Source organism: Mus musculus, chromosome 7, assembly GCF_000001635.26.
Source record: "Mus musculus strain C57BL/6J chromosome 7, GRCm38.p6 C57BL/6J".
Taxonomy (NCBI): Eukaryota; Metazoa; Chordata; class Mammalia; order Rodentia; family Muridae; genus Mus; species Mus musculus.
This window is the reverse complement of record NC_000073.6, coordinates 79366870-79482531: the sequence shown is the minus strand read 5'-3', so window position 1 is coordinate 79482531 and position 115662 is coordinate 79366870. Positions and strand designations below refer to the sequence as shown.

At 46.7% G+C, this 115662-nt stretch overlaps 3 protein-coding genes, 1 long non-coding RNA gene, 1 other non-coding gene and 1 pseudogene across 26 annotated transcripts; 4 read left to right on the top strand and 2 right to left on the bottom strand.

Annotated features, from left to right (window-relative positions):
* The first annotated feature begins 14620 nt into the window (after positions 1-14620).
* Positions 14621-36301, top strand: Polg (polymerase (DNA directed), gamma). Of its 10 annotated transcripts, none has more exons than XR_003946418.1 (23): positions 16219-16462; positions 17161-17928; positions 20639-20834; positions 21852-22016; positions 22123-22269; positions 22395-22474; positions 22661-22843; positions 22947-23095; positions 23232-23358; positions 24122-24358; positions 25704-25824; positions 26020-26097; positions 26344-26491; positions 26937-27097; positions 27668-27721; positions 27821-27938; positions 28358-28493; positions 28581-28827; positions 30303-30425; positions 30504-30672; positions 30782-30990; positions 31887-32047; positions 32495-32969. XR_003946418.1 is itself a non-coding variant. In NM_001360095.1 (23 exons), the coding sequence occupies exons 10-23, from the start codon at positions 24195-24197 to the stop codon at positions 32569-32571; spliced, it is 1926 nt and encodes a 641-aa protein (NP_001347024.1). In that variant the 5' UTR covers positions 16259-16462; positions 17161-17928; positions 20639-20834; positions 21852-22016; positions 22123-22269; positions 22395-22474; positions 22661-22843; positions 22947-23019; positions 23232-23358; positions 24122-24194; the 3' UTR covers positions 32572-36301. The 10 variants fall into 10 exon arrangements, 6 of the variants coding, with proteins under 6 accessions (XP_006540771.1, XP_030098081.1, XP_006540774.1 ...); NM_001360095.1 differs by having other exon boundaries at positions 16259-16462; positions 22947-23019; positions 26384-26491; positions 32495-36301; NM_017462.3 differs by having other exon boundaries at positions 16259-16462; positions 26384-26491; positions 32495-36301.
* On the bottom strand, positions 16041-16113 carry n-TRtcg5. Its single transcript has one exon. It is a non-coding gene; the product is annotated as a tRNA-Arg (tRNA).
* Positions 32266-90220, bottom strand: Fanci (Fanconi anemia, complementation group I). Of its 4 annotated transcripts, none has more exons than XM_006540738.3 (38): positions 90141-90220; positions 86537-86639; positions 83324-83396; positions 80577-80707; positions 80107-80263; positions 79964-80021; positions 77348-77389; positions 76242-76365; positions 75123-75208; positions 73266-73392; positions 71279-71371; positions 69777-69913; positions 64516-64696; positions 62182-62269; positions 58199-58326; positions 57568-57638; positions 56311-56425; positions 55283-55405; positions 52034-52102; positions 50317-50418; positions 49173-49349; positions 48978-49099; positions 48232-48396; positions 47156-47335; positions 44132-44298; positions 42838-42914; positions 41785-41901; positions 38740-38791; positions 38457-38584; positions 38306-38374; positions 38023-38131; positions 37670-37854; positions 36942-36995; positions 36803-36862; positions 34220-34282; positions 33617-33712; positions 33352-33459; positions 32266-32892 (listed from the first exon to the last, which is right to left on the bottom strand). In XM_006540738.3, the coding sequence occupies exons 2-38, from the start codon at positions 86618-86620 to the stop codon at positions 32821-32823; spliced, it is 3990 nt and encodes a 1329-aa protein (XP_006540801.1). In that variant the 5' UTR covers positions 86621-86639; positions 90141-90220; the 3' UTR covers positions 32266-32820. The 4 variants fall into 4 exon arrangements, with proteins under 4 accessions (XP_006540801.1, XP_017177571.1, NP_666058.2 ...); NM_145946.2 differs by having other exon boundaries at positions 32268-32892; positions 37670-37857; positions 90141-90194; XM_017322082.2 differs by lacking the exons at positions 83324-83396; positions 90141-90220 and having other exon boundaries at positions 37670-37857; positions 86537-86599.
* Positions 69939-70222, top strand: Gm16017 (annotated as a pseudogene).
* On the top strand, positions 83920-86036 carry Gm31653. Of its 3 annotated transcripts, XR_003946650.1 has the most exons (4): positions 83920-84387; positions 84810-84896; positions 85019-85102; positions 85788-86036. It is a non-coding gene; the product is annotated as a predicted gene, 31653 (long non-coding RNA). The 3 variants fall into 3 exon arrangements; XR_391640.4 differs by lacking the exon at positions 85019-85102; XR_882247.2 differs by lacking the exon at positions 85019-85102 and having other exon boundaries at positions 84780-84896.
* A 61-nt stretch (positions 90221-90281) lies between the features above and the next one.
* Rlbp1 (retinaldehyde binding protein 1) lies at positions 90282-107667 on the top strand. 8 transcript variants are annotated; one of them, XM_030242245.1, is made up of 10 exons: positions 90282-90385; positions 94736-95843; positions 97753-97873; positions 98488-98598; positions 98792-98920; positions 100695-100899; positions 102395-102573; positions 105147-105305; positions 106525-106635; positions 106814-107667. In XM_030242245.1, exons 4-10 carry the CDS (start codon positions 98587-98589, stop codon positions 106970-106972), a joined length of 954 nt encoding a protein of 317 aa, XP_030098105.1. In that variant the 5' UTR covers positions 90282-90385; positions 94736-95843; positions 97753-97873; positions 98488-98586; the 3' UTR covers positions 106973-107667. The 8 variants fall into 8 exon arrangements, with proteins under 8 accessions (XP_030098105.1, XP_030098104.1, XP_011249129.1 ...); XM_030242244.1 differs by having other exon boundaries at positions 90291-90385; positions 98570-98598; XM_011250827.1 differs by lacking the exon at positions 90282-90385 and having other exon boundaries at positions 95489-95843; positions 98570-98598; positions 106570-106635.
* Positions 107668-115662: the final 7995 nt, after the last annotated feature.

Genomic DNA, 115662 nt, shown 5'->3' with positions numbered 1-115662 from the left:
ACTACACTTTCTACCTCCCCTCCAGGGGCCTGCTTGGCCTTAAGTCTGGTTGCAGGTCTAGAGGCAACTCTTGGTGGGCCCTGAGGAACATCAGTATTGTCTTGTCTGGCATCTCCTTCAGGGAATGTCGCAGCTGGTTTAGCAGACAATGAGAATTGATTTCCTCAGGCAAAGGTGGAAAAGACTATATTTCAGTGCTTTGGGTGGCAGTAAATCTTCTACAGGGTGGAAAGACTATTCCCCCAGGTGAAATCCTTGAGGATCTGAGGGTTCAAAGTTCTCAGTCCCAATAGCCTACAATCTAATTAATGCCTTTTTACACTGTGGGAGACCGGGACTTAAATTTTCTCTGTAATTCAGCCAACTTGTTTTTTCTTTTTTTTTTAAGGTTTATTTATTTTATAAATATATCAATACACTGTAGTGATTCAGACACACCAGAAAAGGGCATCGGGTCCCCATTACAGATGGTTGTGAGCCACCATGTGGTTGCTGGGATTTGAACTCATGACCTCTGGAAGAGCAGTCAGTCAGTGCTCTTAACCACTGAGCCATCTCTCCAGCCCTTGTTTTGTTTTTCAAGACAAGGTTTCTCTGTGACGCCCTGGCTGTCCTGAAACTTACTCTGTAGACCAGGCTGGCCTTGAATTCAGTGGTCTCCCTGCCTCTGTCTTCCAAGTACTGAGATTAATGGTATTTGCCACCATGCCCAGCTAGCTAATCTTACAGCGAGGGCTTCCATTTGATTTTCCACCACTTGAGCTCTGTGGCTGCTGGAGAGAAGGTTTTCTTTCATGGCACATTTAGAACCCTGTAGACACAGATGTGTTTATGCACATCTGGAGCTGGTAGATTTTATCTCTGAGTTCACTGTTGTCCACTGTGTTCTGAGATGCTAGAGGTTGGTTAGCTTTATCCCAGAGCCCATTGTTTCCCTTTGTTGATTTATTCAGGGATGCTAGGAGCAATCAAACAACAGCAGCATCTTCCTCATGTCTCCAAAAAATGTCAAAATTTTTATATAGGGAGAGTTGCTAAGTCTGTGGCCTCTCATAGTTGGCTAATCAAGATAATCAAAGGCGCTTGCCTCATTTGTTTGTAAAATAGTTCACAGCATGGGTTTATTTTAGGACTTCCCCAGCTCCTGGAGGGTTTCAGTAACTGGAGGCCTCCAGTAATTGCAGGTCTTGGCTACATGGAAAGCCTATTCCAGAGACTTAAAAAGTTAATCCTTGTAGCAGTGAGTTTGTGCTACACTTCTTTGGCTCTCAGGGGATGGCACACTCGCACCCACCCAGGAGCTATCTTTGGATCCTCAATTCAATCTCTCTCTCTCTCTCTCTCTCTCTCTCTCTCTCTCTGGATCCTCAATTCAATCTCTCTCTCTCTCTCTCTCTCTCTCTCTCTCTCACACACACACACTCATTAGATTTTATTTTAAGATTTATTTGTTTGTTTGTTTTATATGCATACATGCTCACTTTATTCAAACACCTGAGAAGAGGGCATCAGAGCCCATTACAGATGGTTGTGAGCCACCATGTGGTTGCTGGGAATTTTCAGGACCTCTGGAAGAGCAGTCAGTGCTCTTAGCCACTGAGCCATCTCCAGCCCACATTAGCTTATTTTAAAAATGCTTTTGCTACCTCAAAGGTCGGTCACTCTTGAGCCTTCCCTCGCTACCCAAGGCCCAATCAGGGAAGTGGGAAGTGACCACCCACCTGAATTCTCATATGCATCATTGGCTTGCTCTCTTCAGCTCTCCTCTCCCGTATCCCACCGCATCCTGACATTCCTCTGTCTCCTTCCCCCTGTGTCCTACCCACACAGCTCTAAGGGTCCCTCCCTGCCTCAGCCATTGGCCATTGGCATCTTTATTGATTGATCAAAAACCAATTGGGGACAAGCGTTTGGACATGCAGATTCCCAATTGAATCAAAGCATTAGAGCCAATCTCCAACATATCCATATTCGTCTGTGGCTCTAGAACCACTTCTGGTACCAAAATCTGTGTTGGTCGGGGTTCTCTAGAGGAACTGTACTGATAGACTGGATCTACATGGCTTACAGACTGTGTGGTCCAACCAGTCCAATCACGTCTAACTCCAGACAGGAAGTCCAAGAGTCCAGCAGTTATTCAGTTCATGAGACTGGATGTCTCAGAAAGGAAGGCTCAAAAACCAATGAAGGAATGGACTTACCAGTGAGAGCAAGACCCAAAGCCCCCCTTTTCCATGTCCTCTATACTGGCTACCAGACTAAAGGTGAATTTTTCCTTCCTCAAAAAAAAAAAAAAAATCCAGATTAGGAGCTGGAAAGATGGCTCAGTGGTTAAGAGCACTGATTGCTCTTCCAGAGGTCCTGAGTTCAATTCTTAGCACTTACACGGTGGCTCACAACCATCTATAATAATGGCATCTGATGCCCTCTTCTGGTGTGTCTGAAGAGAGTGACAGTGTAGTCATATATGTAAAATAAATAAATCTTTAAAAAAAATTCAGTTACCAAACCCAGACACTATTGCAGATGCCAAGAAATACATGCTGACAGGAGCCCGATATAGCTGTCTCCTGAGAGGCCCTACCAGAGCCTTATAAATACAGAGGCAGATGCTTGCAGCCAACCATTGGACTGAGTGTGGGGTCCCCAATTGTACTGGCTAGTTTTGTGTCAACTTGACACAGCTGGGGTTATCACAGAGAAAGGAGCTTCAGTTGAGGAAATGCCTCCATGAGATCCAACTCTAAGGCATTTTCTCAATTAGTGATCAAGGGGGAAGGGCCCCTTGTGGGTGGGACCATCCCTGGGCTGGTAGTCTTGGGTTCTATAAGAGAGCAGGCTGAGCAAGCCAGGTGAGGCAAGCCAGTAAAGAACATCCCTCCATGGCCTCTGCATCGGCTCCTGCTTTCTGACCTGCTTGAGTTCCAGTCCTGACTTCCTTGGTGATGAACAGCAGTATGGAAGTGTAAGCCAAATAAACCCTTTCCTCCTCAACTTGCTTCTTGGTCATGATGTTTGTGCAGGAATAGAAACCCTGACTAAGACAAATTGGTACCAGCAGAGTGGGGTATTCCTGTGACAACCTGACCATGTTTTGGGGAGAACTGTGGAAGGACTTTGGAACTTTGGGCTTGAAGATCCACTCGTTGTTAAGAGCTCTGTCAGATGTTTTGTAGGAGCTTGGAAGATAATGTTGAGAACAGAGCAGAAGATGGAGGCCTGGCTTGTGAAATTTCAGAGGGAAAATTAAAGACTCTTTTCAGGGCCATTGCTGTTTTGATTGTGAAGATTCTGTAGTTCTGGTTAGCTGGGGCTGAAGAATCAGCTGTGATTAACAAGATACCAGAATTACTAAAGCAAAAACTTTGCATTACTGGGACTATTGATGCTGGTTAGCTGGAGCTAAGAAATTAGCGGTGATTAAGAAGAGACCAGCATCATTGAGGTGACATCTTCTGGGAAGTGTTTTCTGAGAGCACAGTGGCTGTGTTCCAGATATAGCCAAAGTTGTACCTTGTGCTGTGGCTGGACTTGGTAATGTGTAAGGGTCACCCAGATGGTACTGGTTTTGAAGGCATGAAGGAGTTGAGCAGAGCAGCTGAGGCTTGGCACTGTGAGAGGCCATGGAAGGCCATTGGTGAAAGTCCAGCCTCATTTGCAATTGATGGCCCAGGACTGAAGGGGTCATGCAGTGTTTTGGAGATGCCAGTACCATGAGATGACCACCAAGAGCAGCAGCAGCAGTGGAGTACAGGCATCTGGAGCCTAGAGGATGACGCGTGTGCTACAAAGGGCATGGCTGGAGAAGTGACCCAAGCCCTTGGAGGAGCCCAGAAGATCGTAAGTTGGATCCCAGACATTGGACGGTTGGAGATTGACTTTTGCTTTTGATTGTGGCTGTGCCCTGATATTTTCCCTCTTGAAGGAAGAAACTGTTTTAGTGGAGCCCACAGTTAAGAGACTTTTAATTGTAAAAAGACTTTGGATTTTAAAAGAGATGGATATTTTAAAGAGATTGAAATTTTAAGAATATGTAAAGACTGTGGGACTTTCAAAGTTATTTAGATCTTGGGGATGAATAAGAATGTAAGGGTTGAGGCTTACTAGTGATGTGTTTGTGTGTCAAGTTGACAAGGGGTCAATTGTACTGGCTAGTTTTGTGTCAACTTGACACAGCTGGGGTTATCACAGAGAAAGGAGCTTCAGTTGAGGAAATGCCTCCATGAGATCCAACTCTAAGGCATTTTCTCAATTAGTGATCAAGGGGGAAGGGCCCCTTGTGGGTGGGACCATCCCTGGGCTGGTAGTCTTGGGTTCTATAAGAGAGCAGGCTGAGCAAGCCAGGTGAGGCAAGCCAGTAAAGAACATCCCTCCATGGCCTCTGCATCGGCTCCTGCTTTCTGACCTGCTTGAGTTCCAGTCCTGACTTCCTTGGTGATGAACAGCAGTATGGAAGTGTAAGCCAAATAAACCCTTTCCTCCTCAACTTGCTTCTTGGTCATGATGTTTGTGCAGGAATAGAAACCCTGACTAAGACACCAATAGAGGAGTTAGAGAAAGGACTGAAGGAGCTGAAGGGGTTTGCAATCCCATAGGAAGAACAACAATATCAACCAACCAGACCCCCCCCCCTCCCAGAGCTCCCAGGGACTAAGCCATCCACCAAGGAGTACACATGGCTCCAGCTGCATATGTAGCAGAGGATGGCCTTGCTAGTTATCAATGGGAGGAAAGGTCCTTGGTCCTATGAAGGCTTGATAGATGCCCCATTGTAGGGGAATCGAGGGTGGGTGGGTGGAGGAACACCCTCATAGAAGCAGGGGGAGGGGGGATGGAATAGGAGGTTTCTGGGAGGGGGGAGACTGGGAAAGGGGATAACATTTGAAATGTAAATAAAGAAAATATCCGATAAAAAAAATTTCAGATTAAAAGTGTGGTTGTTCCCACTTCAAATGATTTAATTCAGAAAAAAAAAATTCCTCACAGGTGTGCCCAGCCACTGGGTTTTAGTTAATTCCAGATGTAGTCAAGTTGACAACTAAGAACAACCATCTCAGCCACCATGCCTGACCATACAGAAGGGGCTTCCCCAACTGTGCTCCTCCCTTCAGAAGGCAGCATTGTTGTGGGATTCTGGCGTCCTACGGACACCACTCAGTTTCAGAGCAAGGCCATGGAGCTGGCCCGCATGTGCTGCTCTGATCTAGTCCTGGGGATGCCAGCTTCCTGGGGACCTCCATGTCACTTATCAAGGGGCTGGAAATGTGGCCATGATTTTCTCAATGCTGTACTGGCTTTGGCCTTACCTGCTGAAGCTCAGGCTCACACACGTTCAGCCTGGCCGTGGTCTCCCTCATCTTCGGAACTGTAAGTATCTCACTGGACTCAGCCTGGCTTCAGATGGCTCTTGGCTGGGTGTGGACCGCTGGCCACTTAGAAGGCCCTGAATGAGGATGAAGGGGAGCAGCCGGTCTCTATCCACTTACTGGCTGAGAGCTGGGGGGGGGGGGGCATGCTGAGGGTCAGAGCAGCTTCATTGCTATTTGACCTTCCCAGTGTGGGCACAGGTGACCGTATCCCCAGGTCCCAGCCTCTCAGCTACTGGCTTTTGCTAATGTTAGAGAGACATTGAGTTATCAGTGATCCCTACCTTCTCTACCCCAATCCATCAACATATCTTTTGTCTGGAGCCTCTAGGCTTGGTTGGTATCAGTGGGTCTCAATGTATGTCTACCTACCTGGTTCAGACTCTGCTGGAAGCCAGGCCTTTTGTCTTTGGACTAGACATAGTTCAAGTCCTCACTCTCTTAGCCTTGCCCCACCACCACCTCGATGGCCACTGAACTCCTGGGAATAGGGTTAGGGTTGTGGCATGGGTAGCCAGGCAGTGACTCTCTGGATCCCTGACTCTGGGGATCCACAGAAATCATGAACCCTTGGCCAGATAAATCACTGGGCATCTGGTCCCTGATGGACACCATGTTGGCATAGTGAGAGTCCACAGTGAAGAAGGAAGGGTTCTTGCCTTCTATGCTGAAAGCCAGCACACATGCGCTCACGTCCTGGGCCAGGAAGATGCTGCATATCATAGAAATGCAATTGTACAGCTGTGTCTGCTACATATTCTCTACTGGTACTGGCCCCTGCTTCCACCCTCCTGTTTGGAATTACAGGTAAGTAGCATTACTCTACTCCCCCCTGGAACTACAGAGGATAGAAGGCATGAAACACCATGACCAAAGCAACTTGCGGAGGAAAGCGTTTATTTGGTTTTATCTTTTCACATCGCTGAAGGAAGTCAGCACAGGAACTCAAACAAGGTGGGAGGCTGGAGGTAGGAGATGATGCAGAGGGCATGGAAGGGTACTGCTTACTGACTTGCTCAGTGTGCTTTCTTATAGAACCCAGGACCACCAGCCCAGGGGTGGCCCCACTCATAGTAGGCTGAACCCTCGCCCATCAATCATAGAAAAAGAAATTTCTCCTCAGACTTGCCTACAGCCTTTTTTTTTTTAATTGGATATTTTATTTACTTACATTTCAAATGTTATCGCCTCTCCCGGTTTCCCCTCTGGAAAACCCTTATCCCATCCTCTCCCCACTACTCTGCTTCTATGAGGGTGCTCCCTCACCCACCCACCCACCCACTCCTGCCTCCTCACCCTGGCATTCCCCTACACTGGGGCATCGAACCTTCACAGGACCAAGGGCCTCTCCTCCCACTGATGACCTACCTACAAGGCCATTCTCTGCTACATATGTGGCAGGAGCCATGGGTCCCTCCATGTGTACTCTTTGGTTGGTGTTTTAGTCCCTGGGAGTTCTGGGGGTATGGGTTAGTTCATACTGTTGTTCTTCTGGTCAGAGACATGTGCTTCCTATGCACACGAGAAGCTGACCTTGCACCCTGGTGCTCACAGAAAGGCTGGGTGTGGGGGACATCAGCCTTTAACCCTAGCACTGGCTATTTGGATGGATTCCTGGAATTTGTGATCCAAACAACAGTCTAACCAAAGCAGCTAGTTTCAGGTTTTGTGAGAGACCCTGTCTCAGAAAACAAGGTAGCATAACTAAGAATGAGCTAATATTGACCTCTGGAACTCCAGCGTGATCTCTCTCTCTCTCTCTCTCTCTCTCTCTCTCTCTCTCTCTGTGTGTGTGTGTGTGTGTGTGTGTTTAATGCAGGGAGAACATTTTAGATGTTTGCAAACCATTGAAAGGATTGGATGGTGAAAAGTTGGGAAACTCTCAGGAATTTTCTAAAATGTTTTCAGAATGCCCCCAAACCAGCTCTTAAGCTAAGAAGGGCTCTCAAAGCCTTCCTGGAATTTCCAACTTGACATCTCCCAAGTCACCATGGGAGAACTGACTGAGCTCCCCAGACAGGTGTCGCCTCCAGCCTTCTCCCCACACAAGAGTGCAACAGCCTGGTGGCCCCAAGAACGACCTTTCAGAAGACAACGGCCGTGGTCCTTTCTCACACTTCCTGAAAGAAAGAGGAACCTGTAAAGAAGAAAGATCCGTGGTATGCTTTGCCACTGTTTAGGGCTTCTGTTGCTGTAATGGGAAGTCAGGCAGAAACTCAAGGCAGCAACCTGGAGGCAGGAGCTGATACAGAGGCCATGGAGGAGTGCTGCTTACTGGCTTGCTCTCCAAGGCTTGCTCAGTTTTCCTAGATCATCTGAGACTACCTGCCCAGGGGTGGTACCACTCACAGTGGGCTAGCCTTCCTACATCAATCACTTATTAAGACTTGCCTATAGGCCAGTCTTATGGAATCATTTTCACAATTGAGAGTCCCTCCCCACCACCCCACCCCCACCCCCAATGACTTTAGCTTGTGTCAAGTTGACAAAAACCCAGACCAAACCAAAACACAGTCACCACCCAGTTTACTGGCCGAGCTACTCTTCATTGGCTGAAGTTAGTATCTTTCACATGGCCAGGGAAGTCCAGACATTTCCTTGGGAGTCAGGCCCACCAGAGTGGCTGTCAGTCAGTAAAGTGCTGGAGGTGCAAGCATGACACACCAAGTTGAGCTGCAGCCTTGCTTTGGTAAGCAGTCCATCTGTGGTCACAGCTAACTGAAGCCTGCAACTCTTCCATAAAGAGGTGGGGATGACAGGGACACCAGAAATCCCAAGATAATGACACTTCCAGAGGACCACAGTGGTCTATGTAGATCCTGAAGGACTAGACACCAAATCTCCTTTATAAATTCTGACAATTCCATGCAAGAGTGGCAAGATCAGGCTGGAGAGATGGCTCAGCGGGTAAGAGCACTGACTGCTCTTTCAAAGGTCCTGAGTTCAAATCCCAGCAACCACATGGTGGCTCACAACCATCCGTAATGAGATCCGATGCCCTCTTCTGGAGTGTCTGAAGACAGCTACGGTGTACTTATGTATAATAAATAAATAAATAAATCTTAAAAAAAAAAAAGAGTGGCAAGGTCATTTGCTTCTAGACACAGAATGTAAGGCATGTTCTCTGGTGTTAAACACCCGTCCCCTCCCCCGGCTCGCTCTCATTTTTTGTCTCTGCTGAAGGCGTGAATGTCTTAGGCATTCCTGTTCCTAAGATGGAGTGAGGGTGGGGCTGCTTCCTTCTAACAGAAGAGCAAGAACATTCCAGAAATATTCCTGACTCTGAAAGTTTAGCCCTAGTTACTCCTCAAAGCCATGTCTCTGCAAGAGAAACATATTTCTCTTTATGGTGTTTACACTTGGCCCAGCTGATGGCTCGATCAGAAAAATCTGTGGCATATAAATGGCAAGAAACTTATTTACTGCCTCAGGCTGATAGAACAAGTACTCTGGGATCCAGGTAGCCACTGGAGGTCACAGCTGGAGGTCACAACTTCCTCACTGTCTGTCTGGGTCTAGGTTTATCTACATAGGGCACTGCTCACTGGGCTAGCTCCTGCAGAAGGAGCACTTTATTGACTGGAGGGTTGCTCAGTGTAGTGGTGATCCCAGCACTTGGAAGGCAGAGGCAGGTGGATATCTGTGAGTTCAAAGCCAGGCTGGTCTACGTAATAAAACCTTGTCTCAAAAAAATGAACACAACCAAAACAAACCAACCAACCAACCAACCTCCACCAGGCTATAGGGCCCTGGCCACGGCTCTGAGCCCGAGGATACACACATCCTTCAGCAGCCTAGAGCTCTTTCCTGCTGACTTGTCTTCCAGGATGGGTCTTTGTTTTTCACGGCCCATCTTCGTGGGGGATCTTTTCTCAGGAATGGATGAAAATGACACTTTTAAAAGTCAGTATTTGCTGAGTATAGCCAGTTTCTGTAAGTATACAAAATTATATGAGAGACAGCAGTTTGGTGGTCTTTTTCTTTAAAAGAAAGATTTGTTTTTATTTTATGTGTATTTTTTTTGTTTGGTTTGGTTTGGTTTTTTGAGACAGGGTTTTTCTGTATAGCCCTGGCTGTCCTGGAACTCATTATGTGTATGTTTTTGCCTGAATGTATATGTGCTCCTTATGCATGCAGTACCCACAAAGGCCCAGCAGAGGGCGGTTGTGGAATGTCACCTGGGTGCTATACCCCAAACCTCTGCAGGAATAGCCAGTGCTCTTAACTGCTGAGCCAGCTCTACAGGCCCCTTTCAGTTTCAGACATGTATATAATACCCTCTCCTCTCGGTGCCTTCTCACCCTCCTACTCCCCCACTCCCCTGTCCCCCCACTTCCCCTCCTCCTGTACCCTGACTCCTCACCCTGACTCCCCAGGACTGTTCATACTGTCTTTTCTCTTTGTTTTTTGTTTTCAGGCGCACTAAGTTTGATTAGGCCCTTTGTATGGATTGATATTTTTTTAACATGTTAAAAGTTACATATTTTTAAAAAGAGCTATATATTTAATTAGAAAATTACTTATTCTGTGCATGAATGCCTTGCCTGTATCTATCTATGTGTGTATCACATGCCCACCTGGTTCCCGAGGAGGCCAGAGGGGGCAGTTGGTCCTTTGGGACTGGAGTTCCAGCAGCAGCAGCAGTGTAGATGTACTAACAGCAAGAAATGAAGGCAGACAGGCTAAAAGCAATACTGCTTCCCCATAGGATCTCCTATTCACTGAGCTTCAGCTGGAAGGTGATTCCCACTTTTGGGAGGGTCTTCCCTCATGTAATCCCTCCAGGAAGTAACCTCACAGACATCCTAGAAACACATTTCTTTTTTTTTTTTAAGATTTATTTGTTTGTTATATATAAGTACACTGTAGCTGTCTTCAGACACTTCAGATCTGAGGGTGTCAGATCTCATTACAGATGGTTGTGAGCCACCGTGTGGTTGCTGGGATTTGAACTCATGACCTCTGGAAGAGCAGTCAGTGCTCTTAACCATTGAGCCATCTCTCCAGCCCGAGACACATTTCTTAGCTGCTCATAGACCCAATCAAACTGACAAGACCACCTAGCACAGCCAAATGCCAACTTCCACATACATGTATGTATAGCCACATACATATATGCCCCACCCCACCCCCTTATGCCCCCAGTACAGCCAGTACTGGACTTAGACCCAAGTACTAACTGATCCCTAACAAAGGCATTTCTGCAAGTCCCCCAGGCAGAGAGGAAGTTTGGAAGTATAAAGCTGACCTGGTCATTATTTGGCCACTGTCCCACACAGGGACAGTCTGCCAAAGGCTCCAGGAGCCCTCACCTACCCCGGGTCCCAGAAGGTAAGGTGGAAACTTACATTTGCATATTTAATCTTCCTCTTTTGTGGAAGAAGATGCCCACAGCCATACATACTATGTGACATAGGGACATTTCTTCCTTTCTTTTTTAAAAGAATTTTAAAAATTTATTTTAGGTATTATGAATGCTCGCTCTATCTGCATGTACGCCTGCATGCCAGAAGAGGGCATCAAATCCCAGGATAGATGGTTGTGAGCTACCATGTGGTTGCTGAGAGTTGAACTCAGACAGTGCTCATAACTGGGTCATCTCTCCAGCCCGAGAGACCGATTTCCAAAATTGACTTTCTATTACATACGGGTAATTGGTTACATCACACCTGTGCAGGTAAGGGCAGGTAAAAAGCCATCGATGGACGTGTATGTCACTGTTGGAGACAAGGAAGCTTCCTGCGGAGAAAAGACTGCTCTACGACCATTTGTGTGTTTCCTCACAAGGCACTGGTATACAGAGGTGGCGTTTATTGTTCTTATCATCACCTATTGTCTCTTCCTGGTTTTTGGTCATGACTCAGGGGTTGACTCAGTCCTCAGGATTGGGGACAGAGCTCGTGAACTAAACTGAGCTGGTCAGGGCATCCACGGGAACAGTTTTCCTTCCATCATCAGTGTGGCTGGTTGCCATGGAAACTAAAAGGCAAAGTATCAGCTCAGGACCCCCAAGACTAACTTCTCAGATCAGTGCTCAGCACCAAGGAGAACTGTTTGCCCCAGAGGGGCAAAGGGCAGAGAATAAGAGATAAAGACAGTGATAGAGGATGAGGGAGAGGGGAAGGGAACAGGGAGAGGAGGGGTGTTTGTCCCAGAGGACACGGGTCTGCCCCTTAGGCAAATGGTGGTTTATAAAGGTGAAAGGGGAAGCCCCAAGTAAGGATGAGGCGTTAATTTAAATTGGACATGTTTGTTAGGTGAGCCAAAGGAGACTTTTTTTTTTTTTTAAATCCCTTCCCCCAAAGGTGACTTTTGATGGCTGGGTTTCAATACTTTGGTAGCTGGATCTTGGTCATCAGCCTCAGGAGAAAGAAGTGTCCAAATAAGGAAATAGACCTTGGGGGCTAGCTTTAGGGATATAATCTAAGGTTTTAGCGTGGCAGAGGGAATGGGGGAAAAGGGTAAGGCCTTCCAGAACTGCTCTCAAACTGGCCAGAGTCCTTTCAAAAAAATCCCCCTGCATGCCAGAAGATAAAAGCTGGTGTCTCCTCCTCTTCCTCCCCTTCCTCTTCCCTCTTCCTCCCCCCCTTCCTCTTCCCTCTTCCTCCCCCCCCCTTCCTCTTCCCTCTTCCTCCTCCCCTTACTCTTCTCTCTTTCCTTTTTTTTGAGACAAGGCCTAATTATGTAGGCCTGGCTGGCCTAGAACTCACAGAAATTCTTTCGCCTCTGACTCTCAAGGGCTGAGATTAGAAGGCCACGTGCTGCCACTCCCAGCTGTGTATTCTCTCTCCACCTGTGTCCACATGTGAGCCACACACCGTGAATGTCAGAGGGGGACATCCAAGAGGGGGCTCTTGCTCTCCACCGCAAGAGTCCTGGGGATCAAACTCAGATTTTCAGGGTTGGCAATGAGCACCTTTATCTGTTGAGCTGTATTGCTGGCCCCCGGGTTTATTTTATTTTAATTTATTTATTTTTTGCTTTTTTTTTGCGTGGGGGGGGGTCTGGGAGGGAGGAGGGGTTTCTGTTCTTTGTTGTTTGTTTTTTTTTGTTGTTGTTGTTGTTTTTGTTATTGTTGTTTCGAGACAGGGTTTCACTGTGTAGCTCTGGCTGTCCTGGAAGTCACTCTGTAGAGCAGGGTTGAGACTGAAGGCATGCATCACCATACCCAGCCGAGGAGTGGATTTGAGACAGGGTGTTTTGCAACCCTGGTTGAGCTAGGCTTTCTGTTACTGGTGATAGAAAACTCCCTCACTTCCTTTTACTTTACTGTTCTTTTTTTTGTTATCAGTTAAATGTCACTGAGGTACTCTGAGCTTAGAAGAGATGGGGCTGGGCATAGGTCGCCACAGTTGCAGAGTGGGCTCCCCGAGTCATTTATCTTGGCCCTCTGATAATCGGGGATGCTGGAGGTGTCTATGATACGAACATTTTTCTCTTTTAAAAATTAATGCATTGAATTATATAAAACAATGGTATTGATACATGCATACAATGTACTTTGACCAGTATTTTGAAAAAGAACTTGATAAGTATCTCATATATAAAAAAATTCCTTTTTACTTATCAGGCGTACCCTTTTCTTTTCTTTTCCTTTCTTTTCTTTTTTCTTTTCTCTTGAGGCAGGGCCAGGTTGGCTTTGAATCCATTACATAGTCACAGATGAGTTTGAATTTCTAATCTCCCTGCTTCTTCCTCTCCAGTGCTGGGAGTAGATTCTTGCTCTCTCTGGTTTGAGGCATCTGAGGAATTCTCCTTCCTGCCCCCTTGTGCTGTTGCATCCTCTCATGGACTGAACTCAGGCCTCATACTGAGCTCCATCCCAGGGCTTGGCCTTCACTTAGTGGTGGTGATCAGTGCTGACCACCGGCTTGCTGGCGCCTGTTCTAAGGCTATTGTCTGTCCCCTGTTATCTCTCCGTGCCTGCTGAAGCGACAACGGAACTGTTATCCTCTTTCATTAATGGGGAGATAAGAGTGATAGGGAGGTAGGGCTGCTTGCCCTAGAGCGGACAGCTGGAAGACACAGCAGTCACATAGCACACCAGGCATTGGGGTTGCTCGTTGTCCATCTGAACTCGGGATATTGGCCAGCCAGCCTAACTGATTGGCACACTCTTCAGTGAGAGAACCTATCTGATACTTGAACCCAGAGAAAAGGGTACCTCACTGCTTCACTGTGCAGTGCTTAGTGGCGAACCCCGAAATCATCAGCTCTGCTCCCCAGTACAATCTAGTACTGGGTAGGTCACCAGGCAGGCTTTGGGTGACTCCACTGGCCAAGGAGACCAAATGTCTCCGTCTGCTCTTCCTGCATCCCTCACATTTGCTAACTTCCTGGTGGCCATAGTGGCTCCTGTGGTTTCCTGAGCCATTTAAGTAACTCTGCTGGCCTCTCCAATTAGTCCGTAGGGCTGTGGGATGTGGCTCTGTTGGTAGAGTGTTGGCCTAGCACACAGCAAGCTCTGGGTTTCATCTTCATAAAGCAGGTGTAGAGTGGTGCAGCCTGTGATCTGAGCACTCTGGAGGTAGAGGCAGGAGGATCGGAAATTCAAAGTTGAGAGAGAACTAGTTGGTGGACTCACTAACTTCCAAAGGAACGAGGCTGAACACACACCTACAACACTATACCATGTAACCATGTCATCTTTAATAACTCCAGGAGTTTGGCCCTGTTATGGGTTTTACAGAGGCTCAAAGATCCTAGCAGGAAGATTTCTCTGTGTGAGAGTGGACCTGGTCTACATAATGAGCTCCAGGCCAGCCAGGGCTGCATAGTGAGACCTGGCCTCAAAAATAAACAAATATAAAACTCCTCAGGCAACCCCCACCCCCAAAACAGACACACTCAGCAGGAGCCAGAGACAGGAGACAGAGATTATTTGAGGCATGCTGGAGGTGGGGTGGGGGAAGATCAGTTAATAGGGTATTTGTTTCTTTGTGGGTCAGATGTCAATTTAACACAGGCATGTGTATGTGGAGACCAGAGGTCAGCCTTGGATGTTTGTTTCTCAGGACTTGTTTATCTTGCCTTCTGAAACCAGGCCTCTCATGGGGACCCAGATTTTGCTGATTAGATCGGGTGATCTGTGAGTCTCTGGGTGTGGCAGCCCCCCCCCCCCCCGCGTACCCCCCCCCTCACGTATTCCCTCCCTTCACGGCTTCAGGTAGGTGCTCGCTCTTGCAAGCCATGCTCTTCCCCCCACTGAGCTATTCCCACAGCCCAGGGGAGGGCTCCAACACAGCGTTCTGGGGTTGAAGATGTGCATCACTGCTTCCTGATGATGCGGGGTTTGTTAGTCCATTAAATCGCAGTTTCTAGGCTCTTCCTCGCAGCTACCGCTCTTTGAAACTCCAATGGCTGCAATCAAAGTTTTGAAAAATTTACAGCGAGTATAACACCGTTGAGAACAAGGCACGGGTATGGCTAGCGCCACGTGGCAGCTTGCCTAGGCTCACAGATGAAGAGAACACTGAATTTCAGTAGGAGACTATGAAATAAAAATGAAATTGTTTTTCCTGCTCGGAGGCTTCCTGAGTTAAGAGCCTCTCCTTTTTCACCTTATAGCAAAATAAACTGAGCAAAGTTATGTAAAAGCAAGAAGAATCACAAAATAAGGAATCTCTTATCTAGTTGACTCTGGTTTGTGTGTGTATATATATAAAACTGATAACCAACCAATCAAACAAACAAAAATCACTTTATGTCTATTAAGTACATCTAGAAAAATGTATAAGAATGTCTCAGCTGGAGAGCTAGATTGTGGATATTTGTAGTTCAAGCACTGAGGCGGGAGGGCAGCCAGGGCTACCGCGTAAGTTCTAAGTTACAATGTGAGACCTCATCGTTAAAAACAAACAAACAAGCAAACAGGCCGACAGACAGACAGACAAAAGAGGGGGAAGAAACTAAGAAAAGGAGAAAGGAGAAGGGTTCTGTATGAGTCCCTGCCGCTGCTAGTGACAGGAAAAGCGGATAGAGGAGCGACTCCTGAAAAAAGTCAAAGACCCTCTCTCCTGTACACAGTTCTCAGCGTCCGGGTGGTCTCGCTGGTTGGAAGTGGGGGCTGCCGTTCAGCGCGGTCCGAATTTTTTCCCTAATCAGCTGCTTGTGCCCCCTAGTCTGCCTGAAGCAATCCTGATCTTTTCTTTCCTCGTACGGGACTCTCGACTTGAATCCCTGGGTCCCAGTTATTCACCCAGGCCATATTCGCCTGACCCTTTGCAGCTGACCCTCTACGGAGAGCTGGGAGCAGAAACAACCGGAGCAACGGGAGGTGGACCCAGAGATTGACAGATCTCTGAAGCGGGACGTGCTTCAGCTGTGCCCGGTGGGCGCGACCAATCGGACTCAACAGCATCAACCCCCAGCATCATTGTCCGGGATAGGAGGGAGGAGACTCCATCGAGGCTTAGCCTTTGCGGTCCATAGGTGACAAATCTAGACTTCGGACGGCACGTGCTCCGTTTGCTCCACTCTCCATCCGGGACAAGGCTCTCGACCGCTGTCACCGTTTAAGCAATGTGTCACCCTGACAGTTGTTTGCTCAGATCCTTGAGTTCCAAGAATTAAGTTTAGACTAGAAGTTGGTCATAACCACTACGGTCAATTTCGCTTTATTTCCAAAGGGAATCTTGGGATTAACAAACTGACAGATAAAAACAACATACAAGTCGACCGCGGCAGGACTCGAACCTGCAATCTTCTGATCCGAAGTCAGACGCCTTATCCATTAGGCCACGCGGCCGCCAGCGAGAAGGTGCCTTTACTTAGCTTAAAGCGTGTAGCCGCCTTCAGGCTCGCGTCAGACTGGTCTATCTTTTCCGTGGGGAGGGAAGTAGCGGAGGACCTCACCCGGAAGTCCCTCTGCACCCCCGCGGGCGGGCGGCTCCATTGGCGGCGCTCTTATTGGACGCTCGGGGGAGTCTCCCGCCTGCCTCTGGGTAGCCGCGGGACCCAGTTCGCGCAGACGGGAAGTTGCGGCTGCTCCCGAGACCGCACGCCACCCTGAGGCTGCGTGGGCCGCGCGCCGCGGACGCCGCGTCGTCGCCGGGGCTGTGGGCTGCCGCAGAACGGGAAGCGCGAAGCGGACCGAGGTTTCCGGCGGGCTCGGCAGGGGGAGGGCCGGGCGCGGCTGCTCCCTCTCCACTCGGGAAGCCGGGCCGGGAGCAGGGCGGCGGCTGCGGCGGGGACCCTGTGTCCCGGCGTGCGGGGGTGGCCGCCGACGCCCCGACCAGGGCGCCCTAGGCCCGCCCGGGTGTGGGTGCGGACCCCGAGGCTGTGGCTCGTTCGGCGGGTTTCGAAGTTGGGGCGCTAGGCCCTCGGGCCGCCGGCGGGGTGGGACTGGCAACTGCTGTCTGCCGAGCGCCTACTGGGGTTAGGGCCACTCGACGAGCGCGCCCTCTGCCACTCTTACAGCAGTGGCCCGTGGCTCTAGAGTTCTTAACCCCATTTTACAGAGGAGGAGGTCGGGGCCTAAGGAGCTGGGCCAAGGTCACGCAGTTGGAGAGCCAGAACCCTGGTCTGTCTGCGTCTCCCCATTTCAGCATCTCCAGCGGCTTCTCCCAAGTTAACTGCCGAGCCGGTGTGGCCCTGTCCTCGGGAGGGGGCAGTGCCATTTCTTAAGGTTGTTGGAGGCGTAACAGAAAAATGTCCCTACTCCGCTCTGGCCTTTTGGCTAAGATCAAGTGGAGAAAATGCTTGTTTGGCACGCAGCAGATGTTTGTTGCGGGATAAGCGGTTTGTTCAAGTCCGTGACACTTGTAATAACACTTTTATCGTCTGTCTCCTTTAGGACTTGTGTGAGGAAGGCAGGCATGGTGAGACCTATTTCACTGACAGGAGCACAGAGAGGGGACGCGTCTCTCTCTGAGTCTTTCGGCCACTAAAAGCAGTCAAGCTGGAGCCCAAAGCCCGGTGCCCCGACTCACAGCGGGGGGCTCCCTGCACCAACCATGAGCCGCCTGCTCTGGAAGAAGGTGGCTGGCGCCAAGGTCGCCTCAGGGCCAGTACCAGCAACCGCGCGCTGGGTCTCCAGCTCCGTCCTCGACCCCGTCCCCAGCGACGGGCGGCCGCCGTCGCAAATGCCCTCCTCCGAGAATGGGCAGCTGCGGCTCAACCCTCTGCTCATCCAGATGTTGTCGAGAGGCCTGCACGAGCAGATCTTCGGGTGCGGCGGGGAAATGCCCGACGAGGCCGCGGTGCAGCGCAGCGTAGAGCACCTGCAGAAGCACGGGCTCTGGGGGCAGCCGGCCACGCCCTTGCCAGACGTGGAGCTGCGCCTGCCCCGGCTCTTCGGGGGCAACCTGGACCAGCACTTCCGCCTCCTGGCCCAGAAGCAGAGCCTGCCTTACTTGGAGGCGGCCGCCTCGTTATTGGAGGCCCAATTGCCCCCCGAGCCCAAGAGCTGGGCCTGGGCGGAGGGCTGGACCCGGTACGGCCCCGAGGGGGAGGCCGAACCCGTGGCCATCCCCGAGGAGCGGGCCCTGGTGTTCGACGTGGAGGTCTGCTTGGCAGAGGGAACCTGCCCCACTTTGGCGGTGGCCATATCCCCCTCGGCCTGGTAAGTCGGGGGTTAGCAACAGGGGACTACCGTTTGTAGGGGGCCCAGCTTAATGGTTTGGTTCGGAGAACATTTTCTGAGTTCCCTCTGTGTGCAGGTTACTCAACCTGCTTAATCCTGCTTCTGTGAGGCTCGCTATGGTGGGAAGGTGCATAGGCTCCAGGCAACACCCAAGCGCATATCAGGGCCCATTCGGAGGATACCGTGTTGTGTTTGAGACAGACTGAGAGACCATTTAAGATGACCACGAGTTTGTGCCTCAATCCTGACCCCCAAGAAGCTTCCGTGAGAAGTTAGTCTGAAAAGCCATTTGTCCCGTGTTTGGTTTTGGGAGTGCCGACGGTTAGTTTGCACAGGAAGGTGTTCCTGAGGTGGGATTGCTCTAGGCGGTTTACAGTGCTCACATCCCCAGTGTCTTCCGTAAATGCCAGATCTTTCCGAATGCCCGTGAAGGTAGCCTAGTCTTGCCCACCCCCCAGCCAAGAATTAGTACTTCCTCCTAAGTAGAGATTTTGGTCTCAAAGAAGTATATCCAGTCTCTTCCTTTTCTTTTTAAATAACTTTCTAAGTGCTACCCAGGTTTCTTTTTCAAGCAATGATGGCAGTACTGTTTCTCCCCCTTTTTATTCTTCTTCGTTCCAGGATTAAAATACTATTTACAGCCTTAATGCTTTCAGGCATGGCCAGCAAAAAAAAAAAAAAAAAAAAAAAAAAAAGTTGGCAGTTTCTTTATTCCTATTGGAAGCTCCATCTTTGTAAAGAAAGCTGCGAAATGTTATATATGCAGTTGAAAATGGTGAAAGCATGGCTAAATAGCTAAGGTAGGCACTCCTGGCTGGAACGAGCGCATCTAGATGGTTTCGTCCTCGGTGACTTAGTTGAAGCTGAGATAAGAAGCACAGGGCTCATGTGACGTGGTGGCCAGAGTCCAGGGGAACAGCAAGCCATCGTCTGAAAAGATAGAGCAGGTTTGGGTGGCTGGACGGAAGCAGTGCCCATGAGGTTTTTGGTCAGTTGGGCATTTTTGGACAGGTCAAGTCCCTGTTCTTCCTTTCCACCTTTCCATCTTCCTCACTTCTCTCTCCTTCCCATTCTGCCTCCATTCTCATTCCATTCTGTCAGTGGGCCTGGGGGCACCACAGAGTCTGCCTGACTGCAGAAGCCAGTGCTGAGGTCTGGGCTTGCGCGAAGACCTTTCTCCTTGTCATGTGACTGTTATAGCTGTGGACAGCATGTCCACGTTACCTGCCACCCGGGTGTATAACCTGACCAGCACACAGCCTGTAGGAGTGGGGCAGACAGCTGGGCCTCCCAGAAGGTAGCTTCCAGAAGGCTTGTGGTAAGGGCTTTAATCAGTCACTTGCCTGAAGGGAGATCACCCAGGCCCTTGGCGTTTGGGAGTCTAAGGAGAACTTCATTCAGCATTGATAACATGGATTCCAGCTGATCTGAAGTTTGGCTCTCCTTTTTTTTTTTTTTTTTTAATCATACCTAAGTTTATATTAAGATGGCTTCATACACAGCTGCAGGCTTGTGTCTAGACACCAGTTTGACTTCTGTTAACTGAAGTTCTTGTCATTGTCATAGCTTCAAGTATGTAGCATTCTTTTTTTTTTTTTTTTTTTTTTTTTTTTTTAAAGATTTATTTATTTATTATATGTAAGTACACTGTAGCTGTCTTCAGACACTCCAGAAGAAGGAGTCAGATCTTGTTACGGATGGTTGTGAGCCACCATGTGGTTGCTGGGATTTGAACTCTGGACCTTCGGAAGAGCAGTCGGGTGCTCTAACCCACTGAGCCATCTCACCAGCCCGTATGTAGCATTCTTGAGCCCTTGCTTCTGTTGTTACAAAGGACTTTGACAGGCTGGGGTCAGAGGAAGGCTCCAGCGTGGGTGCTTTATGTAGTCCCACCATGGAGTACGCACTAGAGTTTGCCAGATTTAAAGCAGCGAGTTTTTCAGTTGGAAACTTGAGGCAGATCACTCCTGTGTTCCTTAAAGGTTGGAGGGAGCTCTGTCAGAGCTGTACTGTCCACTGTGTGGCCTCAGGCCTTTGGAAGTGTGCGTGGCTTGGGGCAGGTCTCCGTTAGCGGCCACTCTCCTCACTTTGGGGTCTTGAGCAGACTAGCCTTCTCCTGAGTCAGTCAGGCCTTGCAAACAGCACTCATCTGTCTCTTCCACACCCACTGTGGCACGTGTGCATACATTCTCATCTTGGCGCTCGCTCTCACTGAGGTGGTTGCTCCTGTGCATGATTTATTTGTCCTTCGGAGTCTTTGCAGCCCTCAGCCAATTCACACTCTGTGTATGCAGCATTTGTCTTTCTAAAAAAATTTTTTTTTCCACTTTAAATTCTCCACTTTGGGTTGTATCACCAGCCATCTCCTTAATTAGCACTTGGCATACTAGCTGTTTTGTGCTTAAAGACACAAGGGGTTGGTCCTATTCGTAAAGGTCTCAGAGCTTGCTGCATACCCAGTGGGCCCACACACCTTCCTGCCCATGGCACCCAGTCATAGCCGTTAGCTCTGTTAATCTGTGGGAGGCGAATAGTAAAGGGGCTGTGTCATTTCTCTCCTCAATGATACCCTGACTTCTGTGACAGTGAGTGGCGTGAGGAGCAGCCCTTGGGGACCTGGCATGTGTGGGTGGTGTGGAATAGAAGTCTAGTCCTTCGTGGTAACCCTGTCCACTCTTGCCTCTTTCAGGTATTCCTGGTGCAGCCGGCGGCTGGTGGAAGAGCGTTACTCTTGGACCAGCCAGCTATCGCCGGCTGACCTAATCCCTTTGGGGGGCTCCACTAGTGCCAGCAGCTCCACCAAGCAGGATGGGCAGGAACAGTTAGTGGTGGGGCACAATGTTTCCTTTGACCGAGCCCATATCAGGGAACAGTATCTGATTCAGGTAAGGTTTGTGGGAATGGAGTGCTGTAACATAAGGTGGGCCAAAAGCCCTGTCACCTTTGCTAGGAAAAGCCTCGCTTTCTCCGTGACTGTTTCCACCCCCTTTCCAGCATTGCTGGGACGTCTGTTGACCAGCTTTGCTTGATCTCTGCTCAGCTGCTGATCTCCAGAACAGACTTACAACACACTAGCATGGTGTTTGAAACTGTTGTGGCAGATGACTCCTGTCTTCCCTAAAGACCGCAGGGAGCTCCATCCCTGCTGTGTTGGCGCAGGACTGGGAGTTAGTCCAGGATAAAATGGCTCTTATCTTAGAATGGCATTTTAGAGTTTTTGAGGGCTCTGAGTTACAGCCTGGGCCACATCCTGCCTCAGCTGTTGATGGGCAGTATTTTTTCCTTAACATCTCTAAGCCCCAGTCTCTATAAAGAGAGATAACAGAAGCTCCCTCAGTGGACTTTGAGCAGAGTTTGAATAGCACACATGTCAGACAACCAGAGCTGTCTGATGTGTGGTAGTGACAGTTCTTAGATTATAAAAAACCCTTTTTCTTTGACTCTTCACAGCAGGGTAAGGTGAATGGCAGGGCAAGGGAGTAGGCCTAGTAACACCCTTAGCCTGGCATTTAAGGTGCTAAGGCCTTGCTGACTTGCCAGGGACCACAGCTTGGGAAGGCCAGGACCAGAGCTGGGGGTCTGGCCCATAGCTCTGAAGGCCTTGTTTAGTCAGTCTACCTGGAGTTACCGGGCTGTTGCTGGAAGCCTGGAAGTACTTGTGCACTGGAAGTACTTGTGCACTGGAAGTACTTGTGCACTGGAAGTACTTGTGCACTGGGACTGAGCCACTTCTGCACGTTCGGGAATTGGGCAGGTCCCTTATAGGCGATAGGTCAAGCATGAGACTTCTGTGTTTTATGTTGGAGGCTGTGTGCTGGGGGCAAAGGCTGTGTGAGGAGCTAAGGAGGGGCTGGCCAGCTGGCCCCTGTGTTGCAGCCTTCCCTCCCCTGCCCTTCCTTCAGGACTCCCGGATGCGTTTTCTCGATACTATGAGCATGCACATGGCCATCTCGGGGCTGAGCAGCTTCCAGCGCAGCCTGTGGATGGGAGCCAAGCAGGGAAAGCACAAGACCCAGCAGTCCACAAAGCGAGGGCAGAAGTCCCCGAGGAAAGCCAATGGTCCAGCGGTGAGTGTGCATTTGGGTCTGTCTAGAGAGGGGTGCTTAAGATCCATCCCGTCAGTGGTCTACTTGTTGCACTTGAGACCAAGCTGACTTCCCTTTGGTTTCTCAGATCTCATCTTGGGACTGGATGGATATCAGCAGTGCCAATAATCTTGCAGATGTGCACAACCTTTATGTGGGGGGACCTCCCTTAGAGAAGGAGCCTCGGGAGCTGTTCGTCAAAGGCAGCATGAGGGATATCCGAGAGAACTTCCAGGTATGGTGCTGGCACAGCCAATACACAGGCTGTGAGTAACTGCAACTGAACTTGGGGAGGTAGCTGGGGTTGTCCCTGTCTTCCTCCATTGTCCCCGCAACAAGTTCCTTGTTACCTTGTGCTAGGATCTGATGCAGTACTGCGCCCGTGATGTGTGGGCCACCTTTGAGGTTTTCCAGCAGCAGCTGCCACTCTTCTTGGAGAGGTGAGGGGGAGCCAGGGGAATCCCTGGGGTGGGTGGGCTCTGGTACTCGGTCCCATTGTAATCAGGTAGGGCTGATTCTTCCTTAGGCTGGCCACTTAGCTTTTGTAGGCTGAGAGAATGGAGCCCCTATATTCAATGATTGTCTCCTGTGGTCATTTATGGCAGCCCTTGGTGTTTGTCCCTTAGGTGTCCCCACCCAGTGACTCTGGCTGGCATGCTGGAGATGGGTGTGTCCTACCTGCCTGTCAACCAGAACTGGGAGCGTTACCTGACAGAGGCACAGAACACATATGAGGAGCTCCAGCGGGAGATGAAGAAGTCGCTGATGGATCTGGCTAATGATGCCTGTCAGTTGCTCTCAGGAGAGAGGTAGTCAGGTTCTGGGCAGGCTGGGTCAATGCAGGGTACAGGCAGGTAGGAGGCCTGAATTTTAGCTCAGCCTTAACCCTAGCCTGGTGGACTGGCTCTGCAGGTACAAAGAAGACCCTTGGCTCTGGGACCTAGAATGGGATTTGCAGGAGTTTAAGCAGAAAAAGGCAAAGAAGGTGAAGAAGCCAGCCTCAGCCAGCAAGTTGCCCATCGAGGGAGCTGGGCCCTTTGGGGATCCCATGGATCAGGAAGGTGGGAAGCTTAGATGGGAATGGGACAGGGTGATCTCTGGGACAGACCTAGAACCCAGGGGACCCTTGGAAAGGGTTGCTGTAGTCTTTCAGACCTGTGAGTCCCTTCTGGTTCTAAGCTCCCGAATTGTGCACAGATCCTGGCCCGCCCAGCGAGGAGGAGGAGCTTCAGCGAAGTGTAACAGCCCACAACCGGTTACAGCAGCTGAGGAGCACCACGGACCTCCTGCCTAAGCGACCCCAGCACCTTCCAGGACACCCTGGGTAAGACTGGCTCTCCATAGCACACAGAGGCTGTCTTGTAGGATCCTCGGGCCCTCCTTGTTTGGGCCTCAGCAAGGTCTGGGACCTGGGATGTCTTGACGTGTGTTCATCCTTCCGTTTCTGCTCACTTGTGTTGACTCTGACCCTGATGGCACAGTGCGTTGCGGTCAGGCATGCCGCCTGTGACAGCAGCAAGGACACAAATGGAAGGAACTCATCTCTCTTCCAGGAGCAGTGGTGTGCAGACCAGCCGGGGAAGCTGACCTGTAATAAGACTGTATAGTCTGAGGCAGTTCAGTCCTGCCTCTGGCAATAAGGGGCACTTTCTTTGAGGAGGTGCTGCTCATTGGTGTCTTAGAGACAGATGAGGAAAAGGGCAGCCATAGTGACCAGTGAGATAGCTCACTGCACTCTTGTGAGCCTGGATGCAAATACCTTCATGGTGTCAGCTCTGGTGATCAGCCTGTGAGAGACAGCTGTGTGTCTGCAGCAGTGGGAGTTGTGATGGGTAGGAAGGAAGCTCTGCTGCTGCTGAGAGGCTACAGTGAGGCTTGGAAAGGGCCTTTGACTGGAGGATGCCAGTGAGACACACAGATCAGTAATGCTAGGAGATGCCACATAGGTTCGAAGCCCCCCACAAGAGGCACCAGAACGCTTGGAGGCCTGGAGGTGGGCTGAGGTATGTCGTGGAAGAGAGACCCTTCCTACTCCCTTCTCCCTAATGGAACACTTTTTTTTTTTAAACCCCTGTTGTGGGGAATAGGTGGTACCGGAAGCTCTGCCCTCGACTAGATGACCCTGCCTGGGCTCCCGGCCCCAGCCTCCTCAGCCTGCAAATGCGGGTCACTCCTAAGCTCATGGCACTGACCTGGGATGGTTTTCCTCTACACTACTCAGACTCTCATGGTTGGGGCTACCTAGTGCCTGGGCGTCGGGATAATCTGACCGAGCCGCCAGTGAGCCCCACTGTAGAATCCGCTGCAGTAACCTGCCCCTACAGGTAAGACTCAGGTTCCAGCTCCACGGAGGAAGGGGCTGCGTCCCTTCCTTTCCGAGGTCAGGTCTGGCTGATGGGAAGGGGTCTAGTTCTTTGTCCCAGCAGCACGGCTGCCTTTGCACGAGTACAGAGGGAAGGTGGGCCAGCCTGCAGCTTTTCTTGAGTGGAATGTGAGTGCTCACTACAAGCCAGCCACCATGCTGCTGAGCGTTGTGCAGTGAAAACCTCACTTAGTATCTAAGCAGCTCAATGAGAAAAGAGTTTTACTTTTATTTATTTATCTTTTATTTTATTTGATTTTCGGCTTTGAGTTGGGCTCATTCCAAAGCCTAGGCTAGCCTAGGATTCACTATGTTGCCTAGGCTGCTCTCAACCTCAAGGCCATCTTACTGCCTCAGCTTTTCTTTCTTTTTTATTTTTCCCCATCATCATCATCATCATCATCACTTTTCTACTTTATGACTCTCCGTATGTGTACCACTTATATGCCTGGTATATGGTGGAGATTAGAAGAGGGTGTAACTTTGGAACTGGAGTTATAGATGGTTGTGAACCAACTTGTAGGTGCTGGGAACCGAACCTGTGTCCTCTGGAAGGGCAGCGGGGCTCTTAACCACTGAGCCAGCCCTCTATCTAGCCCATTGCCTCAGCTTTTCAACTACTGAGATGATAGGTGTGTGAGGAGTTTTTACATGTGGCTGGCTTTCTCTCTCTCTCTCTCTCTCTTCTCTCTCTCTCTCTCTCTTCTCTCTCTCTTCTCTCTTCTCTCTCCTCTCTCTCTCTCTCTCTTCTTTTGAATTTTCAAACTTTATGGTGCTAGAGATTGAACTCTGTCCTCATACACAGGAGGTCCAGGCCTGGCAAACACATTTATAACTGACAGCCAAGACAAGCTGACGTGTTTGATGGATAGACAGGTGTTATGCCGAGGTCAAGGTAGTGAAGGTGGCCCAGGGTCCTGGTTCCACAGGGTGTCAGGAATCACAGGGCGTCAGATTTTCAGAGGAAGGACTGACACGGCCTTGCTCCACTGAGCCCACACCTGGGTGTGGACAGGAGCTAGCTCTGCAGGTAGCCTTCTGTGCTCATGTCCCCTGCTGTGCTTCCAGAGCCCTCAAGCATAGAGGAACTTGAATTTGAGTCAGACCAGTTATTGAAACCCAGCCTGTCACCAGTGTGCTGAAGTCAGTTGGGTTGTTCCCCCCAATTCAGAGAAATTAAAAGCCATAGAAATCGTTGTCTCCTTCCTCAGCTGATGTGAGATCTAACCAAGGACCAGAAGAAAACCCCAGCGAGCTGCCTGGCCTGAGCAAGCTCCTGGTAATCAGCAGTTATTTTCTCTGCACAGAGCCATCGAGTCCTTATACAGGAAGCACTGCCTTGAACAGGGGAAGCAGCAATTGGAGCCCCAGGAGGTAGACCTGGCTGAGGAGTTCTTACTCACTGACAGTAGTGCCATGTGGCAAACGGTGAGGATGCACTCTGACTGTGAGCCTGCTACGTGAGGGTCTGTCTCTCTAGCAAAATGGAACACCTTTTGTATGAGAGCTGCCACTGGTTGCTCACCCTAGATTGGTCTAGTCTGAGTTCTTTGGAGGGAAAGGCTGGTGAATTCAGGCCTACAGCTGCCTACCTCTCACACCCCGATTCCTGGGCCCATCTAGGTAGAAGAACTGGGCTGCTTAGACGTAGAGGCTGAGGCCAAGATGGAGAATTCAGGGCTGAGCCAACCTCTAGTTCTGGTGAGCAAGACACCTACCTGCTTGGGCTCTCTGGGTGGGTAGTGGACAGTTGGGACTTCCCACCAGAGTTCACTAGGTTTTGGGAGACTTGGAGATGCTGCCCTATTCCCCTGTGGTTCTTAACTGTAGGGGACCAAGGAGGGAACCTGTGACCATGCTCTCCTGTCACTTTGCAATTTGCCTGCTCAGTTTCAGGCCCTTTCCCCACCCCCACCTCCCCTACCCGCTGGCCCTTGCTGAATGCAGGTGCTGGAGCAGGGCCTGATCTGGGTGTGTGGCCCCACAGCCTGCTGCTTGTGCCCCCAAATCCAGCCAGCCCACGTATCACCATGGCAACGGACCTTATAATGATGTGAATATCCCTGGTTGCTGGTTTTTCAAGCTGCCTCACAAGGTATGGTTTGTGGCTGCCTCATGTTCTCACTGTGATTCTGACCCACAGTAGGACTTCATGCTTACTCAGACCAGGAAACTGCTTTTTGTGGGATTGACAGTCATAGAGGCTCCTAAATCATATGATTTAGGGCAATTTTCATGTCTTATTGCTTTTGATTTTCTATTGAAAATTGAGTGGTGAGAGGCATCCTGGTGGGGTTACCTGACATATATCAAGTGTGTAACATTGTATCTGTCATCTGGTAGCTTCCGTGGGCTGTTGTTACTAGCTTTGTCTGATCATAGCATTCTTGTATGTGCACTTAAAGATATGCAGGATACCTGGTGGGAACTGCCCCAGCTGCTGGAGGTTTTAGGTTCTGTTGGGAGAAGGCCCAGTGTCCGTGTCCGTTTCCTACCTGGTGCTGTGCTACCTGTCCCAACCCTTTCTTTGTCCTCCACAGGACGGTAACAACTACAATGTGGGCAGTCCCTTTGCCAAAGATTTCCTGCCCAAGATGGAGGATGGCACCCTGCAGGCTGGCCCAGGAGGTGCCAGTGGGCCTCGTGCCCTGGAAATAAATAAAATGATTTCTTTTTGGAGGAATGCTCATAAACGTATCAGGTAGGCCAAAGTGGGGTTACAGGAGGCCTGTCTGTATGTCTGTCAGGCATCTGTGGGCCCGAGCTTCCTTTCCTCCAGTTCTGCTCTGGCATTGGTGACTTGCCTGCACTACTCCAGAGGGCAGCCTAGATGGAGAGCTTAGTGTTGGTCCTGGTGACATGGGTCTTGGGCTTGATTTCTCTGTTTATGTAAGGAGGACTTTGTGTTTACATGGAAGGATTTTGGCTGTCCCCAACTCCATGGTTTGTGGATAAAGACCTTGGAGGGCTGGTTATCTGAAACCTATATTAGGCATTGAGAGCTGAAACTGTCTGTCGTGGCAAATGGATTTATCTCAAAGGTCATTTCCAAGATGGTTATGATCACAAGGCCTCTGTGAGGGGATTGGTACATTCTACCCTGATTCTTCTGTTGGGATCCAGAGCCCACCCTGAGTAAGGTTAGTAAGAAGTGTTGATGCCAGGCTTCAAGGGCCACATAGCATCCCTGAAACTGATGGGGCTGCAAAATGCTGGTGACAGTGCATTGGCGTACATTATGCCGTGCTGAGCTAGCCTTCTTGTCCTACAGTTCCCAGATGGTGGTATGGCTCCCCAGGTCAGCTCTGCCCCGGGTTGTGACCAGGTATGGTATACTGGGTGCTTGTGAGATAGAGAGCTGAGTGGTGTGGGTCTTAGGGCTAGAACAAGCCTGCTGACACTTCTTTGCTTCTCCCTATTCCAGGCACCCCAGCTTCGATGAGGAAGGCCACTATGGGGCCATCCTACCCCAGGTGGTGACTGCTGGCACCATCACCCGTCGAGCTGTGGAGCCCACGTGGCTCACTGCCAGTAATGCTCGGGTATATGTCCTCTCTGTTCCTGGATTCTCTTCTTCCTCTTTCAGGTCTTTGGAAACGATCTCAGAGCCTTTGGAGTTTTAGTCAGGGGTATGAGAAAGAAAGTTCTCTGGGCTACAGAGGGCTCAAATCTGGCTTCACGTCATCCATTCCTTTAGCAAATGTGTTTTAGGTACCTGCTGCTGACTAGACAATTCTAGGCATAGTGGCCACAGCTGTCATAGTTTAGATGATCCAGGTCAGTGGGGTCTGGTGTACAGTTTCATAGGATTCTTCATCTTCTAGCTGGATCGGGGCTGTGTGGCATTCTCCAAAGTCTTTCCTCAGGAGAAATACCAGCACTTAGTCAGCACTGGGCCTAGAAATCCAGGGTAGCAGATGCCTTGGGCTTCTAGGTGGTCCTGATCCCACTCTTCCTGCAGCCTGACCGGGTAGGCAGTGAGTTGAAAGCCATGGTGCAGGCTCCACCTGGCTATGTCCTTGTGGGTGCTGATGTGGACTCACAGGAACTGTGGATCGCAGCTGTACTTGGAGATGCTCACTTTGCTGGGATGCATGGTAAGCAGGGGTGAGGCGACAGGACCCTTGCTTGGCCAAGGAGGATGGGCCAAGTGTCTGAGCTTCTCGCTGATGTCTGTTCTCCAGGCTGCACGGCCTTTGGCTGGATGACTCTGCAGGGCAGGAAGAGCAGAGGCACTGATCTGCACAGCAAGACAGCTGCCACTGTGGGCATCAGCCGAGAGCATGCCAAAATCTTCAACTATGGCCGCATCTATGGGGCTGGGCAGTCCTTTGCTGAGCGCCTACTGATGCAGTTCAACCACAGGCTCACAAGGCAGGAGGCAGCTGAGAAGGCCCAGCAGATGTATGCAGTCACAAAAGGCCTGCGCCGGTGAGGGTCCCTTTTCCGCCCACATTAGCATCCCAGGACCACAGGCCTGCTTTACAGCTCTCTTCCATCTCTGGGCTGTCACTTGAGTGCTGTCCCTCTAAACCTAGCTGCGGGATGGTTTATCTTTTATCTTTAGAGTTGTAACATTGTCTTTATAGTGTTAGTTTTTCCTTCACAGGGTAAAACTGTACTTAGGGTATGTTGTCATCAGTGGTTATTTATAACACAGGCCCAACCTCCTTCCTTATGTAACACCCGCAGGAGGTTAGGGGTCCTGTGCTCATTGCTGTAGGAACAAAAGTAAGCAGATAGACAGGCGCTGAAGGAGCAGAAATATGCAAAGCCTGAGTGCAGGCCCTCCTTCAGCAGTGCTCCACGAGGTGTGCTCAAGGCCAAGTGCAAGGGAGGAGAGGTGGCACTACATTGGCAGCCTTTTTTTTTTTTTTTAAAGATTTATTTCATGTATGTTATTCACTGTTATTGTCTTCAGACACACCAGAAGAGGGCATCAGATCCCATTACAGATGCTTGTGAGCTACCATGTGGTTCCTGGGAATTGAACTCAGGACCTCTGGTAGAGCAGTCAGTGTTCTTAACTGCTGAACCATCTCTCCAGCCCTTTTTTTGGTTTGTTAAAAATTAGGTATACTGTGAAGTGTCTTTGTTTTGTTTTGTTTTAAATTAGGTATACCGTGAAGTGTCCCCATTTGGGTAGCTGATTGACTGTGGAAACCTTAGTTAGGTTTCTATTTCTGAGGGTAACACCACGACCAAAAGCAATTTTGGGAGGAAAGTTTATTTAATCCTAACAACCCTTAGGTTTCGTATCACTGAGAGAAACTCAAGTGTAGAGACCATGGAGGAATAATATATACTGGCTTGCTAAGCCTGCTTTCTGGCATACTCTGGGATTACCTGCCTGGAGTCTCCCACAGTAGGCTGCGCCCTCCCTCATCACTCTCTAATCCCACACACACAGCCCTACAGATCTGCCTGTAGGTGAGTGCAATGAGGCATTCTCTCAGTTGGCCCTGGGTTTTTGTCAGCTTGATAGAAACCACTCAGCATATTCACTTTTGACAGAGAACAAAAACATCACAAGAATTTGAATTGAAGGCCTAAATTGTGGGGATGTCCTGATGTCCCTTGCAATAGGTGACATGGTCTGGAGCCCCGAGGAATGCTGAGAGTCTGGAACAGTAGGAGTTAAGAAGTTGGGCTTGGCTGACATGTTTTTGGTTCCTCCAGGCCCCTTCTCCCCTTCAGGGGTCCCTTGAACTAATAAAAGGCTGTTGTTGGTCATTGGGCACTGGGACTGTCTGCCCATCACTGAGTTAACATGATACAGCCTAGGTCTTTGGGGACACAAAAGCCTGTGTTTCTGTGTTGGCGTCTTCCTAGTTGCCATCCCCAGTGAGTCTGTGCCACAGAGGAGGTCATATAATGGGATGACATGGTGCTGCTACTACCCCCAGGTATCGGCTGTCTGCGGATGGTGAGTGGCTGGTGAAACAGTTGAATCTTCCTGTGGACAGGACAGAGGACGGCTGGGTCTCCCTACAAGATCTTCGAATGATCCGAAGAGAAGCTTCAAGGAAGTGAGAGCCTTGTGTGGTGAAGATGCGGGGACTTGTGGGGTCCCAAAGGGCTGACCAAGGGGGTCTTTGTTCCCCCAGGTCACGATGGAAGAAGTGGGAGGTAGCCTCTGAACGAGCATGGACAGGGGGCACAGAGTCAGAAATGTTTAATAAGCTGGAGAGTATTGCCATGTCTGATACACCACGTACCCCAGTACTGGGCTGCTGCATCAGCAGAGCCTTGGAGCCCTCAGTTGTCCAGGGAGAGGTGAGGTGTCTTGCCGCCATAGAGTGTGGTGAGAAGGTGGGGCTGGGAGGCAGGGTTCCTGGCCGAGAGGTAGATGGTGAGTGGCTCACTGATGTCCCTGTATCTCTAGTTTATAACCAGTCGTGTGAACTGGGTGGTACAGAGCTCTGCTGTAGACTACTTACATCTCATGCTTGTGGCCATGAAGTGGCTGTTTGAGGAATTTGCCATTGATGGGCGCTTCTGCATCAGCATCCACGACGAGGTTCGCTACCTGGTGCGTGAGGAGGACCGCTACCGTGCCGCCCTGGCACTGCAGATCACCAATCTCCTGACCAGGTATGTTGGGTCTTAGGGCTCACTGAGCTCACTGAGAACTGACTGGTTCAGCCTTTTTATTTTTAAAGTTGATAGAAGTCCTAAAAAGGACCTTAACGTTAGTCTGAAAGTGGCATGTTGCGATACTGAATCATCCTCGTGGCCAGGTCACGGGCTCTGGCGTGTTATTGCTCCCCTGGATTAGTATTGTATGCCTGGAGTCAGTGTGGAGACATTCAAGAGGAAATACAAATGCAACTTAGAAAACATGTAGTGTCTTTGTTTCGGGTGTTCTGGGTTTTTGTTTTTTCTTTTGAAACAGGGTCTTTCTATGTAGTCCTCGATGTCCTAGAACACTATATAGACCAGGCTGGCCTTGAACTTGGAGATCCACCTGAATTCACTCAGGTTCACCACTCTGCCTCCCCAAGTGGTGGGACTAAATAAAGGTGTGTGCCACCACACCTGTTGAATTGTATTTATTTATACTAAAAACCTAGCTCATGTAAGTTATTGTTACTATTCCCTGTTGATCTGCCAGTCAGAACCTATTTGAGTACCATGAGCTAGCCTGATAATGGATGGATAACAAGCTTAAAGTGCAACATCATTACCCGTGCTCTCCTATCTCCTGGACTTGGGGATGGTTGTGTTTAAAAGTACATATTTATTTCTCATATTTGGGTTCAATTTCTTTTTTTATTTTTATTTTTTAAGTATCAATAAGAAAAGTGTGTTGAGTCCCTAATTGTATCTCAGTATCTCAGAGGTATTAGGCGGTATAGCCTCCAGTCTCATGGTTTTGCTAAGAGCAAGTGATTGAAATAGGAGAAACGCTGCTCTGTCATTCCTCATGGAGTGAGGAGCCTATCTTCACAGCAGGGCATGGCGGTGAGGGAAGACTTGGTTTCTTTCAGGTGCATGTTTGCCTATAAGCTGGGTCTGAATGATCTGCCCCAGTCAGTCGCCTTTTTCAGTGCAGTAGACATTGACCAGTGCCTCAGGAAGGAAGTGACCATGGACTGTAAAACTCCTTCTAACCCAACTGGGATGGAAAGGAGATATGGGATCCCCCAGGGTGAGTGCACTCTTTGTTCCCTCTACATGTAGAATGGGAAGTAGCTTAGAACCTCGGGGCTCTCGGCAAGAAACATGCATTTAACTTATGCAGTATTCTAAAATGAATATGATATTCAAATCACAAAGGGAACTGTTGCAGAGGGTGGCTCATAGTAAATGAAGATGTTAGAATTTCAAATGTTCCATGTACGCTGACCCATTTTCAAAACTACACCAGAAATGTTTAAAGTTTTATTGTATAAGCCAAAGTGCATTCTTATGTGGAAAAAATGTATCTGTGCTGAAAATGCCAGAGTTGGTTAGAAAGCTTGTGTTATAATAAGACAAGCTGCCACTCTCAAAGACTCCCTCACACCCACTGTCTTTGACCCCAACATTCAGATTCTCATTTCTGAGTTCAGTCACAATTCTGGAGGCATCCTAACCAATTTCCACCGTCTTACAGGTGAAGCACTGGATATTTACCAGATAATTGAACTCACCAAAGGCTCCTTGGAAAAACGAAGCCAGCCTGGACCCTAGCTCTGTCTGGAGGTTCTGTATTTGCTCCTGTGGAGCTTTATTGGAGCGGTGCAGGTTCCTAAACTCAGGCTTTCAGATGTGCTTTTTTGCAAAAGGCAGCCATTTTTCTGTAGCAGGACCTGCCCAGGAAAGTCCTCCTAACGGAAGGCACAATTCAGTGCGTTCAGAACCAGGACACCAACATCAGTGCAGGCTGTGTGACAAGGGGTACTGTTGGGCACAAATGAAGCAGATGCCCCAAAGGTCACATTAACTCAGGCATTTCTTCCTCCTCTTCTTGGCTGGTTCTCTGTCCTGCTGTGTATGTGCTGATGCAGTGCCCTAGAAGGGGAGAGTAGAAATTTTGACAACCTTGTTCTAAGGTGATGGGAATAAAAACAAACACCAAACTCCTGGAACAGTTGTGCTTTCCCGTCTGCTGCCCAGGTTGTGACTTAGAACTCCGTCCTGAGTAGATGGACGAGATGCTGGGAGCCCGGAGCATCACAGCTACAGACGGCCTGGGGCACAGTGATGTACGGAACTCCGCATCAGCCGGCTAGCCAGATTATTTTATATAAATGTCTAATTTTGACTGGGTCTTGTCTACTGATATTATTTCTAGCTTTTACAAACTTAAAATGGAACCCACATTGGGCTCAGGTGATGAATGGGCCTACCTTGAGGGAGGGTGTAAAAGCCAGCCAGAATGCTGTAGAAACAGGACCCCAGGACAGGGGAGTTTGTCTGCTACTTTTCATAGAAATATATACCAAAAGCATAGCAGAAGTAGGCACCAACCTCTTCGTTTTCGTCTTCCTCATCCTCTCGAAGAACCATGTCGAGGACACTGCCTTTGATCTTGAAGTCCCGAGAAGTACTCAGCTTCATGTGCTGCATCAGGTTTACCTGGGACAGCAGAAGGTCCTTTCAGTGTGTACTTGGAGGACCCTTTGCTTTTACCAGATGACATTCACCTTGACCACCTCTAGCTGTGCTGCCTGCCACAGAGCTTGCTAGACTCCTTCCAGCAGTAAATGAGAGTGGAAATAAAGAACATTTTTACCTTGGACTTTTTAGACAGTTGGATAAGAAATTTTTCATACTGTTCAATGGCAAAGACAAGGTTAGGGATTGGCTTGGTTTCACGAAGAACTTTGGCCTAAGAGTAAAAAGATATAAGACATTTCAGGTTCAGTGGCTTTTGAGGTTTTTATGTAGCATCTCTCAAGAAGGAACCCACTTTGGCACATGCTGTATTTCTTTTTTCTGATAGTCAAATGAATTTACATTGCTAAGATTAGTCCCTAAAATGAGTATACTGTGTAGTTTCCCGAGTCACTTAGACTGACCTCCCACTCTTCATGCCTGGACTTCAGATAAGTGCCACCACCCCCACTTTTAACAATGACATACACTGTTAACTTATTTGGCTGGTCTTCTGGACATTAGCTTTATTTCCTTTAAGAAACCACGTGGTGAGGACCATCCTGTGCCTAGGCCTTTGTATATCCTAAAAGGAATTGTTACAGCCCCATTTCCTAAATATAGTAACTTTACCCCCTTCCTGCACTCGCCAATTCTTAGACCCTTATGGAGCGCCATTTCCACTCTTGCTTTTTTAATGTCCAACAAGACCCGTGGGTCTGAGTGGCCAGGGGGAGCTTACCATGGTTGTGCTCACTGCAGCCTTCTCCTTTTCTGAGCACTTTGGGGCGTCACTGCTCTTATTCTAAAGAAACAGAAACATTGTCTTATTCTTCAAGATGCTATATCTGGGAAGCACAAAAGTTGTGAGATATATATCTCCATCCCTTGAATGTCTGCCTCCTTGGGTATGTATATTCTTGGAAGTACCATATCAGTGTAGCCACTAAGCTACTATACAGATAGGATTAAGGTAGCAGGAACAGCTGACTAGGGCTATGCAGAGGTCTGCAGCCAGTCTTAGAGGTAATCTTATACACAATATAGTCACTACACTTCGGAAGTTATAAAGGGTCACAGAGACACTTCCTTGAGTTGTAACTAGTATGAATCTCTTAGACAGGAAGAACTGGTATTGGTGTACACCTTTAGTCCCACAGAAGAGGTAGAGGCAGGTGGGTCTCCTTGAGTTCTAGGCCAGTCATGCTACAGGACCATGACCCAGGACAGGCAGAAAGCTACACTGTAAAAACCCTGTCTGAAATAATAGCAACAAAATACTAACAGGGCAAAAGAAAGCCAAGATCTAAGAAGAGATGGGAGAAACCACCCAGTTTGAGTGAAACAGGAAACCTTCATCTTAAAAGGCTTCCGTTTTAACTTTCCAGCAGCGGAGTAGGGGCAAGGAAGCTTCTGAAAGCAGAGAGACTGTACTGGTGAAGCTACACAGAAGGTACACAGGTTGATTCTTGTGTTATGCTCGAAAAGGTTTTGGAGGTGCTGGTAGAAAAAGTCCTAGGAAGCAGGGGTAAAGAGTAAGGTCCTGTATTAAGAAGGGACTTCACCTGAACACATGGGATGGGACCCATCTCCGGTTTGTGGCTGAGGTGGCACCCTGTTGAGTCTCCAAGTAAACCTGTGCACTGCCAATAACTGCTGACTAAAACAGGACCAAGACTCACAGCTGTCTTGAGTCTCTACAGGATGCTTTATGAAGTCAGTGTGACCATAAACTCATACAAAAATGATAAGCTGAGCGTGGTGACACATGCCCTTTGTACAGAGAGCCTCAAGTACATAGTTCTAGGCTAGCCAGAGCAACAAAGTGGGCCCTCTCAAAGGGTGTGTGCATTGAGTATGACAGCATGCTTATAGTTCCAGAACTTGACCTGAGGCAGGTGGATCTCAAGTTCAAGACTAGCCTGCACTACACAGAAACTGAAAAGATTCGAGGGACCCAGACCTCAGGAGTGGAGGGTATCTATCCTACAGAAACAACAGATTGAAAGAATGGAGTCCACATGGGAATGTACGAAGTTTGAAGTGTGAGAGGACATGTCTGCAAGCGTTTAAGAGAGAAAAGGACCAGGGGTAATTAGCTTGTCCAGAATATCCAGCTGGGTGTGGCAGTATACTTCCTTAATCCCCAGGCAGATAGAAGCCAATGTCAAGTTAGCCTGGGCCACACCATGCATGCAGGCAAACAGTCTCTGAGGATCTATACATGACATCATTTCTAACAAACCCCTGCCCTCCACCCCTGAAGTGCTGCTGCACTCACACCTCCGGCACCTGACCCTGCCTCCTCCCATGTGTCAGATGCTGTTACACTAAAAAGAGGCCCAATGCATGGACTTGCAGGCACCCGGAAATGAGCCAAGGCTGCCTTGTTCCTTCTGTACTCCAAATAGAAGTATACCAAATGCCTCCTATCTCTAGAATAGAGATAGGTTTCACTGTTCTGCTGGCTAGTCTTACAGCAACTTGACACACAAGCCAGAGTTATCTGAAAGGAGTGAACCTCGGTTGAGAAAATGTCTCCATAAGACCCAGCTGTAGGGCATTTTCTTAGTTACTGGTATAGTTACTGGTGAAGGGCCCTGTCTACTGTGGGGGTGCTACACCTACACTGGTAGTTTTGGGTCCTATAAGAAAGTAGGCTGAGTAAGCCACAGGAAGAAAGCCAGCAGATCACCTCACCTCCAGAGCCTCTGCATCAGCTTCTGCCTCCAGGTTCCTGCCCTGTTTGAGTTCCTGTCCTAACTTCCTCCAATGAAGGACTATGATCTGGGAGTGTAAGCCAAATAAACCCTTTTCTCTTCAACTTGCTTTTTGATCATGGTGTTTTGTTGCAGCGATAGAAACCCTAAAACACTAGGTATCTCTGGCTTATGACATGTAGACTTTATATACACCAGGTGCCCAAGCAGCTCCTGGGACATGCAACATAGTCCCTTTTCTTATTACTGGTTTTGTGCACTGTGTAGCCCTGGCTGTCCTAGGACTTACTCTGTAGACCAGGCTGGCCTTGAACTCACAGATTCACTTGCCTCAGCCTCCTCAGTGCTGAGATTAAAGGCCTGTACCACCACTTCCCAGCCTTTTTCTTCTTTAGAGATTGATTTTTATTATTTTTAAATATTCTCGTATTTTTCTCCCAAAGAAGTCAGAATCAGAAGAGTTACATCTCTCGGAGCTGGAGTTACAAGCAGTTCTAAGCCACCTGATATGGTGCTGGAAACCTAACTTGGGTCCCACTAACTCATCTCTCCACCCCTCCATTAATCTCTTCAGGATTATTTGGTACGGTCTCCAAATCACTTACTTGTACATAAGAAATGAAAGAGTAACATACGGGGGTCAGATGAGAGCCCGACAGCTTCACCTGTAGCAAAGGAGAAAGAAATGAGTGTAACCGTAGCAATAAACATCCCCCATCCTTAGGGAAGCCGATCTCAACTTACCAGTTTTTCCACAGTGTTTGGAATTCCTCTGGAGCTCTGACATACCTGGAGATACTAACAAAAAAATCCCTAGATTTATCCATCAGCCATGGAGTCTGTCTTGGTGCTTTTACTATAGAGGAACATTCATAGCAAAGCCAAGACACAAAGCTTCCCTGTCCCTCTTGGAGCACACTAGTTTCCTAGACAAGAGGCAACAGCAGGTTTGCATCTGACCTGACCAGCTCACTGCTTTAAGGCTCCTTCAGACAGAATCCTTGTATCTAGGAGATACATCTATCCTCGAGTGCCATTTATCCTTTTAAGATGCCAGCAAAGAGGACAGGCTCCCCATGTCTCCACCACAGTAGCTTAGCAGCCATAGCCGGCAACTGGAGATGCACAGTCCAGAGATGACCACACTGCCTGTGTTGCCTAAGAACTTAGTCTAGACTGCTCACATGTTCATGTGCGTACAATACCCAGTTCCTGTCCGCTTCTGAATTCACTGAGGACCTGAAATGTGTATGTGCAACCAGTGCTCCATTCTCCGTCAGAGCCAAGCAAAGAGCACTTAGATAATGCCAACAACTATTTCCCCCCGCCTGTGGAAAACACTGCAAAGTACCAATCAAATGAAAACGACACTGCTGATGATGTCGGGGCAAGAGCTTCGTCCAGAGGCACTGTGAATCTGGCCTGTGGGAACAGAAGGTGGGTGGGACCTGATTATCTCCCAAGAAACTCACATATTTGACGAATGCTGTTAGGGTGCTGTAGATCTTGGACAGGCCCTTCAGTAGAGTGTCTACACAGCTGCCTGATGGCAGGGCTGTCTGCACGAGCTCATGGAAGAACGTTACCAGAGTTCCCAGTTGCATGACGATAGCTTTCTCAATGAGAAGAGTTGGTGGAACGGCTTGAGAAGAGGCATCTTCTGAAGGGAAATGAGATTGATGCCCTTCAGTCTTACTTTGTCGTTAACGATGAGAGAATGAAAGCAAACCACCCAGGAAAACTGGTTCAAGGTTCAAGGTTCATTGCCTTTCTGCAATGGTTCGCACTGACATTTTGGTGGCCTTGTTGGCCTTACAATCCCCACCTGGAGTCACTTTATCTGATAGCGTTTCTTGGTTTGCTGAGCCCTTGATCTTGGCGATTAACCAGTCCACTTCTTCTAGGACTTTCTCAGCCTGACTCAGAACAAGTAACTGTGAAAAGAGAAGAAGGTATGGAATGGCCCACATTGCTGGGGCAGTACCGAGCATTGCTTCCACAGGGACCTTCCAGGCCCGTGGACGGAAGCCACTATCACGGGCTTCTCAGATGGAACTGGATGGAAGGTAGGGCAAGGGCTATTTCCCATGGACTACATCAAAACTTACACAGACAGTGGGGGCAGCCGTTCTCAAATTCACCACAGCAAAGTGGTCTGTCTTCTCAATCTCTACATCCTGGGAAGGAAAGAGAGGTAAGACCCAAGACTGGTAGGCCATTCCCTTGAGCCCACTCCTCACATGGGATGCCACACTATACTTGATCTATGTCTCCCAGCTGCCCATGGATATCCTGGGACAAGTCACGAAGCAGGGTGACAGGACTCTTATATAAGACATGCAGGCTGAAGAACAGGTTCATCAAACTCTTGCAAAATGAGGCATCCTCTAGGAGTGGGAAGGAAAGAAAGTTTGATACACTTAATGTTAGTGGCTTTTGCAGATTGGCCATGCTAGTGACAGTATAGAGGGAATCCCTGCTAAGAGATTGGTGATGGTGATTCTGAATATGAAGCCTTCAGGAAGAGAGGCAGGAAACTCACCCTGGCTGTATTCCTTGCAAATCTTAGATGTCCAGGATAACATCTGCACAAACTAAACAAAAGATTTTCAGTCGTTAGAGAAAAAGGTACTAGGTACAGTGGCACATGGGAGGCAGAAACAGGCAGATCTCTGTGAGTAGGAGGCTAGCCTCATCTGCAGAGTGGGTTCTAAGCCAGTCAGGGCCACAAAGTCAGACTCTGTCTTTCAAAAAAAGAAAAATGTTTTGTCAAAACAGATCCTTAGACCTTTCTAGGCCTAAGCAAACCACCTTCCAGAAATCTGTGCCTGGACTTAACTAGTTCTATAAGAGTAGCATAAAAACAAGTCCAAACGATGAGCAACCTTGGCACTTCTCACAGCAGATGACTGAATACCCAATCTAAGTTCTCATCTCTGAGCTTCTTCTGCTGCCACCATGGCGGTCTGGAGCTACATATCCTATGTCTTGATAGTTCAGCTATTTTAAAGGCCATTGGTTAACAAAGAGGAATGGAAAAAAAGATCCTGACCATAAGGACATAGCAGAGAATACCCACATCACACACCCACACTGAGAGAGAGAGAGAGAGAGAGAGAGAGAGGCAGAGAGAGAGAGAGAGGGGGGGGCAGAGGTTTTGGGGTAACAGGCTTGCAGACACAAAGGCACTGAGATGCAGTGACAGTTTAGGTACGGATGACTGAAGATTTAGTTTTGGTTTGTTGGAGGGAGGAAGGTCAGTTATGAGATCAACACCTAAAAGGCCACTCAGTCAGTAACTGATGGTCTTCATGAACTTGTTAAGATTTATTTATTTTTGTATACGAATACACGGTTGCTGTCTTCAGACACACCAGAAGAGGGCATCAGATCTTGTTACAGATGGCTGTGAGCCACCATGTGGTTGCTAGGAATTGAACTCAGAACCCCTGGAAGAGCAGTCAGTGCTCACAACTGCTGAGCCATTGCTCCAGCTGCCCTTCATGAATTTATACTAAAGATCTCAGAACCCTGTGTCAATGAAGTAACGAGGACACAGACACACCCTGTGGTGAGAGTGGCGGAGTCTGGGGCAAGGATCTTTATTTGTGTTTGCTTCCATAGGAAACCCTTGCAAGAGCCAGACAAGATTTGGTGTTTCCTTATTTAAGCAAAACACGTGGAGGAGATGAGTAGGGGAGACTCGTGACTGGAGACATCAGTGATACAGCAAAATCAAATTTGTTAGGAGCTAGAGGTGGCGATCAGTTGAGGAGTGCTTATGACAGATACACTTGGGAGACAGGAGTATCAGAAACCTAAGGCTATATTTGTCCTGTGTTGGTTTCTACTGCTGTAGAAAACATTCTGCCTGAGAGGGAAAGTCCTTTTTTTTTTTTTTGATCTAAGAGTTAAAGGTGCATCACTGAGGAACCCGAAGGCAGGAATTGATGCAAAGACTATGGAAGCGTGCTGCTCACTGGCTTGCTCCCCGTGGCTTTGCTCAGCTTGCTTTCTTACAGAGCCCAGGACCAACCGCCCAGGGCTGGCACCACCTACAGTGAGCTGGGACTCACCTACATTAATCACTAACCAATAAAATGCCCCCTCCCCCGCAGACCTGCCCACAGGGAACCCTGATGGGGCACTCTCTCACTCACATCCTCTTCTTCCCAGATGACTCTCGTTTGTCTCAAGTTAACAAACAACTAAGCAGCATGGTTTCCCTTAGCTACAGAGTGAATTCAAAGCCAGACTGGACAACATGACAGCCCCCCACAAAAAAAAAAAAAAAAAAAAAAAAAAAAAGAAAGAAAGAAAGAAAAAAATAAGCCAGGCAGTAGTGGCACACACCTTTGATCCCAGCACTTGGGAGGCAGAGGCAGGAGGATTTCTGAGTTCGAGGCCAGCCTGGTCTAAGAGTGAGTTCCAGGACAGCCAGAGCTACACAGAGAAACCCTGTCTCAAAAAAAATAAATAAATAAAATAAAAAATGTAAAGACAGACTCTGAAGTTAGTGGCGAACAACAGATGAAATGGTTTCCAAAACTCATCTATTTTCCCCTCAAACTCACAGAATTCAGTTTCTTTCCCAGTTCTCTCTCAGTCTCTCTCTCTCTGTCTTTCCCCACTCCCCCAAGCAAAGGTAGCAGTGTGAATGAATGAAACTGGATGGAATGTGGAATGGAAAGGGGACTTCCCCCAGGCTAACCTGGGTTCAGGACATTAGGATCTGTCCTCCAATGCTCAAACACCCTACCACCACGGGTGACAGTCTCTCAGGGAGGGGCTACGGAAGGATTGCTAGCTCCTAGAGTATCCTTTACCATCCTATGGAGATAGATACTACTGTTGAAGTGAACAGACCCACCAGAATGGCCCTTCTCTGGTTCTCCTTGTTTGAACGCTCATAGAGTAACCTAAGACTATATACACATGCCTACACACACACACATGTAGAACCCATCTCTGTGGGTATGTCTACTTTGGGATTGTGTTCATATTCGCTGACTCATCCTGTTAAATTCTCCTCACACTTCACTCTTTCCATGTGACATCCAGTTGGTGAACTTGAGCTACCTTTACGACTAAAGCTGCCATTTCAGAAATAGCAAAAAACATCAAGAAGCACAAGCGGTGGAAGGCCACCGTGCTGAGAAGGCCAAGAGCACCAAAGCAAGACCAGTCTGATAGAAACCGCGTTTACAGTTGACAGAGTGAACAAAACCAGTACGCTCTTGGCCTTACGGTGGACCTTATGGTTTCTGACAGAAACACTATGTAGGCCAGGCAGTAGTGGTGCCTGAGTCCCAGCACTCAGGAAGCAGAGGCAGCTGGATCTCTGATTTCGAGGCCAACCTGGTCACCATAGGAAAAGACACACCACAGAGCTCCCTCAGAAGGCTCTTTAGCTTCGGACCCTCCTTTGGACTACAGGCAGGCACCAACACACCAGATTGGTGTGGTGCTTGGTAAGCCAGGGTCCTACCAACTAGCTACGTCCCCAGCCCTAGGTGTATGCTTTTATGACGAGACAGTCCTTGTCTTCTGAGGCATGCGGAATGGGACTGAACAGGTACTGTTGTACCTGAGGAGAGGTGGGCTCCAGCAGCCTGGACAAGGTGGACAGCACCGCGATGAGCAGGAGGGCCTCTTTACTGTTAAAATCGTCCTCTTCGCTGCTCAGCAGATTCAACAACGACCTCTGCGGAAGGAAGGGATGTACACAGATAGGTAGACACGTTTGTATCAGGGAAGAGACATCTAGCCAGAAAGCCTAATGGCTGGGGTACAACAAATTCAGAGATGTTATTCCAAGAGGATAAAATCTGAAAAAAAAAAAAGAAACCCTGGATCGAACAGCGGTTTTCTGTTTCAACAATGAGCTGGAGAATTCTCTTGAAAACTAGGGTGGTTTCTTATCTCACTGCCTGCAGTATAAGAGGAGCAAACTGAAGTTTTTGGTGCTGGAACTTAGCAGTGACCTCAGTGTTAGCCATAACCTCAGGGTTAGCCATGACCTCAGTGTTAGCCATGACCTCAGGGTCAGCCAGTGTCTCAGGGTCAGCCATGGCCTCAGGGTTAGCCAGTGTCTTAGGGTCAGACATGACCTCAGGGTTAGCCAGCGTCTCAGGGTCAGCCATGTCCTCAGGGTTAGTCATGCCCCAAACTCAGCTCCCCTGATACCTGTGCCCTGACAATGGAACGAATTTGATTTGTCTGGCAGTCTTCCTGACTACAATGGAGCTCCCTGCAGGACTGTTTTGCCTTCCTGTTTCTGCTATATACTTCAGCAACAAGTCCTGGGACATGTTAGTAATATAGAAATTTTATAAGTGGAACACACTGATACTCTGACAATTACTGATGAGAAACTTAATGGAGTCACCTTTCCAGTCCCTGTATTAGACGGGGCCAAATTATACCATGTGATCAAAGCCATTAGGCCTGGCTCCAGGAGAAATGGCTTCCTCTTTATGTCACCTTGAACAATGATCCTTGTGGACCACAGGTTCTGCTGGCTGGATCCTCACTAGGCTCCTTCCAGACATACCACCTTTCACTCAGATCTGCCTGCACTTCCTGTCTGACTCCTCTCTGCACTTCCCAAGGATCAGGAAGTTTAACACAGCGGCCTCACCTGAAACTGCCGGATCTGGAACGAGGCCCTCTGAGTGACAGTGACACCTGCTTCTTCTTCTTCTGTGCCCATGACATCTGGAAATGGAAACAATCCTATCTTCTTTCAAACTGACTTGGGTTTTTTTGTTGTTGTTCTGTTTTCTTCTTTTCGTTGAGACAAGGTTAAACTAAATAACCCAACTCAGCCTGGAACTGCCTATGTAGCCTGAACCTGCAACCGTCTCGTCTCAGCTTCCTGAATGCTGGAATAATAGGCCGATAACATGATACCCAGTCCTTCCTCCTACACACACACACACACACACACACACACACACACACACACACACACACACACACACACACACTCCCCTTGGAGCTGGACTTGCAAATGGCTGTGAGCCACCACAAGTGTGCTGGGAATCAAAATCCAGGCCCTGTGGAGAAGCAGCCAGCGTTCTTAACTACTGAGCCATCTCTCAGGCCTGGGCATTTTGTTTGGAATTAAAAAAAAATTAAATCTTTTTGGTAGGATCTCACTTTGTATCCTTCACGACTTTAGAAACTGCTACAAGGACCAGTTTGGCCTCAAATTTGTAGCACTCTTCCTGCCTTTCCCCCTTGGACACCAGGTTTATATGCATGTACCACCACATCCCAACTAATACTTAAGATTATATTACCTTGAGACAAGGTACTTACTATGTGTCAAGTCTGGTCATGAACTTGTAATCCTGACTCAGTTTCCCAGTATGGGGATTACAGGTCTGAGGCACCATATCTGGGGATAGCTAAAATTTTAGAAAGCCAAAAAAAAAAAAGGTCTGGAGGCTGACTTAAATGTGTTTTTATAGCTGGGCATGGTAGCGCACACCTTTAATCCCAGCACTTGGGAAGCAGAGGCAGGCAGATTTCTGAGTTCAAGGCCAGCCTGGTCTACAAAGTGAGTTCCAGGACAGCCAGGGCTATACAGAGAAACCCTGTCTCGAAAAAGCAAAAACAAAAAAAAAAAACAAAACAAAAAAACAAAAAATGTGTTTCTATATTACACTTTCTTTTTCTGTCTGACTGACTCCCAAGTGCTGGACTGAAGGTGTGTGCCACCATGACTGGCTTTAAGTGTCAGGTTCTTAATGCTGTGTTCCTCCTCCAGTCACTATCTGTGCTTAAATGCAATGCAGTGAGCGCCAGTCTGGAACCCACTCGAGGCCACTCCTCAGAAGCAGGAGGGCTCCTCTGCTAAGTGAACAAACAGATTCAAGGGGTCTGGCTACAGAAGCCCGGAGCCAGCCATTTATGACTGCGATGCCTACCCAGAGCCTGGAGAAACTGCTGGACCTTGGGCTGGTAGAACTGCAGCACCACACTGAACGTCTTCTGCAAGCCCTCCAAGCACAACAGCGAGATGCTCTTTCCCTTCTCCTTCTTCCCCGACTCCTCCACGGATGTAGGAATTGATGTGTATCTCCACAGCAGGACCCTACAGTGTGGGAAAGTGGTCTGGTCATCCGCCATAGTGTAGCTCTCCATTATTCGCCTCATTTCTGTTCCCACGTGGGTGCTTTACAACTCATCGTATGTAACTGCACGTACAAGACTGAAGCTCCATGGTCCAGCACGTCTGTCAGACTTATCTCTTGCTGCAAACATCAGCGCATGGTGTCCCTTTGTTTTACATTAATAGGGGTCTTATTACCCAGGCCTGTCTCTTTAAAACTTTTTTTCCTTTTTTATGTTTTATGTGGATGAATGCTTTGCTAGCTTGCATGTCTGTGGACCATGTGTGTGCAATGCAAGAGCAGTCAGTGAGCCATCTCTCTAGGCCATTCTTTTCTTAGCTATGACCTCACACAATAGTTTAGGCTGGCTTGAAATCCCAGGCCCAGGTTGACCTCAGATTCCTGACAATCGTATTTCAGCCTTCTGAGTGCTAGGATTACAGGTATGAGGCACTACATGCAATCCTAAACTTAAAACATTTACTTGTGTGTGTGCTTGTATGTATGTGTGTGTGTGTGTGTGTGTGTGTGTATGTATGTATGTATGTATATATATGCACATGACTTGGGTGCAGAGATCAGAGGTCACACAAGTACTTTGGTTCCAAGGATCAAACTTAGGTCATCAGGTTTGGTGACAAGTGACTTTACCCACTGTGCCAACTTGTCAGCACCTAAACTTTTTAATTGTATAAGTTATTAATGATTATTATTGTTATTGAAGGATCCTGGCCAGCTTCAGCATGTCAAACATGGGTCTGCCAGGCTTTGCCCTTCTCCCCCATTCCCTCTGCCTTGCTAAAAACTGTTAGATTACATTCCTAAACCTAGTCACCAAGGTCTATTCCCTTATTTGGCTGCTTTTTTCTCCTGAGGCCAGCTATCAAGTATTAAAGTCCAGCAATCAAAAGCCCCCTATGGCTTACCCAATTAACATGCCCAATCAAAATTAAACACCTTATCCTAACACAGGGTTTCCCCTTTTACATATATAATTTTTCATTTTCTTATGGGCCATGTCTGTCTCCTCTCTATCCAGGGGCAGTCCTGTGTCCGTCCCCTGGGACAAATAAGCCTCCTCCTCCTTCTCCCTGTTCCCTTCCCCTTCTTCCTCATCCTCTAGCTCCTGTCTTTATCTCTTAGTCCCTGTCCTCTGGGACAAATAAATCCCCTTTGTGCTGAGAACTCGGTCTTGGGTGTCTTATGCTGATACTGGTTTCTTTTGTTATTATTATTGTTTAAATTTTTTTAAAGATTTATTTATTTATTATATGTAAGTACACTGTAGCTGTCTTCAGACACACCAGAAGAGGGCATCAGATCTTGTTACAGATGGTTGTGAGCCACCATGTGGTTGCTGGGATTTGAACTCCGGACCTTTGGAAGAGCAGTCGGGTGCTCTTACCCACTGAGCCATCTCACCAGCCCATTGTTAAAATTTTTATCCTTTAAAAAATAACTTGAGAGCGGAAGAGAACCAAATTTAGATGGTCCTCATGCTGCAGTTTTCTCTGAGATTAGAACCTGCCATTTTTGAAGGGAAGCTGTTCAAAACACAGGATGTTAAAGAGGAGGTGAGACAACTGATGTTGAGGATGGCGGTGAAATGGCAGGATCTTCTAAGGGAAGGTAAAATACTTCATTCATCAGGCAATCTCCTAAAGCTCAGGAAGTAAACAATCCAAAATACCCAAAGGAAGTCCCTGAAACTAACTAGATTTACTAGGCCCCTCCCTCTTCAAGAATAAATACGCAGTAAAGACTACTGAGAGACACTCCCAGACCAGTTAAACTGCATAAGAGACTTAGATCAGCCAAACTGCCTGGAAGAAACAGACCAGCTGAGCTACCTGGAAAGGCCACTGTTTAACTGGCTGAACTGTGTACAGGCTGTGCAATACAATCCAGGTTTCCAGCATTTGTGGACTGTCACCCAAGCTGGGGTGGGCTTTGGTAATACACTTGTCTTTGAGTCATTTCTGTTCCTGCAAATAACCCCAAACCCATATTCCTGTAAGTAACTCCAATAAAAATCACTGGTTTACTAAAATGAATTTTGGTGGTCTTCTACTTTGGTCTGGCATCAGGTTCTGTCTGGGATAAGTAGACTTTTGTTCACATCTCCTCAAAAATTGTGTCATACAATAGCAGTGTTCTGTTCTTAACTCCTGAGCTATCCTCCAGCCCCCGTGGTATTCTCTGATCAAAGTATATGTGCACACAAAAAGAATGTACTTAGAGGCTGGCGCCGAGTGGTCAACAGATGGCCACTCAGTCACGAGGGATGATAACACTGCTCAGGTCTTTACCTCATTACTTCCTTTTGTCTATTTCTTTCAGTTGTATTGCTTTTTAAGAAAGATGTTACTTCATTTTAAATTATGTGTATGTCTATGTGTGTATACATGAATACGAGTGCAGACGCCTGCTGAGTCTAGAGAAGGACACTGGCTTCCTCTAGATCCAGAGTGAGAGGGAACTGAACAAGGGTCCTCTATAAGAACAGTCTACACTCTTAACTGCTGAGTCACCGCCTTAGGCCATTTATTTATTGTATTTATTTGCTGTTAAGTATTTTAAATCTGTTGTCAGGTGCATGTACACTTAGGCTTATTATGCTTACTTTATGCACAATTCAATCACTACATAATAATATTCTCTTCCCTCCTGGGAGCACAGTAAGATTTTATATGGGACGAAGAATTCACACAAAATAAGAAGACTCACTATGAGAAACTAACTTCTCTCCCAATACGTGCCCAACGGTTCTGTCCCGAGCTTCTCAGAGAATTCACAGCACACAAGCTAGCAAACCATTTAAGGGTAAAAATGGCTTACCGAGTTATGTCACAGAGGTTCTGAAAGATCTTGTCTGGGTTCTGACCATCAGGGCCACTCACATGCCCTGTTCGTATTAGCTGCTGAATCTTCTGCAAAGTGACGTTCACTGCATAGTGCATAAACTCGCCGCTGGACCGCAGGACAGACAGACTCTCTTCATGACTCTGGATGCTGTCTCTAGACAGAGAGTAAAGGAAGGAAGGAGCTGAGCCTGCTGGGGTGGTAGGTAACCCAGTGGCTGGGAGGCCGAAACAGGACTGTAAGCTCCGGGGGCTGGGGATACAGCCGAGTGGCGAGTGCCTGCCTAACATACTCGGGCTTGGGTTGCACCCCACACACAGGGAGGGAAGATCATCTCCCTAGGGCTGCTAGCGTCTGGATTAGGGTTTGTAGAGACTTCAGAACAGCAGCACTCAGCAAGTTCTGAATGGAAGATTCTATGCAGCTTAAGCCCGAGTCATCGCCAGGGCTGCTCTAACTCAGTCTGCTTGCTGTTATCTCAGTTCCTGCCTCCCCCCATCAGTCCCTCACACTTCAGTGAAATCAAAGCTCATCTTGGTCTTTTAGGAAGTTGACTGTTCCTTTGTTATTTAGTTCAGTTTTCTCCTTTCTTCTCCATTGAGCCTTTGTGTATGAACTACTTAGATGTTCTCACAACACCCCTAAATTCATCCTTCTTGTTCACTGCTCCAAGGCTTCTCATTTGCTTTAATAATTTTGAGGTTCAGTTGGATGTGGTGGTACATGCCATTAAACCCAGCACTCGGGAGACAGAGGCAGGAGAATTTCTGTGAGTATGAGGCCAGCCTGGGCTACAAGGCAAGATCTAGGATAGCCAGGGCTACACAGAGAAAACCCTGTCTTAAAGAACATCAATTTTGAGGGACACCCTCCCTCTGTAGAATGCCCATCTTGGCTTATGCAACTTTGATGTTTAGGAAATTAAAAGCTCCTAACTTATTTCCTATTGTACATTGATAAAGTAAGAACTGTGGATGTGAACTGGGGAACATAGAATATGGGGTGCACACTCTCCTTACTAAAGTGCAGGCTCAACACAAGCAGGGTCTTACCTGAAGAGAGCAGTGAGGAGATCAGACACAAACTTCAAGGACAGGAGACTGTCGCTGACTTTACTGGTCATCTTAGCCTTGCCTTTGCCAGCTTTCTCACTGAGGATGTCAGAGAACTTCTTGTAACATGTGAAGAGGCTCAGGATCTCCTCAAACTTACTCTTGCTGCGTAACAGGAAGAGACAGAGACAAGTGTCAGACTGGGTGCTTTGGTTTCAGACAGTGAGAAGACTGCAGTGTATCCTCAGGTGTCCTACGCTACACACAGCACTGCCTGGTAACGGCAGACCCTCCTTAGCACGGTACTCCCAAGCCACGGCAGTCTCTAAGAGTCTTTTCTTCTGTCCCCTTCTTCCCAGTCAAGGACGATGGAAGCCCCGTACTACCACTAATGAAATGTTTGCAGTGGAAGTCAAACAGGTGAACGCAGGATCTGTGAACTGTGAATAAATGAAAGCTTGCAGGGACACAAAGTTCACAGGTCTGGAGGGAAGTACATAGTTTGGATTTGTTGAGAAATACCATTAGCTGGGCATGGTAGCATGTGCCTTCAATCCCAGCACTTGGGAGGCAGAGACAGGAAGATCTCTGGTCTACATGGAGAGTTCTAGGTCACCCTTATCTAATGAGACCCTGCCTTAAAAAGCCAAAAGAAAGAGAAAAGGACATACTATTATCATCTTTGGTCCTTCCGTGTCTAACGTAATGCTAGAGCAAACTCTATGAAGGGTCACAGTAATCCTTACCTGAAGTTACTTATGGAGAAATTATATTCCATTAGAACTTCACACACTCCCATGATGAGACACGCACAGATATTATTCTTGATGCCGACATTAGTGTTCTGAGAGAAATCTGCTGATTTATCCTAAGGGACAAATACAAATCACCATGGTACCAAAGCTTCCATCGGTCCATAGGCCCGAGGACTTAGCAATTACCAGCTCAAAGTCTTCCAGCTCACTCTTGATCATTCTGACAGTAATGGACTCCAACATATCATCCAGCTCGGAGTACAACTCCTCCTCCTCCTCCTCTCCTTCATCTCCTTGTTGCAGGGGGACGACTCTGCTCTTATACCAGGCCAAGCAATGCTGAATGCAAGACAGCAGATGATCCTGTAGAACAAAATAAGCCATGGCAGCCTACGAAGCTGTTATGAAGCTGAGTTATTTGCTGGGCCACACAGCAGGGCCATCTGAACTAACAAAGCTGGAGAGGCGTGAGTGAACTAAGGCATTTCCTGCACCCTTCCCCCTTGCCGAGCACTGGCCCCATAAGGAGCTCACACTTCAGAATGAAACTCCAAGTGTGCCTTCCTGCTGTGATAGCAACACTGTCTGAGCCCCGGAATGAAGTTAAACAGCCTATAGTTCCCAAGCCCTGAAAGCTACTCCAAGGATTGGGGTTTATGCTGAGGGAACCTGTGGGACACCAACACAGCATCTTAGAAGGACGCTTGGAACATCTCATGGCACTGAAGCTACATAATGAAGACTCAGCTCTTCTGTCCCTCGACCTGTGTTCTAAGTCACTTGTGGGTGGCTCACATTTTGCATCCCGTAGGCAAGGACAGAGAGGGTCATCCCAGTTCCTCCCCGCAGACTGGGGAAGCAGATCTGTTCGCTCCACTGTGCATCTCTACTTCCAACAGTGTATAACCAAGGGTCTATAAGTGACAGGCATGACTCTTAGGAAGAGGCGGCTGTCAGGATTAGTGAAGTACTACTTGACCAAGAGATCCTAAGTAGGGGCTGGAGAGACGGCTCAGCAGTGGCACTTGCTGCTCCTAGAGGATCTGGGTTCCAGTTTCAGCAATCATGCTGTGGTTCACAACTCCAGTTCCAAGGAATCTAATGCCGCTAGGCACCAGGCGCCTATATAACACACATATGTCCTTGCAGGCAAATACTCATACACATAAAATACAATAAATCAATCTCATGATGGGTCACCAATAACCGACATGGAAAAGTAAAAACTCCTAGAAAGAACTGGGAAAGCTTCAGGGAGAACGGAACCAGCTGTAGATCAACCTTACCACCGACGAGGGGACAGTGGCTGCAGGCAGGCGCCACGTCTTACCAGCGGCTCTTGTAGAAAGATCTGACTTCCTTGGGTCAGAACACAAGCTCCTAGTTTCAGAGGAGGTAGCAGATCAGGCTCTGGCTCATAGAACTGTTTTAACTGTGTATAGACAGAAAAACCGCGACTCATGAATCCTTGAGTTTTTAACTGCTGAAGCTGATGGCACCTTAGCCTTCCTAAGGCGCTTTTCCCAACTGCAGAAGAATGATGTAACAAATGTGAATCCTTTGGCCTGCTTGCATCCACTCACAGCACTGATCAAGGTAACTTTCTAACTTTTTTACTCCCCTCATATCCGCCCCTACGTCTGCAGAGGCGGTCAGCATTCTCAGGGAAGTCCGATGAGGACAGGCTGCAGGAAGGATTGGACTCAGCGGGTTACAGTAAGTAAAAAGGAGAAGACATGAAGGTGGGCAGGGAATGCGTTGGCGGAGGGGGTGCTGGGAAACTGGAGGTACCTGAGGTCATGATCAAGATGTATTATATACACGCATGAAGCTGTCAACGAGTAAAAGATTCTTAAAAAGAGCCTAGACTTATGAGTCAGACTGCCTGAGTCTAAACCAGTACTTTCACTTACTACTGATGTTGACAGCTCTCCAAGTCTTGGGTCCTCCTCACTTGAAAAATCAGTCTACTGGGAAATTAAAGCTACATGAGAATTCACTATCACCACACAGGTAAGGAACTTCAAACATTGCTCGGCACACAACAGAGCCTGAAAAAAATGCTGGCTATTATTTTCCTCTGTCCTCTTTACTTCTGGAGTCTGAAGAATTTGGAAAGCACTGTCCTATGCCTTCAAACATGGCTTTTAATTCTTGTTAGAAGTGTGAAGATGCTTGAAAGATATCATTTTACAGAGGGTCATGCCAAGACCCAGTGACAAGTGTTTCAGGTAGCAAAGGCCTTCCAAGGATTTCCCCTATCTAAGACCTTAATTTCAAACGGATGTTTTTTGTTTTTTGTTTCCAAAAGCATCACCATGGAGCAATGGAGGATGGGGCTGCATCAGTTCACATCTATCTACAGGAAAATGATGCACTGGGGGCCTAGCTTAGCCCTCCCAGTGGAGAATATATGTTATAGAGCTGGTTTAAAAAAAAAAGATTCTGATAATGCTTAATGAATAAATATTGATATTTATTTTTATCTGAATTCATCTCATCTTGATGATCCTTTGAAGTATTTCATTAATTTAAAACATTTTTTGAGTTGGGTCTGGAGGCACATACCTTTAATCCCAGCACTTGGGAGGCAGAGACACAAGGATATCTCTGAGTTCAAGGCCAGCCTGGTCTATACACCGGGTCCCAGGGTACCCAGGGATATATAGAGAGCCTACCTCAAAAGAACCAATCAAACAAAATTTTTTCTTTGAAACTGGAAACTCCAAACCTGAAGTGGTGGTGTGTACTTGAAACCCCAGAGCTTGGAAGGCAGAGTGAAAAATCAGCAACTCCATACAGCTTTTATTATAAAATGCATTTGAGTCACAGCCTGGGCTATATGAGACCATGTCTCAAGGACCATAAATATATAAAATAAACTTGAAATGGTTCCATAAAGTATCCTTCGGACTTAAGGAGCAGACTGAGAACTCAGGGAAGAGTTAGAGGGTGGCAGTGTGGCAGCTGGGATGAACACTCATACAAAACAACCCAAAGAGCACAGCATCTGATTTCCCTACATGATCCATAAAAATGTATTTTACCTGTGAGAAGAGAGTCTGCATGATTGAACTAGCCAGCTGAGAGTTCCGTCGAAGGACATCGTAGAAACCCTAGGAGCAACACAGAGACAAGCTTGTTCTTTCTTACATGGACTCAGTTCTTATAAATTTCTTTTGTGTGGGGGTGGGGGTGGGGAGAGGGACTGAGCATAAAGGCTGGAGTCTGTGCCCTGTATCTGGAGGCTGAAGAGGCACTGGACTCCTTGGAGCTGAAATAAAAGGTAGTCCCAAGCCACCTGACACAGGGCTGGGAGGCTCAGGTCCTCTGGAAGAGTGAAGCGCTCTTTAATTGCTGAGCCAAGAGCCAACTCTCCAGCCCCTGACATTTTCTTACTTTCTGCACGCACATTAAAAACAGCATTCTGAGTTTCTGTTAGGGTTGTGCCCCAGCTGCAGATTTGAGGCTTAAATACCACCAGAACTAAGCAACCTGCAAGCATGTCATATCTTGTATTTATTCTTTAGCATCTCTCATAATATTTGGAGGTTTAAGTGTTTCCTTTCAATTTGCTTTAAATACTTTATTTCAATTTCTGGCTATTGAATGCTAGGATGAGTAATTATAGTAAACCTTCACATTGTTGATCTATCTCATCACAGCTCATGTTGATATTTCTCTTACTAAACACTTTGAATAGATTAATACTATGCAAATGGACACAGCTTTAGTTTTCCCTTTGAAAATCTGTGTGCCTTTAACTTTTTCCTGCCCTACTGTGTGGGAGAGCATCTCAACTATGAGGATGAATAAAGCACAGAGAACGAACACCTTTGCTCCTCACCACATGGGAGTCTTCCCGTCGCCATTTTAAGCTTCATCGGTGCCTTTTCTAAGTGTGAGGAAGTTTCTTCCTGAAGCTAGTTTGCTGAGAGTTTCTAAAAGACTTTAACAAAAAGGAATATTGAGCAAGGAGCACATGTGTGCATTTGTGCCAAAGCCAATGTAGCCCAGGCTGCCTTGAATTTTTGTGACCCATCCACCTCGGTCTCCCCAGTGCTGGGTTCAGAGATGTGGTTGTTATGTCTCGCTCCCTCCTATTAACAGCTCAGTGATTAAGAAAGAGCACTTGCTTCTCTTGTGGAGGACCTAAGTTCCGTTCCCAGTATGGACGCGGAGGCTTACAACTGCCTGTAACTCCACCTCCAAGGGGATAAATCACCTCTGGCCTTCACAGGCATTTGTCCTCACATACACACAAATCGACAGAGAGACAGACAGACAGACAGACACACACACACAATTAAAAATAATGAAAATAAAATTTAAAAATTTAGGTCTAGAAAAGTGGCTCACTGGGCAGAAGCTGTTGGCTTCATCTGATACCTAAGACCAAGATTATGACTAATGTCAAGAGCAACAGACACAATAAGAGAGACAGACAGACAGACAGAGATAGTGTTTACAAAGGCATGACAAGAAGATAATTCAGTTGCTTCACAATGTATCCGAAATATTTCATTTGGCCTTAAAAATCATATTGCCAGAGAAATTTAATAAAGGAAAAAATGATTATAACAGAAAGTTAGATGACAATGTATATAAATTTTACATAAATCTGTATATATTAACAGTAGAATTGGCAATACCACAAAACAAACGAGTGTGTGTGTATGTGTGTCTGTGTGTATCTGTATACACATGTAGGCCAAAAGTAATGGGTGCCTTCCTGGATCTCTCTCTACCATAGTGTCTGAGACAGCATCGCTCGGGGCAAGCACCTGTACCAGCTAGCCAGCCCCAGAATCCTACTCCCACTCTCCTCTCCCAGTTGCCTTCCTAACTTAAAGCCATTTTAACAAACCTGAAAACTCCAGCACCTACCAACTTCTATTGCTCAAGAAACAATGGTCTAGGATGTCAAATGAGTGCCGGTGCGGCAATGGTCCCTGGTAACCCTCCTGCCTGAGGTAGAGGCTAGCACAGAAGGATCCAGGGTCATCTAAGCTCATCAGCTGCACTGAGCTTGGGGCAGCGTGGGCTACAGGTTGTTCCTGTAGGGGGAGGCAGAAAGAAAGAAACAAAAGGCTGCTCTCTGATCGAACTTTGACCTATCCTCCCTGCTGAGGGGACAGATGCTCTCCATTCCTTCCAGGAGATGTCTTTCATCCTGAATACCTCACATTCTAGAGACAGCAGTGTTTCTCCCAGTCATTGGGTGCTGTTTGTACTGGCTATGCAGTTGCTTTCTGCTGTTTGCTAACTATTCTGTCATTACGTGACTGAGTCCAACAGTCAACCAAGTACAAAAGGAGAAAGGAGGGAAGGAAGGAGGAAGGAAGGGGTGTTCTTACTAAGCTAAGTGTACTAGAGATTTAAGGTCGGCAACTCTGACAGCTATGAGATAAAGCCACTCACTGTGAAGGGAAAGCTGAACCCCTGAGCCTTCACAGCAGTGTCTTTACTCAGTATCTTAAACATCTCTTCCTTTCCTTCTTTTCTTTTTGACGTAGCTCTGGCAGGACATACAGATCCACCTGCCTGCATGGTGGTTGGAATAAGAGTGACCCCCACGGGCTCATGTCGGAATACTTGGTCCCCAGCTGGCAGAAATGATAGGAGAGATCAGAATGTGTGTCCAGAGGTGAGCTTTAAGGTTTCAACAGCCTCCACCATTCTCGATTATTCTCAAAGTGCTCTCTGCCCCCTGTCTATGTCTCATGCCGTGAGGGTCAGCTGTTACTCCAGCGCCAGCCTGACTGCTGCCATGCTCCCGCCATGACTGACAGAGAGGGATGTTTACCTAATCTGTCTCTCTAGAGCTGTGAGCCCCAATTAAACACTTCTTGCTGGAAGCCACCTCAGTCGTGGTGTTAGCACACAATAGAAAAGGCACTAAGTGCTCTGCCTCACCAGTGCTGCCACGGACGGCAGCATGGCCACCCTACCAGCTCTTTGTTTATGCACGTTTAGATACACAAAAATTTGAAAGGAGGCCATAAAGTAAGGGTATGTTGTGTATGAGGGACAGAACTCACAAATGACAAGTGTGGTATTAAATTCAGACCGGTAAATTAGCAGTAAATCTAAATATTTCAAATTAAAATGGTTACGATCCATCAACTATTTACGATTTCACGACTTAACTTCTGGACTCGGTCTTACTACGCCCTGACCAAGTGCAGAAGGACATATCTTCTGTACGTCCAGACCCAGACCCAGAACAGTGTTGTCATAAGGAGAGTTACTCTCCTTAAGGAGGGCTGACAGCCTCTTGCGCTTCCCTTACTTACGTCGTAAAGCATGAGCCGGATGTCTGCCTGCTGCCCTAAGCTTCGTTTCAAGCTGTCTATGATCTCAAGGCAGAAGGTCTCGTTGGCGACAGCGCTGTATCGGCTGTGAACGTCCACGCGCACCTGGAAGGGAGGGTGGCAGCTTGCGTCCAGCCTTCTCAGGCGGTTTCCGCTAAGGAGGTTGTGCTTGTCGTAGGGAAACCCACTAGACCTGGATGCTGATGTGACCACCATCACCACACATTCCCTGTCAGGCGGTCTGGTTTGAAACAGACTAGGATTAAACCATTCCGACAAGCCTGATTCTCGGCTGTTCCTTAAGGTTTACTTGAACAGCCAGCTACTCAGGAAGGCAACTTACTCCCCCTTCCCCAGACAATCCGGTAGTCACAATACTCACGACTGTATTAAAAACCTAAGACTTGCATTAAAAAGACAGCTGAGTTCTTTACACCTACAAACACTCACATATAAATAAAATCTTTAAAAAGTAAATTTATGTAGCTATACATAATATACACATAGCTAACGCATAGTTATATGTATATGTTACATGTGTAATTTTGTAATACATAAATATAAATAGCTAAAAAGCACAATAAAGCGGGTAAGTTAATATTTTATTTAATCCAACATACCTAACACATCAACATGTATGTAATTCAATATAAAGTGATTGAAAATGTTTGTATTTCGCTCTAAATCTTGAAAATAAACATGAATTTTATGTCTATAGCAAATGCAATTTGGACTAGTCACATGTCAGTCAAGTGTCTAGTTCAGCAGCTATGTGAAGGCTGCTGTCTACCACATTAGACAGCACTCTGACACAGAGCAAAGTCACTACTGGTATGCCTGGGAAGAGGACAGCTGTCACCCTTGCAACTCCAGCACTCAGGAGCCGGAGGCATGAGGATTCCTGCAAGCTCAGGCCGGCCTGAGCTATGGGAGAAGGAACAAAAAAGATGACATCCCCATTACTGGTCGTGAGGTGACGTGCAGTGACAGTCACTGTGAGGCCCTCTTACCTGCGTGACACCAATAGACTGTGTGCACTGTGAGGACGGCAGGCTGCCTAGGACTTTAAAGTTCTTTAGGAGCAGCAAAAACCCAGCAACTGCAGATTTCCGGGCATCCAGCTGGCTAGCTCGGGAATACACAGAGAAGTTAGCACCACAGGAACATGCAATGCCAAACAACACAAAACGAAACCAGCTAAGCTCGCACAGAAGGCAGTCAAGCACAGGCCAAGCCTAACTGAATTTACAAGCTCCAAATGAGGTGCCAGGGTCCGGAGCAACCGACAGCGTGGGGATGCAGCTGGCTGGCTGCATTATCTTCTTAACCTCAGGTCTAGCTGCACTTTTGTCTCTGCTTGCAGGACTCCATGGCAATCAGAAGAATCCTGAGCTACGAACTGGGCTGGAACTTGAATCTACGTAGTGGGCAGCAATGTAAATTGCTGAGTTTTGTTGTGTCTGAATGAGTGCACCCTTCCACAAGATTCCTTTGTTTATTATACAGGATCACAGTATTCGACGCCACGTAAACCTTCCATCCAAAAGGTAGCAGCTGCGGCCCACACCTCAGTGAGCAACGCATGCTGCAGACGTTAAAACATACAATCCTGGGTAGCAGGCAGGCTTTTGGGTGAGGAGTTCTAGAACAGAGACAGCAGCTACTCGCTAGTCATTCCTCTAAACGTGTGGAGGTGCCTTACAACACGGCTAGCTTGGTATCTGGGCAGCCTATCCTCTAAGTATCAAATGCCTTCCTCCCAGCACTGTACTACCGTCTTAGGTGACAGCATTAATCATCTCCAGCTTGTATAACATACTACACAATAAAGAAGGATCGGGAGGCCCCGGGTGAGCTCTAAGGCCCCTCAGTAATACTCTGGTCCACTAGTGACTGAGCCACAATTCTGCTGCCTTCCAAAGTGAGACCCCTGAGTATATTCTTGCCTCCTTGCTTGGCACGGTGGTCAGCTCATGTCCTCCTGTGGAGGAGGAGTAGGAGGGTACCAGACATCACCAAACATGGATGGTAGACCACTCCTACTGCCACATGCTGCCTTTACTCACTGACCGTGGCTAAGGCTAAATGAGAACCGTAATGTCTGCACCTCCTGAGGTTGCCCGAGGACCTTCAGCGTAAGGTCTCACGGCTGAGAGCGCTGTGCTGAATTAGGGATCCGCATGTGAAGGGTGGGGCGCCGAGCGTGAGGTAGCAGCCAAGCAGCAGAAGGTTTAGCTCCCTGCAGTCTCAGGGAATCGGCAACATACCTGGCAAACATAGCTTTCCGCAAGACGAGGATCAAGGAGTCTCTCATCGACATGCTGATCTTGAGAAGCGGCTGAAGAATGGAGCAGGTCACCTCTCATTAGCAATGCTCAGCTCTATGAATGCCATTAGTATTTTGTGTGCTTTTGGGTGTTTTCTATACGTGGTCGAGGCTGATTACACTTAACCACAAAGACAACAGTGCACTTTGACAGTTGAAAGTTGTTACTGTCAGACATGGTGAGGCAGGCCTGTAACCCCAGCTGCTCAAAAGACCAGGGCAGGAGAACTGCACCAATCTGAGGACAGCTCTGACTAAATAATGGGTTGTCCCGGGCTAGCCTGGGCTATAGCGTGAGCTCCTATTTCTCATGAACCTTCTTGTGCGCGCTAATCTCCTAAGACACTTTCAAGTACTCAGCTAAGCTGAGAATGAGCAAAGGCAAGCAGAGCTATAAAGAGGGGGACTTGGGACAAGTCTGCCTCCATGCGCTCTGCCTTTCAATACGAAACTGTGAGACGCAAGAAAAACAGGAGCTCTGCCATCCAGTTTTATAAAACTGTACCAGACTTTCCCGACTAGGTAGTTACAACTCCGGCTTCGGGAGCTACCTGGCATGTCGGCTCATTTACCTGCACCGCCTTGAGCAGCCCTTGCACGGTCTGGAGGGGCAGAAAGGTCAAATAGTCAAAAGTTTCCGTGACTTTTGAACAGTTCTGAAGAATTAAAGGTGCATACATGATGATATCTGAAAACAAGTCTGAGAACAGAATATATAATTAGTTGCCTCACATAACTATAAAATCAAGATAAGGAAGTAGCTAAAGTCTATATGAGGGAAGAAATGGCAAGTGTGCTTATTTATTTTTATAAAAGATTTATTTATTATGTATACAGCATTCTGCCTGCATGTATGCCTACAGGCCAGAAGAGGGCATCGGATTCCATTACAGATGGTTGTGAGCCACCATGTGGTGGCTGGGAATTGAACTCAGGACCTCTGGAAGAGCAGCTAGTACTCTTAAGCTCTGAGCCATCTCTCCAGCCCCATGTTTCTTTGGTTTTTTTGTTTTGTTTTGTTTTGTTTTGTTTTGTTTTTAAATGTAACTTTCTACTGGCCGTACATAATTTTCCCCAGTGTTAACAGGATATTTAATCATTTTTTTGTGATCATACAAAATAACAAAATTAAAATGTCTAAGAGGAAGAGAACAGCTCATTACACTGATTGCACAAGTGCCAGGCCACTTCATTCTTCTAAGCAAAAGCAAGATGATAAATATTTATAGATTTGACTTTGGCAGACACAGGTCCCACCAGGAATATATAAGGCATATTCTTTTGTCGAGAGTTTTAGTAATTTAGTCAGAACACAAGCAAAAATATCTCAGAAGAGAAAAATAACAGAATATCAAGTCTCTAACAATCCCAAGCATGCATTACCTAACAAAGAGTAAGAACAGGACTTCAACAGGACATGCACAAGAGATCACTGCAAGAACCTTACTAGAGAAAGAGGAAGAACTCTGGGGTTCTGAGGGACTGGGATTATTTAAGTGGATAGAATCCCAGGATGGCAGACTCTGCACAGAGTCAGAGCTCGAGGGAGGTCAGTGATGCGGGAGGATGGAGAACAGGAGAGGAAGTGGGAAGGCGGTTAGGACTAAGCGCCAGGCCCATGAAATATCTGAGGCCAGACTGGCTTCAAACTTGCAATCCTCCTGCCTCGGCCTCCAGACTGCAGATGTGTATCATTACCACGTCTAGTGAGAGGTGAGAATTTAGAGAAGGACACACGGATTTCAGAGGCAGAGTGACTACTAATCTGGCGACAGTGTGCGAAGCCAGAGCAGGGGAGTGCTACAGGGAGAAAGAAGGTGACAAAGTCAACTCAGAAACCACAGAGGAAGTTGTGACTCAAAAACTTTGTGAGAATTAACCTCATACGAAGTGTGTTCTCCAGTCAAGTTAGAAACCAGTAACAAGATAATACCTTAAAAAAAAAAAAAGCCAGGCGTTGGTGGCACACGCCTTTAATCACAGCACTCGGGAGGCAGAGGCAGGTGGATTTCTGAGTTCGAGGCCAGCCTTGTCTACAAAGTGAGTTCCAGGACAGCCAGGGCTACACAGAGAAACCCTGTCTCGAAAAACAAAAACAAACAAACAAAAAAGAATTAAAAGATGACTTTGATTGAGGCAGTGGTGGCCCAAGCCTTTAATCCCAGCTACTGAGAGGCAGAGGCAGGAGGACCTCTTGAGTCTCTGGCCAGCCTGGTGTAGAGTGTTCCAGAACAGCCAGAGCTACACAGAGAAACCCTGACTTGAAGGGGTTGGGGGCAGAGATGACTGAGATGGGGCTTGAGAGATGGTTCAGTGGCTAAGAGCACTGGCTGTTCTTCCAGGATGTGGGTTTGATTCCCAGCACCCTCATGGTGATTCACAACCATCTGTAATTCCAGTTACAGGAGATTAGATGCCCTCTTCTGTCTTTGGAGAGCATCAAGCATGCATGTGGTGTGCATATATATAAGCAGACAAAACCCTCACACGTAAAATAAAATGAAGAAAAAGAAAACGAACGTCCTCAGATACTGAACACTAAATGACTTGGCTGAGACAGGAGGATTGCAAGTTTGAAGCCAGCCTTGCCACAGATATTTCATGGGCCTGGTGCTTAAGTCTCAACCTACCTTTCCTACACTGCCTTTACTATTCTGCCTAAAGAACAAACCACGGGGAGATTTAAGGCACTTTGGACTATACAGAAGCCTTAGAAATGTAGGAGAGCTGATAGGACATTTAAAGGAAAACTTAGAGCTTAGTACTCTTCAACAGGAAAAAGAGAGACTGGTGTGACATCAATAACCTGAGTTTCTACCCCAAGGAAGAAGAGTCTGCTTGCAAGACAAGCTCAGGAAAGAAAACAAAATCGGAATCCCGACAGTGAGACAGACCACAAAGACCACAAAGAACAAAAGTCTGGGTGGGAACTCAGTGTGCTCAGGAAGAGAGGAAGCTGTAAAATGAAGAGTCAGGAGCCAGAGGAGCCGGCTGACAGATGCGATGCAGAGCCGCGGCCAGGACCCAGCTGTGTGCTCGGTACACTTTCACCCAGCCTTGGACTGACTTCAAATTCTGTAGTAATGTCACACAGAAAGGAAATTTTATAATTGGATGAAGTCTAACTTTTTTTACATTTCTGATTTTACTTTTTTTAAAAATATACCCTCTGCCTTTTTCCAACAGTTTCTAGTTCAATACTGTCACCAACATTTGATGTGGGGCTTTTGTTTTGTTTTATTTTGTTTTGTTTTGTTTTTGAGACAGGCTCAGTCTATGTTGCTTTGGTTAGCTTATTACTTGAACTCGCAGAGATCCTCCTGCCTCAGCCTCCTAGTGCTGGGATGAAAGGCATGTGGATTGACTCCTGGCCACGGTCATTCTTTTGAATCTAACAGGTATACGGCAGTACCCAGTTATTCTAACGGGTATATGGCACGGCAGTACCCAGTTATTCTAACAGGTATACAGCAGTATCCAGTTATGCTGTTCAGCTTTGCTTTCCCAGTGCCTAAACTGACTATGGTGACAGCTGCACCATACACACACGTTAAAGGTCAGTAAATTGTCATACTTTAAATGTGGAGATTATACCAATTAGACATCATGAAGTTATAAGGCATAATAAAATGTTAATTACTGAACTTTACAGAACCCTAAAATATGAGGGTTAAAGAAAAGTTACCAATAAAAAAATGGGGAAAATCTGGTCATAGACATAGTAAGAAACAAACAATTACAGTTCCGAGGACTTCAGAAGTTAGAGAAGCCGAAACAGGTCAAACAACAGAGCTTTTAGCAAAGCTGGGTGGGGTGGGGTGGGGGAGTTAAGAAAAAGGCAATGGATTTATACAGTAGGAGATACCTAATAAAACCCAGCCAGTTAGAGGTCATGAACGAGAAGGACAGCACCATCGTGGTAAGCCCAAGCCCAGAGCCCCAGGCATTCAAGGCCATGTCTGTCACTGCCTGTTAACAAGCATGCTGGTGCACAATGGATGGTCCACTCACTGGTTAAATGTTTCCTTACGTACCACATCATAAGTGGGCTCATCTATCTCACTGGCATCATAATCAAAGACAAAACATTAAACTCTATAATATCACTATTAAGTTTTGTTATTTCCTTCTTTTCATTTCTCGTGTGTGTGTATATGTGTGTGTGTGTGTGTGTGTGTGTGTGTGTGTGTGTGTTTGCGAGCATGCACGCATATGGAGATTAGAGGTTGAAATTGGGAGCCTTCCTCTATCCCCTTCCACCTGATTCATCAAGGCAAGGTCTCCCATTCAAACCTGCAGCCCATCAAAATGCCAGCCAGTTTGCTCTGGGGATTCTGTTCCTTGTCTCTTCTCGAGGCTGAAATTACAAATAGGCCACCCTGCCCATCTAGCATTTATGTGGGTTCTTAGGACCTGAACTCAAACCCCAGTAGAACATGGCAAGTGATTTAATCACTGAGCCATCTCTTGAGCCCCATAGATTTCCCCAGACTGAATCAGTCTGACATACAAAAGGAAATATTTGTAAGAACTCTATCTTCTTCAAGTTCAGTACCTAAGAAATGATTGATGGGAGAGGATGTTCGCGTAACAACTCTGTTGAGGACTTGCTCCAGAATTTCTTGTCTGATCATCTCGTGGATCTGAAAAGAACAGAATCAACAAAGCACGCCTGGGTGACTCAGCTTGCTAGAGCATCAGTGCGTGTCAGGCAGAACTAGAAGATTCTGGTGTGTACAAACCCCAAAGTTTCAGACAACTCAGGATATGACACAGATCATCTAGAGACCAGAACCAATCTGCACCCAAATGACGTTAGGTACAGGAAGTATATAGTCTAGTAACCCAAAAGTACAGTTCTCGTGAAGCCTGAGGCCAGACATCAAGGACTGTTCCTACTTTAGGTATACAGTACAGTCTACAGCCACATTTCTGACAGAATCCATAACTTTTCTTCTAAAACATAAATGTTAAAAGCCCATGGAAAGTTCTAGAAACAACAAGATCTTAACCAATGTCTTCTCACTCCAAGAACCACAGCGGGTGCGCTCAAAAACTTTTGGAATTTCACTCGTATTTTATCAAAATACTCTTACTTGAATCTGATTGCTTTGATAGTCAATTGATTTAGACTCAGTCTGTTAGTGATTTAATAGCAGATATATGCTCTACAGATATTCTAATGCCACTGAAATCAAATGGAACGTCTTGTTTTAAAAAGATTTAAAACAAAATCTTATCCTAAGAATGTTCTTAGCCGTGTTTCTTTTTAAAAGATTCTTTTTATGTGTCTGGTTTGCCTACATGTGTATGTACATGCATCATGTGCATGCATCCTGGTTTCCAAGGAGGCTAGAAGAGGGTACTGAACACCCTGGAACTGGAATTATAGAATGCTGCAGCCACCATGGGATGTTGGGAACAGAACCCAGGTCTTCTGCAAGAGCATGTGCTCTTACATGCTGAGCCCTCTCTCCAGGACCATGATGGTTCTTCTTGACGGTCAACTTGATTTTGGTTTGGTTTGGTTTGAAGACAGGGTCCCTCTATATAGCTCTGGCTGTCCTGGAACTCTATATGTAGACCAGGTTGGCCTTGAACTCTCAAAGAGCTGACTCTGCCTCCTGGGTGCTGGGGTTAAAGGCGTGGTCCTCAACCTGCTTTTGTTAGATTAGTTTGGAACACATCTAGCACTGCTGGCACATGGGACAGCACTTGAGGAAAGACAGACTGCCCTGAACATGGATAGAAATAAGCAGTAGGCTACAGGACAGATGGAAAAAGAAAGAAAGAAGGAATAAGCCACCTAGTACAGGCTTGACCTGGTTTCTTTTCGTCTGTCTGTCTGTCTCCTCTGCTTCTTTGACTCTTTTGTGTACTCTGTGTCTGTCTCTCCACTTTCCAGCCACTGTCAGGTGAGTGGCCTCCTCTGTCCTGCTTCTGTTGCCATGAATGAAATTCTGATCCATCTAGGCCCAAAGGTATCGAGCCAGTCAAGCAGACTGAAACATCTGAAATTCTGAGTCAAAATAACTCCTCTTTTACATTTGTTTCTCCCAGGCCCTTGTCAGAGACAACAAGCTAACGCACTGTTTGCTGGAGGGAGAGAAAGCTATGTCCCATTTAAACTTGAGGTTCTGATTTAGAGAAAAATCCTGTCTCAAGGCAATAAAGTAAGAACTATTCGAGGAAGACTCTCAACACCCTGTTCTGGTCTCTGCACACGTATGCTCACAAGGGAAGTGTATTTGCACATTTACATGCATATACCTTTCCCTCTCCCAACACAAATAAAAAGCTGAGAGTGTACTCACCAATCTGACTCTGTAAGATTTCAATACCATCCCAAGCTGTCACACATACTCTGCCAACAGTCAAACTTCCTTATCTGACAAACTCCCAAGTAACAACTTGCTCTATTTATACTATGTAGGTGCAATTTGGAAATGGTAGTCAAATGCGACTCTTACTACCTTAGTTAGGGTTACTATTGCTGTATAAAACACCATGACCAAAGCAACTTGGGGAGGAAAGGGTTTGTTCTGCTTATGTGCCTATATCACAGCTCATCATCAAAGGAAGTCAGGAGAGGAACTCAGGGCAGAAACCTGGAGGCAGGAGCTGATGCAGAGGCCATGGAGGAGCGCTGCTTACAAGTTTGTACATTATGGCTTGCTCAGTCTACTTTCTTATAGAACCCAGGACTATCAGCCCAGGGGCAGTCCCACCCACAATGGGCTGCCCCGCCACCCCCACCCCAATCAATCACAAATAAGAAAATGTGTCTTACAGGCTTGCCTAATGCCTGACATTTTCTCAACCGAGGCTCTGTCCTCTCTGATAACTCTAGTTTGGGTCAGGTTGACATAAAGCTAGCCAATACACTTACTTTAAAGGTTTCCAATAAGATATTAGCTCCCAGCTTACATGCGTGCTGGTTTGTCATTTTAGAAAGACTGGTGCCAATTTCAACAGCTTTTCCATCAAGAATCTTCTTTGGCCCATAGGAATCCATCAAGATGAAACCAAATTCTATCAGACCTTGAGTTACATGATCCCAACTATGAACACTGCGAGAAAACAAAGCATAGCTGAAAGATCTTAGTAAATACCCACCACACACCCAGGGCTTTACAGCTGAGAGAGCTTAGTAAATACCCACCACACACTCAGGGCTTTACAGTTGAGAGAGCTTAGTAAATACCCCCACACACTCAGGACTTTATAGTTGACAGAGCTTAGTAAATACCCACCACACACTCTTACTTAACTCAGACCCTCTTTGCATGCACTGATATTTGACAGAATTATCTTTTTAAATTTTATTTTATTATGTATATTATGTATATTATGCATTTTGTCTGAGTGTATGCCTGCAGGACAGAAGACAGCAGATCTCATCATACATGGCTGTGAGCCACCATGTGGTTGCTGGGAACTGAACTCAGGACTTCTGGCAATCATCTCTCCAGCCCAACTGAGAGAATTCCTAATGCAGTCATGGAAGTATAGGCAAGAGGCTTCCAAGGGCAGGCAGGCCTTACTAAGGGGAATCCCAACACTCTGGGCTAGAAGTGTAGCTCAGTGGCAGACTACTTATCAGGCACGTACAAGGCCCTGGTTCAATCCTCAGTCAAAAACAAAAGTACCTAAAACACCTTTAAAAAATGGAAACAGGGCTGGTGAGATGGCTCAGTGGGTAAGAGCACCCAACTGCTCTTCCAAAGGTCCGGAGTTCAAATCCCAGCAACCACATGGTGGCTCACAACCATCTGTAACAAGATCTGACGCCCTCTTTTGGAGTGTCTGGACAGCTACAGTGTACTTACATATAATAAATAAATAAATCTTTTAAAAAAATGGAAACAAAAAATATGTAAAAAGAAGTGTACAGTATTTCAGTATAGTGATCATTTTGAAATTTCCACTCAAGATTTCACACTCAGTGAGTTGTTCCTTTTTTCCCCCTCTTCTATGCAGCACTGTGTGCAAGCTTACAAGGCTGGCCTCTGTCTAGACTGAGATTTTCTAGGGTTAAGACCAATGTGTAGCCACATTTTTAGCCATATAGCTAGACACAAGCACTCAGTAAATATTTATAGCTTGGATGTGGCTTTAACAGCAGCAGCTAGACTACAAAAAACCCTTGTAAGTAACAGAACCTTGGTGATTACCACTTGATGTCACCCTTTATGGTGGAAGGGACAAGCTTGGATAGGTTTTTACATCATTACATCCGCCTGTGAAAGCACAGGAGGAGCATAACTCAGTACTGAAGAACAAAGGCGACAGCTGTGCATGGTGACAGATTTAAGAATACTTGCTCTGGGGAGAAGAGCAAGAGAAATCTAGTGTATGTTCCATTCTTCCCATAATAGTACTGAATACAGAATACAAACTACAGAAAAATACACACACGGGGCTGGGGATGTAGCTCGGTTGACAAAGTGCTTGCCGAGCATGCAGAAGTCCTGGGTTCAGTTCCCAGCACTGCATAAAACCTGGCCTGGTGACATACCCCTGCAGTTCCTGCATTCGAGAGGCAGAAGATGGGCGGTCATGAGGGCAACATCATCTTGGCTATAAAGGAGTCCCACGGCCAGAGATACATCAGACCCTGTCTCAAAAGTCTCTCTCTCACACACACGCACAATGTAAGTATAAGGTGTGTGTGTGTGTGTGTGTGTGTGTGTGTGTGTGTGTAGTGTAGCCTATATATAAATGGCATGTGCACATATATAACTACATAAATGATACACACACCCACATCCCATCTATGAACTGTGAGAAATAAGAGGCTCATTTTCTGGTCAATTGAAAAACCTCTTATTTTTCCGTAGTTAACAGATTATGCGTGTTGACAGGGTGGATTTTTGTTTATCAGCTCTTTGAGAATTTTGTATAATATATTTTGATCATGTTCACCTCCTACTCTTCTACTTATTAGTTTTATTATCTTAAAACGTTTTTTGTAGCACTTACTCTTTGAGACGGTTTCTCACTCAACCCCGAGCTCTCGGATTCAGCTACACTGGCTGGGCAATGGGCTCCAGGGAGCTCCGACTCCAGCTCCCCAAAGCCGGGCTCACAGGCACACACTGGGCGATCCAGACCCCAACTCATGCCTTAGGCTTGCATGGCAAACACTCTACCAACTGAGCCATCTCCCCAGTTGCAAAAAAAAAAAAAAAAAAAAAAAACCCCAAGACTATCACAGTGTGTAGGAAAAATATCCACTACAAAGAAAGAGTGCAACCCTAAGCCCCAGGCAGTGTGGAAAAGGAAGTCAAACGAACATCGACTGTTAAATCTCAGGGAGGCAGAGATCAGACAGTTGTAAAAGATTCTATAAAGAAAAAAGAGTTAACGGGTTATCTACAGTAACACAAAACTTAGATAATCCTCACTTCCCACCAGCAATTCTAGGTGAAAGAGGCAATGAAAAATGACCATAAACTTAACACTTCTTCAACTAGTAGAGCAAAATAAAAACTTTCAGATATCAAAAACCTCAAACTATATCAAGAAATACTGCAAGAATTAGATATTTATGACATTATGTTTTTCCAGGAGAAAGGTATGTGCTTCAACAGAGGTGAAAGAGGCAAAGAGGCAGTACACGTATCAGGAAATCCAAGGAAGTCTGTTAACAGTGGCGACGGGAGGTGAGGCTGCGGGGCTGGGTGGCAGGTCACTCGCTGAGTGTGCACAGAGTCCTGGTTTAATCTCCAGCTCTGCACACAAGGAAGCAAGAAAAAGAGGAGAGAGGGGAGCAGAGGAGGGAGGGGAGCCAATGCTCCCTGAGTTTCTTATTATGGAGGACAGGTTCCAGCCCTCCGTCGGTATAGCTCTGAGGAGCGCCTAGGAGTGGCAAGAAGGCAAGATATAAATTGAAATTTTTACTGGCTTATAGTTTTTTTTTCCTAGTACATTAATGCTTTACATTTCAAAACACCAGAGGGAAACACAGCCTGCCAAACCACTAAATATGGCAAACCGTGGAAGGACACAGTACTTGAGTCGGCTACGTTTGCTTCCCGCTGGCTTAGGTCGTAAGCACAAGGCGGTATGCCTGGAGCCTTAATTACATGGCTCTTGCCAGTGTTTACACATTTTGCCCCCTCCCCATAATTCAGCAGTTTAGAAATGCCCTTTGGAAAACACTTAAGCTCGCTGTTCAGGTAAGGTCCAGGATCTATTACAGTTTTATGTGAAGAACATAAACCATCGCGGTGCTCAGAGCACAAAGCCAAATGCATTTTAACTCTGCCCCGTCTTATTATCCCCACAGGGCCTATTGCTCTGGGTGCACAGCTTTCTAGAACAAAGGGTTTTTAAGAAATATATTATGTTAGAGCAGAAATGCCCCCATCTAGTGCCTCTCCCCACACTAATAGGCAGATAGATGTCTAAATAAAAAAAAAAATTACCAAAATACAACAAGTTGAGGTACCCCAAAATCAATCATGTAATATAGATGTTGTTTTGAGGTTAACGGATTGGAAAAACCATGTATAACTAAGCAGCAAAATAATTGAGGGAGATTATAATGATGTCATCCACTCCTTTCCCTGCTAAGGTCCGGCCCCATCTGTAGCAAGAGCCTATTCTGCTAGATTATAGCTGAAGATGTTTCTTGATCCCATGGCTGGTAGAGACTTCCAGAAGATGGGCAGAGCTCCCATTCCCTGGTTAGGCACTGCCTTCGTCTTTGACCTAACTTGGAGAGATTCAGTTGGGAGAATACCGAAAAGATACCATTAACTTAAAAAAAAAAAAAAAAAAAAAAAGGAAAACTAGATACAACTGGATATAGCGGCATGTGCCTACACTAAAAAAGCAGACACAGGATTGTCAGAAGTTCAAGGCCAGCCAGGGCTACATAATGAACCTCTGTCTCAAATACTCCAAGCCAACAAAGGTCATCTAGATACAGAAGAGACAGAGACATTTCAGAGCTGTTTAATGGGTAGAACGCGCTGAAACAAGGACTCAGGCTCTCTTAACCAGCATCATGTGCTGAGGTCACACTGGACTCTGAATCAGGACTCCGGCACATGAAAAAGATTTAAATTAGGGCTTGAAATATAAAACTTTATATTTAATCTATGGGTTCATAGACAAAAAAAAAAAAAAGGATGCCATAATATTGTTACAACAACTAATATTTATCCTAAAATTAAAAAAAAAAAAACAAAAACAAAAAACAAGGGCTGAAGAGATGGCTCAGTGGTTAAGAGCACTGACTGCTCTTCCGAAGGTCCTGAGTTCAAATCTCAGCAACCACATGGTGGCTCACAACCATTCATAATGAGATTTGATGCCCTCTTCTAGTGTGTCTGAAGACAGCTACGGTGTACTTACATCTAACAATAAATAAATCTTTGGGTCAGAGTGAGCAGGACTGGAGTGAGTAGAGGTCCTGAGTTCAACTCCCAGCAACCACACAATGGCTCACAACCATCTGTACAGCTACAGTGTACTCACATACATAAAATAAATAAAATAAATCATTAAAAACAAAAAACAAAACAAAAACTCGAAAAAACCCATGATGGCCACTGATATTTCCCTTGTAGTTTTAAATAATTTGCCTAAAATTGTTAAGTCAATAAATAATTCACTTCCAATTTCCCAGTCACAGACTTCAATGGTCAAAGTACATACAGTTTAGTATTTTTGCTGATTTTTGTTTTGTTGTTTTTGTTTTTCTAGACAAGGTTTTTCTGTGTAGCCGTGGCTGTCCTGGAACTCACTGTGTGGACCAGGCCTGCCTCTGCCTCCCGAGCGCGGGTGTTAGAGGCATGGTGGTCAACCTGACTCTGCTGACAGTATTTTCACTCATATTACAAGACAATAAAGACTTCACCTAACAGAGTTGCAGTATCAAGGAGAAAAAAAAAAAAAGACAATGTTCTATACTCTTGTTATACATCAGGTGTTTAGGAAATTAGGCCCAGAGATGGAAAGTTGTTTTTTTTCCTTCAATATAGGAACATTTTCTTCCACCAATGTGAAGGGCTGAAGCTCCAACCTTACAGTCATTAGCTACAGCCGCCAGTGTTCTCGGAGAAGTCCTAAGCATGGCTCCGCCCCGCTTTCTCTAACCCGGACCCTCAAACACATTTGGAATATGGTTCATCAGCTCACCTGTTCCTCACCACTTCTAAGATCATGGTTGAAACACAAGTTCTCTGGGGGACGAGAGTCTGAAGAAACTTGGAGCCTTGGAGGAGCTGAAGATCCTTGAAGCTTTTTACAACAGAAGTCTTTAAAAGATCAAACACCTAATATAATTGAAGAAATAAGAAAATGAGCCAACGGTTCCGTGGGGCTCAGTTCTTTCCTGAGCGACGTGTCTCTTCGCTCTCAGTCCGCCATCCCACAAACACAGATCAGGTAATGCAGTCTGTAGAGCCCAGTCGGCAGTTTGTAAAGGACTCAATGTGGCTGGTTAAAAGATGCACCAAACCCGGCAACAAAGAATTCCAGAAGATCGCCATGGCTACAGCGATAGGATTTGCTATCATGGGTTCACTGGCTTCTTGGTGAAACAGATCCATATATCCATTAATAACATTACTGTGGGTGGCTGAGTCCTTTCTCATCCCGGGACGAGCGAACCAGTGAGGGGGTGACAAGAGCATGAAGTGAAACATTGCCTGGATGCTCTGTGATTGTTTCTTTCCTCCTTCCTATGAGGTTTTCTATTTCTCAATTAAAATAATTTCAAAATAAACACTTTCTCCATAACAGAAATTAAAAAAAAAAAAAGAAAAAAAATGAGCCAAGATTATAGTTTCTGATCTGAGATCACACACAACCCTACGGCGGCTGTTTAAAGAGATTAAGATGCTACAAATGCTGCAAGCTTCAGTGGGAACTTACAAGAGCTAAAGACGGGCCTTCCTTCATGAGAAAACATCAACATAAATGCTTCCCTGCCAGTCTGGTGGTACACACCTCCAACTTCAGATACTCAGAAGGCTGAGACAGGAGAATTATAAGTTTGCGACCAACATAGGCAACTCAGACCTGTCTCAAACTTTAAACTGTTTTTGAACATTTGTTTATCAGGAGGTGTGGTTGGGTGCGGAGGGTGGAGGGAGTGCACGCCAGGGTTATGTGTTGAGGTCAGAGACCGGTTCCGGGAATTGGCTTTCTCCTTCCACCTCGTGGTTCCTAGGGACTGGAATCAAGTATTTTCAGCTGCTGAGCCATCTCAGCAGCGCCCTTAACTCAATTTGTATAAGTCAGCAAAGGCAGGTGTGTAACTCAGTGTTCCACCGCCTGCTACCAAGGGTATGCATCACTGTTCTGAACCACAAAACAGTACAGCAAGGTGAAGACAAAAACGTCACTCCCAGTCCTGGAACCCAGGAAGAAAAGAGGGCAAGAACTTCATGCTCTCGTCGCTGATTGTTGAGGACAGTTCTTAAGAGTGCGACCATGAGACGGCTGCTGCACAGCCAACTCGAGTGGCTCTCCCGCAGCTAAGCAGGTAACACAGTTCTCAGTCCACGCTACCATGATCTGGCTTTCTCAACAGGAAATGAAGGAATCTCAAGTTTTTCGGCAGCTAACAAAAATAGGTTCTTTTATGCTTTCCTGCCGACTATAAAAGCATAGCAATAACCTTACAAACAGCATACCTGTTCCTCAAATCTCTGTATTCTCGTGAGAGAGAGGAGAAGAGCGATGCTGAAGGGACATAGGCATTTACTGGGATCCCCCTGCTGTCCAGCCTACGATAAACGGAACAGTCATTAGTCTGCTTAAAAACATGTTCCTCCATAGGTCTGAAATGTCCATGGAAGAGGTAAAACTATAAAGCATTTAGAATATAGAGAAAATATGTATGAGTAGGAATAGAGTTCTTAGGTATAATACCCAAAGCACAACTTATATAATAAAACTGACTTAAGAAATGTTTGAAATGTTTTTTGAACATTTCAAAAAAAAAAAAAAAAAAAGAGAACTAGTAAGTACACGAAAAAACACTCGTTACCAATTAACCAAATGCAAAGCGAAGGCTCGAAGGGAAGGATGCCAATGCACACCTGTCAGAGCGAAAGCAGCAGTGAGACAGACAGACAGACAGACAGACAGTGGTGACAAATGTCAGCCAGGATGGGAAAGGATATGAATGTAAACTATCAGTTACTTGGGAAAATAGTTTGGTAGTCAGTCACAAACTTAAGTACAAATGTGTCTCACAGCCAGGTGGCGTGGTGTACATTTCTGTAATCCTAATACTGGGAAGGTTGAGCCAGGAGAATTAGGAGTTTAAGGACAGCATTGGCTACATAGTGAGTTCAAGGCCAATCTAGGCTACATTTAAAAAAAAAAAAAAGAGGTATAAACTAATTCTTTGAAAATACCAACAAGCCGGGCGTGGTGGCGCATGCCTTCACTCCCAGCACTCAGGAGGCAGAGGCCAGCCTGGTCTACAAAGTGAGTTCCAGGACAGCCAGGGTTACACAGAGAAACCCTGTCTCGTAAAACCAAAAAAAAAAAAAAAAGGCAATTTTATTAAAACTTAAAAGTGCCAGGGCAGGGAAGCCATGATTCTTAGCAGCTGAGCTGCCTAGAGGGGCGAATGGAGAGAGAAAACCAAAAGCCCAGCAGGGGCCGTCTGATGCCTGGCACGCGGAGCACAGGCAGCTGAAAGAGATATGGAGGCTTTACAGAGAGAGTAAGGATGCCCAAGGCACCAGAATAAGCAGCTTAGGCTCTGACCAGCATGAGGAAGGTTCTCAAATGGAGCTTGTTGGCTTAAGGGTTCAAGAATAGCATATCTATCTATCTATCTATCTATCTATCTATACACATAGATATATATATAGATATATAGATATTCATTCTACTTTCAAAGATAAAAAAGATGTTCTAGACTCACGGATGCTCTGTATTTGTGCTTCTGGTCATTAATTGGTGTAAAAGAGACTTCAGAACAAACATCCTATCTCATATATGCTTTATAATATATACTAATATACTTTTATTAACTATATGTCATTATAAAATAAGCTTCAACTTAATAGATTTTCTGTTCTCAAAGTTGAAAGACACTGTATAGAAACTTTTTGTTGGGCTGGTGAGATGGCTTAGTGGGTAAGAGCACCCGACTGCTCTTCCAAAGGTCCGGAGTTCAAATCCCAGCAACCACATGGTGGCTCACAACCATCCGTAACGCGATCTGACTCCCCCTTCTGGAGTGTCTGAAGACAGCTACAGTGTACTTACATATAATAAATAATAAAAAAAAAAAGAGAGGGGAGGGGATAGGGGATTTTAAAAAAAAAAAAAAAAAAAAAAAAAGAAACTTTTTGTTTAATTTATTCTTCTCTCATACAGCACATCCTGACCAGTTTCCCCCTCCTTCCACTCCTCCCAGCTTCTCCTCTCCCTTCCCCTCCTCCATATCCACTGTTCCTGTTTCCCTTCAGAAAAGAGCAGGCCTCCCAGGGATATCAACTGAACATGGCATAACAAGATGCAGTAAGAGTAGGCAAAAAAAAAAAAAAATCCTCATATCAAGGCTGGACGAGGCAACCCAGGAGGAGGAAAGAGTCCTGAGAGCAGGCCAAAGAGACAAGAAAATAAAAATTGTTCCCCCTAAAAGCATCTTAAAGCTACCTTCAAGTGTTTCAGAAGTTCTCTGCCTAATTCACAGTCCAGTTTGATGGCAAATACGATGTGCAGAATAACGGTGCCTTCCACGTGATAGAGTTCGTCTGCTGGGGCAGTAATAAGCTCTGACAACCTAGGAGATTCAACAGCAAAGTCTAGGTTAAGGCTACGGAATGAAAAAGTGCTGGGGCGGACACGCTGCCGGCTGAAGCTGCAGGACCTCAGGAGGAAGCAGAAGAGGCAAGCCCACCCCTGCTTCTCTCGACAAAACTGACCCAGACTTGTCTCTAGTCAGTGTCTCCATGCTTCACATCCCACACTCTTCCCAGCCCAAGCCACTCCCATCAGGCGCTGTCCTCTCCTTACCCTTAGCCGTCCACTGACGCACTCTATTTGTTCTTTGTTTGGTTTTGTTTGGGGGTAAGGAGCAGAGTTTCTCTGTGTAGCCTTTGCTATCCTAGAATTCACTCTGTAGACCAAACTCACAGAGATCCCCCTGCCTCTGCCTCCCGAGTGCTGGGATTAAAAGTGTACATCACCACTGCTCAATATTGTCATAAGGGTTCCAAATGACCTCCACATGACCAAACCAATAAAGTCCCAAGTGGCCTTGAATCTGAAGAACTCCTGATCTATCTGCCTCAACAACCTAAGTGCAGGGATTATAAACCTGTGCCCAACACCTGCTTTCCCTGCAAACCTTTCTCTCCTCTAGGACACTGCCACCCTCCCCCACTGCTCTATTTCAGAGCCGTTCTGCTTCTTCCTCTTCCTGTCTTCCGTAGATAATTCCATCCTGACCCCTGGCTTTAGTGCCCTCCCATTTACATGTATACGTGTGCTTAGCTTTCGATAACTTTTAAGTAGGTGTCAATTTATATTTTGGGTTCAGACTTTGCTCTACATAACCTCTACTTGCTCAGTGCTCCACCTGGGCTGCTGATATGCATCGCAAATTGCATGCGGTCAGAACCGAGCTCCTTACCCTCTGAAACCTGCTGTCGACGCTGCCTCAGTCAACACTGAGAACCACCTTCTCATCAGCTGTGCAAGCTGTGTGTAAAGGTTATTACACACTGGAGGCGGCTGACTGAGCAGGGGCTCACCAGCACGCGCTCATTAGCCCGGCTGCTTGGATTCAAATCCTGGTTGTTGTTTTCTGACTATATAATATACCTTACTTTGTTTCTTGGCTCCCACATCTACAGTACAGTAGATGCTAATTCTACTGTACAGTATACAGACCTGGCACAGAATAAGCACTCTATGCACTTGTATTCAAAACGAAAACACCCCCTTCCTCAAATATGTCATGCTGTGCTCTGCCTTTAATCTATTCCCTAGTTCAAAATGCTCTGCTCATTGACATGTGGTGGTTCTTATCAGTCAGGCTCTGGTTAAAACAGAACCTTCCCAGAGACTTTCTCCAGATCCAATCTAAAGTAGTTGTGCTGTGGCTAACTAACATGCCGTCTCTTTGACTTATCTTCCCATGCTATGAACGCTAAGATTCTCTTCTTACCAAAATGTAAGCTCTATAGCAGCAGGAGTCTCATCTGACTGTCAGAGGAACTAAGAACTCAGAGACCTAAGGAACACTAAGTCACAGAGCACTTAATTTTTCTCTAGTAACTAGAGGTTAACCCTGCATCTTATAAGACAGTTATTGGTACTTTCCTTAAAAGATGTAAGGCTATAAGGGACTGCGTTCTTCTTCCTTCCTAACAGAGTAGCTAGGGGAGGATGACAGTTCTGTACTGAGGGGCAGGAAGGGGCGGAGGCGAAGCCACACTAACGACCAAGCGGGCACACAGTGAAGGCGAGTCTGGGAAGATGCGCTGCACGTCTCACTGTGGTACTCACTCATCGCTGCTCTGTTCCTCCCTGTGCTGCTTATCCAGCTCCCTGAAGAAGGCTATGATTCCGTCCAGAACACTCCTTCTGCTTCCCTGGGAATAAGATGATGATTATTATTATAATAAAAGAAATGGTCGCCTAATTGAAGGTAAAATAACCAAGGATTATCTAGTACAAATGTACATGAGTGAGCTGCAACCTGGCCTGAGAGTAATAACACACAGAACCCTTTGAAGCTGCAGCAGAGTCTGAAATACTTCACGATGCCAGGGAAACAGCCTGGCAAGTAGAGTACATGCCCCGGGTGCCCAACCATAACTTGAAACACTGTTGTGCTGCGATTTTCCCCGAGATGAAACATCCCATCCTGCAGGGACTCTCCGTAAGCTTAGGGAGTAATGACGGACAAAAGCATCAGGAAGTCCCTGAACCTGAGAGATGCACTAGGCCCCATCTGCCTCACTGCCTCAGGCACATCTGAGCAGCAAGGACAGGAGAGAGAGAGAGAGAGAGAGAGAGAGAGAGAGAGAGAGAGAGAGAGAGATACCGTCAGACCAGCCAAGCCAACTGAAAGCGACAGGGACCAGCTGAGGTAGGTACTGAGCTGCCTAAAAGAGGCTCCCTCCAACTTGCTTCACGGCCTCTCTAAGTGTGCAAGACACCCCAGGGTTCCAGTTTTTGAGAACTGTCACCCCTGAGGGGGTGGGCTTTTGATAACGGAGTCTTTGAGTCATTTCTGCTCCTGTAAGTAACTCTCCCCACACTCCTAAGAGCCACCCTGATATACCTTATTGGTTCACCTTGGCGGTCTTCGGGGGTACCCTGGCTTGGATCTGCTGTTGGCTCCCTCTCTGTGACTGTCTTCTCATATCTCTCCAGGAATTGTGTCACACAACAGGTACCACAGTGTCAGACTTTCTGTGGCCTTAGTGCACACCCTGAGGTCTTCATTTCTTTGACTTTCACACATAACTATACTTTCTCCTTGGCTGAGAAGTGTGACCAAATCATCACAGATGATAAACATGTATGTCTTAGCATGGAAACCAACAGTCTGAAAAGGCTAAACTGATATAGCTGCTTAAGCCACAAGAATTAAGGAGAAACGACTGTTTTTATTTGTACCTTGGAAGAGAGAACCAGAAGCTGATAGACCAAAGGTGGAATTTCTTGAAGATTCAACTTTGAGAACATCGTCAACACTTTGGCCACCACGAGATTCATCTCTTCTGGCGTTAGACAGACATCCCTGTGGAGCAGAGATATTAAAGCCCAGCCAGAACATAAGTGCTTTGCTTTTAAAAAATTAAACTCAGGGCTTTATAAGAATCAAAATTCTATCAAGCTTTTTCTTAAGAAATAAAATGTAAGGACTAGGGAGATACCGTGGTAGGGTAAACACTTCTTATGCAAGAATGAGGGCCAGGGCTTGGATCCGCAGGACCCATAATTTCAGCCAAGACAGGATCTCTGAACAAGCTGGCTAGCTACAATAGCAGAATCGGCAAGTAAGAGATTATGTCTCAATACCTAAGGCAGAGGATGGTCAAGGAAGATACCCAAGCCTAACCTCTGGCCCCCACATACACCAACGCTCACAAACATATGTACCTGCAAAGTAGCAAAGACATATACATATGCCCATATACACATCCCCACACAAAATGAATAAATGAATGAATGAATGAATGAATGAATGGCTAAAAAGACTGCCCAGTGGTTAAGAACACTTGCTGCTTGCTCTCCCAGGGGACTAAAGTTTGGTTCTAAGCACCCACAATGAGCAGCCCCAAACCAGCTGTAACTCCAGCTCCAGGGGAGCCCACACCCAGCTTCTGGCCTCTGCAGGCATTCGCATACACTTGTGCACATAGAGAAATAATAAAGCAAGCCTTTTAATACGATTGGGAGTTAACAAATAAGGTAGATATTAGACTACAGTAGTCCTCTCTAGGCTTTCTCTTATGCATAATCCTTAAAAGGAACCAATATATTTATCTAAATAAGGTCATTTCAAAGAGATGACCTCATACGTTCAATAAACGTATACATTACACACGTATACATTTAACAAACTAAGCCAAGAGAGAGGGAAGGGAGGGAGTTCTAAAGCAGAAAACGGAGGCACAACTGCTACTACTCAGAACAAGTGGAGCGGGAGCTTGGGGTGCCTCCGTCCTGTGTAGGCGCGTTGACAAAGCCTGAGGCAAAGACACATAAGCAATGCTTACTTGAACACAGAAGTGAGCTGGATCATGTACCGTTGAGGCCATCTGGGAAAACACAATCAGTTTACTTCATTTTAACTCCTTTTCACATAATTTTATAAAACTAATGAAGAAGGGGGGTGGGGCATTTCAAGTTTGATTTTTACTGCTGGGAAGCAAGACAAAATAATTTAAAACAACAGCTGGGCAGGATGGCTGGGATCTTGTCAGGTCAGAGGCAGTATAAACCCTAAAGCTCAAGTTCAAAGTCTCCCTCCCCTACACAGCAGGTCTGAGGGTTAAATGAGACCCTGCCTCTTTAAGATATACAAACATGAATAATAGGATGAAAATTAGTCTTTAATTCACCATACTAGAAAATCAAAACACATAATGAGGTTTATGCCAAAAAAACAAACAAACTACTGATAATACCCAATACCAGTAAAATCATGGGACACAGACACACTTTATATACATTTACACACACACTTTACATGCATTTACACACACTTTATATACATTTAAACACACACTTTATATACATTTTATACACACTATATACGTTTTACAGAGTGTATAAGTTATAACTTTAAAAAAAGCACACACTCAGGCTGGAGAGATGGCTCAGTGGTTAAGAGGTCCTGAGTTCAGTTCCCAGCAACCACATGGTGGCTCACAGCCATCTGTAATGAGACCTTATGCCCTCTTCTGGTGTGTCTGAAGACAGCTACATTGTTCTCATATACATAAAAAACAAAAAATACTGTTTTTTCTTTTTTAAACAAAGAAAATATTTGAACCAGAACTGCCAATATTCCAGAGGCTACGGCAGGAGGATCATGAATTTGAGGTCTTTATGGAGAGTCTGAAAATAAGTTAGCTAGGCCTGACAGTGCACACCTGTAGTCCCAGCACTTAGGAGGCTCAGACAGGAGAAATGCCACAAATCTGAAGCTAGCCTGAGCTACAAATGCCACACATCTGAAGCTAGCCTGAGCTACAAAATGAGACCTTGCTTCAAAAATAAAAGAAGTAAAGTGTTTCTAAAAGTAAAGAAAGAAAATACAAATGAGCTAGACAAGTCTTCTGCCTAAGGATATCAGGACTTCATAGAGTACTGTGCAGCTGTGGTAAAACAGAGTCAAATAAACAATAAATGTGTACTTTGGATATACTGAATTATCTCTCTTCCCCTCCCCCCCTAAAAGCCATATGCAAGCCAAATGGTGTTATAATAGTATATTGTTATTATTATTGGATTTTGTTTTGTCTTTTTAAACTCAAGGTTAATTTAATTAGCATGTAAGAGAAAAACCAGGAAACTGGCCTAGAGGAAGGGGGACAGAAAGGAGGAAGAGAAAACCCTACATCTTTTGATATAAGCACAGCAGCAGCAGGCAGAGTCGTGGTGGTTAATGTAGGGAAACTTTAGACAGTGAAAAAGCCCTGAGTGTCTGGGAAAGCATGCCCAGGGTTTGTCAGCAATGGGAGCATGTGTGTGTGAATGAGTGTGTACACACACACACAGAGCACTCAGAAAAGCATGCAAGCCGCAGAACTAATAATGGAAGCCATCGGGCTGACCAGATGGCTCAGCAGGTAAGAGCACTGACTGTTCTTCTGAAGGTCCTGAGTTCAAATCCCAGCAACCACATGGTGGCTCACAACCATCCGTAATGACATCTGACACCCTCTTCTGGTACGTCTGAAGTCAGCTACAGTGAGCGAGGTCGACCGGAGCAAGCAGAGGTCCTAAAATTCAATTCCCAACAACCACGTGAAAGCTCACAACCATCTGAATACATAAAATAAATAAGTCTTTGGAAAAAAAAAATAATGGAAGCCATCAACTTCCACCCAAATGATGGGAAGCAAACAACTGCTTATTCTACTTCTGAAACGGTCAATTGTAGCGCAAGCTGCTCTTCAATCCACTACACAAGTGAGCTGACTTGGCTCCTGATCCGCCTGCCTCCACCTCCCAAGTGCTGGGATGATAGCACATGGCAGCATGCCTGGCCCTTATGGTGGTATATAAACAACAACAATCATCAAAATAGACAACGAATTTTACTAACATGGCTAGGGATGGTGGCACATGCCTCTAATTATAGCATTCTACAACGCTAGCCCTCAGCAGGCAGAGGCATGAAGATCATAAATTCAAGGACAGCCTAAGCTACACAGTGAAACACAGTCTCAAAATAAACAAAATTTCCTAGTTGAATGTGTGTGTGTGTGTGTGTGTGTGTGTGTGTGTGTGTGAAAGAGAGACATAGAGATAGAGAGACAGACAGACAGAAGGGACTATCCAAGGGAAAGAGGGGGAGGCAGGGGAAATGGAGAGTACAGTGGAAGAGGGGATTAATGTATAGTTAACTAAAGTGCAATGACACATGCATAAAAACGGCATAATGGAACTCATTCCTTTGTATTCTAGTGTTTAGAAAAACTATTAATTTGTATAATTAACAAGAAAAAAACCTAAACAAAAGAAAATTCCCAACATCAACAACTATAACAACAACAACAACAACAACAAATCCACTTTACAAATATCAATACCTGGAAGGAATCACTATTAGGCTTTTGGCCACGTGTAATCCTGAGACGCTCCTACACTTTTATGAGACTCACCTGACAGAACACAGGGTGTCAATCAACTGCCTCTTATATTCTTCCCCATTCAAATCACCTAAAACACAAAAATGGATGGAAAAATTTATTCATAATATGAAAACAAAAACAAAAACAAGTCAGTAGAACCTGAAGAAAATCACCTTTCCCACAAGCGAGGACTTCCTTCTTGGTGGCCAAGGCAGTAAGGATGATGGGTAATAACTCCAAAGATTTTCCATTCACTAGGCGGTCCTCTCGGACAGCACCCACAAAGTCACTAGCCAAGTCAACAAGTAATGGGCCTGGAAAATGGTGGACCTGAAAGTTCAGGGAGAAAGCCTTAAGCAGGAATCCAACGTTTGAAAACTTCATGTGAAATAAGCCTACTGCTGAAGTACTGAACGACACGACCTCCCACAACAGGCAGGGCGAGGGGCTTCAAAGGTTAGGCTACTCCATGGATCCCTTAACGCCTTCAAGATCTACCAGGAGATTTACATCTGCAGCACCTCAATATAAGCATGATCTAAGTGGTTTATACGGGACTGGCGCATGCTGTAAGCCAAGTTCTCATTCCTGTGTTGTAGGAACTAGATCAGGTTAGGCACTTGACATTTCCCATCCGTCTTACCTCCAGCATTAGTAATCCTATGATCTCTGATGCGACATCTTGCTGCAAATCTCCCGATTCAACCAACTGGATACAGCAAGAATATATCTTGTATCTCCTAAGGGCTCCATCTTCCTCAGAGCAGGGGGAGCCTTGATGTTTTAGACAGGTGTACAGAACAAAGGAGAGAGAAAGGAAGCCCAAGGATATAAACAGGAAACTTAAGCAAGTCTGTAACGCAGTACTGAAACACAGTAGCAGGGCTGTAACAGCGACGTCGAGGGGTTCTGACCAAGTGCTTGGTGTAGCCAAAGCAAACGGGCTGACGTGTCACCTGCTTCACTGACGTACTTTCATACACTGTCTTATTCATACACTGGTGAAGCCATTTGGGAATGGGGGTTCGTTTACCTAAGATTAATGCCTTAAGTCAGAACACTATCGCTATGTTTTGTCAGTAGAGTAAGAAGGGCAGTGAAAACCCATCTCTTCCATAGGTAAGATGCAAGAACACTGACAAAAGGAGACAAACTTAATTCTAGAGTGAGCCAAAGACTAAACCAAAGGAGCATCTATATGTATGTATGTGTATATACAACTGGGTTCAAGCCGGGCGTGGTGGAGCATGCCTTCACTCCCAGCACTCGGGAGGCATAGGCAGGCGGATTTCTGAGTTCGAGGCCAGCCTGGTCTACAAAGTGAGTTCCAGGATAGCCAGAGCTATCTAGAGAAACCCTGTCTCAAAAACAAAACAAAACAAACAAACAAACAAACAAACAAACAAAACTGGGTTCAGTGGAACACTCCTTTATCCCAGCAGGCAGAAGAGGGAGGGAAAAGGAGGGGGCATTAGGCTAGAGACTTGGCTCAGTGGGTAAACGTGTTTTTCCATGCAAGTGTGAGGACTGGAGTTCAAATCCCCAGAGCCCATAAAAAAGCTGTATGCATAATATGAGCCTCTGTGATCCCACAGTGAGATGGGAATCCTGAAGCTCCTGGGTCAGCCAGCCTGCAAGATGCAGCGGGAAAGCAGAGATCCTGTCTCAAAGACAATGAGAAGCGGCCGTCCTCAGACCTCTACGTGTGCTTAGTGGCCTGTGTTTACCTGCACTTACACACATAAACCTGGAGACAGGCACAGCAGTGCACAGTGTGATCCCAGAACCCAGGAAGTGAAAGCAGGAACCTGTGCACTGTGCAGATAACGATTTGATCTATACAGTGTCCTGAGGAGCAAATTTATGGAGATCGAAGGTAGATTAGGTGTCTTTGGACAGGGATGGCTTGGGGCTTCATTCAGACCACCACAGTGTGTAGCCTTGGCTGGTGTGAAGCACACTATGTAAATTAGACTGGCCTCAAACCTATAGATCCTCGTGCCTCTGCCTCCTGAGTGCTGGGATCAAACATGTGCACAATCCCAATGGATTCTATTTTTCTCAACCCCACAAAATACTCAACAAGGCTCCATAAGGGCCGACTCAGCAGAATGATCTGTGGTGTGTTTTTATGCCTGTGCAGTGGGAAATGCATTTCTGTGGAGAAGTAGAAATAAGCCAACTAAAAATAAGCCACTTGTTTGTTTGTTTGTTTGTTTGTGTTCTGAGACAAGGTCTCCCTATGTAACCCTGGCTTTCCTGAAACTCACTTATGTAGACCAGGCTGGGCTCGAACTCACAGCCATCCTCCTGCTTTTGCCTCCTGAGTGGACAAAAGCCACTTTTAATTTCTGACTTGTAGAATTTTCTTCTGCCACACCTGGGCTTGTAGATTATATCTATATCCTGTAGGTGGGAGGTTGAGGCAGGAGGATTACAGTTTCAAGGCCTAAGCCTAAAAACAAACCAAAAACCTGGAGACAGGCACAGCAGTGCACAGTGTGATCCCAGAACTCAGGAAGCGAAAGCAAGATGATCACTGTGAGACTGAGCCCACCTACACTACAGAGAGACCTGGGTCAAAAGAGGAAGAGATGGCTCAACCGTTGAGAATATGTACTGCTGTCTTACAAAGACCCTGAGTTCAGTTCCTAGCACCCACATCAGGCGGCTTACAAAACACCTGTATCTCTCTAGTGCCAGGGGATCCAACACACTCCTCTAGACACACACACACACACACACACACACACACACACACACACTCACAGGAGAAAATAAAAATATTTAGAGCTGAGCACACTGGTGCACATTTTTAATCCTAGCACTCAGAAGGCAGAGGCAGGTGAATTTCTGTGAGTTCAAGGCCAGCCTGGTCTACAAAGGAAATTCCAAACCAGCTGGGGCTACATAGTGAGATCCTGTCTATAAATAAATAAATACATTATTTAATTTAATCCTACCACAATTTATAAAACCACTCTGGGTCACAATCTGAACATGGAGCCATTGCTCAAGATAATGAAACAAACGCGGTACACTTCCTGAGAAGTAAGGCTCCGTATGAGGCATGCAAGATACTCCATTCCACTCTAACCCAGAGCTCCCCAGGACCTCCGTGAGTGCTAGACACATCTTATTCTCTTCTCCACAGTCTGAGAACCAAAGCAGAGTATTCTCTTTACAGGCCCCGAAATCAGCAATACAGTCTCAGGCTGGCATTCCGGTTCCCTTCAGTAAGGTCTGAGTATCCCACCGAGGAGAGCGCTCCTTTAGTTGACTCTGTAGGACCTCCTGAACAAAGAAAAAGCCCCAGTGGGGCTCCGGAGAGCAGTGACACCCAAAGTAAACCAATCTCCCAACAGGCACACTTCGAGGGGCGCCAATCACCTTTGAGGACGGCTCTCAGGAGCGTTCCAACAGCTCTTCCTTTCACCGCTTGGTTCTGAAGGAGACTGGCCAACTGCAACCAGAGGGAGAAAACAATTACGCGTCTCTCCCTAAAGGGCCTCAGTATGCAGGATGAAACAGGCCCCGCCAGCTTCAGGGAGAGCCCAGTAGAGTCCTGGACAACCAAGATTAAAGCCAGGCACAGTGATGCAGACCTATAATACCCCGCACTTCAGGATGAGACAGGAGGATGTTCACAGGTTCTAGGCCAGCCCAGGATACATAGCAACTACAAGTCCAGCAAGAGCCACAAAGTGAAACTACTCAAAAATAAATATTATAATAATAATAATAATAGACTAAGGCTGGGATGCAGCTCAGTCGGTAATGTGCTTGTCTGGTATGTACAAGACTCTGGGTTCAAACTCTTGCACTCCAAAAACTGGCTGCAGTGGCCACACACCTATAACCCCAGCTTCCAAGATGTAGGCAGGGGTATCAGAAGTCCAAGGTCATCCTTGGCTGAGCAGGATTTGGTAACAGCAGTTCGTGTCTTTAGCTCAGTATTGGGAGGCTAAGGTGTGGCTCGAGGTCTATATACATTACAAAGTAAGACTTTATCTCAAAATCCCAAAGGAGGGGCGGGGTTTCATTCCACAAATATTTATTAACTCTTTCGTTAGCACTAGGTGCCGTGGCGTGATTCAGAGATGCCCGCCCACCCATCTGCAATACTTGTAGTGCACATACTTATTCAGAGAACAAAATGGGCACGGTAATTTGACTCAGAGCTTATGGGGGGTGGGGGGTGGGGAACCAACAGAAAAGATGTCATAAAGATGACAAAGACAGACAGTAGCTGGAGGAAAGGGGAGCCAAGAGCAGGTAGAACCGGCAAACCTTCTCCAAGGTCGGAGACATGTGAGCAGAGACTGGCTAGAGAAGAAAAGGCTGGCTGTGCCCACAGAGACAGAGCCATTGGAGGCATCGCTGTATTCAGGCCTCTGCTGAGCAAGGGGTCGGTATGCTTGAGCACCTGAGAGAAGACACACATCTGGTGAATGGTGAGGAGGGAAAGGGCTGGAGCAACTGGCAAAGACCGTATTAGGAAGGGTCCCACGGGAAGTCTGGGTTTCATACGCTGAGAAGCTGCTGAAGAAAACGAGTGCCACTACTTCTTACGAAGGGAGAGGGGTGGTGGGGACATACAAAGCACGAGACACCCACCAGGAGACTGCGTGGATGTGTGAAGAGCAGATGACTGCCTGGGTAGCTGTGTATTGTTGACATGGCACTACCACGCTGAGAACCAAGGGGCATCCTCAATGTTAGGCTCAGAAAGCCTTTCCCCCAGGTTAGTCTCAGGAAGGCAGAGCCTTCCCCTGGTCTAAGCACAAGTGTTTACGAATGATTTATTAGTGTGTGGGAAAACTAGCCGAGGCAGCTTCCTCCTCAGTGTTTTACAGCTGAGACTGCTGGCCTACAGAAACCTCCTGTGGAGGCGAGCTGATTGCAGCCCTCTGTGCTGAGGTTCCGGGTTGCTGTGGTGTGCAGCTTGCCAGTGATTTCACTAGTAAGTCTGTTCGTTTCTTCATTTCCTCGCTATTCCAAGTCAGGGTCCAGGGATAAAGCTATGCAGACTCAGGCAACAAACTGATTACTTAAGCCATCCTGGCTGAGGTCCTTTTTTAACAGGAGCCCTAGCACATGAATACCGGAGATGGGGGAAAAGAGGCGGATTTACAATCTGAGAAACGCCTAATCCGGCACAGTTTGGAGGTAAAGGAAGGGCAGAGTGATGCCAAGAAAGAAGTCAGTCAACAATTCTTTGTTTGTTTCATTTTGTTCTGTTTTGTTTTCGAGACAGGGTTTCTCTGTGTAGCCCTGGCTGTCCTGGAACTCACTTTGTAGACCAGGCTGGCCTCGAACTCAGAAATCCACCTGCCTCTGCCTCCCAAGTGATGGGATTAAAGGCGTGCGCCACCACTGCCCGGCCAGTCAACAATTCTTTTTTTTTTTTTTCCATTTTTTATTAGGTATTTAGCTCATTTACATTTCCAATGCTATACCAAGAGTCCCCCATACCCACCCACCCCCACTCCCCTACCCACCCACAGTCAACAATTCTTGATTTCAGACTTAAGCAACTACCTGGAAAGTGGCAGCATCTGCTAACAAGGGTGAGATTTTGGTTTTAGTAAGCACCTCAATTACCCAGAGGGCTTACCAGAGCCAGCACACTGCTGATCTCTACCTGGTTTCTGTGTCAGAGCTTACACCCTCTCGTCGGAGATATAAAGACAACATGCCGAGTAGCTAACCACAGCATTATTGTTTCATTTTTATAATCACAGATTTACAGTGTAGATTCAGGCATTGGTTTTCTTTTACCAATGATAAACATATATATGTGTACACACACACACACACACACACATAGCCTATGAACTTATTTTCTTTACAGAAGAATGTAAATGAGGACACATCGTCAAGTAAACTGGCTCGTCGCATCCATAACTGCAGGATAGCTTCAGATGCGGCAGCTCTGAGAACTGCACCAGTCAATATACACGGCCTCAGGGGCTGGAGATGGCTCATCGGTCGACAACACCTTCGGTGCTTCTAGAGGACTCAGATTGGATTCCCAGCACCTACGGTGGCTCACAACCATCTGTCATGTCAAGTCTAGGGGATCTGATGGCTTCCTGGCTTCCATGGGCACCAGCTATGCACACGGTGCACATGCAGGCAAAACACACACAGAATAAAAAAAAATGAAAAGCCAAAAATATACTGATTTGTATATACTCGCTATAAAGGCAATCTAAGGTTATTTCTGATTTAAAGCTGATTATAAATGGCTTTCAGTTGTCCTGTTTAATCTCAGCACCCCACTACTTCTTTGTCTGATTGTTTGTTTGGGGTTTTATAGCATCAAGGACTTCATCTGGGGCATGTGTACACCGAGAGTCTTCTGCGACTAAACTGCACCTCACCCTCTCCTTTATATGTAGTTCAGGCAGGACATAAACTTGCAATCTTGTCAGTTTCCCCAGTAGCAGGATTGCAGCTTACAGCTTGGTGTCCATCTACATTTATCAAGGAAACCCCCATCTCCTAACACTGGTTAGAGAGAGGACACACCAGAGCATCCCTGGGGCTCTGTGGCTGCTGCGCTCTCTCCCTACCCACACAGCCTTGGACCGTACTCACATCATCATCTTTCAGGGTTTGAAGAAACTCCTGCAGTTTATCTGTAGTTTTATCTGTTGCTAGAGATAAAATTTTCAGATCCATGGTTGCTCATATCAGAGAACTGTAAATAAGTAAAAAAAAAAAAAAAAAAAAAAAAAAGGTCATAGCTGGAAGCTTCTAGAAACTTCTAAGTACGTCACACTTGTTACAGACAACATAGGCATGGTCTTAAGAATTTCCCATAATTATGTAAGTGGTCTCATAGCCTTCGTATACATCTTCACCATCCATTCAACAGAATACTTAAAGACAAAAGAGCACTTAGCTCATATTAAATATATTATAAATAAAATATATAGGACTATATAAACATCCCATAGAATATCGTTCAACAAATGAGTAAACCAACAGCATCGTAAACAGTGAGAGCCACTTAGATGGCATCATAAAACAAGTGGGGCTGAAGATGTGGCTCAGTGGTACAGTGCTTGCTCAGTATGGGTTCGATTCCCATGCCATCAAAAAGAAAAAAATAAGGGAATGAGAGCAGGGAAGTAGGGGAGACTCGTACAGGGTGGGGGAGATCACAAGCTGTTTAGCTCACACCAAGCAAAGAACAGGCAGGCTTAGGAATTCCGGGCGTGGTGGCGCACGCCTTTAATCCCAGCACCTGGGAGGCAGAGGCAGCAAATTTCTAAGTTCGAGGCCAGCCTGGTCTACAGAGTGAATTCTAGAACAGCCAGGGCTACACAGAGAAACCCTGTCTCAAAAAAAAGTTTGAGACCAGCCTAGGCTACAAAAGGCTGTCTTAACAAACTGAAGAACAAAAGCAAAATGTTTTCAGGAGAAAGGTCTGACCTGGAAATTAAGAAACTAAATTTAGGTAAATTTAGGTAGCCCAGACAACCAGATGATCGACAGTACGGGAAAGGAGGGTTTCATAAACAGAGGCAGGCAAGTCTGAGCTGACAACCGTACTGGGGAACAGGAGACTGGCTGCGATGGCGGCCAAGTGGAGCAGTAAGGCAGCTAGGAGGTCTGACCTCTCAGGGTTGGGGAGAGACAAAACCCTGAGAGAGTCAGCAAAGGAATTTTAATGACAACCATCACAAAGGTTATGAGCAAGGGAGTCTGACCAGACTGAAAACAGTCTTCGAGGCAACTGAACCTCAAATTAATGTGCAAATCAAAGTGGGGAGGGAATGTGGACAAAGAAGAAACTGAGAGGTGGCCTGGAGCTGTGTAAAGATAAAGTCACTCATGTGGAGAGGGGTGAACCTGGGCAGAGGAAGGATGGCGTAGCGTGGACGTGAAGGGGTGGGGGTTGGGAACCATTTTCTCCTCTCCCTCCGGTTCCCACCCCCATGTACAGTACCAGTATTCACTCAGCGGCTCCACCCAGAAACCTGGGCAAATCCTCAGGAACCACTGTCACCCTCCAGATCCACCGCCAAGTCCTACCGACCTCTCTCAAAGCCCACCCTGACTCTCCTCCCACCTCTACTCGGACAGCACCGAACCACTACAAAAACAGTTTCTTCACTTGCTCCCCTCTACACAGCAATAAGACAATTCTGAAAACAAAAACCAAATGATATAGTTTCCTTCCAACCCATCCTTATCTTAGAAGGAATTTTCTGTTGCTTTCTTATTAGACAAAAATCCAAAAGGAGGAGGAAGAAGAGGAGGAGGAAGAAGAAGAGGAGGAGGAGAAGGAGAAAGAGGAAGAAGAAGAGAAAGGGGGAGGAGGGAAGAGAAAGGAAGGAAGCCAGGTGGCAGTGGCACATTCCTTGAATCTCAGTAAGTGGGAGGCAGAGGCAGGTGGATCTCTGTGGGCTAAAGACAAGCCTGGGCTACAGAGTGAGCTCCAGGACAGCCAGGGCTACCACATGTGTGCATGCGCATGCGCGCTTGTACACACGTACACACGTACACGTACACACACACACACACACACACACACGCACACAAGCTCAGAGTCCTGGGACAGGAGAGATGGCTCAGTACTGAGCCTTCCCTGCTATCCCAGAGTTGCTGAATTCCATGCCTAGCACCACATCAGATGGCTCACAACTGCATGGCACTCTCTTCTGGCCGCAGAGAGCAGGTCCTGCAGGGTCTAAGCCCTCGCTTAACTTCCTTCATCACTCTATTCTTTCTTTTTAATGTTAAATAAGGAATTAGAAAAAAAAAATCAGATAGTGGAATCAACCAGACCCAAAGTCTACAAACGCAGCGAGCTTCTCCACAGCTCTAAGCCACTCTGAAGCTGGGGTGCTTCATGCTGGGTTTCACTCCTTCTCTACCAAGGATGTTCTTATGCACGTAACCACCACCCAAGCCGGAGGTCGTGAAAAGGTACACAGAGCTAATTCTGTTTCTGATTTTATCACTCTTCTAAGAACAATAAATTGTTTTCTGTCCTTCAAATCCCCAACACCCTTATAAACGATTTCTCATCTGAAACAAAGATACCCATCCTTGCTCTCAATTTCTACAAAGTCTTCAGACCTCGGCTCAACTCACTCTCTCTCAGATGCTCCGGTGTTACCTCCTCTACAAACACCAGTGAAATTCCTTCCACAATGTCACTAACTTTTTAAACAATTTTATTTGATGTATGAGTGCTCTGCTGCATATACATCCCCCTGCCTGAAGAGGGCATCAGATCCTCCTATAGATGGTTGTGAGCCACCAGGTGGTTGTCGGGAATTGAACTCAGGACCTCTGGAAGAACAGTCAATGCTCTTAACTGCTGGGACATCTCACCAGCCCCCCTCCCTCCCCCGGCAAGTTCTAATATTACATTTTAAATTAATGGCTAGGTCCCCCACTGGTCTACAGTTCCATGAGTATTTCCAGTTTGGTTTATCGTTATCTTGAGCACAGTAACAAGCTTATATTAAGGACATAAGAAATATCTGATGTGGGCCAGAGGGCGTAACTCTGCCGGTAGAACTGCCTAGCAGGCCTGCCGCCCTGGGCTGGATGACGTCATAACCCTAGACTTGTATACACCTAGCATGTTGATGCTCTCCTGTAATCCCAGCACTCAGGTGGAAACATGACCAGGCACACTCTGTAGCCAATATAAGACACTGACTCAAAAACAAAACTAAAAGGAAACAGAAACTATAAAATAAGGCAGCTAATGTAGATTTTACTACCTTAACTTCTATATACGGTGCCGAAAATATACTAAGTGCTTATAGTGGTGGCTGGGTGATTGCTTTGTATATTAAAATAAACGCTATGTAAATGGAGAAATTAAATAAAACATCTGGTGGGGTCGTTAGCTTTTGGAGCTCCGTTCTGCTCGACAGTGCACGTCTTGAGTATCCTGCCTATCCTATGCGAAGTCAATGGCCTCTCTTCCCACTGGCACTGGGCTCCACGCGCGAAACCCGGCTGCGGGACCCTCCAGAAGCAGGCGCTGACACTGCAGGGCAGGGCCAATAGGGAGGGCAGAACGGAGCGAGCCTCGCAAAAACCCGCCAAAGCTGATGTCCCCGACCCCTGCGCAGAAACCAGGCACGGCGGGACGCCACGTCGCAAGGGGACCCTGCCTGTCCTCACCGTCCCACTTCCTCCCTCCTTGTAAGCACAGACCCTGAACAGTCACCTCAACCTCAGCTCGGGATCCTTCCAAAATTCCCGCTCTACTCCACGCAGCCGCACTTCCGTTGCCCAGAGCAACAGGTCCCGCCCCCGAGGTGCACTTCCGACTTCCTAACTCTGTAGGGCGTACCATTTTAGATGACAAAGTGGGGGAATCTTTGCGGAGATGATGGCCCAAATTCGCGGGAGAGGGAGGTGCAACCGGCTCACACGCTTTGGGGGGAACCTCAGAGTAGCATGCGCGTTATGGTATGGCCGGGTTAAGCTTTCTTAGAGCTCTGTAGTTGAAGTCAGTGCAGAAGAGATTGAACCAATTGATGGAGGGTCAGGTCTTTTGCATCGGAAGCACCTCGCGCGCGCCCGCATGAGTGAGTGAGTGAGTGAGTGAGTGAGTGAGTGAGTGAGTGAGTGAGTGAGTGAGTGAGTGAGTGAGTGAGAGTGAGTGTGAGTGTGAGTGTGTGTGTCCGTCCGTCCCAGAAGCAGTGAATGTTCAATACATTCGTAAATAACCACCTGAGTGCACCGTCAAGATCAATGAAGCAGTGGACCGAAATTCTACTTTAGATTGAGGGTGCAGCTTGTGCACAGTGCCCAGAATCAACAAGCTCCTGGCTAGCTAAGCATGTGAAGGTGCTTAGGATGGTAGAGGAGAAGCAGAGGCATTACTATTTAGTGAAGCAAAGGATTCCTCTCGGGAATCACTCTTCTACATTTAGGTCTCCACACTGAAATATGAGAAGTTGTTAAAAACCAGCAGCTGAGGGTGAGGGCGATCCCTGAGGGGAATCCTTTACTTCACTAAAGAAACAGATGGCTTCATCCCATCTTCCCACAAAACCTTCCTTCCAAACTCCTTCTAGTTCCAAACTCCTTCTAGGACTGCACCATTCAGCTGTAAATCTGTTAACAATCTATACAGATTAAATAAGCATTCCATGTGTGCATCTAATAACACTTATTAAATTGTTTGTATGAATGTCTACCCCGATACATGAATAACATAGTACCTGTTTTTAATTTATTTTATTTATTAATTTTTGGTTTTTGTTTTGTTTTGAGACAGGGTTTCTCTGTATATCCCTAGCTGTCCTGGAATTCAATTTGTAGATCAGACTGGCCTCGAACTCAGAAATCCACCTGCCACTGCCTCCCAATGGTGGGTTTAAAGGCATGTGCCACCATTGCCTGGCTACCTGTTTTTTTATTAACATTAACTTTTTTTTGTTGTTGTTGTTTTTTTTTTTTTTTGGTTTTTTGAGACAGGGTTTCTCTGTATAGCTCTGGTTGTCCTGGAACTCACTTTGTAGACCAGGCTGGCCTCGAACTCAGAAATCCGCCTGCCTCTGCCTCCCGAGTGCTGGGATTAAAGGCGTGCGCCACCACGCCCGGCAACATTAACTTTTTGCTTATGTTTTCTTAGTCAGGATCCCACTTAGCCCAGGCTGGGTTTTAACTTGCGACATAACTGTGATTGGCCTTGATGTGTTTTGTAAAGTCAACAATATGTTTTAAAGAGCGAGGTACGGTGCAGTGGGTTAGGGTACCTCAGTGGGCCCACGCTAAGGCATCCTTCCCTGCAAGGTACCAGCCATAGGTCTAGTATAGCATAGAGTTTATTCTGTTGAAGGGGGGTTGAGAAGGGAGTAGAGACAGAGAAAGAGCGAGGGGAGAGATAGAATGAGAGAAAGATATGGAGCTGGAACAAAGAGACAAAGAGAAGACGCTGGCCAGGAACATGGAGTGGGGCAGGAGAGGGAGAAAGGAGTCAGAGAGAGAAAAGGGGGTCAGAGAGAGAAAGTCAGAAAGTGAAGAGAGACCAAACAGTCCCTTTTATAGCAACCCCAGTTTACCTGGCAGTTGCTAGGTAACTGCTGGGCGGGGCCTAGAAGTAATGCTAAGGTGTTAACAGGCCTGGAACTCCTAATCCTCCTGCTTCTACTTCCCAAGTGCCTGGGATTGCGAATATGCTCCAACACGTGGCTGGCCAGCATTAACAGTGTTAGTAAGATAAAGGATAGATTTGGATTAGCATCAGCTTTTCCACTCAGGGGCAGACCTCCTTAACTAAGCAGCTAATCTTTCCCCATTCAGTTCACCAGCTAGACTCCCTATGTGAGCCACTAGGTAGGTACTTAAGGGGCGCTCATTTGTAATCCCAGTGCCAGGGAGACAGAGGTAGGCAGATTTGGGGGCTCACTGGCCAGCTAGCATAGCTGACTTGGTGAGTTCCAGACCAATGAGAGACCTTGTCTCAAAAAAGAAAAGAAAAAAAAAAAAAAAAAAAGAAAGAAAGGGAAGGGAAGGGAAGGGAAGGGAAGGGAAGGGAAGGGAAGGGAAGGGAAGGGAAGGAAAGGAAAGGAAAGGAAAGGAAAGGAAAGGAAAGGAAAGGAAAGGAAAGGAAAGGAAAGGAAAGGAAAGGAAAAAGGGGCTGGAGAGATGGCTCAGAGGTTAAGAGTACTGACTGCTCTTCCAGAGGTCCTGAGTTCAAATCCCAGCAAGCACATGGTGGCTCACAACCATCTGTAATGAGATCTGATGCCCTCTTCTGGTGTGTCTGAAGACAGCTACAGTGTACTAACATATAATAAATAAATAAATCTTTAATTAAAAAAAAAAAAAAGAAAAGAAAAGAAAGAAAGTGGATAGAACCCAAGACATGGCACTGACAGTTGTCCTCTGACCTGAACTTCACATGCATACATAGCTGCTAATACAAACATGAGTGTTCATGTACACACATTTAAAAAAATAACAGCCAGGCAGTGGTGGCACACACCTTTAATCCCAGCACCTGGGAGGCAGAGGCAGGTGGATTTCTGGGTTCAAGGCCATCCTGGTCTACATAGTGAGTTCCAGGACAGTCAGGGCTGTATAGAGAAACCCTGTCTCAAAAAACAACAACAAACAAAAACCCAGATGTAGCTGCCTCTACTTGCTTCCTAAACTTGGGTCTGATACCTCTGCACCAGAACAGCTCTGACCTTGAGTTTCTAAAACTTACTGAATACCTTTCTGAATGGTACAGCCTCTTTAACTCTTTCATACCCATTGTGATATATATGTGTATGTACATGTATATATATGTGTGTGTGTATAGATATATGTGTGTATAGACATATGTGTGAACATATATATATGTACACACACACACACGTGTGTGTGTGTGATCTAGGAGTTAATATTAGCAAATAAGATTGGAATGAGATTCTGATGATTGTCTATAGCCAGCTTTTCAAGCAAAATTAACATTACTTGGGAAATCGCAGTCAAGAAAGCTATGAATTTATTTTTATTTAATAAATTGAGACACGAATATGCCCATCCATTTCAGCTCATGATGGAAACAAAATTGAAAGGCTTTTTACACTAATATGCTGACCGTGCAAATGCAAGCCCCCTCCCCGCATCTCCTCAGTCAGCTGGGGCCAGGGAGGCCAAGGAGCCGAAGGGTGTGTGCCAGTGCAGCAGCAGAGGTTTGTGGGCCACTGAGGACAGTGCCCCCATTGTTCTGGCCAGAGGAGCTAGAGGTGAACAGGACTCTGGGGAGAGGAGGGGAGGGCAGGGTAGGAGGAGGCAGGGGAAGGGCTGTGAGCAGAAAGCTGTGCCACAGGGAGCTCTGCTTCCCCAGAGGGCCTCCTGCCTGCCACTGTCCTGAGATGCTCTGGGCAAGTCCTTCTCCACCTTCCTAACGCTGAGACCCTTTAATACGCCTCCTCATGTTGTGGGGACCCCTTAACCATAAAATTATTTTTGTTGCTCCTTCATAACTATAATTTTGTCACCTTTATGAATCATAATGTAAATATCTGATATTCAGGATATCTGATATGCAACTCTTGTGAAAGGGTCCATCAACCACCCCATCCCCCACCCTCAGTGATCATGACCCACAGGTTGGGTCTAGGCAGCCCTCTCCTGTAAGACTCTGGCCAGCCTTAGCTTACAGGGGATTCCCTGAGTGAACAGCACAGAGCCGAAAATCGATGCAAAAAGCAAGAGGAATTTATTGCTCCAACATGTTGGGGTCGCCCTGCACATGAAGAGAGAGACCGACCACAGGCAGCCCTTCCTTTACAGCTTCTCCAGGCAGCAGCCATTAGGCACAATATGATTGGCAGAACAGTATGACTTTTAAACTGATTGGTCTATAGGGAATGAGGTAGGTGGCCAACAGTATCTCTGAGCCTCCCCTACCCGCCCGCAGGTGGCCAGTGGTTGGTCCCTCCTCCCGGTCTGAGGAATGTAATTAGCCCCTTCCTTCCGGAGGGGATGGGTGCGTTCTTTAAGACCTTTCTCTTCCAGGAGGGGAGGGGTCTGGTGGAATTTTCTAAAGTTCCTGAGCTGACCTCTTCACTCCAACTAGACCATGTCATGGTAGTCCTCTTGGTACACAGGGATGCTTGGTGATGAATCACAGAGCCTCTTAGCAGCTGGGACTCTTACCTCCCATGAGCATCACAGCCAGGGAGGTTCTTTGGGCATAACAGCATGCCACAGCCTAGGTGAATTAACCAATAGAAAATCATTCTCTCGGAATCTCGGTAGTTGGAGGTCTAAGATCAAGGTATTATCCTTTGGTGTCACCTCCTTATCTTATAGATAAACCCTGAACTGTGGCTGGATTTCAGAGAACGACCTGTGCACATGAGCTCAACCCTACCCTGAGCACATGGAGGAGAGAGAACCAGGACCAAAGGTGGGCTGCTTGGGTCCAGACTGAAGATGAATTTAATTACAGACAACTATCTGTGGTGGAAGTAGGGATCTCCCTGACATTGGAGGCCCCCACAGAGATCTAAAGGATGTGTATCCCTCATACCCCGGTGATAAACCAAGGCAGAGTCTGGGTGCTCCTTTGACTGTTGGATGCATTCCCTTAGCCTGGGTGCTCACTGGCTCTCCATTCACTGGGTACAACTCAGAACTCCCCAGAATACTTCCCAGGGATTGGGCAGCTAAGCCCCTGAAGTGGGTACTTTGCATCTCAGGACTTTCCCCACAGCTTCAGCTGGCTCTCTAGTCATCCCAGTTCTCAGAGGGGACTGAGTCATGTCGTGGTGACATAACCACACTGAAAAAAGTGCAGTAGCAAGGACAGAAAGTCGGACAAGGGAGATCTGCTGAGGCCCCACACCCATCCCCTGCTTCCTTGCCTTTGCGAGGCAGAGATCGGCAGAGATCGGAGGGTCAGGGTACCTAGCAAGTCCTCCGCTGCTCAGCCTCGCCCGCTCCATTTCCCTCTGCCACATGGGACAGTGGACCATAGGCCTGGGTTGCAGCAATGATCACATTTATAATTTCTCTTCACTTCTCTATATGTCCTGCCCTTTGTGAAGAAGGAGTAGTCTCCCAGGCCCCCCTGCCTCCCAGTTTGAGAAGCGAGATGGCAGGGAAATGAGACGGGGCTGGCCCAGATCCCAGTGAAGTGGCTTCCACATGGCTGAACAGAGAGCTCCAAGCAGGAGCTCACAAAGCAGGGCTTTGATGGTAGCCCCGCAGGCCGGGCCTCTCCCCTCTCCCTCAGGGTGCTTCACTTGCTTCATTCTGGGCCTCCTGTGAGCCTGACTGAATGGGAAACGGTGGGCCTGAGAAGTTCCTTGTGACACACTAATCCCAGCTTGCTGACCTGACCACACCCCCAAAGAAAGCAGCCTCCCGAGCTCCAGAACAATTCAGGCATCCAGTAGCCCCAAGAAAGAGCTGTCAGGTAAGTCAGTAACAAGGCCTGGCTGGGCCAGTGAGTATAAGAAAGAGTGTGTGCATGGGAGCGGGGTAAATGATCAGGGATGGGTGGCGAACACCACGTCTCAGATTGCTTGGACCGGCCTGTAAAGGCGTACGCCATTTCTGCAGGGTGAGACAGACCGATCCACGGGCAGACGCAACACATACGAATGTGGATTACCTAACTCAATTAGAATGGCAGGTGATCAAATACTCTTTATGCCCTAGTATTGGTAATTAATTGTACTTTATTTGCTAATTCTAAATGCCGGAGAACATCGATGTGGAGATAGGGGTAGCATGTTTTTATTACATACATGCCTACAGCTAATGGGTAAGAACATTTTTAAAATAAGAGATAAGTGCTTCTCCGTGCTGACGTTAATCTTGCACTTCTAAGATCTGGGACTTGGGCTGCTGATCTGCACATTTGGCTAGGGATAATGCACTAATACCTCTCGAGTCTTGCTTTGCTTTGTTTGCTTGAGGCAGGGTTTCTCTACGTAGCCCTAGCTATCCTGGAACTCACTATGAAGAACAGACTGGCTTCAAAATCAGAGATTCCCCTAGACACTGGGATTAAAGATGTGTACCACTATACCCAGCTTTTGCTTTTCGTTTTTTTGAGATAGAGTCTCATGTAGCACAGGCTGGTTTTGAATTAACTATGTAGCCAAGGATAACCTTAACTAAGGATTCTCTTGCCTCTATCTTTTTTTTTCTTTCCTTTTTAAAAATTACTAGATATTTTCTTTGTTTACATTTCAAATGTTATCGCCTTTCCTAGTTTCCTCTCCAAAAGTCCCCTATACCCTCACCCCCGCCCTGCTCCCCAACCCACCCATTTCTGTTTCCTGGCCCTGGCATTCCCCTGTACTGGGGCATATAATCTTCGCAAGACTAAGGGCCTCTCCTCCCATTGATGGCCAACTAGGCCATCTTCTGCTACATAAGCAGCTAGAGACACAAGCTCTGGGGGGTACTGGTTAGTTCATATTGTTGTTCCTCCTATAGGGCTGCAGACCCCTTCAGCTCCTTGGGTACTTTCTCTAGCTCCTTCGTTGGGGACCCTGTGTTCCATCCTATAGATGACTGTGAGCGTCCACTTCTGTATTTGCCAGGCACTGCTTTTGCCTCTATCTTGCAAGTTCTGGGAATACAGATGTGTGCCACAACAGTCAACTCTTGGTCTTTACACCCACATATCTGGATGTCTGTCTACTATCCAAAGAGATGGCTTGTACTTGATTCTTGTGGGTAGATCCCAGCCCCCAAGAATTCCCTGGTCCTTTGGGGGCTGTGGTAGGGAAGGGATAGGCCCTCAGATATTCTCTGAGATCCTCAAGTTTCAGTGTACAAATTGGGTTAATCTCAGTGCTAGCAAAGGGAGAAAAGACTGTTGTCGATCAGGAGTCCTCTCTCGGTTATGTCACAGAACCCTGTGGTCCTCACAGCGGTCACTTTTGGTAGATATTATTATCCTTCGTTGGCTCTCAATCTCAGAAGGATTAAATACCTTGCCTATGGTCACACAGGTGGTAAAAGTCAGATTCAAATTCAGATCTCTCTAACCTATAAGGTTTCTGTCACCAGCTCCCCCAGGGACTTTGCAAAGAGATGACTTGGCTTGAGGCAAAGAGACTTAGTGTCAGGTGGATACAGGTTCAAGTCCTAGCTTAAATACCAACTATGCGTAAGTGACCGAGCTGACCAATGGAACCTAGCCACAGGCAGAAACAGAATGTAAAGATGTTCACAGTCACTGGGGACATTTAGGTCTTGGAGGAGAAAATCTGGAAATGTGGGTCATGATGGATATCTGTTCTGGTGGCCCAGAAATCTATGCTGGTGTATATTATCTAATTACATATTAATCCTTCTATCCCAACAAGGGACGGTCAAGACTCGGATGAAATCACACAACTTGCAAGTGTGAGAGACAGCATTGCAATCCAGGCCCCACACCCTGCTGCCCCAAGCTGCTTCTTGGTGTCTACAGAAGTCACAACTTAGGTAAGTATCCTTGGGCTCTGTGACCTTGGACCAGTCACTTACTCTCCTGGCCCTGTTTTCCCCTTAAATAAAACAGGAGTGGAGCTGCCATGCTCGTGTCTGAGTTAACGAATTTAGAAGTCCTTAGAATGTTGTAAACCTCTGAACAAAGACCCAGGTCTGATTATATAACTGCTCACCATGGCTCCTAAGAATGAATGCCCTGGGTATGGAGCCATCCACTAGGTGGAGAGGTTTCTGGGGTGCACATTTGTACTGGGGAAGCAAGGCTACAGAGAAGAAGAGAGATTGCCTTACACTGCAGTGAGCTGACCTTGCAGCTGAGAATGGGGCCCAATTCTGGTTTGTTTTTGGTTAGCCACAGCTGAAGACTACTTAGTGTATTGGTAGTATGCTCCCTCCAAATGCAGTGTTCCCAAAGTATAGCCCAGGAAACAAGTCCTTCAGAGCTAGGTAGGGAAGGAGGGCTCTAATTTTAGTCCTCTGGTTAGACTCACAGGGGCCAACACTCGTCTATATTTCTGACCAATCAGCTAGCTGTTGGGAGGGACTTGAATGCTTGAGATCCACTGTTCTGAGACAAACACAAAATAGTTTCTCTAATATCACTGCAGTCTTGACTTCTTTGACTGCTGGACAAAGGCTACCCGGAGAGACCAGGGCAGAGCAAACAGGTTCTTTCTCTCCCCCCTTCAGTGTCTTCAAGAGGCAGTATGTCAGACGGGGTGAGTATCTTGGGCTCTTCATCCCTTCTTCCCTTCCTCCCCACACCTCAACAATCTCTCTGGGGCCCCGACCTACCAAAGGGAGGAGACTGAGCACAGATCTTGGCCAAAGGCACTGTGCAAACCCATTTGCCAGTTGTTCTGGCTGCCAAGGGCTGAGCTGTCCCACCTTCTATGACTCCTTTCCGACCAGGTGGGCACTTTCCGCATGGTTCCTGAAGAGGAGCAGGAGCTCCGAGCACAACTGGAGCAGCTCACAACCAAGGATCATGGTCCTGTCTTTGGCCCATGCAGCCAGCTGCCCCGCCACACTTTGCAGAAGGTGAGGTGACAGAGTGGGAGAGAGGGAGTGTAGCTGGGATAACCTGGGAAGCAACCAGCAAGGGTGGGATAGACGGGATGAAGTTTTCTGTCTTTTAGAAAAGGTCCATCCCCAATCTCTAGGTTATCCTGGAACTGCGAGACTAGTGTGTTCAAGAAACAATCCTGAAGTCAAAGCTATTGCAAAAGATGAGTTTATCAGTACTCAGACCACCTTAGGCTTAGACTCCAGCCTGGAGCTTATGGCCCAGGGGCCATCCTAGACTCAGATATAAAGAACACTGCTTCAGAAGTGGCCCAAGTAAACAAGGGTACATTGTCCCCAATAGAAAAGCACCAGGCTCAAGTTCTAGGACCAGCCATAAACCAACTGTGTGACCTTGAGCAAACAGTTTTCCTTCTCTGGGCCTGGCTTCTTTCTGTGCCTGTGAACGATGACTGTTAGACTAGCTCAGAGTGATCAGGGTGCACTCTGCCGGAGCTGGCAGCTGTCTTAGGGTTGCTGGGGCAAAGATGGGAAGTGGGTGAGTTCAGCTTCAGGCTCTCATCTCTGCACAGACCGCTATATCCATCAACAAGTGCTCTCAGGTCGTCCACATCTGAATTCTCCCTTGCCGGTCATGGTGCTCAAAGGGAGAGTTGACCCAGCCATTCTCACAGATCTACTGACCCAGACGAAAGAAGGGCTGTGAAACTCTGGGGCTGAGGCAGGCTGCCCTCTGCTGGGTGTGCTTCCCTAAATACACATACACACACTCACAGACACACTAAACAAATACATGCAAAATGCAACTAGAATCACAGAACCAACCAATTAACCAACCAACCAACCAACCAAACAAACAAACAAAAAACCAAACCAACCAAATCCCCACAATGAGTTGTGGCAAAGATTAAAAACATAATGTAGGCAAACATCAATATGAACTAACCAGTACCCCCAGAGCTCCTTGGTACTAAACCACCAACCAAAGAAAACATATGGTGGGACTTGTGGCTCTAGCTGCATATGTAGCAGAGGATGGCCTAGTCGGTCATCAGTGAGAGGAGAGGCCTTTGGTCCTGTGACAGTTCTAAGCCCTAGTATAGGGGAATGCCAGGACCAGGAAGCAGGAGTGGGTGAGTTGGGGAGCAGGGGGAGGGGGAAGGAGATAGGGGGTTTTTGGAGGGGAAACTTGGAAAGGGGATAACACTTAAAATGTAAATAAAGAAAACATCTAATAAAAAAAAATCATAATGTGGGAACGGAGAGATGGCTCAGTGGTTAGCAGCACTTGTTGCTCTTCCAGAGGACCCAGGTTAGATCTCAAGCTCCCTCACTGTGGTTCATAACTATTCAAACTCCAGTTACAGCAGACTTGATGTCCTCTTGGTGCCCTCACAGGCACCAAGCATGCATATGATGCCCATGCATACATGCAGGCAAAACATTCACACATATAATGAAGAAATCCAATAAATTAAAAGAAAACACAATATATTTAGAGGACCTAACAGGCTGTTTGGTAAAAGCACAGTACGCATGGGCACTTGTTAGAAACTCTTTATTGTTGTCAATATCTTGCAAACAAATCCAGGCTGAGCAGTTTGACTCTCTCCAAATGCAAACGTCTGAGAGAGCAGCATGCCACGGCAGAGCTGCAGAAAGTACGACCCCAACTGCAGCACTGGGCACTCCCAGCGGGCTAGCTTAGATCTGAGCCTTTCCACACATGCCCTGTTCTCCATCAGTGCCTGCTGGTAACTTCTGCCCCACCCCACCCACCGTGTTCTAGGCCAAGGATGAGCTGAATGAAAAGGAGGAGACCCGGGAGGAAGCGGTGAGGGAGCTACAGGAGCTGGTACAGGCACAGGCAGCTTCTGGCGAGGAATTGGCCCTGGCAGTGGCTGAGAGGGTGCAGGCAAGAGACAGCGCCTTCCTCCTGCGCTTCATCCGTGCCCGCAAGTTCGATGTGGGTCGTGCTTATGAGCTGCTCAAAGGTAAGGCCTGCACTGAAAGGGCTAGCCCTGGCATGGGTGGGGTTAGTGGGGTGAGTGGGGTAAGGAGGGTGTCTACTTCACACTAAGAAACTCCCTTTATGCCACGAGGTAGTCACTGTCTCCATATCCTTCATAAGTGTGTGTGTGTGTGTGTGTGTGTGTGTGAACTGCGCAGGCTCCAAGATCACTTGGGCTGCCGGGCATGGTGGCACATGCCTTTAATCCCAGCACTCGGGAGGCAGAGGCAGGCAGATTTCTGAGTTCCAGGACAGCCTGGTCTACAAAGTGAGTTCCAGGACAGCCAGGGCTACACAGAGAAACCCTGTCTCGAAAAACCAAAAAAAAAAAAAAAGATCAGTTGGGCTATGTTAGTTTGTGGATGTATGATGGATGGATGGATGGGCAAAATTGGTCAAGACCAGATTCCAAGAAAAATCTCTTCTCTGTCAGTCTCGGGAGTAAAATCAGGACCCACATTTAGGTGATAAAGGAAGGTGTTTCCTTTGTAGACCCTCCTCCTCTCCTGTCAGAACCACCTTGGGCTCTAGAATATTACAGGTGCAGAAGCATGCACGCCTCCTCCAGAACTTTCCTGACACTAAACCCCAAGTGGAACCAAAGATGGTGCTTGCCTAGGGACTGGGGAGCTGGGACAGAGCTGCCATAGCCATGCTGGGTGAAGAAGAGCATTTCCTGAAGAAGTCAAGTCTTTGATGTCAGTAGGGTTGAAGCAGGTGGTCCGCAGCCACAGCTTTCCCGTTCAAGTTCCCCTTCTTTCCCCAAGTGTCAACTCAGTGCCGCCCTGGACCCACCACTGCTTCAGGGCAAGGAGCTCAAGCATCCCCTGTAGACCTTACATTCGATTGGTGGAAATAATAAACCTGATAAGTAGGATACATAGGTGGAGTTTGAGTGGCAGGTGATAAGGAGAAAAAATGAGCTGCTGGTGTAAAGGGAAGAGGGTTGAAGCTGTGTGTGAAGTGTCTAGAAAGGCTCCTACTGCGGAGGAACGTCTGAAGATAAAGCCCTGAGGACGTTGGACATGGAGTAATGGGGCAGAGGGAATGACAAGGCAGGGGTGAGGTGAGGTAAGACTGGGTGTTCTAGAGCAGCAGAGACGCTATTGGTATCTCCTTGGCAACCGCTTGCTAAACTACAGATACAGATGACCACAGGAAGGCAAGAACCTGCTCAGGGTTGGGAAGATTGACATTTTTGGACCATTTAGGCACTATTAGAATTTAGGAAGGCCTTCTGAGTCCAGACTCTTACCTCATGTCTGCGTGGCTCCCGATGTTCACGTTGTGAACCCTGTGTAATTGCCACAAGAGTTAGGGGACACAGGCCAATCTTATCTTGTGGAAAGAAAATACAGGCTGTTCTGTTACACACAGGCAGCAACCAGACCCTTGATTATTGTCCTGAACTCCTGAGAAGGTGGGTGAGTGAGGCTGGAATGGCTTCTGACGGGGCTCCTTCACTCTCCCTCTTCCAGGCTATGTGAACTTCCGCCTCCAGTACCCTGAACTCTTCGATAGTCTCTCCATGGAGGCTCTCCGCTGCACTATCGAGGCCGGATACCCTGGTGTCCTTTCCAGTCGGGACAAGTATGGTCGAGTGGTTATGCTCTTCAACATCGAAAACTGGCACTGTGAAGAAGTGACCTTTGATGAGGTCAGCCGGGCTCTCTCTCCTAACTCTTTATTGTTGGAACCCCGGGGAGGCAAGGTCCTTGGAGGGAGGAAGGCAGGTAGTCAGCATCTTTCCAGCATGGAGGGAATTCCTAGGATGCTCCAGGGCCCCTGGAAAGTCCAGCAGCTTTGCCAGAAGAGCCCACTGGCCTGGATACCCCAGCAATGCCCAGTGGAGGCAGAGCCGTGGGCTGTGAGCTGAAGGAAACCTTGCCAAATGCTGAAAGCTGAGAGCAACAGAGAGAATGGGGAATCAGAGGATGATGGCTGGTAGAGTCTGCAAAGTACAGGTTCTGTCCTACTTAACCATCTGCTTTCTGTATGCTCCTATGTTTAAGCACTCAGGAAGGCTGATTAAGGAGAAGAATTAAGGGCTCTTCCTCCCTCCCTCCCTCCCTCCCTCCCTCCCTCCCTCCCTCCCTCCTTCTCCCTCCTTTCTTTCCTTCCTTCCTTCCTTTTTCCCTTTCTTTTCTCCTTTCTTTCTTTGTTTTTTTTTTTTTTTTGTTTTCTTTTGTTTTGTTTTGTTTTTTCAAGACAGGGATTCTCTGTGTAGCCCTGGCTGTCCTGGAACTCACTCTATAGACCAGGCTGGCCTCGAACTCAGAGATCCGCCTGTGTCTGCCTCCCGAGTGCTGGGATTAAAGGGGTGAGCCACCACTGCTGGCTCTTTCCTCCTTTCTTATTTCTTTTGTTTTGAAACAGGGTCTCAGGTATCTCAGGCTGGTCTTAAATTCACTGTGAAGTTAAGGATGGCCTTCAAATTTCTGGTCCTCTTGCTGTGCAGCAGTTTCAGGCATGGGCTACTATACGCTACTTTATGTAGTGCTGGGGAATCAAGCCCAGGATTACAGTCATGCTAGACGAGAGCTCTAACAAGGGAGCTGCATCCCTGGCCTTCACCTGTGTTTCTAAGGATACAGTTACCCCTAAAGAATCGAGGCTGTTTTCTTCACCTTCTCTAGTCTTCAGAGCTCAGACTTTAAGAAGGAACCAGACTACGCAAGCCAGACCTTCGCTCTAAATGGTGATAGAAACAGCAAACACCCCTACCCCATCCCTGATCTAATTAGGGATGTTATTAGGCCTTCTCAGTAAACAAGATACTAGCGTTAGAATTTTAAAGCCTTTCTTAAAAAAGACATTATTTTGGGAAGGAGGGTCAGAGAGCCGACTCAGCAGTGAAGAGCTCTTGCTGCCCTGTTCCCAGAACTCCTGTCAGGCAGCTCACACAGACTCACAGTCTCCTGTCACTCCGACTCCAGAGAAGCCAACATCTTCCTCATAAATAAATGGTAGCAAAAATAAAAATAAGCCAGCGGTGGGAGCACACATCTTTAATCTTAGTTACAGAGAAACCCTTTCTTGAAAAAAACAAAAACAAAAACAAAAAACAAACAAACAAACAAAAAAAAACCAAGCCACATTTTTCTTATAACAGTGGGATCAGTCATTCTTGGTGGCACAGGCCTGTAAACCCATCTACTAGGGAGACTGAAGCAAGAGTAACTTGGTAAGACACTGCCTAAAAATGCAAAGTAAAAAAGAGGGCTGGTGATATCATTTGGTAGTTTGCAGTACCCTGGGTTCAATCCCTAGTACAGAAAAGAGAAGGGAAGAAGGAAGGGAGGGAGGGAAAAAAGGAGGGAGGGAGGGAAGGAAGAAAGAAGGAGGGAGGGAGAACCTAGGAAAAGGTGGATCACATCAGCCAGGGTAATTAATGGTGGTCAGATCTACAATTCCAGCCAAGTTGGTGTTAGGAGGAGCTCTTGTTCAAGGCTAGCCAGCTGAACAGTTTTCAAGGCCAGTCTAAGCTATAAAATAAGACCCTTAAAAAAAAAAAAAAAGAAGAAGAAGCTGAGCAGTGGTGGCACACGCCTTTAATCCCAGCACTTGAGAGGCAGAGGCAGGCGGATTTCTGAGTTCGAGGCCAACCTGGTCTACAGAGTGAGTTCCAGGACAGCCAGGGCTACACAGAGAAACCCTTTCTCGAAAAAAGGAAAGGAAAGGAAAGGAAAGGAAAGGAAAGGAAAGGAAAGGAAAGGAAAGGAAAGGAAAGGAAAGGAAAGGAAAGGAAAGGAAAGGAAAGGAGATAGAACTCAGTGGTAAATGCTTGTCTAGCATGCTAAGACTCTACTGTTGATTTCCTGCACCAACAAACAACCAAACCCATCAAGGGCATTAAACTTCACGGAGAATGAGTTCCCCATGTTGTTAATCTTTGACATCACTTTCAGTGTTCCCAGTAGTCCACAGCTTAAAGCTTCCCTTATTTCCTTCCTTTCTCACCAGGTGCTGGATGTAAGAGCGCTGGGATAAACTCATGAATGTGACATTCAGGGTTATTGTATTGGCATGTATTCAGTGAGGAGGAAGTCCTACATGGACACCTCTGCAGTGAGGAATGTGCTAGCAGGCTCTCCACTCAGGACCCTGAGGTGGAATCATCTCCCTGGGTTGGATCTTAAACCCCGCTTGCTGAGCTTCTAGCTCTCTGATGCTGGGTGTCCACTCTAGAGCCTTATGACCAAGCCACATGCCTGACCTCTGTGCTTCTAGATCTTACAGGCATATTGTTTCATTTTGGAGAAACTGCTGGAAAATGAGGAAACCCAAATCAACGGCTTCTGTATTGTTGAGAACTTCAAGGGCTTCACCATGCAGCAGGCAGCAGGGCTCCGCCCCTCGGATCTCAAGAAGATGGTGGACATGCTCCAGGTGAGGCCTCAGAACTTCTCACAGGCAGGGAGGCTTGGCCTAACTTCTCAGTTTCATGATGCAGGAAGGGACCTCTGACAATCTAGCGTCATCCAGAGCAGCAACAACCATAACGTATCTCAGCCACAAACTCTTGCCCGGCAATAGAGCCTGGTTTCATTGTCTAGCCCATATCTTCTGCTCCGTCTTACAAACCCAGAAACGAGGAACAAAGATTAAGTGACTTTGCAAGTTCATACACAGATAAAGTGGCAGAATCAGTCTGCAACCTCAGGCTGTTTGCCCATGTATATCCTGCTGCCTCTTTTTGCTTGAGTGCTTATCCTGAGGAAGAAATCTCTCAGCCCCCTCTGATTCCTTTATATGCTGGTATTCCCCCCACCCCCCATCCCCACCCCACCGGCTGTTCTTCGAGCTACCTTCTATTTGCATGTGGATTGGGAAATGGGGAGGCCTGACCATGATGTCCTAATAGTTTACAATGGTTTGAAGTCCACCCAGTGGACAAGTGGTTTGAAAACAACCCAGTCCCCAGGCTGAGGACACTTCTCAGTTGGTAGAGTGCTTCGCTAGCATACACAGAGCTCTGAGTTTCCTCTCCAGCACTGGCCAGTATGGCACATGCCTATAATCCTAGCACTCAGAAGGAAGAGGCAGGAGGATTAGAAGTTCAAAGTCATAAGTCAATCATATCATAAGGCCAGCTTTGAATACACACGAGACCCTGTCTCAAAAAAAACCAAACAATATCAACACACACACACACATACACACACACACACACACACACACACACACACACACATGTAAATACACCACCATATACATACAATCACCAAATAACCAAAGAAAGGGTAACATTTCATTCTCTTTAAAAAAAAAAACTAATTCTAAGATTTCATTTTTGTTTTTGTTTTTCATCATGGGACAGCTTTAGGTTGTATTACTTGCACAGTATCTTCTCTGTACCTTGGATCCAAAAATGAAGCCAAGGTTCTCTGGTGGCTGGCCCTAGGATGGGCTACATGTGGTGCTAGACAAGTCAGTCCTCGCTCCATGAGGAGAGACTGTGAGAACGTGTGTGTGTGTACGCATGTGTATGTGCATGTGTGTGTGTGTGTGTGTGTGTGTGTGTGTGTGTGTGTGTATGTGTTAGTGAGTAGGAGCCTTTGAGACCATTGGGGTGATGGGGCTGGGGGGAATCTCTCTGTCACTGCAGGATTCATTCCCAGCCAGGTTCAAAGCTATCCACTTCATCCACCAGCCATGGTACTTCACCACCACCTATAATGTGGTCAAGCCCTTCTTGAAGAACAAGCTGCTACAGAGGGTGAGTGTGTGGCTGCCTCCCAACCTTTCCAAAGACTGATCCCAATTTGGGTGAATAATCCTGGACAGCACCACAAGGAGGCTGTAGAGAGAGACGTCACGTGACAAAGATGGGAGGCTGTGCCTTGGTCTCCCCTCCCCCATCCTTCTGCTCAGTTGCCCTGCTCCCTTCTCTGCAGGTCTTTGTTCACGGAGATGACCTGGATGGCTTCTTCCAGGAGATTGATGAGAACATCCTGCCTGCTGACTTTGGGGGTACACTGCCCAAGTACGACGGCAAAGTTGTTGCTGAGCAGCTCTTTGGTCCCCGGGCTGAAGTTGAGAACACAGCCTTATGAGGAGATGCCCTGCCATGGGATCCGTATTAGCATCCCAGTCCTTCTTCAGCTTTCCTGAACCCAAGTCCGGGGACAGGAATGCCTGAAGGGACTGTTTTCCCAGACTTCCCTAGGTTTAGGAACGCTCTAGTGGCACCTCATCCCAAACCGACCTAGAGGGCAGTGAGGCAGGGGAATGCCTTTCATCGGGAGATATGTGGGGCAGTTAAATTCCCACCTGCCTCTGCAGTTACAGGGCAGTGACTCTGAGAGAAGTTGGATTTCAAAGACTAATTAGGCTTCTCCGTGATTTCCTTTGTAATCGCTTTGATACTTAGGGCGTGGAAGGCAGAGTTAAAGGCATACTTGCAATTCAGTAAAAAGAAGAAAGAGAGGGGCTTGAAGCTCTGATGATCTTAACAGCAGTAGGCAGATAAGGGGTTTCCCACCCAGGATTCCAGGGAGGGGCCAGCAACCTTAGCACAGTTGCTGATGAATACTCTAGTAGCTAAGAGCTCTGGACTCTGTCCAGGGTGGAGGTCATGTCCCTTCCTCTCCACCCATCTTGGATGTGATCCTTGGTGCTGGGGCCCCCATTCACTAGATGCTGTAGGCTTTGTTGTATGGTTTTACTTAAATGTACCTTTGACATCTTCCCCGAACACTCTCAGTTCTTATTAGGCAAATAAAACCGTTCTTTGTCTTGTGTCACACTCTTTCATGATGAACTTAGGTCTTATTTAGAGTTTGTATCCTGTGAGAAAACGTTGAGCAAAAGCAACTTGGAGAGGAGAAGGTTTATTTCATCTTACAGTTTGTAGCTCGTCATCCAGGGAAGTGAGGACAAGAACCCAAGGCAGGGGTGAGAGGCATGAAGGAGTTAGTCATGCCTTGCTCCTCAGGACTTGGTCAGCCTTTCTTATCGCATCCGGGCCCACTGGCCAAGTGTGGTCCCACCCACAGAAAGCTGGCCCCTCCTGCACCTACCATCAATCAAGCAGGTGGCCCTGTAGGCCAATCTGGTGGGATAGTTTTCCAAAAGGACTCTAGTTTGTGTCAAGCTGACATAAAACAAGTTGGCACAGCTTATGTTCCCCAGATCTGCACGTTTTGACAAATACAATTTTTTTTTCTCCTATGGAGCTGGCTTCCACAAGTGCACAGTGATTTTTGAGTGCTCAGTTTCTGTAAGGGAGGCTTCCTGTGAGAGGATGCTGGCTGGGCATGTGATCTCTTTGACATGGTTTTATTTTAAGTGCCTGTAGCCCAGGTTGGCCTTTTACCTATGGTAATCATCTTGTCTCAGCTTCTTAAGTATTGAGATGATAGGATGTACCACTGCATGAATTCACTAATTTTTTTTATATTTGTGTGTGTGTGTGTGTGTGTGTGTGTGGTGTGATGGTGTGCCTGTAGAAGTTAGAGGAGCTTGCAGGAGTCAGTTCTCTCCTTCTACCATGTGTGTGCTGGGGATTGAACCCAGATTGTCACATTCTGTGGCAAACATCTTTACTTAGGTAAACCATCTCACCAAACCTGGACCAATTTCCTGCTTTTCCTTCTCTTCTCTTCTCTTCTCTTCTCTTCTCTTCTCTTCTCTTCTCTTCTCTTCTCTTCTCTTCTCTTCTCTTCTCTTCTCTTCTCTCCTCTCCTCTCCTCTCCTCTCCTCTCCTCTCCTCTCCTCTCCTCTCCTCTCCTCTCCTCTTCTTTCTTTCTTCCTTTTTCTTTTTTTTTGATTTTTGTTCTTTTTTTTTAAGACAGGGTTTTTCTGTGTAGCCTTGGCTGTCATGGAACTCACTCTGTAGACCAGGCTGGCCTGCCTCTGCCTCCTGAGTGCTGGGACTAAAGGCATGAGCTACCACTGCCAGACTCTTAAATCTTTCTACCCCAAGGTTTACAGTGAGTATTCTTTACCCAGGAAGTTTCCTTCTTTATAGCTCTCACAGTCAACAGTCCTCCATTGTCTTTCCACAGAACGTCTGAGCTGGGGGAAGAATCATAATAAATTACTGTTTCTGTGGCCAGAGGGTACAGGGCTGGCCAGTGAGGACTTCCCCCAAATTTCTCTTAGCGATGTTTTAAAAGCGGAAGCTCTCTTTTCAACTAAACCTTCTATGGAACTTTGGTATGGAATCCTAACACTGAGGGATGTCTTCAGATCTCCTGGAGCTAAAGGCATCTCAAGGATGAGAACATTGCAGTTATGTCCAGGGAAACCAGGCCAGGGGACGACAGCGAGGGACTAGCAGAGAACAAGTATTTGACTGAGTAAAAACTTGATTTTTTCCTTTTGTTGTTGCTTTGTTTTGCTTTTGAGACAGTGATGTCTTTCTGTGTAGCCCCGTCTGTTCTAAAACTCATTTTGTAGACCAGGCTGGCCTCAAACTCAGAAATCTGCCTGCCTCTACCTTTTGAGTACTGGGATTAGAGGCATGTGCCATCATGCCTGGCTATTTTTATTTTTTCTTATTTATTTATTTATTTATTTATTTATTTATTTATTTATTTATTTATGTGTGTGTGTTTACCCATGTATGCATATATAGAGGCCAGAGGTCAATGTTGGGTGTCTTCTTCTATTGCTTATCACCTTATTTGAGTCAGGGTATCACACTGAATCTGAACTTACTGTTTCAGCTAGACTGACTGGCCAGCAAGTCCCAGGAATCCTCCTGTCTCTGTCCCTCAGCTCTGGGATTACAAGAATATGCCACGTCCCTCCACCCCACTGCCTCTCTCTGGTTGTTCCAGACAGGGTTTCTCTGTGTAGCTCTGGCTATCCTGGAACTCAATTTGTAGACCAAGTTGACCTTGAACTCATAGAGATCCACTTGCCTCCAGAGTGCTGAGATTAAAAGCATGCATTACTAGGTCCAGCCATCCTCATTTCTTACAGCATCCAGGACCACCAGCCAGGGATAGTCCCACCCACAGTGAGCTGGGCTCTCTCTCATCATCCATCAAGAAAATGGGCCATAACAGGCTTGTCTGCAGGCCAATCTGGTGGAGGCATTTTCTCAGTTGAGTGCCCTCTTTAAAAAGGACTCTAGTTTCATATCAAGTTGACACTACACTAGCCAGCACAACTTACATTTCCCAGATCTGCCTGTCTTGACAAATACAAAATGCTTTCCATCCATAAAACTGGCAGCCACAAGTATGTAGTGGTTTTGAGCACGTGTGAGGATTCCTGTTGAAGACTTTGCTTGCTGGGAACGTGGCACCCTCAGTGTGTGGCACTGTCTTCTGGGCATGGGGCCACTTTACCTACCAAGCCATCTCCCTTGCTCTGAGAAATGAGTATTTTGTTTTGTTTGGTTTCCAGTTATTCTTCTAAGGTGTGGTGGCATTTCCCTTTAAATCTGGAGCTCTGCAGTAAAGGCAGGTAAATCTTTGTAAGTTTACATGTATGGTTTACATAATAAGTTCAAGGCCAGCCAAGGCTACTTAGTAACACACACACATACACACACACACACACACACACACACACACACACACACACCACACGTACACTTCTGATTGCTTTTCTAGCATTATATTACAAACCTGAGAGAATCGTGGTTGATAGTTTTGGCTGACTCCCATCTCTCCTGGATCTCTAAGTTCCAGCAACCCACCACAGTGTAGCCCAGGCTTCCTGATGAGTGGTAACTGCACTTCATAGACAGGGATAGGGAAAACACTGCAAGTAGATTCTGGCCAGGAAGCTTTCAGGACAGGCAGCCTTGGCTCCCACTCAAGCTCCAAGAGGATGCCGAAGTATATCTACAGTCTGCAAGGCAAGGCCTTAGCTCAGGGGCCATCATAACAAGAGGACCCAATGGCTTTGTGAGGGAGAAGCCATGGACTTGGGACCCATTGAGCCTGCTCCATGTGTTCACACTGCCCCCTGCTGGTCTTGCTTAGGCACAGTCGGAGGACGTGGACACAGAAGGTGGAGGTGACATGCAATGTGGCTGCCCCTTAGCCCTGTCTGGGAAGGTGGTGCTGCTCCCTTAGGAGGTGTGGGGAGACCGCGAATGTTAAAATCTGACCTGTTCAGCCCCATAAGATCCGATCCCTCCTTTATCTGTGATTCAACAAGCGTCTCACCTTCCTGCGCTAATGAGATGGAGGAAGGACAATACAATATCTTGAAAACCACAGGAACAGGAACAAAGAGCCCTGAGTTTTATGACAACCATTTGGTCCATATAACGATATCCTTCTGGAAACATCTGGCCTGAGGCAAGAATTCGGCCACAAAGTGGGGCAGGATATGAATTGGCAGACTGCAGCTATGTGTTTCTGCCCTCCTTGTGTGAACTTTCAGAGAATGTGGACCAGCAGACTCTGGAGGCCAATCAGTCAGGCATGGGTGGAAAGATAGGCTCTGAACTGAGTTGGCCACTGCTGTGAGCAGAGAGTTCACTGGGTGACTCTGGAGTAGGCTACTGCTGCCTGGACGGCGAAGGCATGTACTTTTTTGGTCTTACGTGAAGTCAGCTAAGAGAAGAGATGAAGACACACCAGAGGGATGCACTGGACCATCTCTGCTCTTGTTGTCAGGGTGGGGGAGCACAGCTCCAATGCTGAAGAAAATCAGTGTTAGACCTGGAAGCTTGCAGGCTCCCCTGAAACTTGCAGAACCTCCATTCAAGGGGGTGCTCCCAGGAAGTAAGCACTGCCCTGTTTGGGAGATTGTTGGGGTGGCAGAATCTGAGGCTCTACCCAGATTTATCAAATTAGAGCTGCATTTTCAGCAAGACTTCCAGGGGACTGCACATTCAAGACTCCATCAACGCTTCCAATAGAGCAGCTCGTAACCTCTGCCTGCCAGGATCGTCTGGGGAATGGGAAGGTTTAAAGTTACTCTGCCATGACCGCAGCCTCATCCCAGATTTCAAAAAACCAAAAACCAAAACCAACCAACCAACCAACCAAACAAACAAAACCCACGGGAACTCAGGGCTGGAGAGATGGCTCAGCGGTTAAGAACAATGACTTCTCTTCCAGAGGTCCTGAGTTCAATTCCCAGCAACCACATGGTGGTTCACAACCATCTGTAATGGGATCCGATGCCCTCTTCTGGTGTGGCTGAAGACAGCTACAGTGTACTCATATAAATAAATAAAATAAATAAAAAACAACAATAAAACTAAAAACAAAATCCCAACCAACAAAAACCAAACAAAACAACCCCCCCCCCCCACAAACAACCCAACTAGTCCAGACTCATGAGGTTAGTCCAGACAAACTAAAGTTGTTATGTAGATGAAGGCGACCTTAAACTTCAGGACCTCCAGCCTCTATGAGACATAGGGCCTTGTGTGAGCCATATCCCCAGCCCTGCACGTGTGTGGTCTGGTGCACCAGCTTGGCATCAAGATGTTTCTAAGTTCAAGAGTAACTTGGTGGAACTAGCCTTGCCAGCCTTGTAAGCCTGTTAAGAGGTCTTAATCAAGCTAGTTTTCTCCTCTAGTTAAAGAAGTAAAGGGGCAGGAGACATGCAGGAGCAGAGAAATTTCAAACACAACAGGAACAGCTAGTTGAAGGAAGATGTGAGGGAGCACACACTTATGATTTATTTTATTTATTCATTTTATGTATATGAGTGTCTATCTGTATGTGTACCTGCATGCCAGAAGAGGGCATCAGATCCCATCAAAGATGGTCGTGAGCCATGATGTGGTTGCTGGGAATTGAACTCAGAACCTCTTAACCACTGAGCCATCTCTCCTGCACCTAAAGTACTGTTTTGTTTGTTTCTTTGTTTTAAATCTCTGAAGAGTTTTCTCCCCTTAGTTAGGGAGGGTCAGTTTGAAGAAAGATAGGATGGCTGATTGGACTGTAACTGTTGTGTAACATATCCTGATGCAGCCAGCCCATCAGTTGGGGTCCTACTGGTGGGAGAAAAGGCCCACACGGTCTGCCAGGCTTTTGTCTCAGGTCTGGAGGCTGTGGAAGTAACCATCTTGAAATCTGACACCTTTATTGCATAGCCACGGCCCCTCCCTCTCCCTATGTGTCTACCATGCAGCCTGTCAAATCTTAATCAACTTTAACTTGTAGTTCCCCCATGCGACTGCATAAAGAAGGAAAAGTTTGGGACCAGGACTTGATGGTGCCTGTCTGCAGTTTCTCGGCATCTCCAAGTCTAGGAATGTTCTAGTAACTATATATCCAGGCTTGTCTCGGCTTTGCCCTTGGGTTTCTCAGTTTTAGAAGCTCTGGTATGGAGTTGAACGTCAAGTTTCACACTGTCCAGCTAAAAACCACTGTTAAAAACCACACAGAAACCATGAAAAGTGTGATGTGAGCCTTTCAATCACCATTTTTTTTTTTTTTCTGTCAGGGTTGTACTATGTTTTTGCCATTCTGGGCTTGTCCTCAGAGCAATCCTCCTGCTTCAGTCTCCTCCGTGCTGGAATTAAAGGTATGTGCCACACCACCAAGAAATAGGCATTATTATTTTTTAATCTTATTTTTTAGAAACTTTAAAATCTAGCATTAGTTCCTACATAGAGTCAAAGGGCCAGGAAGTGGCTAGTATGGGACCCTGCTCCGGCATCCCTTTGGCTCAGATGCTCAGCCTCTAAGGGTGGCCTTATACAATTTACTCACTATAATCCGGGCATGGGAGAGGTATAGACAGGAGAGGGGAAGGGGAATGATGCTGTGCGAATTTCATTTCCCCATCGTCAGAAAAAGGAAGAAGAAAAAGATAAAGAGGAAACTGATGTGTGTTTGTAGAGACACTGGGGTGGCCCAGAGCCACAAGGAGAGAGGAGTATGTCTTCTCCGGGGAAAGGCTCAGCAGTTCAAAGTAGATTGCTTGTAATAGCTTTTTTTTTTTTTTTTTTTTTTTAATTGTTTGAGACAGGTTCTCACTATGTAGCTCTGGCTGGACTGGAACTTGTATCAAGCAGGCTGTTCTTGAAACCACAGACAAATAGAATTAAAGGTGTGTGCCACCACACCTGTCTGCAACGTAGTTCATGAAAATGGGCACTTCCTGTAAGTTGTCCTAGGGACACAGGGAAGGGGAGAAAGAGAAAGAGAGAGAAGGAATAGAGTAGGGTAGGGGCTACAATATGGAGTGCTATCTAATTAGACACTGGGTCCTCAACATGAGAAATGTTACCTATAGTATAACGAATATCAGAAAAAAATGATTTTACTTTTTAAAAAAGATTTATTTATTTATTTATTTATTTATTTAATGTCCTCAACATGAGAAATGTTACCTATAGTATAACGAATATCAGAAAAAAATGATTTTACTTTTAAAAAAAGATTTATTTATTTATTTATTTATTTATTTATTTAATGTATATGGGTACACTGTAACTGAACACATGGTTGTGAGCCTTCATGTGGTTGTTGGGGATTGAATTTTTAGGACCTCTGCTTGCTCTGGTTGGCCCTACTTGCTCCAGACGCACCAGAAGAGGGCATCAGATCTCATTATGGGTGGTTGTGAACCACCATGTGGTTGCTGGGATTTGAACTCAGGACCTTCAGAAGAGCAGTCAGTGCTCTTACCCACTGAGCCATCTCACCAGCCCCGATTTTACTTTTTAAATTGCGTATGTGTGTGTGTGTTTAGGTGCCTGTGGAAATCAGAATACGGTGTTGTATCCAGTTCATCTGGTGTTCCAGGCTGTAGTGAGCTGCCTGATACTGATGTGGGTACCAGGAACTGAACCTGAGTCCTTCGAAAAAGCGGTGGCACTCTTAACCGAGTCATCTCTCCAGGCCCAGGAATTCAATCTTTAAATTGTGCTTTATTCAGAGAGTGGGAGATATGACAAGGCAGTAGATTTAGCATCTTTACAAAGCTGTCTTACACTCATCTCTAGCCAGCAGGCGTTATGAGTGGACAGGAGGTATGCAGACAGTCTTTGCAGAGCTCAGCCCTGCCCCTCCGGTAAGGGGTCCCACATTTCTGAGGGTCTTGATGTCTGTGTCTTTCCTATCTCTTGTTCTCTTTCCTCACTCTCTGGCTATCTGGGACTTTGGCAGCTTCTTCAAACACAAGTCTAACTACTGCCTTCTGCTACGACTTTGTAATTTCCCAGGGACCTGGACTGTGTATGGTTGATGCAGAACAAACTATTAACAGTTTGTGTTAAGCTATTAATAACATGAGGACTCCTTTCTACAATAGAGGATGCAAATATGTCTTTACACTATTGGATATACAAATGCCATCGTCTGTCCCTCCTGTCTCAACAGGAGCATGTCTGAGGAACCAGTTTGTGAAAAATAAAATTTAAAACATGCATTCATTCTGTTGGAGAAAGAGGAGACATTGGCCACAAATGTTAGAAGGTTGCCAGCAAAGTGTGGCAAATGACATGCTATTGGGACTGAGTCTCCTAACAGCCCAGATCTGAAATCGTTTCCATTTTAATCTTTTTATGTTGCTATTTTACATGTATGTTTTTTCCTGATGGTATGTCTGTGCGCCACATGCATACAGTGCCCACAACAGTTGTCAACAAGAGTGTCAGATCCCCTGGAGCTGGAGTTACAAACGGTAACGGCCGTGTGGGTGCTGGGAATTGAACCTGGGTCCTTTGAAAGAACAGTCAGTGCTCTTAAATGCTGAGCCATGTCTCCAACCTGGCAATATTTTCTATCCCACATTTTGTTGTTGTTATTGCTGCTGGAGGCTGGACCAGGGCATTATATCTGCTAGGCAAATACTCTGTCACTGAGTAAAT

Bases quoted from the DNA above. Each gene is read 5' to 3' on its own strand.
- Polg (NM_017462.3), top strand. From the start codon at position 17,321: ATGAGCCGCCTGCTCTGGAAGAAGGTGGCTGGCGCCAAGGTCGCCTCA. The intron at 28,494-28,580 runs GTAAGCAGGGGT...TCTGTTCTCCAG, and splicing joins TCACTTTGCTGGGATGCATG to GCTGCACGGCCTTTGGCTGG. The intron at 32,048-32,494 runs GTGAGTGCACTC...ACCGTCTTACAG, and splicing joins GAGATATGGGATCCCCCAGG to GTGAAGCACTGGATATTTAC.
- Fanci (NM_145946.2), bottom strand. From the start codon at position 86,620: ATGGATCTGAAAATTTTATCTCTAGCAACAGATAAAACTACAGATAAA. The intron at 80,264-80,576 runs GTAAGACGGATG...CTGAACTTTCAG, and splicing joins TAGGATTACTAATGCTGGAG to GTCCACCATTTTCCAGGCCC. The intron at 76,366-77,347 runs GTAAGCATTGCT...TCTGCTCCACAG, and splicing joins CAGCTCACTTCTGTGTTCAA to GGATGTCTGTCTAACGCCAG.
- Rlbp1 (XM_030242245.1), top strand. The intron at 98,921-100,694 runs GTGAGGTGACAG...ACCGTGTTCTAG, and splicing joins CCCGCCACACTTTGCAGAAG to GCCAAGGATGAGCTGAATGA. The intron at 102,574-105,146 runs GTCAGCCGGGCT...CTGTGCTTCTAG, and splicing joins AAGAAGTGACCTTTGATGAG to ATCTTACAGGCATATTGTTT.